The sequence below is a fragment of the Callospermophilus lateralis genome, chromosome 9 (genome assembly GCF_048772815.1).
Source record: "Callospermophilus lateralis isolate mCalLat2 chromosome 9, mCalLat2.hap1, whole genome shotgun sequence".
In the NCBI taxonomy this organism is placed as follows: Eukaryota; Metazoa; Chordata; class Mammalia; order Rodentia; family Sciuridae; genus Callospermophilus; species Callospermophilus lateralis.
Genome location: NC_135313.1, coordinates 45,694,723 through 45,838,901, shown reverse-complemented (window position 1 = coordinate 45,838,901; position 144,179 = coordinate 45,694,723). Strand labels below are relative to the sequence as shown.

General features: G+C 32.6%; 1 protein-coding gene across 2 annotated transcripts; it reads right to left on the bottom strand.

Annotated features, from left to right (window-relative positions):
- Nucleotides 1–39,661: 39,661 nt before the first annotated feature.
- On the bottom strand, nt 39,662–140,562 carry Calcrl (calcitonin receptor like receptor). 2 transcript variants are annotated; one of them, XM_076866137.2, is made up of 16 exons: nt 140,331–140,542; nt 124,040–124,107; nt 81,657–81,747; nt 81,392–81,479; nt 80,241–80,333; nt 77,889–78,024; nt 75,464–75,574; nt 75,251–75,363; nt 73,726–73,817; nt 58,502–58,628; nt 56,143–56,296; nt 55,052–55,112; nt 54,905–54,971; nt 48,769–48,987; nt 48,571–48,612; nt 39,662–42,610 (listed from the first exon to the last, which is right to left on the bottom strand). In XM_076866137.2, the coding sequence occupies exons 5-16, from the start codon at nt 80,289–80,291 to the stop codon at nt 42,398–42,400; spliced, it is 1,386 nt and encodes a 461-aa protein (XP_076722252.1). In that variant the 5' UTR covers nt 80,292–80,333; nt 81,392–81,479; nt 81,657–81,747; nt 124,040–124,107; nt 140,331–140,542; the 3' UTR covers nt 39,662–42,397. The 2 variants fall into 2 exon arrangements, with proteins under 2 accessions (XP_076722252.1, XP_076722253.1); XM_076866138.2 differs by lacking the exon at nt 124,040–124,107 and having other exon boundaries at nt 140,331–140,562.
- Between the last annotated feature and the right edge of the window lie 3,617 nt (nt 140,563–144,179).

The window sequence follows — 144,179 nt, the reverse complement described above, 5'->3', positions numbered from 1 at the left end:
TCATTCGGTGCTCTTTTGGATGAAAGACTAAAACCCAACTTCAGTGTACACCCATACCAGTTTGAATACATCCAATCTTGTCTGAAACCCAATTTCAACTTGCTCAGGCAAAAGAAGGGATTTCTTGGTTCATGACACAGAACTGTGCTGGAAAGGCTCATTCTGGGGCATAGGGCTGGGACTCTGATGCTGCCAGAGCTGTCTCTTCATGTCTTGTTTCTCCACTTTGTGATCTGGTTTCATCTCTCTTATTGGCTTTCTCCACAGGGCTGACCACCTTCCCATTAGCAGGTTTTCATTGCCACATTTTTCTTTTAATCAATAAGACAGAAATCAATACTTTTTCTTTTTCATACAAAATTCAATATTATCAGTGGAGGGATACAGTTAAAGTCTTCCTTGGGAAGACTTCCCTGTGTCTTTGGGTATAAGCCACATGAGAATGCAAACTCTCATTTGAACTCTGTTAGAATAGGAGGCAATGTTCCCATAAGAAATATTATGCTCCTCTTGATAGACAAATATCAATTTTCCTAAGGGGAACCTAGTTATCAATGAAGTTAAAGAACCTATCTCATGCATAGAAACTAACAATGGTTAGTATATTTTCATTTTAGCAAGTAGTTAATAGTAAATATATATGTGCCTTAATCTCTGCTTTTATCACATAGTTTGGCATGGTGATAACATGCTTTTTATGATTTACAAATGCAATTTGTGGTGTTTTCATTATTTTTATTTCTGTCCCAATTTAATAAATAAAATCTTGGAAACTATCATTAGGTTTGACCCATTTTCCTGCAATTTCAATTACATATATGTTAACTGTTTTGTATGTACCTAAAAACTAACTGGTCTTATCTTCTTCATTTCAAAATTATATCTGTATTTTAGCAACTTTGAATTTTTAAAAACATTCATGATATTGAATAAAACAATGCATAGGGTAAAACATTAATAAAAAACTAATGCCATGATAAAAAGGCAATAGTTTTTATAATGTCCTCTTGCATAAGAAGTCTTATCTTAAAACAGAAGATAGAAAGGATAAAATGTGGGTAAATTGTTACTTTGCTAAGCATATTATTATACATCTGAGGTGTGCCTTGTAACGCTTTTAAGCATACACATCTATGTATCAATGAAGTACTAATTGGAAAAGAAGAAGAAAAAATTAATATTTTCTCCTGATGGGCAAGTTCTTATTTATGAGAACACTCAATAAAATTCCTGTTTTGAAAAAAATAAAAACACCAAAAAACAGTATGCGTGGAAAACCCAGAGATTTTATAATTTAAATCTGTCAATAATTTGCCTTATCTAAGTGGATGCCTTGTGTTAGCAAAAGATTCAGCATGGTTATTTCATTTTTATTATGTAATATTCACAGAGCAATATAATAAGTGTTTTTATTTAGAGAGAAGGCAGAGATTTTTCCGTGATATATCTCAGAGTACATAATAATTTTTTTTTAAATATTAAAAATAAGGCAATTCTTAAACAAGTACATATTTACTTGAAAGTATTTTCAATTCAGTGAGTGACTTCTGTGTACCATAACCAAATCATGTGTCTATGTAGAACAATCAGGAAAGACAGAAATAATAACCCCTATACTTCTTACCACTTCTTTTTCAATCCTTCATAACATATCTCAAAAGGCATATCTCTATCTAAAGAATAAGACTCTTAATTTCTTTCCTTATCCTCAATATTGAGCACACTGCCCACAAATAAATGAATTCTCCAATAAAAGTTTTTGAGTAAATAAATAAAATTAGAACAAACTGTTTAAATCCAATTGAGCCAGCTTTTAGGTCTTATAAAGAGATAAATGAGATTTGATTTTGAGTCTTAGAAAAACTAAAACAAATAATCTCAGTTTTTAAAGCAGCATATGAAAATGCTTATTATATTATCAGTTCAAGGTCAATCCAGGAAACTGCCTGTTTTACTAAATAATGGTTACTTATTGAGGAAAAGCTATTTTATCATTTTTAAAGCAAAAAGTTTCACCAATGATTGTTAATTTTTCTTCTTTATGAACAAAGTTATCACAAATATTAATATATACACTTATGTACGCATCTCTACATCTTTCCAAAAAATGTGTTCTTAGAAACAGATATTTTGGAAGAATTATGTCATGGATTAAGATTTTAGATGCATGTGCGGCTTGCACAAGGTCCCTTTCTGCTTTTAAAATCTAACAGGAAAGGAAGCTAAAATACTAGAAAAAGTATTCCCAGATAGGAAGGGCACCCATCAATTTTGCTGTATGATTCTACTAAATTATATGTAAAAATTTGTTCACATGTATATTTTTGTTTGTTTGATTTTAATAATGAAAACTTCCCAATGTAGTAGGCGTAACATGCAAGGAAAGACCATAAATTTGAACTACTGTAATTGGCCTTCTGTGATCACTTTTTTTATTGATCATTAAATTATCTGTAATCAAGTTTTAGATGGTTTTATTAAAAATCTTATTTTTTATTGTATCCTGTATTTCAATTTGTTATATTAGGGATTCTCTCTGCCCCCCTCTCTCTAATTTTAGTACAAATAATATCAGAATTAAAATAGCTGGAAATATCCAGGTAAAAACTGGAAAATATGCTTAATATGTCAATTGTTAATGTGCTAAAGGGAAACATACTTCAGAGTCTCCTGTTCTCCTTTTAGGTTTTGCTGTTTCTGTCCCTATTTGCCTTCTGTAGAGCCCACAAGAATGCACAGATAATTCAGACTAAAATTAATGAAATAGCTTTATATATGGATCTAGCTGAACGTTTCTCTAGGTGAACTCTGTACAAAGATATTTTCATAGGTTGTAAAGTTTTATCAGTTTAATAGGAAAGAATAAGCTTTACCATATTTGATTAAAAATAAAATCATTTCTGAATTGTTTTTCAGGTTATATTCACTGATTGTAATGATGTGCATACTATCTCTAGCTATATACTTGAGTGGGCTATATCTTGCAGAAAGATCACAGATTTCTTATACCATAATTAAGCAATTGCTTTTGGAAATGATCAGTAATCAAACAAAGTTTGATAGCAAAGTTAAATTAAAATGGCAATTTTAATTTTGTATTCTGAAAACTTCTGATGGATTTTTAAGTCATACTTCTCCCATAATTCCTTAACTTTCATATATTTCCTTAAAAACATCATGTAGTAATCTTGTTTAGGTAATCATAGGCTCTTGCATGCTACATAAACTGTGCTATTTCTATTCTTACAGGTTTTGTAATTACTAGTTTTCTAAGACTATTAGACAACCAAACAGCATAATGATCACGTACAATCAAGGGATTCTGTTGTATTAAGTCATAATAACTTGTCCATATATATAATACAGGTAATTAAGTATGATACTTATAGCAAAAAAACTTTCCTAATAATCAAAGGGAACCAGGGGAATCTAATCTGTTCCTTTTTGTATAATTAATAAAAGAGAACAGAGTGGCAGGGGACTATTAAGGCAATTAGTGCCATAAAATACCTGTGCCATCCCCACTCCTCACAACTCCAAAAACATACCTGCATTGGCTATAGGAGAGTCTGCTGCTGTTCTTTTTGAAAACTTTATGAAACTGAGGACTACATCTCTTCTCTCTTCTAGGGGCAAGGGGTAGTGGTGGAGGTGGTGAAAATGTAGTAAATACTACCCATTATTAGCTCTCCATGAAAATGGGAGAAGAAATTTTGATAACAATAATCTCCTCCTGGGAGTTTTCAAGATGGTGGAATAGGGGGAAGACTTTATTGGAATTTAAAACTATCCATTCAAAGCAGATTAGGGACTCAGGAGATTGAATATAATAAAATAAAGAAGAAATTCCAGCAGCACATCTGCTACCTTGACAGAGTGAGAAGCATCAACCAAGTGGTCCTTCCATGAGCAAAGTGGAGGAACATGGAAATTAAAGGAACACACAGTTTTAGAAGGCCTGAAGCATGTCTGGGTACTGAGCTTTTAGAGATCAAGGACATTGCCTGACAGACCTGAAAGGCACACTGCACAATATCTCTGTGCAGGAAATAAGCCTCCATATCTCCAGGCTGTATGCAGAGGACAAAGGAAGGAACCACTTTGCTGCTTCAGCACAGGGACCCCGTAGCTGAGGGAGCTGAATCCTGGTAGACCAGGGTTTGGCCTCAAATACAGGCACAGAAAACACACTGCACAGCATACAGTGTGCTTAAGTGATCAGGACAAATCAAATGTAGAAAAAGGTTTACACAGGGCACAAGTAGTCATGGAAACCCACCCAGCTCTACCTCTTTCCCTCCAATCAGGTTGTTCCAGGACCTGCTTGGAGAAAGACAGCTGCTGGGAATTTGGAAGGGCAGGGGTGGGTGAGATTGAGTTTGGATGCTGAATGCATAACCAGGAAACATGGAGGCTGCAGGTGACAGAGAGGACTAAAAATTGGCTCCTCCCCCATATGAGTGGAACCCAGGGGAGATACCAGGGGTACAGTCTTTCAGCATGGACCAGCAATTAGTGGGTCCTAGAGGTGTGCGGATCTAAAATCTCCAGACCAGTTGGCATTCATTTAAGAGACTGTAGCCCACCTAAGCCTAGACCTTGCCCACAGGAATTCTGCCTACAAGACTACTTCTCTCACTGAAGAACCCAGGGGGGGAGCACTACACTCCAGATGACCCCAACTGGAAACTGCTGAGAAGAGAAGCTGAGAATCTTTTGGACTCCATTGGAAAGAATTCTTTAACTTTTCATTTAGATTTTTGTGTGTTGTTCTTTCTTCCTCCCCTCTTTTTCTCTGTTTAATTGTGATCTTAATGGTATATGGACCTTTATACATACTCATTTTCTTTTTCACATTTCTAGCATTTTTGAAATTAGTTATTTTACATGGATTAGTTTTTTTTAAGAACCAGGATGTTTGTGATATATATATATATATTCTTTAATATTTATTTTTAATTTTAAAAAATTTACATTATATATATTTTCTCTCACCTATTTCCTGATTCTTTTCTGTTTTCTTCCATTGACAGCAAATCTCTATTGTTTGCTCTTCCACTCTGCTTTTAATTTTTTACTTCTATTTTTTCTCCTCTTCCCTCACAGTCATCACATCCTATATCACTTCTGTTCTCTCCCTGTCTACCATGTGAAATTGTAAACCGTTTTGCAAACTTGCTGTTTTTATTGAAGGCAAAAACTGATCATATGATTTCTGTTTGTTGTGATAATTAACATTGTAGAAGTCATAGTAGGAATTATTTGGTTTAATTCTGTATATTGTTTGCATTGGTTATTGTTATTACTTGTTCACCCCTAAAGAGTGAGGTACTAGAAACCTTCTGGGACACTATGAGTCCATGGGGTAGAAACCCTACTGCCTCAGATACATACTGTTAGATGGATAGACAGACAAAGAACATTTAAAAAAGTGAGGGAACAAATAATCCCAAACAAACCAAGATACTACAGTAACAAAATCCATTGACACTACAGTGGAAGAAATGTCAGAGAAGGGGTTTGGGATGTATATAGTTAAACTGATCTGCAAAGTGAAGGAAGGAGTGAAATCAGAGAGAAAATAGAGAAAGTGAAATATCAATTCAATTAAAGAGGCAGAGATTCTGGAAAAAACAATCAATCAGAAATCTTCAAAATGAAGGACCTAATAAACCAAATTAAAAGTTCAACTGAAAGAGCATCACTAACTGACTAGATAATTTGGAAGACAGAATTTCAGGACAAGAAGACAAAATATATAATCTTGAAAAAAAGTTAACCATGAGGAAAAGATGCTAAGGAACAATGAATAGAACTTACAAAAAATATAGGATAACTTGAAAAGACCAAATTTAAGATTTTTGGAGACAGAGTATGGCATGGAGATACAAAATAAAGGAATACAGAAACTTTTCAGTGAAATAATTTCAGAAAAATTTCCAAACCTGAAGAATGTAATAGGAAATCAAAGATAGGAGGCTTACAGGATCCCAAATAAACAAAAGTACAACCGACCTACATCAATGCATATTACTATGAAAATGTCTAAAATACAGAATATAGAATTTTAAAGGCTGTCAGAGAAAATAACAAGTAACATGTAGAGGAAAGCAATCCAGATCTTAGCTGACCTCTCAACCCAGACCCTCAAAGTTAGGAGGTCTTGGGTTAAACATATGCCAAGCTCTGAAAGAAAATGGATGCCAACCAAGAATGTTATATCCATCAAAATTAAGCTTTAGAATTGATTATGAAATAAAAACCTTCTATGATAAACAAAAGTTAAAATAATTCACAACTAAAAAGCCCACACTACAAAACATAATAAGATATTTCATGAAGAAGGAGTGAAAAATAAAAATGAAAACCAGAAAATGGAGGAACTACACACACACACACACACACACACAAACACACACACACACACTGAATCAATAGATAAACTAATTAAAATTAAAAACCAGAAACAAATAAAAATGATAGGGAATAAAGATCACATGTCAATAATAACATTGATTGTAAATGGAATAAACTCATCAATCAAAAGAAATATACTGGCAGATTGAATTAAAAAACAAGAACCAACAATATGCTGCCTCCAAGATACTCCCTCATAGGTAAACACATCCACAGACTAAAGATAAAAGGATGAGAAAAAAACATATTACTCACATGGATCACTTAAACAAGCAAGGGTTTCTAGCCTCATATCAGATAAAGTGGACTTCAAGCCCAAGTTAAATCAGAAGGGACAAAGAAGGACATTTCATACTGCTTAAGGGTATTATGCATAACAAGACATAACAATCATAAATATTTATACCCAAGACAATGGAGCATGTATGTACATCAAACAAATGCTTTTCAAATTCAAGAATCAAATAGACCACAACACAATAATATGGGGTGACTTTAACATTCCTACTTCACTACTGGATAGATCCTCTGAAAAAAAAAAAAAAACTAAAGAAGATACAGAACTCAAAATAAAATGGATAATTTAGACTTAACAGACTTATAGAATATTTCATCCATCAATGACTGAATATATTTTCTTCTCAGTAGTGCACAGATTCTTCTCTAAACTGGACCATTTATTAGGCCATAAAGCAACTCTTAGCAAATATAAAAAATTAGAGATAATATTTCACATTCTATCATATCATAATGGAATGTCATTAGAAATCAATGATAATATAAAATATAGAACCTACTCTAGCCTGGAGGCTAATAATATGCTATTGAATGACCAATGGATAGCAGAAGAAACCAGGAATGAAATAAAAAAAGTACTTAGTGGAAAATGAGAATGGCAATACAACACATAAAATCTGTGGGACACTAAGAAAGGAGAGCCAAGAGGAAAGTTCATTGCACTGATCTCATTCATTAAAAAAAAAAAAAAAAATTGAAAATCACCAAATAAATAACTTAACATTACATAATATAAAAATTCGTTATTGAAACTGTTTCTATTGTATAAAAAAGGAAATAATGGCCCCAGAATCTGATGAACATTACATTAATAGTTTCTTGCTTTTGTCAATCATAGATCACAGTTGAGGCTAAGAGTTATTTGGAATGAACAGTATACACAGAGAATATGTCAGGGAAAAAGAAAAACGAAAAGCTTGGGTTCTGTCTTTTCAGTATATAGTCCATTATAGCGGTCCCCAAAACAGGAAAACTACCTTCCAAAAGCTAATTATTGTAATGCTCCATGCCCCCAGATCTATGCAACTTTCATAGGGATATCCCAAACCTAAGGACTAAGAGGAAATCTCATTGAGAAGAAATAGTACCTCCTTCAAAAGCATTTGTCAGAGATTTAAATACCTGTGACTTGCTTAATTTTCATTGAAACGACCCTTTTCCACCAGCTCCTATGTTTCTTACAGCTACAGTTGTAGAGCCTTATTACCTAATAGACTGAAGGCCTTTCCTTCAGTCATGTCTAAGATAGAAGAAAACTGTATTTAAAGAAAGCCAGTCTTGGAACAAGCAATTTAGTGCCTCACCAATTCATATTGCTATAAAGATGTTTATCTGAGCTCCACAGACTACTTCATTAATCCTGATAGACAGTAGCCATTGTGGAAAATACATCCATATATAGAAATAAGCATAGTTTAAGATAAGCCTTCCTTTCCATCGTCTTCGTTTTTCTGCAAAAATCTCCAAATTTTTGAAGAAACGGAGCTTTCATTGTGATAAAAGACCCAAGGCAACTAGGCTCCATCAGTTTTGTTTTACCAAAAATTCTACCTGCAACCATACTTGATAATTCTGGATATAACTCAAAGCTGATAAGCACTTTTGAATATACCAGTACTATCTAGATGGGCTGATTTATTTTAGTGCCCAGATGGCAGTCACTGAATATGACATTAATGTGATTATTTGGACATATTAGAAATGATTAGATTTTGATGTAATTCAAGCTAAGAATTACTATCCTCTGTATTTAACAGTTTCTCCTGTCATTATTATCCATTTATATTCTTTTGTTTATCATTGGGGCTAGAAGATTGAAACTTAATTTAATACTCCCTAATTCCTATTATGTTATGCTGGTAGATGGTATTTACGGGAGATTAGAAGAAAGGAAAATAGAGCCATGTCCTTTCAACTTTTCCTATGGTATCTGGAAGAGTTGGATACATGAGATGATTCTGGGAGTCAGTTGGGGTAACTTTGAGATCCAGCATCTTGGAAACGTTTTCATAGTATTAGTGGGAGTACAGAGCCCAGATGTCTTGCTCAGAGGCACTGATTTGTTTATAAGATATAAAGTTCTTAGGTTCCTCTAAGAGAAGCAGAGGGAATAGCAACTCTACAGAAACTCAGCCTCAGACTTGGTGACAGCTTCATAATCTTTGAATCAAAACCTTTTTCTCTTTTACTTTTACAGAACCATTTATATCATTTGTTCTTTTAGGAATGCCAAAAGCATTCCAACCAATTTGAAGATTTAAGTAAACATTATCCACTAGAGTTCCAGAATTGCTTATTTTCCCATCTAAATACTGATCGATAGAGATCGTGGTATCACGAACAAATCTACACAGGATATGCAGCTAGGCTTTGTTACTTAACCAAGGTGAATTTAAATGCAGCAATGGCCTAATTGCTAGTAGAAAATTGAAGTTTGGTAGTCAAAATCATACAGCAAAGAAATAGTTATTCAAGTTATTTTCTGTGATAATCTGGTGTGAAGTGTCCACAGAAGACAGAATTTTCAGAAACCAAGGATCTGCTGTGTAATCAAAATTGAATAAAATCAAGGTGAATGGAGAGTTCGGATGACTGCCTTTGACTCAACTGAGGAGACTTGATAGGAAGTATTAAACAATTTTTATTCATTTCAGTCATTGTCAGACAATTTGAGAGTTTCTGTAATTATCCTAAAATTATTTATCTTTTGCAATAGTCCCAAGGCTTCTATAAATAAAATTGAGACTCCAAATTTGATACTGTGGGTGAAAAATTGCACCGTAAGTTAAATAGCTCCATTGGTTTTCATACAAAAGTCTAACCTGGGAATAGAATGCTTATATTCGTTATAATGGCACTGATTTCTACAATTAATAAAGTTCTTAATTTTTATTTGCAGAAACTTAGAGAATATATAAGAGAATTTTTCTGAGAGTATTAGACCAAAGAAGTTAAAACATAGCACTTCCAGTCAGGCCTAGTGGTGCATGCCTGTAATGCCAGTGGCTCAGGAGGCTAAAGCAGGAGGACTGTGAGTTCAAAGCCAGCTTCAGCAAAAGTGGGGCACTAAGCAACTCAGTGAGATCTTGTCTCTAAATAAAAATATAAAATAGGGCTGAGGAATGTAGCTCAGTGGCGAAGTATTCAAGAGTTCATTCCCCAATACCCTTCCTTCTAAAATAATACTTCCATCAATTTTTATCAATATTAATTCACCTAATCAAGATTCTTGTACCAGTATGTTATTTTAAGCAGCAGTGTAGAGTGGCTGATTACTTTGATTGATTGACTGACAATGACCCAGGAATTTCCATTGTCCAATTAGGTGATGTCAGAATGTTCCTTGGAGCTACCTCTTTTAGAATAACACAAAGGAGAGTGTACCAATGCTTAGGGAGATGGGAATGTTAGAGTAAATTTAACACTTTCCTTCCTATCCTCCCACAGGTCAAGAGGATATGCCTTTTATTAGTGCACTGGAAAATCTTGGAAGTATTTGTAGAGTTTGCTCTCTTAAATTTGGATGATAATACAAGATCTGGTCCAAAAATGTATTCCTTGATTTCAGCAAAGATTGTGGAAAAGCCAAAATGTTAGTGGTAGTGCTTAAGTGATAGTAGTAGTGCTTAACAGATGGGCATAGTTGCAATAATATACAGAAGAGCTTGGGTCACAATCAGAGTAATTTTTCCTGTAGCTTCAGCTAATTGTTCAATTTCTAGAACTGAAGTATATGGACAACATACTGATATATTATTGATTTTTTTAAAATTACAAATCTAGCGAAGTACAGTGGTTTACACCTATAATCCCAGCAACTGAGAAGGCTGAGCAGGAGGATTATAAATTCAAGATCATCCTGGGCAATACCATGAGACATTGGCTCAAAATAAAAAGTATAAAAGTGCTTGTGTGTATTTCAGTGATAGAGCTGGGTTCTATCCCCAGTACTTCCAAAAAATAAGAAATGATAACAAGTCTAGGATATGCAGTCCATTATTTGTTACTTAAGCAAGGTGAATTTAAATGCAACAATGGCCTAATTGCTAGTAGATATGACTTGAGTGATTAAAATATGTATAATCTCACCTAATGTCAAAATCTTAGCCACTTTATATTTATTTGTAATCCAAAGACAGAACCTCCTAATTGAAAATAAGGCCAGTTACCTCAAAAAGAGTCCTGAGGTATGCCTACAACTGTGTATTATTAATTTTCTTCTTTGCTTTTCCCAAAGGAACCCATTTTCAGAACTATTGTGAGTTAAAAAATGGAAATACTTTGCCCTTTATGGGATTATTAGAACAGTGGTTTTGAACTGAACTTAATCATTATAGTGCACTCTTCAGAGAGGGTAACTATTGAAGATAAGGAATAAATATTGATTGGTATTAAGTCCATCTCATAGTGATGTAGTGGGTATGGGAATGCAACTTGTACCTATGAAAGTAATGAGTTATATGAAGACATAAGTTAGCAACAGAGGACCCAATACCCACATGGATTTTTGATCTGTGGAGTGAGAGCTATTAGAGAAAGATCAAGTAAAAAATCTTTGAAATGACTCTTCCTAACTGAAGAAGAAACCCCAAGCATGACCTTTCCCCTGATGGAATAATAAAAATCAGTGCCATCATTGAATACTGGGAAGATGCATAGAAGATTAAAATCACATTTCATTTTTACTCAGTTATTTGTCATGTGCATTGATACATGCAGAATGAGAGAGAAAGAGAGAAAAAGAGATACTTAATTGTTTTCAATATATATTTAACAAATTTCTCAAGGACACAAGGCCATCTAACAGAGGAAAACCTTCAGGCCAGATTCTCTTGAGAGCATCCCAGCTCCTGAGTGTGTTCACTGAGAAATAGTCAAGTGGCAGGTGGCGGGGCAGGGTGGGGGTTGTGCACTGATGCCTACACACTTCCTTCAACAGAATTATCTCTGTGGAATTATTAATTATGAGAAACCAGAAAGACTTCAATGATTCAACCCACTCATTATAAGGACAAAGGGACTGTTGTAAACAGTTTGAAAAACATTACAAAGTTACACTGAGGGGGACAAAAGTATGTTTTCCTAATGTAGTAAATAAAATACTAAGATAAAATCAAGTGTCCATTATTCAGTAATTCTGGAATATGATTTATCTTAGATACAACTTCAATACATTTTTAATAATACTTCATATCTGAAATACTGTTTTCTAAACTTCAGCAATTATTAATCATTATTATTTGGTTGATATTTCAAACCCTTTGCAAGAATTAAAATGAAATTAAAGATATCAAAATAAAGCAAATCCAAATAATTATTTTTAGTTCAGTACATCAGGATATCAAGGATAAATTCAATCCCCTTTTCTTCTGAAAGTGTTGTGAGAAGTCAAGGCAAAAAAAAAAAAAAAGAGTAAATTGTTGTATGGAGTTAAGACAGCTGGTGTTTGTTAACAGTATTCATGGGTCATATTAAAGTCAGTGGGAAGTGATGGGTGGGGAGATTTCTTTTCTCTTCTCCAGATGGCTTCTGTAGCTTAGCCTGTCAGAATTAAAGCCTGATGATGGAATAAGAATGTGTACATTGAGGTCTAAGCTTGCCAAAATTTTACGTTTTCAGGAAGATGTTCCTTGCTTCCCTAGGTCCATTCTTTACATCCTTCATGGTTTCGCCATATTGGAAGAACACAGAAATTAGCATTAAAATACCTAGATTCTAAATCCTGTCTGAGAAATTTCAGGGAAATGATTTAATAAAGCATCTGACTTCATTTTTTAAAAAAGCAAAGAATAAAAGTAATAGAAATATATGCCCAATAACAGACAGTGGTTGGGAAGTAAACTACTAATCTGATTTAATAAATGTTATAATTACATAGTGGGTACATATCAAGGACAAGTATTTTCCTGAACATTTGAAATCTATAATGGTAACTTCTGCTCTCAGAAATAACAGAATAACTGGTTGAATTGGCACCCGACCATCCTTAATTAAAATTCTGAAGTACACAAACTACTTTCCATTTTTGAAGAAAAAAATTACAAAATTATGATACCAAAAATAAAGGAAGTGATGGACCCCAGTGTTGTCAGTTTTCTGCCTGGAGGCAACTTGTGGATGTCATTTCAAAGAGGGGAATAAGTAAGATCAGAACAGTCACTCTGAGTGGAGGAAATGGAGACTTAATAATGCTGCCTACTAAAGTGGCTGGAACTGGTGGGTACCAGTGAAAAGCAACAGGAGGGACAGGGAGCAGGAAGTCTTTATTCTACTATGGGTTCTGTAATTAGCTCCAGATATTTAAATCAAGGATGAAGCATTGGAAAAAAAATCTATTAGAACAAGTGTCTATTTAGGCATCATTAACATATTTCAGAAATATCTAATCTTATTTAAGTTCTTTTAGATTTGGGAAATCTAAAGCCATGTTCTTCATTCCTACACTTACCATTGAGAACATCTCTAAAAAGAGATGCACAGAATGAAAACTGACCTTACTTGTTCCGAGTTAAATAATCAGAAGTCAGACATTTCTTAGGAAAAAGTCCTCTCTTCATATCTTTAAAAAATGTATTTCTGAGAAACAATGCTTAATTTATGTTTTAAGAATGAGTGTCACCACAAATGTTCATTACTAATCTTTTATTCATTTACAAGGCATAATGCAAATTTCTAAAGATTTTATTATTTTAAAATGTAATTATAACTTAACATTTATATTATTATTCTCTATGTTTTTAAAAAAGAACTGCTTCAAGCACAATAAAAATAAAGGAAAAAACAAAATGAATTATGAAATGTAGTGATTACATGGTCTTGAGTTCCAAAATGCATGGATTCCAACCCAGTTTAATCTTTCTTTGCTATGCAACATGGGATAGTTGACTTAACTTTTCTGCCAGGGATTTCATTCTATAAAACAGAAAGCATGTTTATTTTGCACATTGCCTATTCTGACAATAGATATAAAAGACTTATCAAAGTTAGTGTAACTTCCCTAAACCGTATTTTATACACAATATTCAGTTTTATTGAATCTTTATATTTAGATCTATTTGCTTTTAGATCTCGGTCTCATTTTTAAGAATTAACACATAAGAGATGTAGTTCAAATGTTTGCAATTTACTCTACTTTGTCTTATCCCAGAGATGGCAAACGAAATTGACTTTTCATTATTCCCTGTCTATTATTATTTTCATATATTTAAGAAACTATAATTAATGTATATTATTTTATATAATAAATTATATATTCCAATTTTAAGGCCCAGATTTATTTAAAAATTTATTTTATAAATTTTTCAAACTGTGTTATTTAAATAATCTTTTATTTTAAAAAATTGTTGTGCAATCATACAAAGCAAAAGTTCAATTTTTTATGATTTAGTGTACAGATCAGATTTAGGGCTGGTGGTATAACTCAGTGGTACAGTCAAGGTTAGCCTGCTCAAGGCCCCAAGTTCTATCCATAAATATGGTGCATGCGTGTGTGTACACACACATGCACACACACTAAAATGGCCTTATACTTTTTAGAATATGAAACTATTATCTGTTAAAATAAATGTCGGACAGCTATGAAGTAATTAAACTGAAAAACAGAAGAGTAGTGTGTAATATTTTAGTCATTTAAAGTTTTCAAGCATTTGTAAAAATCTTAAAACTATGAAGCATTTGTGATTATCTCTTAGACTAATCTAGTCAATTCTCATCAAGCTGAAAGAGGGCCTCGATTTTAGAAGTGTGCATAAGGAATGGAGGAGGAGATATTGAATATTAATATCTGAGGAAAAAAGTGAGATAAAATAAATAGAGAAAGGAAGAGTGTACTTCAGATGGACTGCCCAGAGACATATCTTAGCAAAATGAGCTTCTGTTGCTAGTGCTGCTCAAGAATGCAGGAGAGAGAGGTCATGGGAATAAGGAAAACAGTGCCTGAATGGTGCATCAGTCTGACTTGATGGACCCCTAGGGCTTTCTTGTTCTTGTATGAGAATGTGCTTCTGTGCTCATTCATCAAACCCGGTGCTATAGTGTTTCATCACAACAGTCACATATTTTCACGTTGAACTCTGATGCTATAAATAGTCTCTTTATTAGACACATATGATCTGATGTTTGTGCTTCCAAAGGTGATCATATGTAATTCACCTTGACTTTCACTTACACTTCTTAGCACTATCACATAATATATGGGATTAATCATGCCAGAAAAGAGTTACCTAATGAGATCTTAAGAATCAAAACAATAAAACCTTCCTGCCAATAGAGATATTTCTCTATTAAATCCATTGTATTAAATTATTGTCCAGATTATTTTAGAATTAGACATTAATTTTATCTCCTCCCATATGTACTTTTTCCTCTTTCTTTCTCATCTTGTTATTACTTTTTAAAAACTATTTGAATGAAGACCTGTGTATGGAAGTACAAGTGGATGAAAAAAATAGAATCGCATCTTCAAGTATATTGTAGTACGAAAATAGAGGAATTAAAAAAGCATGAGTTATATACCCAGCTAAAAGATGTTAAGAATTTTACTAAAGAACTATTATACTAATTTAATAATACTGAGAAGAGATAGAGCACATGCATGCATAAATAAAGATTTAAGGAAGGAAGTAAAATTAAATTAATTTATACAAATTTATAAAAATTCAATTAATGGAGATGGAAGAGGAGATGTAGCAAAATACACAATGATTTTAGGCGGAAGTGAAATTCACTTTGGTTTACATAAGAGATGTCAGGAATAGTGAGAAAATGAAATAAGAACAGATGACACGGAACCTGGGTCAGTCAAAGTCTGAATTTCAGCAAAGGCAGACCTGAGAATTTGAACTGCTGTCATATTAGATAGGCTTTAAGAAAATTGAAAATTTGTTGTCTTTAAAATTTAGAAAATTTCATAGGTATGTCTGAAAACATCTCTTAAGTCATAAATTTGTTATTAATTTGGAGTCTTGCACCTTGCTTTGGCCTTCACTGTTGTTTTATTTAAAACTCACTGTACTTTCTTAAGGTAGCTCAATTATTCTCCCTTTTATATCTCCTGTTCTAGTTGCCACTTTCTTAACATTCTCTGTTTCAGTCCATAGTCAAACAGTTATTACAGATTCAACTCCAAAATAGAATTTTAGCCACATTTCTCCTCTGCTAAAACTCATTTAATGATTATCTGTTGCTTAATTGTCTACAACTTTAAATCTGAGGTCTTTTGCTAAGAATTCAAGTACCTCATAAACTGACTCATACTTTCTTTTTTTCAGTCTTATTTCCCACCCTTCCCAGAATTTCTTTACAATGTAAGAGTCATGAAGAAAAATTCTGTAATATTATGTCTTCATTTCTTTGAATGTGTCATTGTCTTTGCCTGGAATGTTTTCCCTCTTTGTCTGTTATTATATCTTCTATTCTTCTTAGATAATGTAGTATAATATCCAGGAAGGCTTTTTTTAAAAAAAATTCTTCTTCTATAGACATATAATTAACCATTTTCTAGAACTTTTCACATATCCCCTTAGCACTTACTTTTTAAAATGAAAATACTTAAAGACACCTGTATCTGTTCCCCTGGACTTAAATTCTTTGAATGGATGCTTTCCCTACTCCAAGTTAGTGTCAGAAATAGAGTGAACACATTTTTTTTTTTCTTTTGATACCAGGGATTAAACTCAAGGGCACTTGACCACTGAGCCACATCCCCAGCCCTATTTTGTATTTTATTTAGACACAGAGTCTCACTGAGTTGCTTAGTACCCCACTTTTGCTGAGGCTGGCTTTGAACTTGCAGTTCTCTTGTCTCAGCCTCCCGAGCAAACACAAATTTTGGTTGAATGAATGAATGAATATAGACGATCCAATCTAAGAAATGTTAGAGTGTACATAAAAAACATAAACATAGGTCAAGTAGATGAATATTACTGCAGAATATTCATTAAAAATTAGAAAAATATGTGATTATAATAATAATGCATGTCTATTTATGTTTTCACTTTAAATTTTCACCTTGTTTAGTTAGAAGTCATTTGGAATAATTTGCAATAGTTAAGATGATCATGGAAATATGATAAGCTTCTTTTACCACCACTAATTTAAATGTAGAAAAGTACAGTGTTTATTCCATCATCTATGCATATAAGATGAATATATATACACATATATGTATATATATATATATATATATTTAATAATGTATATATATTCTTAAATCTCATAGAAATAGCAATTATTTCTATAGGCAAGGATATACAAGATGATAATAGCAGGAGCCTTAAGAGCTTTAGAGATCTAAGAATTTATTAGTTTCTGCAAAATGGAAACTATAATGACTGTGGGTCAGAAGAGGGCAGCAAAGTGTAGCCCAGGCCAGAAATCTGGACTTGACAAAATGGCCTGAGATATGAGAGTAGGACTGCAAGAACTGTAGAGGAACAAGATGTTCATCCATTGTTTTTATGCCAAGGACACTATCTAAATGATAGATTAAAATTTTAAAAAGGGTATAAAAGTGATATGTTTTTTATTCTATTATCTATTAACTAGATTCTGCCTGAGGGAAACAACATCCAAGAGGGGCACTACCAAGAAAGAATGGAGCCAAGACTTCTCTTAGATAACCTGGCCAAGGCCAACTTGAGAAAATTGGATTGATAACAGGCAGAATCATTAAGATTTCAGCCTAGAAAACAACAGCCAAAGGGAGGATCCAAGTATCAGGGCCAAAATAAAGTAGAAGTGGGCCAGAATAAGGTGACAAATAGAGTAGGAATTGATACATTATAACTTCTTGAAGGTTTGGTGGGGATTGATTCTGATGCTTGGACAGGGTTCCTCCTGGTTAAAGATGACTTGTCATGCACAGATCAGTGTGAGATCTCAGGAGGCTAAAAAAGGTTTGTCTAGTTGGGAAAGCACATCTTTTGACATCTCTTCATTTACCAGAATCTTAAGTTTGACATTTAAAGTTTTAATCTATCATATTAGATAGTGTCCTTGGCACAAAAACAATGGATGAACTGAGCTCAGTGATTTCTAGGAAGGCTTCTTCCTATTTGATAACTTACAAAATTTTATAATTTTTTCCTTGTCTAATTCAATACACTGTATTAAACTGTTGATTGACACATCTATTTCTTTTCTCCCCATTTCCTACCAAGTTTAAACTGTTCAAGTGTTGGTATAGGATCGTATAATAGGCTCTCAAGCAACTTGTTGAATGACATATACTCTTAGTTCTTACCCCAATATAGATGAAATATATTTTTAGTACTGTCATAGACCATAAAATTATTCAATTGAATGTGGTTCACTGTCTATTAGTAACTAAAGTGGTCATTAGAGCCAAAATTTACACAGTTCTTTTCCTGCTGGAATGACAGAAATTTCTCTGAATTGGGATCTTATTCTTAGAGAAAGTATGTGCTAAGAAGTTCCATCTACCCCACAAATCTGTCAGAAAAGTGCAAATGCAAAGCACCTTATTAAGTCCTGCCAGTGTCGTCACATTTGCACAAGGGTGCAATCAAAGACACAATTTAAAATATACATTTCAAGTATGTCTTTATTCATCTCACTGCACTCTATTTAATTTTTTAATGCCTATAGAGAGAAAAGTTCTACCAAATAAAATTTTCTTTCTTTTCTCTTATTAGCTCATTCCCCCCACTTATTTTACAAATTAAATATTTAGTTTCTTAAATATTTGAGTCATATTCAGTGTTTTCTAATTATTATTATATCACTTTAGATTTTTCTGTCTTAAATTTTAACTCATGTTTATGATGTAATGTAAAATAACATGTCCACAACTTCTTGATACAAAGACAGAAAGTTAATATTGCTCAGTGAGGGAAATTGATTACTGATGATGAGCTTTATGCAATCCGTTGTTCATTTTAATTGATCTAAAACCAGAGTCCATATACCAATACCATGGTTGAAAGGCTTGTTTGAGAAATATTATTTTAATTACTTAAACAACCAAAACAAATCTTCTAAAGCCATTGTCTATTTTCATGTCTATAATTTAAAACCATATTATAAGACAGTGTTAAGGGTTGGATCTGGAATGTTCCTCAGAGGCTCCTATGTTGAAAGCATGGTTCCTAATACAGTTATGTTCAAAGATGGGGCTCTGGGGAAACAATTAGACCATGAGAGATCTGACCTCATCAATGGATTGATTTATTGATAGGTTCATAGCTGTTGGCTTTATTGGGATGTGGTGGAAACTGTAGGAGGTCGGGCCTAGTTAGAGGAAGTAAGCCACTGGGGGCATACACCATAGAGTATTTCTGTCCCCAACCCCTTTCTTAATTTTCTCTCTCTGCTTTCTAGCTTCCATGAGGTGAACAGCTTTGCACCTCGACACCCTTCTGCCATGATGTTCTGCATCACCTGAAGCCTAAAGCAGTGGAGCCAGGTGAATATGAACTGGAACCTCTGAAACTGTGAGTCAAACTAAATCTTTCTTCCATTAAGATTGATGTTTCTCATGCATTTTGTCATAGTAACAAAAAGCTAACCTAGATATTGCATGGAGGCATGGATTCATCAGTTTCTACAAGGAAATTTTGTTGTTTTATTTTTTTGCTATTAAAATGTAAGTTCTGAGAGTATTATAAATAACAAATTAATTTTTTTAATATTCTTATTTTAACCATGTCTGTAATGTTTTTAATAATTATCTGGAAAATGGAAATGTAATTAAAATTTTCAAATGTCAGAATCAAATTAACAATTTTTTTCAGAAAAGGATTTTCAATTTTAATAGCAATATATTTATGAATGTATGTTTAAGAATGAAATGCTCAAGTACAATGTTCTTACCATTAAGTTAGTGAATTATGGATATAAGTATGTATATAGACTCATGCATAAATATGCATGTATACGTGTATATATGTATATATAATATTAATTTTGTAATTTTTACTTCTAGTATCTAAACGTTGGGAAAAATCTTTGTAGCTTTAATAAAAATAATTTGTCTTGATTCTTAAAATTTTATAGATATAATAAAAACATTTCTATTAATTTTAGAAGTATATTTTTCACATTAAAAAATCATTTTAAATGAAAGTGAAATATTCTCCTCAAGTGGTTTCTATTAACACCTTTCTCATTAACTTTTAATCTTTTCTCTCAGTAAAAATAAAAAAAGGGTAAAAACTAGAGATGTAATATTGATATTAAAAACACTCAATACAATTTATGTTATTTTTAGAGGTTTGATTTGGCAAGATTTCTTTGTATTTTTTAATGCGAAAAATCATTTAGAGTGTGCATTCAGACACCACTATCTCCACTTAGAGAAATACAAACAAGTGACCACCAGAATGATCCTCTGTGTGTGCTGACTTTGGTGGTGAAAGTTCAAAAGCAGCAGGGCTCTTTCATCAGTTTGCAAGCAGGGCTCTTTCATCAGTTTGCAATGCCCTGGATCTTTGATTCATAGAAATTCCATTTTCATTTGGAAAAGGGCATGTTTCTCTAAGGTTTGAAGAGAAATTTCAGGGGTGGTCAGAAAGATAAAGGGGTACAAAATAGTAAAGCCTGCTAATCCTAAATTTATTAATAATAAGAATATATTGAAAACAAATACAAATATTGTCATATAGTAAGTAATTTATCAAAGATTTCAGAATAAAGAATAAAGAAATAAAAATAAAAAATTTTGAATTATTTGAAAGCAGACATTCACATGAAGAAATGGATTACAAGATATATATCATCAACAGTTTTTTTGATGAATATTGCACATGCGTGCAAGCGCACGCACACTCACACACACACACACACACACACACACATATACACACATTTCCTGTTCACAGTGGAAATATTGCCCTTGTATTTAGTACCCAGTTTTATCCCATTGTTTTTGAAGACCAGGATGTGATTCATTCTAAAAATAGCTTTCTCCAGTATAAAGTGTCTGAACTAAAATAGTTTGTTGTTTCACTATTCAGGAAAGTCCAAAGACCTTGTATTTGTGTGTGTGTGTGTGTGTGCGCGTGTGCGCGTGCGCTTGTGCTCTGTGCCCAGGTAAGTGTGTTATCACCTAGCAGCCTCATAGCATTTCTGAAGAATTACAGTGTAGTTAAGTACCATACACTGAAGAATTGTCTAGTGTCTGAGATGCCAAGGACATAAAAGACTATATTTATTCTTAGATATAATGGTCATCTAACTTAAAGAGCTATTTTTTTAATTAACAAACATTTTCATCATTTTATAGAATTTGTTTTAACAGTAATGTCATGTATTTAACTAAACTTTTAAAATTTCAAAATTTTCCTCTTTTGCTATACATTACATTCTGTTTATTTTATGTGAGCCAACATCTAATCTCTTTTTTTAATAAAACCTAAGACTTCATGACAAAAGACAAGTAAAATGAAAACCTGTTTGTAGATACTTGGCTTAGGTTGTTGTTATATTTATTTATTTAGCATTAAATGAGATTATACTTAATTTTACATAACATCAACAGTGTTTTTGTTTGTTTATTGTTATTTTGTGCATTTAGCTTTCTTTTCTGAATTCAACAATACTGTTAATGAAAAGCCTCAATGACTTTAGCTACAATGTCCATGCAGCAGGAGATTTTTGAAAGCTTCCCATCTCACAGAGTAATCATAATTTACCTGGAGACTCTATTAAGCAGAACAAATAAGGACATTTAATGTCATTGAGATCTGGGGCTGTTGAAAATGGAGCACATCTTAATTTCAATAAATAAGTCTATACTATTCAAATAGTTTCTTTTGCTGAAGTCCAGAGTGAACATTCTTGTAGTCCAGTTCAGAAACCTTTCAAGTGTTTTTAAGATGATGAATACTAATCTGAATGTGATATGCTGTTTTATGAGTCACATGCAGTTCCAGAATAAACAAAATATTCTTTGGAACTGTATAATTTTTAAAATTCAATTTGTAAGTCACTTTTAAAATTATACTAGTTCATTTATCTTTAACCATTTTTTCTTCCTTTCCTTTGCAAGGAAGGTTTTTCTTTCTTTTTTCCCCATTAATTCCCTACCAGTGTAATTAAATGTTTAAAAACAGGAAGCAATTATTAGAAGTGAGACAAACTCTGTTATGTATTGAAAGAACTGAGAGTTTTTCTTGTCATCCTATCTTTGCAAATGGTGATGAATATTCATTAAGCTAGGGAAAGATCTGCCAGCTGCAAATCTTTGCAAGGTGCCTCAGTTCTTTATGTCAAAAGGAAACAAAATAAAGCCTCTATTTATGTTCATCATGACGGATGAAGAAAATAAGCCAGCAAAAGTATTCCTAGGAGGAAAAATGTTCTATTCATATATTTTAGAGTAATATGTGCATTTTTAAATAAAGGTGATTTTCAGATGTTTCCAAAATTATCTTAAAATTATTAAAAGTAAAAATATTTCATAATTATATTAATTCTTCATTTTATTTCCCTTGTGCTATACTGTAGGTATCTAGATAAAGACTAAAGGATAGGGGAAAAAATCAGAGATAATGTTTGGAAAGACTATTCTGAGGATATGACATTTGCCCTAATTCATGGTGTGTCAGTCAATGAATTGTGTGGGTAACAAAAACCCCACTTTCCTCTGAGATCTTGGAGAAAATTATTAACCATTTAAAACACACCTGAAGGATATGTTTTAATTATTTTTTCAGTTAGCCCACATTTTGTGGTCTGTCAAATAAATCCTAATAGTCATAAATAATAAATTTGAAAGCATCTATTAATTTATTAAATGAAAGAGGTGAAAATATTTTAATTTATTTCAGGATTGTTGTAAAGAATAGGAGATATCTTCTTGGAATTGGTCTCAAAATGATATTGACAAAATATAAGCTCTGCACAACTATAGTAGATTTTAGGAAATAGAAATGGATGAAAGGTAAGAGAAAGAAAGAGAGAGAATTACTCTTCACATAAAGAACAGATACTATTAACAGCTTCTTGATAACGTCTCTTTTCTTTTCTTCCTTTCCTTCAGTTTTTGGTGTTTCACTGATAGCCATGTTAATATTCATAGAAAAAATATATTTTCTTGGATATGGAGAGCTAAGAAAAAAGGGTGGTATCATCATTTCTAGAATATATTTTTCATAATGGACATGTGCAAAGTCTAGGAGACAGAAAGATTAGTTCAATTTAGTAACAGCTAAAAGTAGAATAACTCTAATTGGAGTATATGGAATTAAAGTTATGAACAGAACTTATCACAGTGCCTAAGTCCAGGAAGAATTGAATGGTGATATGTGAGCTGTTGCATTGTCCAGTATTTGTTTGCATCTTAGGTATTAACTCTAGATAAAAGTCCAAATATTATCTGGCAGGTTTCAATTCTATCAGTCTATTTTTATCAGAAAGTTTTTATAATAATTGTGCCACTTTTTAATGTTGTTAGTCCTACATAAAGTTTTAATTGAATACACACACACACACACACACACACACACACAACATTCTGGAATGATTCGTTGTGTTTGTATTTTCAAGAATTACAGTTCTCGAGACTGTACTAAAGAACACAAGGTAATCTCATTCTCTTTCTCCTAACATTTTCTGAATACTTAGGTATGCCCACACTTTGATTGTCTGAAATTAGACATTCTTGCAAGCTTCCTTGGAATTTTGATGCTAGAGATAAAAATATTGCTATTGGGGTATCACATGGTTGTAATATCAGCTCCTTGGGAGGCTGAGGCAGTAAGATCAATTGAGCCCATGAGTTTGAGACCACCTGGGATAACACAGCAAGATCCTCACTCTGTCTTAAACAAACAAACAAACAAACAAAAAATTAAAAATAGAGACGCCAAAAAGAGCTTGTGTTTTAACTTAACTACTATTTGTTTTTATATTTGCAAAATCGCTTATTTTTAGTATATACTACAAAATGCATAGAATTTATAATTTCATGTTAAGTTTTGATTTTATTTTATTGATGGGGATGGGGATACCACCTGAAATGTGGCCCCTTATCTGGTTTTTATTTTTCAATTTCTTTACATGAGGAATATTATCTCTGCTCTGACCTTGGCAGGTTTCTAATATCATGGTGAGTTTGCAAGTTAGTATGTGAACTTGTTCAAGTCAGCACACTATCCTGATTAGGAGTACAGGCACCAGAGGCAGAGTATCTACTTCCCTGTATCTTTGCTCTTCATCTCTATAACCTTCTGGCAACTGCCTCATGGCTCTTTTTTCACTCATCAATCAGATGAAGACTATGACACCCCCCTTTATAGTGTCATTGTCAGGGTGGACTGTTACTGTATGTGATATACTGAGAATAGTCCTGGGATATAAACTCATTACTCAAAATAGCAGCCTTTATTATTGTCACTTTGCTCCATTTAAGGGGAAAAAAATACCTAGACTTTATATCCAACTTCTTGTTTTTAAATCTTGGGCAATATAAAATCAAATGTGGGAGAGAAATGATAACATTAGAGAAGTCATGATGATTGAATAGAAAAGTGTTCTGGAGAGTACCTGAGCATAGAACCTATTAAATATATATATTCACCTAACTTTATCTTTTCCTTAGTTCATAGAATTCATACATTATTTTTATTCATTTATTTTTTTAATAGGACATAGCACTAAATGCAGAATGAGTGGCTACAGAGTTTGAGTTTTTTCCCTACTTCAGAAAGCTATTATTGAGGTAGACTCTTTTAATATATGAAATGGTTTTAATATATGAAGTGCTTCTATCCTGCTATATTTGAAGTGAATGCTAATTCTGTTGTTTCCCAACTGTGTCATCTTGGGCAAGTTTCAAAAGCTCTGTGAGTCTCAGTTTTCTCATTTGCACAATGGAAACATAATATCCTGTCTGAAAAAAATTTATTGTAAAGATTTTTTAAAAAGAATAGAAAATGTATCCAGAGCATAAAGTAGCATTAAATAAATGACATTAATCGGTTCACTATTTTTTTTTCTAAAGGTGTAAATTATAATTTACTACTTGGTTGACCTCAGCTTTTCTTCTTCCTCTTACATGTCCATACCTCTTCTCTATCAAGCTAAATGAGGCATCATGTACAGAAAAGCATAGGAGACAGAAAATGTTTGATACACATGTTATGATTGACTAAAAAGCTCTAATAACCTGTAACTGTGACGATTATCCATATTTGACCTTAGCCCATCTGTTTTCCTTTAAATGTTCTCACACTCTCCCTTTTCTTGTATGATTTCTTTCCAGGCCCTTAGGCATGAAATTTCAGTCTTCCCTGTCTCCTCCTCTTCTCACTCTTTTCAGAATCAAATCTTGCAAAATATTCCTTAGTATTCCTTTGAGAGAAAATTGATTTCATTTGTACCCTCTTATCTACCGTGTTAGATGATTCCCTGGTGAAAGCATTAGTCACATTATGCAGTTTTTTTTTTTTCTTCACATGGATGCTCCTTTGATTAAAAAAGAAGTCATCTACCTAAACTCTACATTCTCTTATACTTGAAACTTGAAATTCCTTGCTGAGGACTCAAGCTCCTCGTATTTCTTCTTATATATATGGTTTTTCTGTTTTTCTCTGTTTCAGTATACAACCCCCTTTTTGATTCTTTCTCCCTTTTATAGATTAAATAATTTTAAGATACATTGGATACATTGGATTATTGACTACTGTGGACAGTAACATATAAATATAATTTTAAATTTATATTATTGAATTAAAAATATTGTTTCAAAATAGGCCAATATAAAAATCAACAATTTTTATTTGTTCAAATCTAGGAAAATTCTAAACTAAGCATAATTATTAAAATCTTGTTTAAACATGTCTTACAAAGTCCTATCTAGGATAAGTGTACATATATTATTTATATTTATAATAATGCAATAACCACAGTGTTTAAGCAAAAAGTAATCTCATTATTTTAATACAGATGAAATGCTACATATACAAAAGAAAAGATGTTTTGTAGCTACATATGTGTTTGTTTAACTCACTGGACAAACAGTGGCTGGGAAAGTACAATTCTCTCTCTGATTTCTTTAAAGTTGGGAGTGAATCCAATTTGATGAAACAAGAAAGGGGGGTGGGGAAAAAGGAAGGATTTGAAAAATATTCTACTTGCATTTGTCTTCATTGCTAAACTTACATTTTACTCCAACAGCTTTATAAACTTATAAAATTCTAAGTTGGATTGAATTCATCTGTTTAGAGGAAAGTAATTATAATTATTGTCTCTGAGCCAAGATAACAACACACCAATTGTGACGAGCCAAGAAGCTTGGAATTCACAAACCGCTTTATATTTATTTATTTCTTCATGTTGGCTGTTTATCAGGAAGTGACTTCAGTAAAGAAAAGCTTTAATTCTTGCTAAGTAAACTCTGAAACCCCTAACTGGTGGTGCCTAGGCTGCATTAAAAAAAACTACTCCTTTAAAATATTTCTATGCAAATGTTCATTGTATTTATTTGATTAGCACTATTTCTGATCATTTGGGGGAAACAGTCATGATGATAGGGGTGAATTTGGTTTTTAATTTATTTGATTTTTTTTTCTGAAGCACAGCATTAATCTATGTATGGTACCTAAGATGAGATGTATGTGTGTGTGTGTATATGTGTGTGTGTGTGTGTGTGTGTGTGTGTATGTTGTATAATTTTTAAAAGTAATTTTTCCTCAATTGTAAATTCAATAATTACACAGAGTACAAATGACAATTTTAGGCATCCTAAAGAAGAATTCAATGTAAAGCATATAATAATAAATACAAAGCTGATTGAGATGATTTTGATAGTTGTAGATTTAGAAATACTTTTTCTAAAATGGCTTGTAGCAACTGTTAGAATATCTAAATCAAAGAGAAACATTCTCTGTTTCAATTATCCCCTTTTCTGCGTTCGAAACACTGAACAAAATACTTAGAACTATTTTTGAAAGCAACTTAATTTTTTAAGTGTACTGTTTTGTTTTGCACTTTTTCTGTTTTTTAAAACTTGGGCCCTCAAAGATACTCTTCATTATTGCCATGGAGTTATTTCATTTTTCATCTCATTCATTCTTTTTCTCCCTCCTATCCCACCTGCCCCCTTCCACACACAACCACTCCATGCTTTTTAGGTTCTTAAATTTAAGGATTATGGGTCTTTTTGAAAACGAAATGATTGTTATTTACTCTGTCTTCATTTAAAAAATGTCACAAGTCTCTTCATGTCCTAAAATCCATTCATGATGCACACTTTAAGAACCTTGCTTTTCTATCTCATTCTTGTCTCTTATCTAAAGACATCTAAAGACATCGTTACATTTTAGAGACAAAAATAAATGAATCATAGGAATCAAGATGAAGAGGCTCTTTTTTTAGTTAAGGTCTTCATGTCACAGAACTTTTATTGTTTTGGGGAAAAGAATAAGAAAAAGCCTCTTTTCTACATTCGAAAAAAGGGTTAATTGGATTTTTGAAGTGTTCACTTACTTCAGGACAGATCATCTGGTAATATAATTGTGTATATAACATTTTTCAAATGTACATACCCTTTAAAACTTTCCAACCACACTTATTCATTAACTAATTCATTAAAGAATTTTCTTTCTTTTTCATGATACTCAGATTTCTCTTTCACTTAAAACATAATTTGTTTATTATTAGAATTTATTTGCAGTGTGTTTGTATTAACTTAATGCTTTACAGATCTCTTGGCCAATACAGACTTCATATTAGAAGACTCAATTCTGTGAGGGTAAGTGCACTTTCTGTCTATTCACCAGCATGTATGATCTCATTCATTTGAGGCATCTAAAAAAGTTGATTTCATAGAAGCTGTGAGTAGAGTAGTAGTAACTAGAGATTGGGGAGTGTAGGAAGGAGTGAGGGGAGGCCTTAGTCAATAGGTGCAGTGTTACAGTTAGATAGGGGAAATAAGTTCTGATGTTCTGCTGCACAACAGGGTAAAGATGGCATTGTATATCTCAAAGGAGCTAGAAGAGATGTTGAACGTACTCACCATAAAGAAATAATAAAGTTTTGAGGTGCTAATTACAGTGAGTGGATAATTACCCAATGCATATATGAAGCAAAACATCACAAATGCCTTATAAATAAGCACAAATATTTTGTGCCAAAAAATTAATTTTTTAAAAAGAAAGACTAAAACACAAATTGTAATTCTGGCACTTTCCACCTTAGCCAAATTACTTAGTGAAGTTTTGTTTCTTTAATTTTTCAGGAATAAGTCAATAATTTTTAGAATTTGTTTGTTTTTGAGATATACCATGCAGGCTGGCATCAAATTCCCAGGCTCAAAAAATCCACCAGATTCAGTTTTTCTAATAGCTGGGGCAGGCAGGCATCACCATGCCCAACTCTTTTAGGAGTTTTGTATGAGCTGAGTTAGTTTAGGTATTTATAACACTTAGTGGGATATTAATTACTAAAGGACATTTCAGTGAAAACATTGAGGTTAGGTTTATTAAACAGCTGCTTCGTATTTCACTAGGTACTTTATCTTGTTTTAAACATTTATCTTGTCAAACATTTTTGTGCCAGTCTCCTCCTTAACTATTTCTTAGATATCATTTCATTTCCTTCTAATTCATAACTCTGCAAGGAAGGTATAATTCCCAGTTCACTTATGTAAGCTTTACATGAAAGTCTCTAGGAGTCATAAAGCCAAAGTGAAAATGTGAGATTATATCTGGGGCTAGATTTTTACATTGATTATGTTTGGATATGTCATTTGTTTTTAAGAATTACTAGCTAAAATATTCAGGAAATGTTTTTTTCAAACTTACACAAATTTACAAGTTCATTTGCACAATTCCTGTTGAACCCAGGGTTTTTAGATAATGATGTGTGACTTTTTATAATGTGAAGGGAGTGGTGATATTTGGCAAATATTTCAGTATACATTTCACTAACTGAAGATTCACTAGCTGAATATTTAGTAACCATTTGGACAAAGATCCATGTTTGGTACATGTCTGATTCATTAAAAGTAGGTTATGGACCAGGAAATGATAGATTTCATATGAAAGGTATCTTTGATAGAAACATAATTCTTAGGAGAAGATTGCAATGGAAAGCTTGAATGTAACCCATAGTCTTCCCATAGTGCACTATTTTGTAGCAAAACTTTGAGTAGATTTTGTCTTATTTTACTGCAACATACACGATAATATTTATTATTGATACTTCTCTCATAAGGCCAAGACATAGGCAACATTTTATAATGCTTCCTGAATAAATAAATTAATGAATAAATTCAAATCTTTCACATTTATGGCACTTACCAAGGTCACCAATATTCCCTTGTTTTTTAGCCTATGCAAAATTTGCAAAGTTTAACAACTTGACTTTTTGTTTTGGTAGTACTAAGAATTGTACCCAGGGCCTTGTACATGCTAGTCAAGTGCTCTTCCACTGGGCCACATCACCAGCCCACAACTTGACTTCTTTAAACTTTTTTCCTTAACTTTTCTGGCACATTGATTTTTTTATTTTCTACTTTTTAAATTGTTTATTAGTTCTTTTTAGATATATATGACAGTAGAGTATATTTTGGCATATTATACATACATGGAGTATAACTTATTCTAATTAGGATCCCATTCTTGCAGTTGTAGATGATGTGGAGTTTCACTGGTAACCTCCAGTCAGAATGACAGTTATCAAGAATACAAGTGACAATTAATGTTGGCAAGGATGTGTGGAAAAAGTTTCACTCATACGTTGCTGGTGGGACTGCAGATTCCTTTTCTACTTTTATAAGTTTTATCTTTGTCAACTTATTGACTATTTGTTAATTATCTCCTAAGTTCAGGTTATTTACTGGATGCTCTCGATCCCCTCCTCAAATCATAGTCATCTCTCTGGGTGATCCCAAAATTGTCAAGGCCTCAACTATCACTTATGTTGAGGGAAAGAATAAAAAAAGATGGGAGAGTTTTGAGGAAGAGGAAGAAAGGAAAGGAATGAGGAAGGGAGGCAGAAAGGATGAGTGAATTGTCTACTGGAAATATCAAGTTGATATCCCAGTATCATCTCATATTCATATGTCTAAAGAAGAATTAATAATCCTGATCTTCCCCTGCATTCTCTAACACATGTCACTATCTTCTGTCTTCGTTTCTGCTCAAACTTTAGGAATCCTTTTGTACACCTCTCTTTTTTGAGACACCTGTGTTCACTCATCATGACATATTATTATCACAACTGCACACTCTATGACCCAGCCTGTTTCTCCTTTGAAACTTCTGCTCACCTCCCCCTGTCCTCCACCTTCTGATACATTCTCTTTTCTTGTATTTTGCTTCTCCTGTAAATTTTTACCAGGCATCCAGAAAAGCAATTGGTTTTTTTGAAACTCCTTTAGGACGTATTTGTTCCCTAAATTAGTTACTTGATTAGCTTAGCTCACAGCTTCACAATGAGAAAATGTACTATAAAATCTCTCTTGGGATATCAATGATTTCTATTAGATTTATTAGGACTTGATATATCTATTAGTTCAAAATATTTTCACCAACATGGAGATTTTCTTCCTTCCTGAAAAGATACAATGAGGTTATTGTTGTGTAGCTTAATTGAAAGTAGTCACTCTAAAAAGTATATCTAATGGGCAGGAAAATGAGAAAAAAATCCTAATTAAAACAACTGTTAATATACATTTCATAGCAACATTGTCATCTTCTAACCTTTCGTGTAAAAGATAACAATACCAAATTAATCAAGCTATTGGATATTATCGGTTAACTATTTAATAACTGTTTACCTTCCTGTGTATACTTGAAAGGGTGGAAATGACAGAGATTCAACTAGTACTTTTTAAACAACTTTTTCTCTAAGGTATAATAAATCTTGGAATGTCTTGAAGATCTTGGATGCCAATGAAAGTTTTATTTATTTTGAAACAAAACTAAGAAATTTATGATTTCTTTATATACTTTATAGTTTAGCATCTATATTTCAGTCATTCTCTCTGCTCCTTTTTTTTTTTTTTGGTCAATTAAAAAAAATAAGGCTTAGCGGTGAGATGATCCAGACCTTATCCTTTGAGAAATCAAAGTGGCTTTTTACTTGGATTCTCAAATTCTAAAAGCCTGCAGTCAAATTTGGCAGGACTGACTTGAACTCAGTGAACCTGTTTTGATTGCTGATTTTCCCATATACTTAGCAACATAGCTCCACTCTGACCTCTGGCAGCTGTCCACCATCCTGGGAATATTTTTTGAGTATCCAAATTTCCTTTTACCTAGCACACATTAATGCTTGTTTCTCAATATTTTTTCACTTTCATACACTCTGTGTTCAGACAAATATTCCTTCTTCATTGAACATGCTCAAAGAGCCTGAGTGAAATGGCTATATAAGCAAAAAAAAAAAAAAAAAAAGTGTATGTTAATCCAGAAGAATGAATGTTTAGGATCCTAGGCCATACATAAATTCTAGAGCCAACATGTAAAGAATATCACACATATTTTATCAATAGTCACACCAACTCTTTCTTTCAACTTTATACTTTGTCTCTTACTGGAAGAGTTATTAATCATATAATCAAATCCATTAACCAAATATAACTCAAGAACTAATGGTAATTAAAATCCCACATTCACAGGAAGGAACAAAATTATAAAACAAGGGTTTATCAGCATATAACTTTTTTTTGTATGAGTTTTTGCCTGAGGAGAAATAAATATGCTCAAGAGGAAATGAAAGACCCCAGAGGCAGCTAATCTAATTTGAAACAGAACTAACAAAATTATGAATGTGAAATCAATCTTTAGAATTTAAATCAATTATGTATGTAAAGAGTCTTTCACTATTCATCAATTCACATTAAAATCTACACAAGGGAATTTAAACATTTTTCTACCTTGGGCAAGTTTCTGAAGAGCATCCTGGATAGGAATAAGTTCTTTAATATACCTGAACACTTACAGGGAGTGAGTCCTGAAGGATGTACATTCGAAAATGTCCAAAGACACATTTACTCAGGTTTGATTTCTTGAATATAGTTCTCTGACTCTTGAAGATTTCTCTCCTAGATCAATGTAAAATTGTGTATATTCTAAATAAATTTGCTGGTGTTTTCTATCAATTTTGTTGTTATCATTATGAGAAGAGACCATCCTATTGAGATATAAATCTTTCTAAAATAAATATGCTTCTCCCTGATAGCAAAAAGAAAAAAATAATTTCATCATTATTTTTATTGAATATTATCTCCAATTTTTTCTAAACTAATACCTGGCTTGCTGTTATCATAATATTTTAAACAATTCTAGGTCTTGGTTTTAAGAGCTGCTCATTCTTTCTGCCAAAAAAAAAAAAATGCTATTGAAGTCATTTACAAGGTATAGGCCCTAGACTAGATGCATTAGCATAACCTGGGAATCTATTTGTAATCCAGGTCCCCCAGGGACCCACAGGATCAGAAACTCTGGAGATGGGCTCACTAATCAGTTTCTTAAAGTTCTCCAGGAGATGCTGTTGAATGCTCAAGTTTGAGAACCAATGCTCTTCTGAACTGTGGCTCTTACTGTTTTGTATATATTGGTCTCCTTTGGCAATAAGATGAAGCCTATGCACTTTTATCAGAATATTGTTTAAATATCAAAAGTAACAAACAATATCACTAAGGAAATGGTTTATATTAAAATTCAGTTACCCAAATATTAAGAACATATTCATGTATAGTAATACATGAGCTTCATTATAAGACATATAACTAACAAGATGAATGAGTGAGTTTAATACATGCCAGTTTTGAAATATTAATTTGAGGATCGAAAAATAATCTCCAGATAGTTTCAACCATCACAATGTGATATGACTATATCTAATTACACTGCTCACTATTCAGATATTGTGGGGTTTTTTTTGTCTGTATTCATATTGGAGGAGATACTAGATATCAGCCAGTGGATAATAAACATAAAGGTATGAAGTTTCTTTTCATCAAGTTCATGGACCCTCTGAATTCTATCCACAGAACCTTACAAGATAAGTGGTTTGCAGTACACCTAAAAAAATGCTTGTCTTGTAATCTGAATAAATATGATATACTGTAGAACAACATGAAAGACAGGATGTGAATCAAATGTGTTCTGGAAGACAGAATGAATTGTTCTTCCCCAGGGCCTCATAGTCTAACACCTATGACAGTTAAGGCATAGCTGATCCAGTCCTTTACTGGAAATTACTAACAGTGCTACGTATTTTCCTGCGTCAGCATGCAAAACCTTTGTATTCACTGTATTTTAAATCTTTTTCTGTATTTTTTATGAATGCTTACTTCTTAATTTATGTATTAATTGACACTGTTTAATTCTTTAGAACCTCAGAAATGGCAAGTTTGCAGGCATTCTGTTCATGTAGTCACTGCCAGCCCCATTTGAGGAAAGGGATACTCAAAGTGCAGAAAAACAGATCCAGGTCATGGAGCATAGTCAGGACGGTGGCTTCCACTCAGTTCCATGATTCTGGATCTGGGATCTGACCTTGCTCGTGGTGGTGAAAGCCACAGAGAGCCAGTGAGACCCAGCCACAATTTGAGAAAGCCACGGGGCGATATCAGTTGAATGGAAAGGACAGAGCAAGGGTTCTTTCAGTTTTAGTCACTGTGGACAGTCTACTCAAACAGGAAATGATCAGAGTACAAAAGGATGAGCTACTTTTCATCGCATGATTGAAGAGACAATAGACTGTTGTAAAAGGAACATATCCATATTTTGTAGATGGAACCTTGTATAATAGAAATTTTTGTCATTTTTTTCCTTCAAAAGCCATTATTTTAAAATGATGTTTTGGCTTCATGGATCTTTTATTTGCCAGGTTCTTTCCTCAGACTCTGATTATCAAGGGGCAGTAGGAAGTCCTTTGTAGAGGTTTATTATGTATTCTTCTATATCGTCTCTTTTTGGCCTGTGTAGTGTGATAACCTCAAGTGGACTTTATTTTCAGTCTTAACTTGATAACAGTGTGACACTGACACAAATTTTCAAAGGCTGTTTTGTTTTTTATCACTTGAGGATTACATTTGTCCTATTGATTCAAGTATCTTATTTTTGACAGATAAGAGGAACAGATGTTCATTGAGTGCCTACTATGTGTCAACCTCTCATCATATAGAGGTTATATATACGTTATAATAAATAACTTATTATTTTAAGGAGGGAAAGGAAACACAGAGCTAGAACAGTGAGCTGGTGCAGAAAAATGAGACTATAACACAGGAAGAAACTGTGAGCCTCTTAGTGGGGTGTAAGCATCTACAAAAAATCAGTAGTAGCAGGAATCAACAAAAGCATTTTGGTTCTGCAAAGAGCTGAGTATTCCCTATTAGCTTTTGCTAGGGGTATAGATAGGTCTACAGGCAGCTGAAGATGGAAAAATTAAAAATGATGGAAGACAAGGCAAATCTATCTAATGTGGAACAGAACTGACTACCTTTTTATAGGAGAAAGTAAGAACGCTTGTGAATTTTATTAGAATATGTATATCATGTATAATGTCTGCATTTGGATAGCAGGACAAAGGCAGAGAGAAAAAGATCTTACATATATTCTGTGCAGAAGAAAGCAAGAGGACCCTTTGAATGGGGGGAGTCTTCATGAGAATCAGTATCTCCAGGAGAAGAAATACTGTCCCACAAACTGATGTTTAATTCAATATTTAGGGATACAGCTGATATTTATTAGTATTTTAATGCCAGGAAATAAGGAATTTCAAGTGATTTTTAGAACAACAGTAAAATTGGACATTAAAATATCTCAATGGAAGAAGCGTATGACTTCTGGAGGAGCTTCAGTGTGATTTCATTTAACAAGTCAAACTTATTAGTTATTTTAAGGAGTGCACTGTGCTTCACAAGCCATGAAGGTATAATATTTGTACTATAGATTATAAATAATATAGAATATAGATAATTTTATATAGAATTCTATGTTATATAAAATATATAGTTATTTGGATAATGTGTGTAGAATACTTCCTGATTTCATGGTTGTTGCTAAAATTTTTAAATTGTGATCTGTTGAAAATAGCAGGTAAATGTGAGGTTTGATATGCATAATGAAAGCATAAAATAGAAATATGACAAATAAAGAAAGAAGCAAAGGAAGTAATAAAGACAGTTAATAGTTAATACATAAGAACAATTTAATATGTATTTTCAACCAGGAACCAGAGAAGATCAGATGTTAATACAGGAACATATTTATTACCAAAGCAGGATGCATTTAGCTGGCACAAATATTTGATCTCTTCCCCAATATTTTGGGGGCCTATTTTCACAGTCCAAATGGGAACTAATATATTTGACATAGTTCATATATATAAAGGAAGCCATAAAACAATTAAATAACTTTCTATATCTGACAAATAATTATTTAAGAAAAATTGTTTCAAATTCTGGTAAATCTCAGAATCCTTGGAGATTTGTGCATATGCATGCTAGTATTGGATGAAATGGCACCTGGCCCTCAGAAGTTCTCTTTGAATTCATTCCCAGCTTCTCCTTGCACAGATGGGGCCTTTGCATGTATACCTAAATACACACTTCAGCCTGTACATCTGAGTTCTATCTACCTATCTATATAATCAGCTATCACATGGCCACTCACTAATGCTAAGAGTGCACATAGAAGTGGTGTGGTCCATCATTGGGAAGGGGAATTTAGAAAACAAACAAAAAGTCATGCAGTTCCTGGGTATATGAATAAACCATTTACTTTGGAATCTCCGAGAACCTAGGTACCAAGGACATGGTAATAAGAGTAGGCTTTAGTTCTAGGTGGACATTTTTTCTTGGCTCAAATAGCTCCTCATCGTAAGTCAGGAGGTCAAGCTAGAGTAAGGCCAGAGCTGGGATCTCTAGTGCAGAGATAAAAAGAGATCTCTTTTCATGGATCTGAGGCTATTATTGCAAATCTTGAGTTGGAATTAATGCCAAGACGGCAAGCAACATACCTAGCCCCTTTAGCAAACTGGAATGAATGGTCATCCTGAGTTCATGGAATACTTGCTAGAGTGTCATTTGCAGTCTAGGAAGTGACCTGGGTGTGTAGAACTGGATCAAGTAGGGTTTTGTTTGCTTGTTTTTGTTGTTGTTAAATAAAGATATGTTTTAAATACTCTGAGGTGATGATCCTCTCAATATTAACTGGGTTCAGTCAAAGTTGCTCATTATCTCACCACACTAAAAAAAAAAAGAAAGAATAAAAGAAAGAAAATCCCTGGTGTTTGAATTGCAATGAGTTGCTTGTTCACAGGGCGTATCTTGCCTTTGTGGAGCATGGGTGGGCAGCCAGAAGTACCCACTTCTGAAACTCTCTGGAGTTGGAAGACTGCAAGTCTCCAGTGCTTTGGCCACACAGTACATATGGGGACAAGTTGACATAGAAGTGACTTTCTCTTTTGCTATTCTGTTTTCATCCTTTGTTCCTTGCATGCTCTAAGCTGAGGTGAATGTTTCAGTCTAGTTAGCAGAATGTTTATAACACTTTTGGAAAATTAACATGGGAATTTTGATCCAAGGGAGGAGTTGTCTTGGTGTCAACTGAGATTATTTTTTATATAGTCTCCAATTGAAACAGAAAATTTTATTTTGTAATTGGGAGCGATGATACCAGATTTAACTCAACAATTTTTATAGCCACATCTGTTTCTGGGTTGTGAGATTATTTGCACAGTTTGAATTATAGCTTTGATTTGTAGTTTTCATAGATTCAAAATGAAATTTGCAGTCTATCTTGATGACATACACCCAAAATCCCAGCTACATGGGAGGCTAAGACAGACGTTTCACACAGTCAAGGCCATACTGTACAACTGAGTGAAACCCTGCCTCAAAATAAAATTTAAAAGGGCTAAGAGGCAATGCTCCTGGGTTCATGCCCATTACCACAAAACTAAAAAACTAAAAAAAAAAAAAAAAAAAAAAAAATGTTGTTTAATGTAAAGGATTTAGTTCAAAACATTGTTTTGAAAGTAAACTGAACTATGTTACAAATACCATTTAAACTGTAAAATCTGTATGGAGGAACTTCATTTTATCCTATAATGTTCTTCATGTTATGCTTTTTGAAAGTCTATGTTTTATAACCTAACATCTGTTTTAAGATAACACCATTAACTCAATATTGTGAATTTATATCACACTCAGCAATTTTTGACAAAATGACATAGCTTTGGGGCTGATAGTCTGACAACACAGTGGAAGCATGTGTTCTGACTGGTTGGTATACACTTATTAAATATTTTTACTTTTCACTTCTGAATGACTTGAGACTTTTGTTTGTTTTTGTATTGCTTTCTTTATTTACCTGGTTTTGTTCATTTGTTTGTTTTTGGATTTTTTGAAAGAAATAAAAGTACTTTGTTTTTATGTTATCCTGATGTTATTTTATTATATATTTATACATATTAGCATAGCATTTTATTATTATTATTATTCTTACAGGCATGTGTGTCTACCATTCTTGAAGGCAGTACAGACTAATTTTTCCCTGAACATTGAAAATTCTAATTATCTTGATATCGGCATGGTATTTATCTTAAAAATTAATGTTCAATCTTATTTTCATGAATTATTATGATAACCAAATTATCTTCTGCTGTTTTTCCAAGTTAATATCGAAGGCAGTATGTTTTCAGATTTTTTTCTTCAGTTTTTGATATTATGATGTTAAATGGTTCCCTTTGTAACTATATGATATGGTATTTTAGAAGTTACCTTTAAAAGAAAAAAAAAGGACATCAACCATAGTATATATTAATAACTCAAAATGGACCAATGACTTAACTGAAAATGCAGTTTATGAATCCTTAGAAGAAATTGCAGGCACCTTGAGTTTGGGAGAAGACTTTTAGATACAATATCAACAAATAGATTGTACTTCATAGAAATTGTAAACTTTTGTGATAAAAAGGACATAGTCAAGAAAGTGACAAATAAACCACAAAAATGAGAGAAACATTTAGCAGATGAGGGATCTGTATCAGTCATATATATTAAAAATCTACAATTTAGTAATAAAAAGATAGCCTGATTAAAAATGCACAAGTGTTTGAATAGACATGTCTTCTTCATTATTTGACTAGACAAAGAAAATATACAAATGGCCAATAAACACATCAAAAGATGCTCCAAAAATTTAACCATCGAGGAAGATAAAAATTAAAACTACAGGACACCACTTCACATATATTAAACAGATAGGTAATAAAAAGTTTTGGGAAACATGTCAAGTAATCAAAGTCCTGCTGTGATCCACACTGCTGGTGGGGATATAAAATTGTCCAGCTGTATGAGAAAACAGTTTGGCAGTTACTCCTAGATATATGCTTAAGAGCAATAAAAATTCATGTCCAAAATAAAATTTTAACATAAATGTTTATAACAGCATTATTGCTAATAACCAAAAATTGGAAACAACACAGATCAACAAATGGATAAATAAAATATGGCATAGCCATAGTGAAATAATATTCAGACATAAAATAAAATAATAATTCAGACATAAAAATAAGATATAGTTGCAAAAACATATATGGATGCTGGAAGAAGTCTGTCAAAAAGATAATATATGATATGGTTTCATTAGTATGAATTTCTAGAGTAGGGAAATCTATTGAGACAGAAAATAGATTAATGGTGCATAGGACTGATTTAGGAGCAGGGAAGGGAGAACAGATGAGGAGTAGATTAAAAAATATATATTTTTCTCAAGTTCATAAAAATCCAATGAAATTTTGGTGGTGGCAACATGTATCTGTGAATATACTAAAATTTACTAATACACTAATAACTATGTAGATGAGTTATGTGGTTTGTGACTTGTATCTCAATGAAGCTGTTAAAAAATGCAGTAAAGTTTTAGATTTATGAAACAAACTTAGAATGCCTATGTTATCATTAACACTCTCACTTAGCCATGTAAATAATCAAGTCAACTCCTATCAAATTAGCAGTAGTTTGAATCAAGAATATTGTTTGTTTTAAACTATTATAAACACAAAAAGGAGAAATTATAAGAAAAAATTCAAAAATCTTTGAAATGGATACATATGTATTTAATCTCCCTGCCTTCAAGTGCACGTGCGCACATGCACACACGTGCACAGACACACAAATTAAATTCAGAGCTATCAGATGACCCACAATTTATTATTTATTTACTTATATATGAGTTATTACAGTGTTTTTTCTAATGCTTATTGGTGTGCCCTCCTGAGTTATACCTACCTTTGATTATTTTGAGCTATTTTACTAATATGTTAATTGCATAAAACTGATAAAAATGTATATTACTCTTGATCACAGAAAATAGAAATTATTCAGTAAAAAGCAACTAATAGAGCAGTTTTGCATTTATTTATAAATTCACTGCAGCATTTTAAAAATTCTCAAATATATATGATAATTTGAATTGTCCTTCAAAAGATTGTAACTTGTTACTGGTTTCATCATTTATTAATGAGTTAAACAAAAGTCCTCATGCATTTTTTTTCCATTTGTGAAAATTATGACTATGCCTTCTTAATTTAAAAAAATCTTTTAATAATTATTTTTCTTCTTTTCTAGTGTTAAATACAAAACCACATAGGGGAATATAGTGGAGAAAGGAGACAATTTCCAACATATTTTCCTATTTTGGGGATCTTTCCTCTTTCTATGGGCATAAGAAAGAATTTGTATAAATTATAGTTCATTTGTATTTTCTTAACTTGAGAATAAATTCATAACTTTTTCTGAATTGGTTTATTAAGTTCACTTACTAGTTTATTGAAGACCTTAAGGAGTGTAATAGAGATATATCTATTGATTTTAAGAAGTATTCCATTGATCACTCTAAAAGTTATTTTTAGAAATTGAATTATTTAGCACTCCATTATATATGAGTGAAAGTCAACTTTAACTGGTAACTTTAATATTTTCATAAAGTCAAGACAGAGACAATTTAAGTAGGTATAACATGAGTTGTTTTATTTGATCATAATACCTTGAATATTTTTACAGATAATGTTTCTATTAGCAGATTAAAACCAAGAGAAAATTAAAATAAATTCACACTAAAATTTATGATCAATACATATAGCACTACAACCAGAAATTCCATGTACATTAGGTTACATTTGAACAAACAATAAATTTCAGATTGGATGTTTTGTAATGAATTCACTAGAAAACAACTTTTGAAAAAAATGACAAAATAGAATTTTTAGAAAATTAAAATATGACTTTCACAATTGCAGGAAAATGTCAGATCTATGTTTTAAAAGCTAGAAATTCCACAAATTAGTTTTTAGATACCAAAGAAGTTTTCTTCTTAAAAATATCAGAATCATTTTTCTTTACAAGTAAGATACAAAGATCTTAATTAGCAGTTCATCTTAAGAGAAATCTATTGTTTAAAAATATTAATCTTAAAATATTTGAGTATAAAACTAATACTGATTAATCACAGATTGACTGGTACATCTGAGCACTGTATATCAGATGAACCTTGGCAATAAAAGAAATCTCAATCTCATCCGCACTAAATAAGATCAAAGCATAATAAAAATACTTCAAAATTACAGTATCATTTTAACATGCTCTCTGACAATTCAACATTTCTACTGCCATGTATGGTTGAAACTGACAGATTGTCTAGAAGAATGCTGAAATACATGGACACTGTCTGCAAAAGACATGAATCTGTGTCTTTGACAATAAATAGCTAAAATTGAATTTATTAAGTGGAAATTTTGTATAATTTAGGCAGTTGAAAGTTTAGAACAGCCTGCGTTCCTTTTTATAACAGCTTGCTATGAAATTTGTAAATTTGAAACTAACTTAATGATACCTTTACATGCATAAATTATAAATGCATTTACCAGACCATTTAATATGTAAATTCTTACTAATTTAGAGAATTTTCCTTGACAGTTTCAAATGACTTCAGAACTCAACATTATTGATGGCTTAAGAAACAACTTATGATGAATAGATCATTATTTCAATCCATCTAAAGCTGACACACTTAAAAAACACACCACATGAAAACTTGTCCTTAAATTGATGTTCACTAATTGAAGTCATTGTTGTTCTTTGGAGATTCCAGTGAAAATAACATTAGAAAAACTGAATCCCATTTAAATGTCAGTTTAATTCATTAGCAAGTTTTCCTACCATCTTAATTTAATTATTGAAAAAATGTCTGACAATTGTTCCCTAATAAAACATTGTGATATGTATCTTCCTCTAGTTTCTTCTCTTTAATAATCTGGGACGTTTCCAAGCTCATATTTAATCATATAGTATAAGTCAGTAAAATAGTATTTTAATGTGGTAAGACCCATACGGAGAGTAAATTGGCATTTATTATAGTAGTTGTTGAAAATTTCTAGACTATAATGTGAGTTCATCATTGAAATGGAAGGAAAATATGTCAAGCACACCCACTATTAGGGTATGAATTACAAAAACTAATATGTCAATAAGATAATGGCCTTTCATTTTTAAAATAAATATTTTATATTTACCATAGATGTTTCTGTTTTATTTTTTGCTCTCAAACTTCTGATGCTGGCATCTGGTTGTCCTTAAAATATTTACCAAATATAGAATACCAGACTCTATTTTATTATAAAGTCAGCCCAGACACAGTATCAGATATTAACATGTATACATTGTTGCATTATGTATCTACTTTTTTAAAAATTACCTAGGTAGTGGGTATTTGAGACTATAAAATAAAATACTGGAGTATTTACAAGCTCATTTTTCACAACAATCCTCTTTTTTTTTTTTTACAAACTTCCAAGATAATAAGAAATCCTTCATTGATTTCCTTCATCTAAAATGATTGCTAATTTGTCTACACAGTAGAAATGGAAGGGGCAAAGATTTCTATTTACAGATTCAGGGAAACTGATTCCCTTCCACTCCTACAGCAAAGCAGGAAGTAGCTGCTAGGTGTTTTATAGCATTAACCAGGATGTCTCCCTAATGATACAGAAATAGGATCACATATCATGCAGCCTGTTCACTAAGTCTCAAAAAAGCACATGCCATAGGATATAATCATGATGTATCAGCAAATGAATAGCTCATAGAAACTCTTACTTTTCTTAGGGAGAAGAGGGTAAGCCAACAGGGATAATTAACTCTGTCTGGTCCATTTGAAAAGGTATTACAAAAAAGGGTTAGAATGCTTTCTGGGTAAGCAAAAATCAACTGCACCTGTGACACTGGGATTAAGATTTTCAACAGCCAACATGTAAAAACTAACTTTCTCTTCAAAGTGTGGAAAACTTATCTAGGTCTCCTTAGGTGACGAGAGTAATGTTATACCCAATGTGTACGTGAACCTTTGGTCTTACTCATCTGTCAGTTCTTGCAGTGATGTGCTGCAGCTGACCCATATCAGCTCACGAGAGTCGACTGTGCTTATCATTTTTCCCAATTCCACATTCAGTGATGTCAAGTTGGTAGTTTGAAATCTGCCAAAGTCAGAGTATTTACTGGCAAACTTTATAAATCAGGGCCTTCTTCCCCACATAGAGCTAGTTGTCAAAAATGTATCAACACAATTCTCCTTTAAGTTGAAGGCTGTCTTTATGGCATTAGAGAAATTCATTTAATATTGAAGTCTTCTGCTGTAAAATCACAGGTCCAAATCCTTGAGTTAAGGTTGGCATGAAGCAGGCAATGATGCCTCTATTTTCATATAACTATATCACTTAATTTTTCTGGTTTCAAGACAACATTTTCAATATCATGGATGCTTTTTCCATTTAAGTGTTCACTAGGACATTCATGACTATCACTGATTGTGGACACTGTGTAGGATGCACTACGGAGAGCATCTGAGTGGGAAAAGCTATTTCCAAATTGGATTTTGTATTGATTCCAGTTTCTTCTCAGAATTGCTTGAACCTATCAATCAAAAAGAAACAAGAGAAATCCATTAATTGAAGTGAAGACATTATATTTAAAACATAGCAAAATAAGTTGTAGAAAAGTTGTTCTTGAAAAAACATTGATGTTACTGAATAATATTGCTTCATTTTCTTATTTAATTAAAAATTAAGTAAATTGTGTTCACATTAAGAAACATTGTTATTACATTTTAATACTTCTCTAATATTTTTATTTCATGCCTTGTCTTTGAATTATTAATAATTGTTACATATTTATTGCCATCAAATAAAACATAAGATATAATAAATGTAAAAAATAGCAATCTTTTATTTAATGATTACCATATGCCAGAAATTGGGTTACACTCTGAAAATGAAAGAGCAGGGTATTCATTTCACAGGGAGCTTACTTCCTAGAAGAATTAAAAGTATTGAACAGATAGTTGTAGATGGGATGAATACTTTGAAAAAAAGTTTAGGAATTTTACTTCTGCACTTCTGTGTATTTGCAACCTCCTTTCCATGAGTGAATCTTTAATTTAGTGACATTTATTTTCTGATTTGAGCTAGAGATTGAGTCTAGATGGGTCACATACAGTGATTTTGTGTTTTAGTTTACATTAAGACCCTAAAAGTGTGTGTGTGTGTGTGTGTGTGTGTGTATTTGGTACTGGGATTGAACCTAAGGGCACTCTAATACTGAACTACATCCACAGTTCTTTTTTATTTATTATTTTGAGACAGATTCTCAGTAAGTTGCTAAGGCTGGCCTTGATCTTGCTATTCTCCTGCTTTAGCCTCCTGAGTCTTTGGGATTGTAAGTGTTCACCACCAAGTGTGGCTGGCATTCCTCATATTAAGTCAGTGGGTCCAAATAAGAATATTGAAATACACCTTGAACTTGATAAACTGGACATTCAGGACTGATATGTGTGTAGATTGGCTTGGGGTATCCTGCTTCAAGGTTAGTAGCCCAATCCTTCTGTCCCTATCTACGTTTACGTTAAGTATGCATTGTTTGGTCTTCTCCAAGCTCTCTACAGGTCTTTAAGCCTGTGATTATTTTCTCAAAGGAACTCTGAGCATATTAAAATAATTTTCCAGTAATTCATATACTATTAACATACTTATTCAGTAACTGTTTCAATTCTCTTTATATTCTCCATATATATAGTTCCTCAACTTTCTATTGACTACATTCCTATATGCAAATCATTATTAAATCTTTAAAAATGAATTTCATTGTATTTCCTTCTCAAAATTACATTCTGTAGCAAATAGGGATTGCCAGCATATCTTCAAAGTCCTGTTAAAGTCTCCTATATTCTGTCAGTTAAAATGTACAAAAAGTTGTACTGTCCCTTTATGTTTTAGAATGTAGAAAATAAAAAGGAAGCATCAAATTCAGAGTGAACAATTTCTATAGTTAGAATTCAAAATGAGTTATTAAAATTTCCATTTAACTTCTGTGATTTAGAAATTATAAGTCAAATGCTGTAACTTGGGTTTCAAAGTTATGTTATTACAAAGTTCAGTAACGAAGACTTTCAAGCTCAGTTCGTTCTATATTATAAACAAAACTGAGGAAATAATTTATTTTCAGGTAAATGTGCTTTGAAAATACAAGCATTTTTAGACAATAAATGCTTTTGTCTTGCAAAAAATAATGATACTTTGCTCTTGGTTTAGTCATTCTAAATCCTCCAAAGAAAAATTTGAATCAAGAAATTTTAAAAATAATATCTGTATATTTAATATCTTCAAGAACATAATCAAATGAGAAATGGAATAGTTTTGTGAATGAACTGTGGGCTTGTCTGAGCCATGTGTAAGCAGAGGTGTGCCCCTTGGAGAACTCTCAGTGCCATCTAATGGATCTCAGACCACTTAGACTTGCCTTAACAAGTCCTGCTTAAAAAGAATTTTGAGATACTGCAGAATGTATTGGTTCAGACAGCCCTAGGTTCAAATAAAACTCCCTGGAGGTGGAAAGAGGTACCAGAGCGCCCAAATATCCTTGAGTGGCTAGTTGCCTGGAGGAGGCAGGAATTACTTAATTCTTTAATTAATGCGCAAGTGATAAGTCTCATTCAGGCCAATTGGTCCTCACAGCCTCTTTCTTCTATTTACCTCAAAAATCTTTTTCTCACAATAAATTTCTTTGATGTGATTCCCTATAAATAAAGCATGTGGAACCCCACATATTGTTAGGGAACAGACTCAGAGCCTATTCCATCCACTGGGTCCCTGCCATGAACTATTTTTGTATATCTTTTGTCTTTTAATTCTTATTAATTATTTCAGACTTTTAATTTCTTAGCCAGTTCACATCTCCATTTAGTTTACTGATCCCTTGGTGTGCAGGATGTAGAGATAGTTTTAGATTGTGAATTTTAGATAAATAAACAGAGATTTCAAACAAAAAATAATAATTTTGACTCTCTAAATATTTCTGATAATGATTTAGTCAACTTTTTCTCTGCTCTAACCAAAAGGCCTGAGAAGATCAATGTATATGAGGAAAAGTTCATGGTTTGAGAGATCTCAGTCCATTGCTTTGGATGCAAGGTAAGGCAGCATATCATGGCAGAAGGGTGTGGTATATGAAATCAGCTTAGGACATGGTATCAGGAAGCAGAGAGAGAGCATACTGGGCTCACCAAGGACAAAATATATATCTCAGAGCCACACCCAATGGTTTCCACCCAATAAATCCATCCAACTGGATTAATGCACTGATTAGATTAAGACTCTCATAACCCATCACTCAAATTCTGAAAATTCTAAAATTGTTTAACATATGAGCTTTTGGGGGACGCTTCATATCTAACCCATAACAGATAGCAGATAAAAATTATTTTTATTATGATTCTTTTTATATGTAATAAATTCCTCCTCACTTTACTGCTATTGTTAGACTGACTGAATACAGAAATATAGCTTCAGGTGGAAAGAAAGTAGAGCACACTTTTGCAGAAAAGATTCTACATAAATTTGAGAAGCTGACCACCAGAAATATATTAGCTGCAAGCCCCCAAAAGGAAAGCTTATTAAATTCTAAAAGACAAGATAGCTTTTGAAATATTTGCATGTTTTGCCTTGAAATATATTTGATAAAGGCCATCCTTCTATTTCTTCTTTGCAACTAAATTATCACCAAAACCATGGAAGGTCAGTGTACTGAAGTATGGGTTCTTATTTATTGAAGTTAAAAATAAACCTAATTAGAAGCCTTGCAGTCTTCTGTTTGCTTATATTATTCTCTATTAGGATGTTACATTTTTATCTGCTTCCTCTAATACAAGATCACACTGGCTCAACAGAACATTAAAGTGGCCACTCCATAAACTTAAATGAAGTGTTATTAAAGATTTGGGTATGTTTTTGTTGTTTTATTTATTAGCATTATGCAAGTAATTTAGTCAAATATGTAGAATATAACATCACAACCTTATATGCTTGTTAATACCTGATAAGGATCTAAGTCTCTGCTCCTTAATGTAAATCAGTTAAAAATTTTAATAGAGCTTCACACAGAAATCTAATTGTTCTCGTTATAAAATGTGAGTTGTTCTCAGAAAATATTTTTGTTCACTTTAAAAAAAAAATCTATCTTCCATTGTTGTTAAATATATCCTTCTGATGGCCAGTCTCTCATTCATGTTAATAGTGCACATTTTTGTCTGTGTGGACTAGGGATGAGAGGAAAGAGGACAGAGCACTTGTAAAGCCACTGTTGTTTATTGAGAAATACCAATAGGAAGATGTTAGCTAAAAAAAAAATAAAAGGTGGAAGAAAAAAAAAAAAAGCCAACAATTTTAGGCTAAAGGCAAGCCACTGGACCTAATGTGGAAAGCAAGAAGGAAACTAAGCCTGAGTAGATTGGTTTTAAGAACATGACATAGTTGGAACCAGACAAAGTGGATTTGGCACTATTTCTTCATGTTATGAAAGTGGGAAAAACTTAGAGGCAAGGAGATAAAAAGGAGGGATTATAGTATTTCTTAAGATGAGAGATGAATCATACTCAAACAGGGATTGTATCTCCAGAGATAAAGAAAAAGGGACAGATATTAGAGATGTTGTGAAGAACCAAAGGATTTGGCAAGAACCTGGTTCACAGGCTTATTATTATTATAATTTTCCAATGCCAAAATGTTCTCAATTTTAGGATATGGCAGAAGATCAAGGGCCTGAGTCTCTTTTGCTTATACAGATAAAGTGTAACAGGAGTGTGGAGCATTAGTTTTGATATTCTCTGGGCACCCTTTCTAAATAAAAGAGCCAATCTGAGATTCTGATTCCAATATGATGAATGTTGCCATTTGTACATGTATTTTTGAAAATAACTTGTTTAACAAACCTTTTAAGGGATCTATAATATACTAAGGATTTAGTGATGGTGGAACATTGCACAAAAATCTTTACATGCCCTAGTTTACATTAATACTTGTGAAATTAATGTAGAAAGAACTTGTTTTTACTTCCCTTTAATAAAGATTAAACACCTACTCCCAAATTCAGAGCATTTCCCAAAATATAGCAGCCATTGGGTTTTTAATGCATCACTGTGTTTATTATATGTTGTCTCTTATCACCAAATATTTTGCTAGTGATTATTTAAAAATTACACATTATAAAAATAAAATCTGCTTCTGTAGAAATAGAGGTAGACCTTTTGTGTTTTATGCACATACTTTGGCATGTGTCCAGATCATTCTCATCTCTATCTAAATGTTACATCCTATATTGACAGCATAGAGGACTGTCTAGCTCCATGTGTACTCTACTATATTTACAGAGGTACATAACAAAGACTTTATGAATTTTATTTTCAAAACAAATCATGTATCTGTTTATCCTGATAGTGTTCCATCCATACTTCTCATTGACTTTGAAAAAATAGCAACATTTTGTTTTCAGTGTGTCAGAATCATGGAAATAAGCACTTAATATGTGTTGATATTCCACATACCATTATTAGTAATATAGATATACACACTAAACATGTATATTTTGAAATTACAATATATTTTAATTTTAATCTATAAGCAATGAATTGCATTATTTGCCAAGAAAAATACATAAAATATTATTTAAGCCAGGCAAAACAATATTTCATGGTTTTCTATGACATGTACCATGATTTCCAATGCTGATTTGTGTTTTAGGACTGATTCTCATAAGGTTAATGCCATCTGGTTCCCCATCTGAAGCTTTATAATAAGCTTCCCAGTTACCAACTGTCCACTTCTCATTCAGTTACTATCTGGATTTCTAAAGTGTACTCGAGTTTGCCAAAATCCTACAGGTTAAAATTTGTCAAGTAGATTAGAAACATATGAAAAACTAAAGCTGGAACCACTGAGTTACAACAATATCCATCTGTATGTAATAGAGTACCAGATTTTAACTTCTCAAACCCCCAAGTAAGAAAGCCATAGATTGAAAATCTAGAAGTATTCAGAATACATTGCCATGTTATGGATTATAGCAATTACAGAATTCTATTCCAAATTCCCCAACCACTGCACCTTGCCCTTGTACAACTTAGAGTTTAGTTTGTTTTCATCTTTTTGTATCCACTGTAAAGCTTTTTCCAAAAGCTACACTGTGAAATAGGTCAGGGTGTGAGGGTGAAAAAAAGATTCTCTCTCTTGTTATAGTCCATCTTCCATGAAGTTAAATATCACCTAGCATCATACCTGAGGCAAAGTCCAGAATTAATAGGTTCTACTGGTAGGTCAGAAAACTAGATGAATAAAAGTCACTGATGAAGTATTTTAAAGTGTGGTTGACTTATCTCCAATATGACTTGAGGAGGAAGTTTTCACTTACAATAATAAATATTACAGTTCTTTTTCTCTGATAGAAATGGGATTTGAAATAATTGTTCTTAGGGAATTTATAATTCTATCTTATTTTTAAGGAAAATACATATCAAATGACAACAGGAATAGAATCAACTGACATACCTCTCCATTGAAAAAGCAGAAAATTGTAGAGACCAAAAGACCCTGTAAGAGAAAAATAGAACTCTATTTGAATCCCAATGAAAAAGATACATGTATTTATAACTAACTGGACCCATTAGCAGTCAACAATGAAACCAAAGCTATATTCAAATTTAAAAACAAATTTCTCAAGCTGCTTACTGATGTTGAATGCCATACCTGGAAGTGCATAAGGATGTGAATGATGTAGTCAAATACCTCCTCAGCAATCCTTCCTTCAGGTCTCCAGGGAATAAGAACAAATTCAATGCCAAGCAATGGCACCAGGATAAGAGTAGCTCTCACAGCTTTCATGTAGAGATTGGACTCTGCCTGGTGTGTAACTTTTAATTTGGTGATGAGAACACGTACAATATTTAATAGGAAGAAAAGATTCACCTAAAAAACCAAAATTGCCATTTTAATATTTAATATAGAGAAGCATTATTGGTGTTCCAATTTTATAAATCTTTACAATATTTACAATATTAGCTGAGCAGGGTGGCACATGTCTGTAATCCCAGCTCTCAGGGAGGCTAAGGAAGGGAGGATGGCAAGTTTAAGACCATCCTGGGCAACTTAGAAAAAGTCTGTCTCAAAATGAAAGAAAAAAATAAATAAAAAGGCTGGGGTTTTAGCTTAGTGTTAGAGCACCCTGTGGTTCAGTCCCTAGTACTGAAAAACAAACAACAACAACAACAAAATATTTACAACATAATAGGTTGATATTAATTTGTGATTTCTCAAAATGTGATTTATAAGTACATCGATTTTCATCAATTATATTTGAAAACATAACGATAGAATCATTTTGGAACACATTCCGTTGTGAAATATTCGAGTGTTTTTTCCTAGCTTATTTTCTGATGCAGTGCTTTTGGATTTTTCTGTGACCCCAAAACTAAAGGTTTTTAACATTTTCAATTTAAATGAGAAATTATTTTAACAGATGTTATTTATTTATTTATTTATTTATTTATTTATTTTTGTACTGGTGATTGAACTCAGGGGCACTTAAACCCTGAGTCACATCCCTAGTCCTTTGTTTAAATTTTTTTATTTTGAGATAGGGTCACAATAAGTTGTTTAGGGCCTCCCTAACTTGCTGAGGCTGGCTTTAAACTTGTGATCCTTCTGCCCCTTCTGAGTCTCTGGGATTACATGTGTGTGCCACCATACCTGGCCAAGAGTTAATTTTTATAAATGTCACCTGTTTATCAGTGTCCATGTTATCTATTTTCCAAATATACACCATAATAACGATTTTCAGATTTTTAGTTTATTTCCTTTATTTTTATAATAATAATCTTTATAACATTCTTTTGTAACACTAATTATTAAAACAACTCTCCAAGATAGTGCTATATTGTCTTCTTTATCCTTATGCAGAGACTACGTCATGAGCCCCAGATCATCCTAGAAACAAGAGCGCTTGGCATCCCACGAGAGACTTTCTAAAGTTACTTCCTGTAATTGCATATTTACTATTTCCTACGCCTCAGTAACTTCCCCAAGAGACAACACTCCCTTTGAAAGGGAGACACAAAACTTTGATAATATAACTCAGGAAAGAATCCCTGCTCCAATATCACGTTCTTTCTTTTACTCACTCAAGTCAATACTGTTTACTTTTGTCCTTTTCCTCTACTCTTATCCTTTATGCCTTTCATAAGATTCTGAATATGAACTTCAGAAAAGCCTCATAGGGGCTAATTGCTTTTGTCTTTCCTTTGTTTTCACCCTGATTTCAATCATCTGTCCTATATTTTATAACCTTAAACTTTCAAACTATAGACCAATATATAATTTATATCCATGTACCTTAATTTAAAAAATAAGAAAAATAACAGTAATCTCTCATTTAGTGTGGAAAAGAATAGCATAGCATTTGCTAATTTAAGACAAAATAATCAGGCAAAAAAATATTCTATGCCATGAGGCAATTCAATGGCAATATATGCTTCAAAAATACACAGCTCACTAGAATCCTGGTGATGACACATCTGTGAAAAGGAACATGTTCAAAAACACAGGAAAAGACACAAGGCAGAATAAAGACAAAAGCAGAGTAAGCCATTTGAACAGGTGTAACAATGAAACATGACAAATTGGCAAGCCAGCTGTTCTATTCCTCCTCCTACAGGCCCTTCCAAGCATTCGTTGATATTTGAAAGCTTCAACCAAAAAGAAATCACTATTAATCCAAAGAAGAAAAGGTAACGATATCCTTTATCTGCTTATAAATTGTAGAACATTTTATAATCTTAATAAATACATTCATAAATTGTTAAAAAAATACAGTAGAAATGTTACAATTGGGCTCCACAAAAGCTTTTTAAACACCAAGACTTCTCTTAAGTGACAAGTCTTTATATAAAACATGAAACTAGAAATGAGAATTGACAGTGGGGTTAATCTTTATATCAGCGACTTTGTGAAGAGTTTTGTTAAAGTGAATTGGACAATGTTCTCCACACCATTTCCACATAATTATCATATCCTATTTTTTTTCTGTAAATATTTCTATGTATTATGAACAAAAATGGAACAAGAATTTCAAATTTCAGATGAACTGTTTCTGAATTTTACCCAACTTGGAACCAACCTAGTTATATAAAGAGAAGCCTGTTTTACTTTGATACCCATAAAGTTCAAAAGCAAGATAGAAACAAGACATTTTCATATTAGCGAACCACCTTAGGGTCATGGAAGAACACAGGGTGAATCCATGCAGTGTCTATAGAAGGGTTCCTGGAAGCCACTCTCAAGGATGGCCAGCAATTCCTTAACTATGCCCTGAAGTGACCTAAATATCTCCCAGTGAACTCAAATTAAATGTATCCTCCTCAGCTTCCCCTTGGCAGGATCTGAAAGTGTTGCAATCACTCTAATACCACCCTGCTCAAGGGAAATGTGATAGAGGAAGTCTGAATGGAAAGAAACTGATTGTGGTTAAAATATGTTATTTATAAAAATTGTACAAAGACATTGGGCCATATGAACAATTACTAGAGCCCCGCCCAGGACCTTGGAATTGGCAGAACCAGTGGAGGGCCCTGCAGTTTAAACAAGGGCAGGATAATTTAAACTGGTAGAAAAACAGGCTTCTAATCTTGTTTTAGGCCAATAAGATACAAAAATGTTTGCAAATAGAGTGAATTTTCACTTCCTCTCTTGCTGAGCAGCTTGATGGGCTATATTCTTAAATTTTACCATGGCAATGCCATCTATTCTCTCTTGAAGTTGATGTGAACAGGATTTTCTGAGGATTGAGTTAGCTGTTATTACATTTTGCATTTGCTAGGTGTTTTAACTTCTCAAATCTCTCTGGTTTAGGAGTTTGGATCACATAATTCTTTGTACAGTCAGATCTCTGGAATAAAATGTTTTCTCATATTTGTTCTAGAAATTCATGGGTGGCCCTAACAACTCATTTAATTTCTTTGAGCTCTGCTTAGAACAGACAATTCAATGCAAGAACAGAATCATGATAACATGTAGAAATTACAATGAAGAAACTTTTTGAAGTGTTTTTTTTTTTCCAGTTTATTGTATTTGGGGCATTGTTCTAATCACTTAGCAGGAAGTATCTTATTTAATCCTTGCAAGACCCTGTGAAGTATGCTCCTTATTCCCTCATTATAGATGAGGAAACAAAGTCACTGAGAGGTTAAAAACAAAACAAAGCAGAACTTGCCTTGAGATACACAGCCAGCAAGGGTAGAGCCAAGATGCAGAGCTGGCTCTTTGAGTACAAAGAGTACAAAGCCAGGCAGTCCAGAGTACACTTCAACACAGTGTGTCATGCATGTCCCTAGCATGTGGAGGGTGCAAGAAAAGGAAGTACACCTGCCTTTGAGATTTTCTTAAAGAATATTAAAAAAAAATGTGTTGGATTTTTAACTGATTGTCTTGTGGGACAAGGCACAAACCCAGAATTTGACACTTGGTATGTGCTTTCTATATGTCTATGTCAGGCTAAGCATATTTTATACATTAACACATTTAATACTTACTACTAAAACCTGTTAAAAAAGTCACTATTTGTTGTTATTATTAAGTTAATAATTAATATTTGTACATTTGATTATGGCACTTTATCATAATTTGAAAACATGCAATAATCAAATCAGAGTAATTAACATTTTGAGTTTTTGAAATATCATTTCTATGTGTTGGGAATTTCCAAATTCTTTCCAACTTATTTTTAGGTGTATAATAATTGCTATAGACTCTTGATAACCTATGGTGAATAGAACATGAGAACTGCTTTCCTTCCTCTATATTTTGATATCCACCCTCCCACTACTGCCCCTACCCACCCCTCCTAGCCATTCTACTCTCTGCTTCTGTGGGATCAACTTGTTATTTCCTACTAATGAGTGAGAACATGTAGTATTTGTTTTCCTGTGCCTGGTTTATTTCACTTAGCATAATATCTTCTGTACTATACGAGTTGCTGCAAAAGACAGGATTTAATCCTTCTATGGCTGAAGAGTTTTCAATTGTGAACATTGATTTTGTATCTTGGCTATTATGTATGCAAATGCCATGAGTGTGCAGGTATAGCACAATGATTTCATTTTATTTGAATATATGCCCCAAAGTATAATGGCCAAATCATTTGGTAATTCTACCTTCAGTTTTTTGAGAAAACTTCATATTCTTTTCCATATGGTACAAACAGTGTATGAGAACCCCTTTGTCTACATCTTTATCAACATTTGTTATTTTTTGTATTTTGGATGATAGTCACTCTTACTAGAATGAGATGATGTCTATGTGATGTTTTGATTTTCATTTCCCTGATGATTAGTGATGTTGAATTTTTAATTCAATGCTCACTAGCCTTTGTATATCTTTTTTGGAAGAACATCTATTCAGATAATTTGCCCTCTTTTAAATTAGACTTTATTTTTTTCTACTGAGATATTAGAGTTTCTATATGTCCTGGATATTAATCCTGTATGAGATGAATACTTTGCAAGCATTTTCTCCCATCCTGTAGATTGTCTTTTAACTTATCAATTGTTTTATTTGACATGCAAAAGATTCTTAGATGTAATCCTATTTGTGTAGTTTTGCTTTTGTTGTGTGTATGTGTGTGTGTGTGTGTGTGTGTGTGTGTGTATATATATATATATATATATATATATATATAGAGAGAGAGAGAGAGAGAGAGAGAGAGAGAGAGAGATATCTTGAAGTGTTTTCCCTGCTTTTTTCTAAGCATTTCAAAACTTTGAGTTTTACATTTAGGTCTTCAATATATTTTTAGTTGAGTTTTGCATATGGTGAGAGGTAGGGGTCTAGTTTGATTCTTCTGCATTTGTTTATGCACTTTTCCCATCTCTGTTTATTGATGAAACTGTCATTTCTCCAATTTATGCTCCTGGAACCTTTGTAGAAAATCATTTGGCTGTAAATATCCATGAATATGGGATATCTTTCAATAGTGTGTGTGTCCTCTATGATTTATTTACCAATTTTATAATTTTCATTAGAGACCTTTAACTTCCTTCATTATTTGTTTGTGTGCATGTGTATGTGTGCTTATACATATAACAAATGGGATTTCTTCTGCTTTTGTACATTTTCAGACAGTTAATTGTTGCAATAAAAGTCACCATTTTTGCATTCCTTAGAATGACAGACTTGAGGCACAGAATAATTAGTTTAATTGCCTAAGGTCACACAGCAATAGAAGTACAAGTGAAATTTAAACCCAGGAAATCAGTTATCAGAATTTACCCTCTTAATTATTATATACTTTCGAGAATGATGTTTTCTTAGTTGCCCTCCTAATTTATCAGACCCATCTTCTCTCTTGTTCTGTGCCCCAGGATTTTACATCTGAGGATGATATCTCCATTTGTACTTTCTTGCCCTCTGACATTGGCTGTATTTGGCCAAAGAAAGATCATACTATGGAAGGAGGGAGAAGCTTCAGTATTTCTTCTGTAGCTCCTTCTCATTGATGCTATGGTTTTATGCTGGATTTTTCCTGAAACCAAGGCCAGCATTGGTCCTGTAACTCTTCCCAGCACTTGTCCAACTCCATTAACACACTCTGTCCCCTCATTAGGTCTAGCTCTGATGTCTACTTCCTGCTCTTTCCCTGTTACATTGCCTTATAAAAAGGTGTGGCCTTTATTGCCCACACCTCAAATAGGAGGGCTCCAGTGGACCCTAGTCAGTTAAGCACTGTGAGGACATCATTTCCATTTCTGACAATGGAGACCCTGAAGAATGTAACACAGCCAGAAGATTCACAAATATGAGCAGTGTTGAGATAAAGAAAACCTTAATTACATACCAGTAAAGCAGCACAAATTGGACCATGGATAATGTAAAGGAGATGTGTATCAGAACTGATCCAGCAACTAAGGGAAAAAAATAAAGATGTTATGTTGAAGATTTATGTTTCATTTAACTCTAATAGAAACTGTAGAGAGTCTCTTACTTGTCATTGTAATATAAGCTTCTGGCAATGGCATGTATGCAGGCAGGAATCAGTGGAAATCCTACAGATACAAGAGATCAAAATTAAAAATAGGCAGTTTTCTTTATAGATGTAACTCCTAAAATAGTCATAAAGTATGAAAGTCAGAGATATTCTTGGAGAAAAAAAACCAAAACTGACCACTATATGTTTATTGAGTAAATATCACCTGTATGGTCAAGCAATAAGTACAATATACTTTTATGTATTTTTATTTTTGTGTTTGTGTGTATGTAGGTGTAAATTTTCTTCTAATATAAGTCATTTTGAGTTGGTGGACCTCAGAGCTTAAGTCCATAAATGTGCTGCTTGAATGCCAAAGCCTAGAAGAAATCCAGTATTTATATATTGTCTAAGAGATGAAATTGGCTAATATTTAGTATACAATCAAAAATGGGAAAATGTGAGCCTGACAAGAATATCTACTATGAGAGACAGACTAATAGTAAGTCATTTTCTGTTGAAAAGAAGGAAGATAAATGTTTTATACCAGCAATTTTGCATGGTTTTAACCTTCTAAATCAAAGTTTTACAAAATCAGATGAAGAAATGCTTGATAAAGGTATCTAGAATGTTCTAAAAATTGTGTTTATGTATACACAAACCTCTTTATAGCTGTATCTATTCCTTACCTTGATCTAAACAGATGATAAATAAGTAAAAGTTATTTTACTCATGTTTTGGGAAACTGGTCTTGTTGAATTCAATTTGTGCATTTTATACGTTTTAAAATATTTCAGCTACTTTTTAAAATACACCAGAGTATGTCGCTGCTTTGCTTTGGGAACAATTCCATGTCAAGAGTTTATGTGGAAAACAAATACTTTTTTTTTCATGGCTTTATTCATTTATTGACACCAGGAAGAGACTAGATCTCTAATTCATGATTCTCATTTTACTTTTTAGTCACTATATATTCAGTCAACCTAAACTATTCACTGATATATTAAATTATATTGTTATTACAAAAAAAAAAAAAAAAAAAAAAAGCCTTACCCCTCTCAAACCTTTCTTAAACAGTTGAATCAGCAGATGTATGTAGGGGCACTTACCCCAGCCAAGAAAATAATACCACATCAAGTGCTGCTTCTCAGCAAACACAGCCACCACAATGAGTGTGTGCAGGTAAATGCCTTCACAGAGCATCCAGAAGTAGTTGCAGCCCATCAGGTAAAGGTGGATAAACTGAGACACTTTACAACTAACCTGTGGGAAGAGGGAAATGATCTGTCTTTATTTGTGAATCAACATGTAAAGCAATACTCTGTTTTAGGAAACATGAAAGTTTCTGCTCTTCACACAAATTTCACATGTTAATGGTTAAGATTTGTAAATGCTAGTCTTTATACTCATGGTGCTTCTAAATTTTTTAGCCACAGACTCTAAAGATATGTAATGGTATGTCTCTCAGAAAATTCTGCAAATTCCAAATCACTTCATTTATGAATTTGTGTTTCCATAATGCACTCTAGTTACTATGTCATTATAAGTGTAAATATTTCACATGTACTTTACATCTATTTTAACTATGAATTTCTCAATCGTTGCATTCTGTCAGAAAAAAATTAAGAATGTTAAAAACAATCTATTAAAAGTATCTAAATGTTGCATGCTATTAGTGAAAATACTTATTAAATAATACTCTAATGAGGTAATTGACTACCTTATCCAAACACAAAATATGAAAGCTTAATGTAGGCATGAAGAAGAAAAAAATATAGTTTCTCTTCCTCTTTTCCTGAGGTTTCCACTTTCCCTCCTCTAGTCTTACAGAAACAGGAAGAGGGAGGTTCAAGTATTGGATAATGAAAACACAAAAGCATAAGAGAGAGTTTACTCCCTTGATGAAGGGAATAATCTTAAACTTCCTTTTATCTCTATGATTTTTAGGTATTCATTTTATTTTATTTTTTATTTAGATATTTGTTTATTTGTTAAAGTAAACAAATTTGCATTATCATACATGTTATACAATAGAAATGAGTGTTATATTCATGTTCTTTTTATATATGTTCTTTTTTTAATTGAGTTTAAAAAAAATAAATGACAGTGTAATGCATTACAATTCTTACTACATGTATACAGCTCAATCATTTTAAATTGGGCAACTTGATTTCAACAAAATGTTAATCTATAAACTATTTGGATAAGAATTTATATCTAGTTTCAGAAAAATACATTGCTACACATGGCATTGATGATATAAATAAATAATACATTTTCCCAAGAAGATATTAAGTAATTAGACTGTAATTTGTGTTTTGTGTATTAAACAAAACATTTTTTGTAACAAACATACAAGGTTTAGAAACTTGCTTTACAATTTTGTGACAAAATTCTGAATCTCCTGACCTAGAGAAATTCATTCTAAAATGACAGGATGTTAGCCAGTTTTTTATATTACTAATTATACCCCAGTGTGTTTCCTAACCCAGTGACTTTAGGGTGGAACATACACAAGATTAAACAATCCGGATGCACATGAGCAAACAATGAAGGGAATTTTAGAACTTTGGAAATTACCCTAAAAACACACATAAAACACATATGAGAGTGTTGTTTATTGACCCATTGAGTGAAAATCCCTTTCCTTATCTGATTTCAGTAACTAGATAATGTTAAAACACACACTCACACACAATGACACTACATTACACACACACACACACACACACACAAAATCCATATCCAGAATTATAGTGTAAACTACAAACATTATGAAGTTAGGTAATCATAAAAATTTGAATTTATATGTCATCATTGTTGTATATTTTAATTAAAATACACATACACAGGCACATAGGTTGCATAAAATATACACAATTATATAAGGCAATTTTAACTTGTGTTTTAAAAAAATGACTTGCAAGGAAACAATCTCAGAATGTTTGAGATAATGAAGGTTTGATAGATCTTTTTAAAATTTTATGTTAATTGAAATTGGACATGTATCATTCATTATTTTCCTGGTTTTATATTCTTTTTAAAGTCAGCCTAATACAAAAAGTACAATTCAAATTGAAGTTCCTATTTTCACATATTGTTGTTTCTAGTTATGCAAAGTTTGTCACGCTGATTGTTTTTTCACATTGGATGGAGTGTCATAAAGTCATCATTCCACTGAGTATAGCCATAAAATGAAGTGATAATCTATATAATATGTATAAATAATTGAAATAGATATATTCCTCCTTTTACTATTAGATTTTTATGTTTTAGGAAATATTGAGCAATACATTATCTTTCTGGATTGTAATATAGCTACGTATACTCTGTATGTCAGACCTGAAAACATACATGCCTGTTTACTTAGACACATGCTACGTGCGCCAGACACTCATCCCCGCATTGATTCTCCTTCTCTTCCCCACCAGACCCTTGAACTGAAAAGGTAGGCCTCGTTTTACTCACAGGATTTGTGGCCACTAAGGCTTGGTTGTTGGCCACTGCAGTGAAGTGAATGATTGTTACAATAGAATTACAAACGAAAGAGAAGAACAGATTTTTGTGCAAGGTAATCCTTTGGCAACTTAGACTCCTACAAGGCAAGAGAAACAAAGTGTTTTGACATCATAAAATGTTTCTACAATTTATATTAAACATCATTAAAATAAGACACATTTCCAATTCACAGAAGCTGCTCCAATTTTGTAATCTCCCCAAGATCCACTCAAGATAAAACCTTAATTAAAGTAAACCAGTAATTGCCTCAAACCTAGAGGCAAAGTGTTACTTTAGCAGAGTTAGACATATGTAGGTATTGAAAATTTCCCATATAAAACCTGTACATAAATTTCTTCTGTTAATATCTGAGCATGATTAGTCTATAAATTCCCTTCCCAAAAGCAGAAACTGAGATTCAGTGCAGATAAATTATCAAAAATTTATGTCGGTAATTAATTTGAATATTTTGAATGTCTCTGTCAGATTCTCACACAGATAATGTGTTTTTCATCACAGTCCATATTCTCCTTGTTTTGTTGTGATGGTAATAATCATGCTGACCAACCACACAAAAGACATCATTGCATTTAAAATAGATGAACTGATAAAAATGTAGACTTAGCAACCAATGAGGTCGTCTGTGCTTTGCTGATTTTTTTTCTGCATTGCCCCAGATACACATAAGTTTTTAAAATAGCACCATCTTTTACTGAAGTTCCTTTTATGTAAAACAAAGGAGAAGAACCGTCCATGTTTATGTAGAAACAGATTTCAAGTTAAATGTCATCATTAATGATAAACAACACTATTTTTTAGCTTGGATTCTCATCCACCCCAAGCTTGTCTGCATGGCTATCATACCCAAACTCAAAGGTAGACTCAAGCAGTGCTTCCTAAGGCATCCCTTGAAGGGTTGTTACAGGTAACATTTTAAGATTATAGACTGAAACCCACTTGAAGCTGAATACTTAATGTCAAGTCTGAACATATATGTAGGATACATGAGGAATCATTTCATTATCAGACACATAGAATTTCATTTTGTATATTTTAATAATATTGTATACATGGTCATCCTCAATAATCCATCCTGTACAACTTAAGTCAAAAATACCTACTATGAAATCTTTAAGAAAATTTCACCCAAATTTATCCTTGTATCCCTTTATCCCTGTATCCTAAAATGGCTATCTACTTAGAATGTTAGAATCAGATATCAAGGTTTTCTATATTTAAAACATGAATTTTAGGCTATATTACCTCTGGAATCTCTTCCAGTTTTATGCCTGTGATTCTATATAGAGCTATAATGTTTTAAAGACCATGGAAGGAAATGCAATACAAATCAGGATTATGGACTGACAATACATGCTTTCCACAAAGTTGGATGGTACTAGTGGTGAATTCTTAGAAAGGTTTCAAAGAAAAGATGGCTCTTGGAACGATCATCAGAGTGATTAGTACAGTCATATACCAGCAAGTCTATGAAACCTAGCTAGAGTCCATCAAAATAGAAAGAGCTGAGAACTGCTGGTAGCATATTAAAGAGTCATTTACTTTTACTTGGACTTTAAGTGTATAGGAGTAATAAAAGGCAGGTAGGAATCAAGTTTGTTATAAAAAGTTATTGATATTCTATAGAAAAGAAAAAAAACTTTGGACCAAAAAGTAGAATTCTTTTTGTTATTGCTGAGGAAATTCAACAATAAAAGAATGAAATTCTCTTCACTCTCAATGAAGGAATAGTAGAAAAGGTCTAATAAAATATATATACTTTCCAAATCATTTATGTTATGTGTGGTTTACCATATTCTATGATGGACATTGTGAACATAAAATTTGATCACATGCTCTTATTTTTAAATGCCTGCTTTGAGCTTACTCTATGTCTACAGAGTGCCAAGTATTATTTAGGGACGAATGGCTTGCCCATTCAAATATGCACTTTTTTTTTTTTTTTTTGCAGTAGAATTTAAGCAGCTCAACTACCATCACGGAGAAAAATGTTTTCTTTAACTGAGCTATTTTGCCCTTTTCTCTTCAACACCATTATATCTAGGTTCATTGGTTAAGATGTGTGAGTGGGGGGGGCATGTAAACAAAAATTACATAATTTTCCATTTATGACTGTTATACTGTAAAACTTTGCTTAGACAGCAAATGTGAAATACTTTTTAAGGAATACATTGGAATGAAGAAATATAAATATCAAAGTAGAGGAAAACAAACATAAAAGTAGCAATACATGAAGGCAAAACCAAGAGCTGAAAGACACAGGCTGAGAACTATAATACAAGCAACATTTATATTTTAGTTGTGACAATTTATATTATTAATATCCACATATGAGAAGATTGGAAGAAATTAAAATAAAATGCTACCTGTAGTTAGTCAAATACAATTTTATTTATTTATTTGTTTGTTTATTTTTGTGGTACTGGGGGTCAAACCTAGGGTCTCATGCTTGCTAAGTACTCTACTCTGAGCTACAACCCCAGTTCCTAAAAATAATTTAAATTTGCTTTGTGTACACTTAAATGTCCTACCCTTCTCTAAATACTCGGTGTTTCTATTCCTCTCTGAATTCTCACTTTCTCATGATCCTACTCCTACTTCAATCTATCTCAAAAGGTAAGGACTTAAAAATGAGCTGTTGGTATATGTTCTCTTCTAAAGACATGATTATTGTAATTATAGAAACAAACAAAAATGACATCTTGTTTTCTTAATATGTAGGAAAAGGTTCCTGGTGCATTTCTGTTTTGTAGACTTAATGTAATTATGGGCAAATATTAAAACACTTAAAATTGTTTTAAAACTTAATATCAAAACTAAGCAAATATTTAAGACAGGATTCTGGAAACCATTTCATTATAGAAATTGAAAATGTATTTAAATATTTTATGAAATCATCCAAACACTATGATCATCCTAGATAATCCACTCTATACAACCCAAATCAGACATCTGCTTTGGAGACCTTGACATTGAATGTAGTTTTCCAGATTTATGAGATAAACTGGATCATTGCCAAATCATTGTCAGGTCATGTTGTGAAAATATAGCTTACTATCCAAAACATTAACCTATTGCTTTAGCTTCTCTCATTTCTGCCTCTAGGCGTGGTGAAACTTCAACAAATATAAACAGATGCTATCTAACATATGGTTTCCATCAGTGTACAGTTGTAAAATGGCTTAGATTTTTCTAGGGATGCATATCATTTCCCTATAAACATATTCATTAGTGTATGTAAGTGAGTTGGTATAAAAATCAACTTATAAATGAAAAGCAAAAATATATATTGGTAAACACATGATATGTTTAAATGAGACTCTGAAATCCAGGGGTATTTTTCAGTGTTATCTTGTAACAAGTTTTACCTATTTTAAAATTTATATGTCCTTATTTTTACTCAAAATATTTGAGGCAATTATGTATACACTAAGAGAATGTTTTACAAAACTCTTTCTGCTTTCTTCAATTTTTACAATACTCCTTTCTATTCTAGCATAACCGCAAAATAGAAAATATGGTTCATGGTCTGGATTATTTCCATTTCACATTCTCTGCATGCAATTATTTTAGAACACATTTCAATATGCAATTTCAGCCAGCAGATTTAGAGGCAATTGGTGTGAGGGCATCAACAGCACTATTACATTATATAATGTAATCATGCCTCTTGAATTATCTTTTGGAATGATTAGAAACAGGTAGCATCAAGTCAGGACTTGTGATTCAGAGTGGGTTTCGAAGCCTGACCTGAGAGTGAATCCAAACCCTGCCATCTACTTACAGGATGAATTTGCATCATCTAAGATCTCTCATCCTTAGTTTCCTTATCTATAATGTAGGAACTTTCATAGAAATAGATTGAAGGTTAAGTGATATAAATCACACCATATGATCAGCATAACATTCAACCTATGGAGAGCACTCCATGTTAATTTAGCTATTATTTTCTGACATCATTATCACATGACTGATCTTAATCAAGTACAGTAATCATTTTTTGTCACATATAGTAGTATAAAACAGCATCAAGTAATATAAAATTGCCTCTATAATAAAACATATGTTTAAGTAACTCAACAAAACAATAAAGACACTGTGATTTTTTGTTGTTGTTGTTACAAAACACAAGACTTTAGTATTAGGAAGATAATTTCCATATAATAAAATGGATTTAGCAACCTAAATTACTTTCTGTAAAGAATTTCTTCCCTTCCATAATTGTCTCCAAATTACTACTTTTGCTATTATGATGACCCTAAACATTATGCCATTTCATCTTCAAAATTTTCGCTACTATTAAGGAAAAAATTTGTATTGGTTTTCCATTTGGTTTTGAGATGAGCTAAAAATTTCAAAACTGCTTTTGTCAACACTAATTATGAGCAAAACACATCATCAAAGGAGTGAATACAAGCAATACAAATATATCCCAGTTTACAAAGTGCTGGTTTCTCATTCTAATTGATCTTATTTAATAAATAAATGTGCAGGTCTGTTTCCAAGAAGACACAAATCATATATTTGAAAGGAAAGTTCATATCAGTATGAACACTACTGGGAAGAATAGGCAGAAAGCAACAAATTTACTAAAAGAGTAAAATCATTATTTCTATGCTTTTTTTACTGAATGGAAGCTGCAGCTGAGAGAGTCATTTGACTGTTTGACAAGGAATACATATGAACTTTTTCTAATTGCTGTCTTTTGGAGGTTGCTTGTGATCCAGGACAGATTAGAAAGAGCATGAGTGTTTCTACCAAGGTACTACAAGACAATCCCCCTGGAGGAGAAATGGTAGCACTTCCTCCATAATGCCCCCTTGTTCCCTGTCCTTGCTTTGTAAAGCTTCTTATTCAAGGTAAATGAGAGGGCAGGGCTGCATGGGGAAAGGCCCTGTTCATTTTCTGTGGCCAACTGCCGTCCTTCCATTTATGAACTGCCTTGTTACCAGTGCTGTTTCTGGTTTCCCAATAGACAGGAAACTGAGAAAACAGGAAACAGTCAGTCTTTTTGAACCCTCATTATTATTGTACCCTAAAAACAATCAAATGAACACCCTGTTAGAAGCAAAATTTAGAATAATAGGGGCCAACATTTCTTGCACCCTTATTACAATGCAGGCACAGAATAAAGAGTTTAAAGTCTTTATCTTATCTCATAACCTTGTAAAATATCATTATCCTTTAATGAAATTCAGGTAAGTTGCTCAAGATCCTACTCTTGTTAGGTGATCTGTTGAATTTGAATATTGACATTTTAAAGGAAGCCATAGACTTTTATCTACTTAATTACTTAGTTGGCTATTTACTGTTGCACACTAATCTACTGGGAACTGTTACTAGATTCTGGGGAAACTGTCAGGAATTATACAATTCAAGACCCTGACATCATATTATTCTTACTACCATGAAAAACAAATAGACATATAAATTTAATAGCGTGATTCTCAATGTTGGTATGTGCTTTTTAGAAATTAAACAGAATCATCAGAGAGACAAAGACTGGGGCCTGGTGGCTGGGGGCATACTCATGATAGGGCTAAAACGAGAGAAGATAGGAGAGAAAATTATTATAAGCAAAGGAAACACCCTGAGTCAAAGTCCTGAGCTTAAACTTTTCGAGGGGTCAGAACAAAGTGTTGTAGGACATTGTTCCCCCTATCCTTACATTCTATAGATGAAGAAAATTAAATTTAAATAACCTACTTTACAGAATGACTTCTTTATTCTGAAGTTCATACTGTCTTGGGTTACATTTTCTTTCCTGCCTACCACTGGAACACTGTTTTGTATTCTTTATTTTTTCTTATATATCTGTCTCTTTGATTTAAGACCTTCTCAGTTTTTGACATCTTCACTTCCCATCTGCATATGTTAGCAGCACAATATCCAGTCATTCATAGTTTTTGTAGATCCTAAATACTAATAGAATGCTACAGTCTTGGGGACTTATTTTGACTTCTTTGTTCACATGTGGTCATATCTATAGACATGATATGAGAAAATTAACTATGTATGCAAAACTGAAAAAAAATTGTTAAATATAATTTTGGGGAGAAAATGGTGCCCTTTTCTAGTCTCTCCTTAAAATTATAAAGAGGGCTGGGGATGTGGCTCAAGTGGTAGCACGCTCGCCTGGCATGCGTGCGGCCCGGGTTTGATCCTCAGCACCACATACAAACAAAGATGTTGTGTCCGCCGATAACTAAAAAACAAATATTAAAAAATTCTCTCTCTCTCTCTCCCCCTCTCTCACTCTCTCTTTAAAAAAATAAATAAATAAACTTTTAAAAAAAACTTTTAAAATTATAAAGAGTTGAAGAAAAAGTATACAGGTGTTGTGTCAAGAAATAGACTAACAGCTTTGTTAAAATGATATATTGTCATTCTGTTCCTGTGAAAACTTAGGCACACTGTTATGGTTTTTATTTGTTTATTTGTTCATTTGTTTTGGTATTGGAGATGAAACCCAGGGGCACTCTATTACTGAACTATATCCCAAGCCCTTTATATTTTAAGACAGGACTCAGTGACTTGCTTAGGGCCTTGCTAAATTTTTGAGGCTAACCTGGAACTTGAGATGCTCTTGCCTCAGTCTCCTCAGTTGCTGGCATTATAGACATGTCCCACTGAGCCCAGAAGTACTTGTGTTTTAATTTGATTAAGAAAAATAGATGAAATATACTATAAATAAGCTGCATATTACGAAAATATTAATACAAATGGGCATATGTCACCTTTAACATACACTTATATCTTTAAATCATACATTTACTGTTTAAAGTAAGTTCAACTTCTCTCATTCAGTTTCTATTTTATATTTCCATATTTGAGAGTTTCCTCTATTGGCCAGTAACACCTATTACCTTATAACAGAATGGGCTTTGTTAAAGCAAACCCATTACTTATTGCCCTCCTCTGTCATTTCAAATCTCATACTCTAATGTGGAAATAAAATTATTTTATTATATAATTTCAATTTAAAAGTTTTCCAACCAACACTCACATTACCTAATAGGAATATTTTCAGTTCTCATTACATTCAGTATGAAGAAGATGACTTTTTCAGTAATTGATTGCAAATAACTAATTTGGAGATAGAATAAGTATGGTTTAACAAAATATTATAAGAAAAATTATATTTAAGTAAGCAACAGCCATGTTAAGCTGATGGAAACTTGGAAGGTATGCACACAACAGAATAGGATGTTTATCAGGATCTCAGTGCATAATGAACTTCTAAATGAAAAAATCACACCATGGAGTTAACAAAATAAGGATAATAGTGGATAGGCTTTGAGAAGTATACTATTCAGGGAACACAAGATGACTACTTTTGAATGCAGCCCTGTTAAACTTCTGACAGTGCAGATCTCCAGGTTCTGATTTACCAAAACAGACACATCAAAGTGATTTGAACAGAGAGTCAATGTAGGATTCCCTTAACTAGTTAGCTGTGGTCAAAATAAACTTAAAGGTTGAATCGTCCATAGTTGTCAGGAGAAAAAATATAGCTCTGAGAAAGAGCTATACTTGCTTTAATTAAAGATATACATGAAAGTAGAACTGTGATGACAGTTCACAATATTGATGAAATATATTCAGATATAATCTAAGAAAAGAGGTGAGGGTTTGTATCAATTGTCTTGAAAAGCATAAATACAAGTCCTTAAGGGTTATTTTAACAATTAAGGTGAGAATGCTCTGGTCTACAAGCTAGATACAAAATTTTTTTTGGCTGAATTTTATTTGATACCTTTGGCAACTACCTTGAAAAGATATCATTAATTCTATAGGTGCAAATATGCAACTTGCCTTTAACATTGTTTAGAATCAGTGTCTGAAATGTCTGCAAAGATGTGTGTAGTGGTAAAGTACTTGTTTAGAATGTACCAAGGTCCTGGGTCCAAACCTTTAGCATCACACACAAAAAATAATTAATTAATTAAAATTTTAAAAAGAATAAAATGTGAGCAAAGAAACAAAAATAAAAAGAACCTCTTTTCCTCTTTTTTTTCCCATGCAAATCAAATATTATATGCCCTCTTTCATGTGAAAGAAGATAGAGACTTTTGTCTGGGTTGAAAGTAAGAGCAAGGCTTGCTATGCTTTCAGATTTTAAACAGTAATTAAAACATAATTTGTAACTAATTCCAGTAAAGTTTATTTATTTATTTTATCTAAAGGGTTCTGCTTTGTTTTTCCAAGGATTATTATGAGTAAGAGTCATTGCCTCTCAGGGCTTGGCAAACCCCAAAGTTATGTCTCTCTCTCTCTCTCTTTCCCTCCCTTTCTGTTCTCTTTCTTTTTATCTCCTGTTCTGACTCTTTCCTTTAATTGGCTCTAATATAAAACAAGTATATCTGGTGAATAGCGCTTCATGTTCTCTGTTTCTAATTTAAAGCATGGATGAATAGTAGATTTTTCTCTTCCCTTTCTAAACACAAAATAACAAACAGTACCCTAAATCAACATTTTGTATAGTTCTTGTTTTTTATTAGGGTGGATCAGTGACCCTCAATTACCAAAGGGAGAAAAAAAATTTCTTCTACTAGAGACCAACCAAGGATGACTGCAACATGAGGAGCTGGATTAAGGAGCAAAAAGAGTTTGGTGATAGATTCTTGTTTTTATGCACAATGACTTTATGTGAAACATCAGCTCATCTAGGAACTGTTTTCAGGTAAACTGGAATAAAGCTAGTGATTACTAACTATTTCCCCTGGGTTATTTTTGGGATCTGGAATGACCTCCCAAGTCTCCTGTATTTTGGTCCCAATGCTGCAATAATGCAGAGGTGGGGCTTTGGGAAAGTGGATCATGACGGCCCTAACTTCATCAGTGGATTAATCCACCAACGAATTAATAATTTGATGGCATTATGGGAAGTTGTGGATATTTTAGGAGATGGGCTTAATTGGAGGAAGTAGGTCACTGGGGATATACCCTGGAAGGGTATTTCTTGTGGGGTCGGTCTCTCTCTCTCTCTCTCTCTCTCTCTCTCCTTTCTGCCATAAGTTGAGCAGTTTTCATTCACCACACCCTTCTACCATGATGTTTCTCCCTTGGAGCCAGCCAATCATAGACAGAAACCTATGAAACCATGAGCCAAAATAAATCTTTCCTCCTCTACATTGTTTCTCTCAGGTATTTATCACTGTGACAAAAAGCAGACCAACATACCGTGGCGAGCTAAATGAGCCATTCATTTTGAGCACTTAGTAAGGTGGCTCTGATCTTTCAGTTTAGCTGCAGTCTCCCAGCTTGTTTCACTCAAGTCACTTCTACTGATTAGAATTTTAGAGTCTTAGTCTTTCTCTTGTTGTTGCAGATGACAAAGGCCAGACAAACTCAAAGGTTTTATTGAAGGTCACAGAGAAGGCATGAGAAAGTCAGTCCTCAAAATCGTCTCCAAAGCCAGTTCACATCTTCATTCCACAAGTCTGAGTGTGCCTACTAAGTGGAAGGTACTATGCTAAACCCTGGGATATATAAAGAGACACAAATCTTCTGGAGCTAACTATGTGAAGTTCTTCCCATTCAACCTAGTAGCTTTCCTTGTTTTAGTAGATGGTTCTGTGCATGAAGAATTAGAAGTGTCTAAATTCAAAGACTACAAAATTCTCTAATGTGTATTCAACCATAGGGTCAGCTGCATGGTATTTTGTGGTCATAAATAAGTTTGATTAAACTTGTCTGACTAATTATTGTCAATTTGGTTCACAAAAAGTTTTCTTCAATATTTACTTATTTTTTTCATGATTATTATAACAATTTCTTTCTAAATATGGTGCTTCTAAAACTAAATACTTTGTTTTTAAAAATACAACTGACATAATATTCCTGCCAGGGTTAAATATCTATTCTAAAACATTTTAGGGGATTAACAAGGAAGAGTGATAACAATGCCAATAGTAGATAAGTTTGTTTGTTTGTTTGTTTTTTGGTGGTACTAGGGATTGAATGCAGGACCTCATATATGCTAGGCAAGTACACTACCACTGAGCTACGTCCCAGCCTTATAGACAACTTTTTCTGAACCAGACACTGCTTAGTACTGATTTGCACTGATTATACTGCTATTATATCAACCATTATAACCTATGATGTAGATATTAACATCATCTGCATTGTAAACCTGCTAAATTGGGGTTTAGAGAAGCAAAAGAATGTGCTTCATATGAAACAAGTAAATGGCCATGGCAGGAGCTGGGAGCAGGTGTGCATGTAGAGAACACACTTTCTGGCAGGGGTGTCTAGACATATAAAAAGCATTTTAAATGCCATTCATAGGTCTGACCTGAAGAGCATTTCTGATGTCTTACCTAAGGCCTGCGAGTATATAATAAAAAAAGAAAATAATTTGTAGCTTTGTTTTTTCTGTTAAAATTATCCATTTTAAAAAGACAGTTTATTCAAATAAAATGACAAAGCCAAATAGAAAGACTGGAAGGGACTCTGGAAAAGATAGGTAATTACTTAGGAAATAATTTAAATTAGGTATTAGACTGGATAATCTTTTCATAGCTTAAGGTTTACAATTTCTACTTGTTGAAATTCTACCCCTCATCAAAGCATTTGTTTCAATGATAGTATCATCTCAGGAATCCTTTTATTCTGTGAGTCAGAATCAGTCTTTCTTCCCTCACTTTTCCTCTTTGTAGCTCCATAATAGCACATAGGGCTTTGTTTATTTGTTTTAGCTTGCATTACTATCATATAGAGGTAATGCTGGGTGACTACTGAAATGTAGTCCATTTGCCTAGATGATTGATGCAGTCTAATGAGGACATTAGGAAAGCCTACCATTTATTGAACAGTTCCTAAATGGTGGATTGTGTAAGTCGACTTTGTCCAATAATTTTAGAAACAGCATGACCCATTATTGTTTAAAAAAATTAAACTTACTTAAAAGCAAAATCAGGTTAAGACGACTATTAGTAAGTGATGATAACGAGATTCAAATATATCCCATGGTTCTAATCATGTCTTAAAATATCCATTAAAATCGTTATGCCAAATTTAAGTGTGTACTTGTACTAGATCATCACTGAAAGATTCCATTTTTATTCCACTATAGAGAATGAGCAGTTATTTGTAATTTCAGTATAGACTTTTAAGATAAATGAGATGATGAAAACTATGTTTTATTTTATACGAAAGCCAAGGCACAAATTTGCTTTATTGGCAAGACTGTCATATGTTTTAATAAGATTTTGCTTATGTAGCTTGCTATCTACCTGAATTTAAGTTTGGAAAACTTAGCAAATAACAATACATATAATTATTTCATACAGGGATCTTTATTTTATTTTGAAAAAAAAAACTTGTTCTTTTTCTAAATAGCAACATAAATGGAATACATGGACAGCATTTGGAACAACATTAAATTTCTGGACTCCCTTTTGGAATGAGCAAGTGTCTACAAATTGTATCTTTAATGTACTTAGCAGGTATATAAATAATTTCAACTTTAAAAAAAACAAATTTCCATAGATAAAATAAAGTAATTCTGAGATTTCAAGCTTTTAGCCTTCAATTAAAATTTAAAATTCCTTGTTAATGTTATTTGAATAGCTTTTGTTTTTGGAATAAATTGTCTATAAATACAGATATAAAAATATTGAAACAGTCACGCATGGTGACACAGGCCTATAATTTAGCTACTAAGGAGGCTGAGGCAGAAGAATTGCTACTTTGAGGCCAACTGAGCAATTTAGCAAGACTCCACCTCCCTCCCTAACCACCCGCTTCTCTCTCTATATATAGATATCTCCAGATTTACATTTAACTTCTAATCAATGATGGTGTTTGCCTATGTAAAAGTTTACCTATGTAAATTGCTTTTAGCTTGAAAAATACCTTCACAAATACAAGATTCCTGTTACTGAGATTATATATTTTAAGAAATAACTCATTCTAAATTCTAAATTGGTGCTTTATTCATAAAAACTCTTGAGTTTCAAAGGATCACTATAGATCATCAAGTCCAGCCATGAACCAGTATAGAAATAACCCACTTCAATATGTCTCATAGGCTGGCATATAATTTCTGTCATTATATTTTGTTTAGCTGTTTGGTTTTACTTTTCTTTTGTTTTCAAATATTTTCATCTCTCTTTGTTATTATGCAAACTTCATTCCCAGTTAAAGTCATATGGATTCTTGAAGTCATATGTTGTGCACTCTGTATGCTGTGATCAGCTTATATTATTTTCTTCAATTTCTTCACCACACTGATAAACCAATTTTTATGAACAGTATTTTCCTATTGCACTGAGAACAGGGTGATTGAGTGTTCTGATTAGAGATTCAGAATTGAGCATCATATGTGTACTAATGCAGTCTGGCTGGTAGCATTGCTGTCATTGGTAGTTCATCATTGTTTAGCTAATTCAAAGTGAGCATTTATCACATTAAAGTCTAGAATCTTACACATTAAGAAGCTTTGTTAATTTTGCATTGCACTCTATGGAATTGGTCAGGACTTTACTCCTATCTTTACTAAATTCAAATTTGTCTGGGGAGATACCACAGGGAGTTCTAGGAGATCATTGTTCCCTGACTACTGGTTTTGGCATGTGATATAATTGCTATCCTTTGTAAATTTATTTTTTAGAAATTTAATTTACTTGGGTATTTTTGGCTTATTACATGCAAAATAAAAAGAGATCATTTAATCTGAAAAATCTTAGTTATAATCACTTTTAATTTGAAGAGATGGTGATCTCCCAAATGGTATTAGAATTTCACCCCATGTCTGCTGTAATTAATTGCAATTTTGGAAATAATAAAGGAACTTAAGAAAAATTTCACTGAGGAAATGATGCTAAAGCTTGGCATCATTTAGCCTCATTTAAAGTTTAGCATCATTTAACAACACTAGGGAGCAGGCACAAAGATAAATCAGGGTATGCTAGTGATTTTGATTTTATAAGAATTGTAATAGACTCTCAAAACTTTTAAAGCAAAAATGACAACATGAGACCTAATTCAATCTAAATGATTGAAAATTTTCTGGATCCATTGCTTGGGAATTAAATGAAGGAAATAGATTTACTAAGGCTACCTAGGACAAGACTGGTGGTGATTGCTGTAGAGATGAATTTCAGTATGCTGGTTAGATTGGGAGTATTTCAAAAGGTCTAAGAAGAGGATTTTAGGGAGAAAAAAGGAGGGAAAGGCAATACAAATTATTCCTAAATCTCCTATAAATGCAACTGTGTTTCTGGAAGTGTCATGGCTGAAGATAGGTCACTCTGGAAGAAAGCCAACTTGGATTTGGAGGAGGTCGATATTACAAATTTCTTTTGAACATGTTGATTTTGAGATACTTTTAAGATGATGTATTTCAAGAGCCATAAAAAGATATATACCCTTTGACCAAGAAATTCCAAAACTCTGGAATGTAGCCTAAAATAATATTGCAAAATATGGGAAAAGTTATGGCTGAAAATGTCCATTGCAGTGTTTTTTATTAACTTATTACTGTAGCTCTGAGAATTTTGTTTTGAAGTTGTTGCTTTGAGAAACTTTGTTTCCATTCTTTAGAAGAGATATTTAAAAAATTTTAGACAATTATAAAAAGATTTTCTACTCCAAACAAAGCATTAATTTAAGAAAACATTTTATAAGCTAACCATGCATTCAAGTGTATAGGCATAAAATTTTAATAAGCTCTTCATATGCAACTAATGTGACATACTAATTATGAAGTCAGTGACTGAGAATTGGCAGTCTGTTTTGATCAAAAATCTTTTAGTAATTTGTAAAATACAGTATAGTAAATGTTAAATCTCTAAGATTTAATGTTTTCCAAATTTTAGGATAAAAACACTTTTCAACTTTGATATAATTTGATATAATTGCTCAATTAAATGTCATATTTTAAAAAGAATATAAATGTTTAATTGGTTTTATTGACAGTAGGATTCTTTTTCGGTTTTAAATGGTGCCTAGATACTGATATTGAAAGTATTCTTATATGGCTGATGTCAAAGATACTTAGGAAGTTATAAATTTACAAAACTGGTGATTCTGATGCAATCTCTACATACTCTAACGTTGAGCCCAAGAGGCATAATCATTAATTGTTGGGTTTCTTATTTAATATAGTTCAAATAGCTGATTTACAAATGGTTTAAAGACTGCAGTTACATATATGTAAAAAAAAATCCTACTATCTGATAATGTCTAAATTTGTCTTATTTTAATGTACTGCTACTCCGGATACACTTATAGATGCTAATGCTCCAAGATCATCATTGATGTTTGTGATGATAAAGGGAGAAAAGACAGAAAGAAGACAAGGAAGAAGGCCATAATGATGACAATGGCAATGAAGACACAGTGAAATACAGCTCCTGACTGTTCATCACACTCATTCTGTAATCACTAGTGGTGATCAAAATTATGAAGAATGTAGTAAAGGTATAATGTAATACATGCAGATAAAGGTATAGACATTGCCTTACTATAAACTTTAAAACCAATTGTTGATTTAAGAAATTGGTGCCACTGCACCTTTCCCTCTCAAAAGAAGTACCGGTAAATTTGAAAGTATAATCTAACTATTTTACTGATGATTCCCCCAAACTAAAAAAAAAAAAAATAAGTAAAGCATACTAAGTTTAAATTATACTTTCAAGGGCTGGGGTAGTAGCTCAGTGACAGAGTGTTTACCCAGCATGTGTGGGCCTTGGGTTCAATCCCTGGTACCAGAAAATAATAATAATAATCATAATATACTAGCTAAATTATATTTTCAATAATATATATAAACAGTAGTACCAGTATTCACACAAAATTCTGGTTGCTATTCTACACATGTATACTGATAATAAAACTATCTGAGAAGCTGAGCAACTAAAGACCTATAACATTTGACAATTCTTAGGGAAAAGTCCAGTTGTTTATGACTCCCTTCACATTACTTCACTTGATTCTTATATAACTAATCTTACTTTGTAAAATTAGGGTTAAGATATTTCATCAGTATCCCCTCTTTATATTTTACAAACTCAAAATAAATCCAATTATTTTAACTGATCTTAAACATTCAGTTTTTTAAACATGACATCTATATTTTACATATGTCACCATATGACATAAACATGCAAGACTTGCATTTACCTAAGACAATTGATAAATTATAAAATAATTTTTAATGTACTTACTTGAAATAAAAGAATATGCCAAGTGAGATAAGAAGTGATGCAATAGATAATCCATGTCCAATTATGGTCAGGTAAAACAAGTTCAGTGCAGTCTATGATTTATGTGAATAAAAAAATTAGACAGATATCAATATATATAAGCACATATATTCCTACATGTGTAGAAGCTCAAATTCAATTGCATAGATTTTGTTCTTGAAAGCAGGTGATCTAATAGTCTTGCTTGCAAGCCAATAGATACCTACATACATCTAGAATAAGGAATATCTACATAAATGTATCAAGTAACTTACATAAATGTATCAAGTAACTTATCAAAATTTATAAATAATATGCATCTTTATTTAAGAAGCTAGAAACCATATTTAAATCTATAAAGTAATACTTCTATTGATTTAGGTCCCATAGAACATGAAACTAGCATTTTATATTTAAAATCAAATGCTACTAGGTGATTTGATTTATTCAGACTTAAATGCCATAAAAGCTTTCTTTTCCCACTAGGTCTCTTTTTTTTTTTTTCTTTGATAAATTCGAGGTTGAGAGGCAATTTTTAATATGGCAGCTTATGAGATATTTTGATCTATACAAACACTTTTTTAAAATTTTTTTCATGGTGTTTACTTTTTATTTTTTCTTCTTTTTCTGTTTCCCATTTACTTTAACCTACCATCTTATATTTTATTCTTATGATTCTCTTCAAACACTTTTGGAATAAGCAGGGAGTACATGACCTAAATATAATGATAGGTGGCAGCTGTCGAGTACATACTACATTCTACTCTTCTAAGTGTTTTCCTTGCACTAAGTAAAGTCTTGTGAAAGCCATTAGGGGAAATCTATTGTCATCTAACTTTGTACTTTGGGGGACTGAGGCAGAGAGACATTAAATGGCTCTCCCAAGGTCATTCGGCAGGCAAAGGGCAGAAAAAGAAAAGAGATATCAGGATTTACTGTTTATTCAGAGTGACAAGTTGTTTTTATACAAACACGCCAGTATAAATAAATATATTTAGGCACTTTCTATAAAGTTTTTTTTATTATGACAAACTGGAATTAACTTTGATTTTAATGCATAGTGTTCAAAGTGAGAGCCTAAGAAAGGGTGGACTACCAGCCAGTCAGAAGGAAGGTCTCACTGAGGGACACAGGACTGCTTGAACCATGCTGGGCTTCTCCTGTTTACTTACAATTTTTGAGGTAATTCTAGAATTTCTCCCCAAATGAGAACTCAACCCCCACATTTTTTTACACTTTTAAGGTATGTTTTCTTTGGAAAACTTGAAACCCCAATACTGAGACATTGACTTGTAAATACACTCTTACCTAACTGTACTCCTTCCTCAGGGTAATGACAGAATCAATAATAATTCACTCCACAGGTATTTTTTTTCACTGTTCTTCTCAAATTTTATTATGAAATGGCTTTATAATGCAATGGAACACTGACTAAAGTTTCTCCAATGTTCTATTAGACAATTGTTTAGACTGCCAGAGTGAATTTCAGTTCATGACCATCACATACCTTCACTTTCTCGTGTGTATTAACATTACACTGAGTATAATTTGTCCAGGTTCGGTTGCTTGCTGGATGTCTGAACCAGTTTCCATCTTGGTCACAAATCTTTGTAACTTTTTCTTTAAAGTTGAATAGTAAAAAAAGAAAGCAACAATTTAATTAACCTAGGGTTTATTAGATAGGTATCAAGGAGATTTGTATATAAGTTTCTGCTTTTACCTGAAGGATCAAAGTCCTGAAAGTAATCAGGGCAGTGTTGCATTGACTCAGTTCCTGCTGCAACATCATTCCAGCATAGCCAGCCATCCCAGGTTCTGTTGCAGTAAATGCCTGGAAGGGGAAATACAATTGGAGATAACTAGTTGCTAGTTATACCCAAAGACATGAAGTCTCAAGCATGGTTTCTCACTGATGTGGAAAAAAGCTTATGTACAGAAAATGAACATACATGAATTTCATAGCAATTATTTGACTTTTTCAACAAGTAATTATAGAAAAAACTAATTTCTAAATGAGCTTTAGAAATAAGTGTGTTTGTGTGTATTTCTCTGTATCAGAAATTTTTAAGAACTGTGAAATCAGAAAAACATACTATTTTAGAATTGTATTCTTGGGGAAAGTATTTCTTGAAGCAAACAAATGATTCTATTCAATATTTCTGCTTCATCATTTTAACTCTGAAAAGTACTTATTTAGGCCCTTCTTCCAAATCTAGCTTTTCCTTCCTTGTCTTTTCAAACGGAGCAGAATGCTTAATGATGTCACATCTCTCTCCATTGTGAAGGGGAAGAATCTCTTACATTAAAAATAAATAGATATTTTTAAAGACAGAAAAATCAACTGGTCAATTTTCCAATGTTATAACACTATGTAATCCAAAAAGAAAGAGATTTTTTTTTTTTGAATTGTCACATAGAGGTGGTCCCCTGAATGCTGCATTAATTTTAACATTAACATGTTTGCACAGAAACATAAAATGTTTGCAAAGAGATCTTGGAATTAATCTAGCCCCCATGAGAGTATAAAGATTCTGATGACCTGAATGTCTAAATGATAGCAATTTGTAAGAAAAGCCATTTGGATAACCACAGTTCTCTCTTCTGTTATTTTTAAATAGTTTGCAACCATATAATACCAAGTAAATATATTTTATAGAATATAAACATTTTTATATATAATTTTAGAAATCATCTCAAATGTGCCAATGTCACTGCTGCAGGAATCTAATTAACTTCAATACTTTCAATATCTTTATAGCTTCAATACAGGAAGCATGAAAGGTCTAGAATTTTGTTGTGTTTGATGGAATCTGAGTAAGATATGAGTAAGTTTTCCAATGAGAAAATTTCTGTGGCCAAATGGATTTTGAAAATACAAAATTAGAAGAAAGACACTTCTTTATTCCAAGACTTTCTATTTTTCATGAATTACAGAATGCACTGTGAAGCCCTAAGAAGATGTATTAGGCAGTGAACTTGGATTCATTATCTGACATAATCAGATAATTTGTCATTGGCATATTTTAAAACATACTTTTTAGTGACAAGTATAAAAAGAGTATTGGTGCAGCTATAATATCCCAATACTTCTGCAAAGATTAATAAATTATGTTGTTCAGTTAAATTGAATCTAAAAGTTGCTCAACATGAAAAAATGCCTTTTTTTCCTGTTTTAAGCATATTAATATGACAATTATAAATAATCATATTTTACTTTGAACATTTCATTCTTATGTAAATACAATCTATTAGAACATTAAAATGTTGGGATCTTTGTTTCCCCTGATAGTTTTTAAAAAATTGGATCATCTAAATAAACTATATTTTGCTTTGTTCCACTGTGAGTTTCACATTTTATATTTTTGGAAATAACCCTTATGGCTGTCAGAAAAAATATAGGGCCTGTTTTTGTTGTCTAATTATGGCAACTATATTTCTGTTACTTATCTTTATAGCTTCAGATCTAGACAAATGCCTGGTGCTTATTAGTCCCTCTGTGAGTTACCAAAACAACAAAAGACTATCCTAAAGGAAACAAGAGCACTTAGACTTCATTAAATCTGCTAGCAAATGTACTATGCAAAGCATGAATATTATTAAAAAAAAAACAAAAAACTTCTGTACTCATTATTTTATTATGCAAGTTACTATCAATCAGGTTGCAAAAAAAGACACAAATTACATGAACTAAAGGTGAATTGTCATTGACTTGAGACTTGTGTCATTGCATTAATATTAGTACATATTTGATATTTTAAATATATTTAAACCATAAAAAGTGGTTCTAAAAAGATCATTCACATATTTTTATTAGATTTTTCTAAAAAAAAATGTATTGCAGGGCTGGGGTTGTAGTTCAGTGGAAGAGCACTTGCCTCGCATGCATGAGGCAATGTGTTCAATCCTCAGTGCCACATAAATAAATAAAATAAAGGTATTGTGTCCATCTGCAACTAAAAAAAATATTTAAAAAGAATTTATTGCAAAAATATTTTCATAAATAAATAGTTAAAAGTGCACATATACCAGAAAACAAGCAACAAACTCATTTCAGTAATAGATGCAAAGAGCCCAGAATGACATAACAGGGAAATTTTCTTTTAAAAATTCATCAAATGCATTTAGAATTAAATAGTCATGGTTACCTTCTGCTTGTTGAATGGGGTCCTGCATAATTTTTTGGTAACATTCATACTGAGCTGTCATGATTTTATTTCTAGTAACCCCCAACTGAATTAAGTCATCAGAGAGTTCTTCTTCAACTTCTGCTGTGACAAGAATCTAAGGAATTAAAACAACAACAATGTCAAAATTGTGAAAATATTTTTGTAGTATATAAAAGAGCAAGTACAGTGATGTTCTGAATGATAAACAGCCTCTCTGGGAGGAAACCCCCAATTTTTAGTGTTAGCCACTTTCCTTGGAATTTATATTCCACCATGTCCAGTTTCAAACAATCAAGATGGCACCACTGGCAGAGCTGGGAGGCAGAGTTGGCTTTGCAGAGCCTGTGGTAGCTGACTGCAGGACAGCCTAAATGTGTGTTCTGGAATATACACAGAGCTATATTCAAAATCCCTCCAATTTTACCTGTTCTGTGAATGCCGGCAAGATATATTCCCCCTATCTCCCAAACCTCAGCTTCTTATTGTAAGAGAGAATAAAGAGCATCAATTTAATAGAAGGACGTACCTAGCACATGGAAAATATTCAATATTTGTTGCTAGTTGTTATATTTTTCACAATCAAACTAATGGAAAGTTAATTTATAATATTGGTAAATAGAGTTTTTAACTGAATATACATCAGTAAAAGGCTTTAAATATATATATATATATATATATATATATATATTTTATATGGACATATAGATATTTTTCCAATTTAGTAGAACTTTATTTAAAGAGACACTAAAAATAGTAAAACCTAGCAAAGTGGAAATAATAATATTGTCTCACTGGGTAGCATCATTCAAGTTTCACCATCACCTGGCCATTGTTTCTCATTCACTCTTTCACTCTTTTTAAAATTCGTTGAGTTGTCTTACTTTAATTGTTGTTAATAAAACTGCTATAATAGTCACAGTTTTGCTATAGAAGCAACAAATAGAAATTCATAACAGCAAGCCAATACACTTAGAAGTTCCACATAATTTTATTTTTGTAATGCTGTGGATCAATTCCAGGGCCTCACAAATAATAGACATTATACTAGACTGGTCTAATATATTGGTAGACTAAGCTCTACCACTGAGCTATATTCCTAGCTGGAGACAATATTTTTAAAAGCCACAGAACTCATTCTTCTCAAGAAGTCTGTAGAAATTGCATAGATAGATATCATTTTTATTCCTTCTTGAAATAAAAATCAGGCTTATACACTGTCTGTGGTCAAATTATAAAGAAAAGGTCACAATTCCCTAAATTACAATAATCAGATCAGTACTCTGTTACAGAATTGCCTGCAGATCACCAGTGTTGGCCTGTGTAGCTCACTGGCAAGCTCAATGGAAGGTGTGAGCTGAGGAAACAGGCGTCCTTTCTCTTCAATTCTACTAAGATAACATCTGAGAAGTGCAGAATTTAGAAAGCTCCTAGACTTGAGAGTGTTTTGAAATGTAAATGCTTTTTTCCTCATTGAGATTTTCCATATTTTTCTTGAGTTACTTTAAGTCTTTGTAAGGTTTGCTTGGAAACACTACAGGAAATTCTTTGTTGGCACATAGTTAGATGAGATTCTTTATCTTGATTTTTCATACATACAAAGAGAAAAGAGCTGAATCATTGTTTTAATTTGAGGCAGAGAAAATATAAATAAAACATTTCTATAAATGAAAAAAAATAAATGTATGAAATCTACAGGTCTTTTAGGAGAGCAATTGATTTTTTGTCATCTTTTGTATATCACCACCTCTGACCCCGCATCCTCAGCATGTGTATTGAAAGGTACACAAGAGTATGCACAGGCACACATGCACACAAACACACCCTGCCTCAAACAGCACTGATGATTGCTAATTTGAGTGAATGGAAAAGGAAACTAAAATACAATGCATAGTTCTGAATTATTTCAATCATTATTTCAATATCAATTGGTAGAATGAACAGAAATCAATGAATCGGAATATGCTTTTTAAAAGTTCTAACTCAGAATCCACGAATCTGACTAAAAATAATTCATCTGCTATGCACAACAATACTGTATTCAGCCATTCCATTTTTTTTTTTCCTAACTCTAATAAAACTTTCCCTGGTATTTTACACATTTGTAACATTGGTCTTCCAAGCTCTTCCTCTTTGCCCCAGGGCTGAATCATTCTATGTCTGTCATTAAGACTAGAAGAACACATGGAAAGGGAATAAATAATTGCTCTACTGATTGGGTGGAAAATGAAAATAATTTATGCATCAAATAATAACTTTAATTTCACCATTGAACTTTGTTAATTATAAATATGTTAGAAGTAAAATAGATCAATCAGAGGAACTTGTACTTACCATAAAACAAGGCAAGAAAAACAGAAAATACAGAACACACTTTTTCTCCATTATCAGAGTCCAGATGCAATATGCTATGTAATATAAATCAAACTGCAATAGACAATGAAAGAAACAAAATTCATCAATATTTATTAAATAAATATAGAGGGTTCTCAAAAGAAGATTTACTTTACATCTGTACAATAATTTTACTTTGATTTGATTAATAGTTTTGTGTATTACAAATGTTTAAGAATATCATGATTTAAAGTACTAAAAAGCTTAATTAAATACATTTTATCTTAATTTAACTAAACTTACAATCAGGAAAACTTCTTACATATATATTTTTGAGCGATTAAAATGATCTTGGTCTCTTTGTTTTGACCAAATTGGAATAAAATTAGTGAAGTATCAAAATAAAGAATTTCAAGTGAACACCATAACATAAATTTTGATAACACATTTTATTTTAAAGTTTACCTTTATTTTCTATAAGCATTGGTCTAATTTATAATTTACTGACTTTATTCATCTAAGGATGAAATTTTTTTTGAGAATCAACATCCAAATGTCACTAAAATATCCTTATAATTAGTAAAAATTATTCTTCATTTTAGAAAACTAATTCTTTTTAAATCAGAAAATAGAAGTTTTCCTAAGTCATCTACATTATTTAAATAAAATTACAATATATGGACAATATCAAATGAAAGTATTTGTAATGGTAGGGACAATTATGAGCTAATGAAAAATGACCTTTCAAATACCACCCACCAACTTACTTCTCATGAGACAGACATTGCTGGGGTATGGTTCCCAATGTTTACTCTTCACAAGTTCCAGGAGCAACATACTATTTTTTTTTTTATGAAACATGAATTGTCATAGTATAGCCATGGACTACACTATTCATGTAACCAAATATGTAAAAACTATTTTCAAAATTGACAAAATTTCCTCAGTAGACATTTGATATTCAACTATCAGCTTAGATTTAATTCTTTTAGGAAACTTGTCATGAATTTCATTACAAGGCTAAGACCAAAATAAGAAACTTAAAAACCTTTTCCATGTGGTCATGTTTTATTATTTGTATCACATGCTGTGTGTGTACAATGTTAATTAGCACATATAACCTATGCCATTAATCACCCACCAAGACTCACCTGAAGCAGCTTTTCTTGTTAATTGTAGCAATTTCCAAATATTTTGTACTCTTCTATCGGCTATCCTCAGTTTTTATTATTAGGTTATCTTAAAAAAATAACCAAAAAATCAGGTAACATTTTATTAATCTCAAATATTTAAAAAGAGTGAAATAATATATGAAAAACTATAAACCAAAGTTTATGCAATCCAATAATTGATGAGTTGTTGTTTTAGTTTTGATTACATTTTACCATGAGAAAAATCTAATTTCCAAATACTTACATACACAGTTGTCTCCAGATTCAAATCACATTTTCTCTTGAATCGTATTCGACATTTTCTTGAAGACTTTCTTAAATCCAAGGGTCATGACCTAAAATATTGATTAATTTTATAATAATTTACTATTATGTTAGTGAGCCAAATTTATTTCCTTGATAAATCAAATACTTCAAAGTGAATACTAATAAAATGATATTTTATTAACCTGTTCCAATTTCTAAAAATGTTTTTGTAATACATTTGCATTACTATAAAATAACATGTTCACTTCAAGTAATTAATATTTCAGTATGAATTATAGATATATAATAAAAACCCATGGATCTATAAATGTACATATTTCTATAGGTAAATGATTTTAAGTCTGGTTATGCTCTTTTCATACAAAAAATTATCAAATTTTATCATTTACATTATTTTTCCTTTTTCATAGAATTACTCAAATATTTTCCTCAGGAATTTATAACTTAGGAAAATATATCTATATTTATTATATTTATATCCATTTTTCAATGATACTATATAATATTGTCTTTAAAAATAAGTTTTGTTATGTAATTTTCTTAGTAGAATTTTAATTATCATTCCATATTAACAAAAATGCTAAAGAAAGGAGGATTTTTTTTTGGTTTTGATTTTTTGCATGCTTTTTATTAAAGAGAGTTGAAGGTAGTTAGAAATAGTATTACTCCTAACACTCTCATTAGCATATCAGTGATAACATATTAGGACTTTTGTAAAAGAATTATAAATTAAAATTATAAATTAAAAATTTATGAACTTGTGAAGAGTAAACATTGAGAACCATACCCCAGCAATGTCTGTCTCATTAAAATTATAAATTAAAAAGCTATATAAAATCCTTGATTAAATTCCACTCTTAAATGTGTGTTTTCAGCTAGAACTAAGGAATGATATTGAACACCTCAATTTTATGATCATTAAACTTGAACTCTGTCGTGACATTTTGGCAGCTTCCGACTTATGGTCTATTTCCAGCTATGTTCTATTTCTCTTGCAATATAACCAAATAAACTGCCAAGTTATCCATCATTATTTGCTAGATTAACATAAAAATATACTTTATATGTTCTGTATTCAAAATTTTATTTCTCTTATATATCTATTCACAGATATATTTTATTTTAAACTTATTATTTTAAATAGTGCAACATTCTTTATAATTATTTATTTTAAAACTATAATTTAATCCATATAAAAGTATGTGTATTTAAATATTATATTAAAATATAAATATTATTTAAATATTAAATAAGACCATAAAAATTACTATTTGGAAATCATGTTTTATAAATGATTGGTGATTTACACAAGTCAGAACTAAATTATCTTTAATTTGTACATGGGCTCAAAAAATTAAAGGAGAAAATATTTAAAAATTAAATTTGCAAGTCTCCCAAATCCAACATATTTCAGAAAATTTTATCCATATTTGAGAAAATTTTTGTTGCCTACCTATTAGATTTTAAAATCAGTGTTCCAAAATATCTTAGTGAATATGTCTTGGTCACTCCTCATCCTGGCCCTCATACTTGAAAAGGAAGTTATCAACTCACAATATATATATTCTACAAATGGTTCAATATATATAGCTTTCTTTCATCATCCTATTCCCTAGTAATCTAGAATATGTGCTGCTAGGAGCAAGGTTGTATTTTGTACTGTGTGCTGCATTTCTTATCAAAAGGGCATACCTATTGCCCAGGGTTTATCAATGGTAGAACAGCAAATTTGGGTGATATTCATTCACACAGAGAATGAACACCTGTATTCTCCAGGAGATGCATCAACATCCAATTCCCTAGGTGATGCTATCCTATTCTCTCAACTCATCTATTCTAAAAAGGATCTAACAAAGTTTCCCTTCTAGCAGACATTTGTAGTGAGTGAGTGGTCATTATGAAGGAATCTCCCCTTTCACCAAGGGCTCTCTAGGCCAATTTTGTATGGATCATGACTAGGCATGTAGATGATGCCACTGCAAATTAGCTAAAACTCAATTCAGACTGAGTCTCATGTTAGTAGAAATAATGCCAAGATTATTCTCACAAGTATGTTTAACTGTTTTCCTAGGTTTAAGTCATTGGTTCTTTTCATACTTCCGCTAAATGGCTCATTCTGTAAATGGTTCTCTCTTCTACTTTAGCTTATTACAAATTTATCTTTGCTAGAATACATTTGATATTAACTAACTAAAGCTGATAAACAAATGGTTCTCAATCACTTATCACTTTCAGGTGTTAAATTATTTACTGCAATTGAACTGCATGTTACCACATGATATCTAGTAGTTTTCATTTAATTTTTGGAAGAAACCAAGTGAATAATGAAAAGAAGTCATTAAGTGATTTAGTCTGCTGGTAGTTAGTTCCAAGGGTACTAACATTTACTTAGTATGAAAAGAACTTTTCAGACCTGAGGAAATTCTAATTTATACTCCTACATGAAATTGTAATCATAGTGGTACTAGGAGTAATTACTTTTATCATGCTAGCACTAGTCTCATGGATCCTGTAAGTTTTATTTTTTTTTATTTTACCTTCACAAATTTAATAAAGTGAAAGAGTTGGTTCTACTGCAAAACATGAGATTGGTTTTTTAATTGTATAAACAGAATAATACATATATATTCTTATTTGTAAACATGCTCTATATTTCCCCCAAATATTCAACATTAACATTTTAAAAAATTATTTATTTCATCACAAAAACAACTTTGAGAAATGAAAAATGTCTCAAAAATGAAATAACTTTTGAACTAAAACTGCTTAGGACTGGGGATGTAGCTCAGTGGTAGCATGCTCATTAATATGCACAAGGCCCATCCCTAGCAGAGGGAGGGAGGGGAGAAGAGAGAGAATGAGTTGATACAGAGCTGCCTAGGAACTCAAAACACTTTTTTAAATTTACCATTCCTTCGAACTACCATGATTCACTCTACTTGACTTTTTTTTTTTCATGGTTTTACTTTTTAAATTTTGAAGTTTTAAGAGGGTTAATCATTCTTAGCTTACTATAGTGTATGTTTTATGATTTATTCTACACAAATATTTTATTCTACACAAAAACAGTTGATGTGGTACTAATTTATCAGAAGACAAAAACATAAATTTTGTACATGCATATCAAAACATACTTTTAATTATTTTTCTTGATAATAATTCTTATCTTTAATTGCTACCTAATCGTCATATTTAAAAGTATGTTCACTCTAAGATTAAGAGAAAGAAAAGTTTCATCTTCCACTTTTCCATTTCAGAAATGTCTTAGATTTTTATAGGCCCAAAGCCATATTCTTTTTTCCACATATTTATACATTTACCATAAACTTAGCCAACAGAAGCATTTCCCATACATATCTAGTTTGCCATAGTAGCCTGAATTTTTGTGTAAGCAAAGATGAGCATGCCTTCCCTTACTTATGGTTTATTATACAAGCTGCTATTCTCCTGAATCAAAACAAAGGATAAACAGTCTTTTCTGATCCCAATATTCCACACCTGCATTGCAAATGGAAATTTCTTCTTTCTACACAATCTATCATAGATTGTATCACTGAAAAAAAAAGTCAGGGTGCAGAAACCTGGTTACCTTTCATTTTCTCCTCAATATTTATTTTTGGCAAAACCTCATTCTTTGTAATAGAATTATTATTGCAAGTTACTAACTGACTTTACTTTTAATAGAGTCTGAAAAATAAATGCCACTCTAAGGTTTTAATGCTTCAGTCAAACACTGCCTGCAGCCCCGCTCACACTTTCAACAAAAGCAAAATAAAAAGAGGCTTCTCTTTTTAAAGATCTGTTACTGATAAAAACAAAACAAAACAAAAAAACTAAAACTAAATTTCTTTTGTTTTATGTTATTTGAGACATATTATTTTAGGCTAAATGATTGTTCCTCAAAATGTGAATTCATGGGTCACTTGAATCATAATCACCACCAAAACTTGCTGAAAAATGTTAGAATGGACAGACCAAAACCTCTCTGAATTAGAATATTTAGGAGAAAAACTTAGGAGTCCACATTTTTACTATGTTTCCAAGGAAATTCTTGGCCTGTCAGATTTGAAACCCAGAACATGAATGCATCATCCTTACTGGGTCATGCTGAAACCTGAATGTACTTATAATTATTTGTCTGTAGGGACTGGCCAGACCATATTTAAAAGGAATATCTAGTAAGAATCCAGCAAAATATTCTGCAATGCTCCCAGGCGTGACTACTATCCTAGAATTCCCAGAGCAAGTTATTTAAATACCTTCTTGAAAACATAATCACATAATTATTTATTTGTGTGCCTGTTTTGTCATTAAATTGTGTATATAGTAAGAATAGGGCAGACATCATAGTCATCTCTGTGGCTCCAAATCCTAGCAGAGTGACTGCAGAAAGAGGGCATGGAGAAAGTATTTTTTGAGTGAATTACTTATGAAGTGAATTTAATCAAATTGTAGAAACCTGATGTTTATAGGTATTCTTAATTCTCCCAATCATATTATAACTTTCTGAGTCATTAAAAAAAAACATGCAGCAGATGCAGCAGAATGAGAATAAGCAGAAAAACTTTGAAAATTTTGAAAACTTTGGTAACGTGAGAAAGCATGGATCCATTGTTCATGGTTCTGTGATATAGGAGTGTACTCGCAAAGACCCGTAGACTCCTACAGGGCCTCTAACCTGACAAGCAAGGAAATGGGGACCTCAGTACTACAATCACAAGAACTGAATTCTGCCAACAACCTGAATGAATCTTCAGATAGAATTTCCCCCAGAACTTCTAAAGAGAAGACAGCTCTGCCAATATTTTGATGTGGTCCTTGCTTGCTACCCTTGAAACACCTAAAACTTCTAATCTACAGAACTGTGAGATAATTAGTGTTTGTTGCTTCCAACTATGAAATTCATGTTAATTTGTTGTACCTGGAAGAAAAATGAATACAAATCATGACTTGATCAAAGTTATATCTTCTCATCAAATTTAAGAGGTATCTTTATGCTTCCCAACTAACCAGTCATTCCTCTGACCTTTATATTATATTCATCTCAGTGTAAGACAGTCACACAAACTAGCAGTGATTTTTCCAGGTTGAGTATTTTGATAAAATCAACTTGACTTTATTCTGCTTCATTTACTTCATGAGAAAATGACAATTGAACTAGACCTTTAATAGGGCTCCTTCTTTCTATTAATACTTGTTAGATGTTGTACACTAAAATCAAAGAAACAGCTTCAAATTCCAGGTCTTTTAATACTTAGACTCTCTAAGCTGACTTCATAACCTGAAAATAGGTGTATAAGTACTGGCTATTTTAGAAATTTGATATGACTTATAAAAGAGATAAACTCAATTAATATCTGGCTCAGTCGATGTTGCCTCTGATTTTTGTCATAACTCATCTTCTTGCATTATTTTACATATTTAATTACCTGATAGATATAAAGAATTTGTCTCCTATATAAGAACTTGTCTCCTAATTATTTTACATATTAAATTACCAGATATAAAGAACTTGTCTCCTAACTTGTCTCAAAACAAGCACTAGCTTATTATTTGTATCACTCTATAATGTATAATCACAAGGATGACAATTTCTACTGAATGAAACAGACAAGTCCAACATACAAATATAAGTGATTTGGTCATGGTAACAAAGATGTCTATGGCTGACTCCAAGCTCAGAACTCAGATTCTCTGGCCCTTTGCCTTATATTTTACTACTTTGGAGAATGGACACAGTTAAGGTTTAGACAATTAAGGTTTTTAAAAATACTGGATACATTTTGCTGTACTTATTCAATAAATCTTACTTATTCATTTTCTCATTTAATTTTGCTATAGATAGATTTATACTCCTCCCTGCAAAATTTCTTTTTTAAATTCCTTTCCTGACTGATGTGGTCATGTGTGATGGTCTTCTTGTTGTTTTGTTGGTAAATGGCTTGACAACTCAGACTTGCCATTCTAGTAAGGTACCCAAACAAAAACTGCATATACTGCTTCAACTTTGAGTGCATAAAAATACATTTAAATACTTTTAAAAATTCAATTAGTCATCCTACACTATTTATTGAGCATGTATTTTCTAATCTTTCAGTGAGATGGAAGTGAAGTCATGTTTTGCAGGGTAAAATGTTAATCAAGTTTTCTTTTCTCAATAAAAATATCAAGTTGGAGAGATGATCTTATGCTGATTTTATTGGCTTAATTCACTACTTTTAAACTCTGTCCTTAGAATATATTCATAAGTTTTAATAAGAAATGGTTTCACCAATACAAAATTAGTGTTGGAACTCAGTCATTTGATGAACTTTAAACAATAGCCTGCTTCCACTCCCCCCACAAGCATTTTGTTTTAGAGAAGACACTTGAATTTAATTCCAAGTATTAAGGTTCCAATGCTAAGAATATTAATATTGTTCTACTGATTAATGGTAGATTTTTTCCAGATAGATATTGAAATTGGCATAATAGAGGGGTGATACATGATATCAGTTACAAGTAGAGGCGATATTTGTATTGCAAATACTAATTAGACTTTCTGATCTTAAAGTCCAACTTCATCCATATATTAGCAAGTCAGACAACTTCTTTATGAATATTTTTTTCATCTATAAAATAATTCCTAAACTTGAAAACTACTGAGAAAATAAGATAATGTATATGACCTTCTGAAAACTCAGAAAATGCTAGCTATATTGTTGTATCATATTAAAATTTGTAGAAATATGTGTTAGTCAGCTTCTTTGACTGTGACAAAATACCTGAGATAAATAATGTTAAAACAATATTTTGGCTTTCATTTTCAAAGATTTTAAATCATTTCACTTAGCAACATGACTTTGGATAAATGGCAAAGCTAAATATTACAATAGAAGCATATGGTAGAACAAAGTGGCCAACTTCCCACTATGCCCTCCAAGGACTTATCCCTATTGACCTCATTTCCTTTCAAAGGCCCCACTTGCACCACCTCCCAAAAGCCCCCCAAACTGGCAACTAAGCTTTAAACATACAACCTTTGGGGGCGTTTAAGACCTAAACCATAACAAAATATAAAGAAGCTTAAACATATTTTGATTTCTTGCCATAATTTCAATAGCATTATAGTGAAAAATTAATGCTTTATTTCAAGAAGGTAATCAATTTACATCTGTAGTTTTTAAAAATTTTTTGCAGAAATAATATGGTTCTTTTCTGTTATTTCATTTACATAGTTATAAAACAATCAAATAAAGCAGAAATTAAGTATAGTCCCAGATATGATGTCAATCTACTTAATATTAATGTGTAGTACTTAATACTTAATGTGTAGTACTTAACAGTATTACAAAATCTACTTAATACTTAATGTGTAGTACTTAACAATACTACACATTTCCCAATACCGAGCCTACAAAAAATGAAGCTTTAGCAAAATTTTGAGCCTATTATAATAAATAGTGACAGTTTATAAAATAAAGCATGCTAATCCTATTAAAAATAAGTTCAAAATCCTCTAAGATTTGACTGTAATTTAAAATGAACTACAATAGCATTTACTAACACTGTAATGGAACAACAAAAAGCTCACATTGAGTCCATGCTGACTTGTTATCTAATGAACATTCCAGGTTGGATAGTTGAATAACTATTAAAGAGAGATGATTTTGTGATTAAGTTTGGGATTTCATTTTACACTCTGAAGTACTTACTCATGGGAATAATTTTCCCATTGTGGGCATAATTAGCCATTTTCCGGTGATTTTGGCCACTCTCTTTTTATTTGAAAGAGGCAAGTGTCCAAATATCAGCCCAATTACCTAACGGTGGGAGGGAACTTGAAAAAAAAAATGCTTTGTACTTGATGGAACACTCTCCCTCCAGGAGATCTAATATGGAAAGAATTAATTGCTCAAAAAACAGAAACAAAACACATCTTTCCAAATCTTTGAACTACAAGTTTACACATATTTCCCTTCCACAAAGTCAAGAGTAAAACTCTAGGAGGAAACCTATTTTCTTCCACCAACAATAATTTCAGAAAAAAAATTAATGTTAATTTAATGTTAATTAAATTTTTAATTTTAACTGAAATAAAAATCATACATGTTTATAGGATATTATATTATATTTTCCTATCTGTATACATTGTGTAATGTTCAAATCAGGGTAACATATCTATCTCCTCAAATGTTGATCATTTCTTTTTGGTGAAAACATTCAAAATCTTTTCTTCTAGCTTTTTAAAATATGTACAAAATACACTATCATTATCTAGATTTACCATAATGTGCAACAAAACTCCAGAGCTTTTTGCTTCTATCTAAATATATAACTTAACAGTGATAACTGTTCATTCCAGACAATCAACCTTACACCCTGTCCCCATCACATCTGTTCTCCCAGCCTCTGGTAACCACCATTGTATGAGATCAACATTTTAGTTTCTATGTGTAAATGAGATCATGTAGTACACATCTTTCTATGCTGGTCTTCTTTCATGTAACATAAGGAACTCCAGAGTTCCTTTGTTAGATATATAACTTTGTTAGAATTTTAATTTAAACCTATGATCTAAGTTTAATTTTAGTCTCTGATCAAAGTTATGGTATTCTTGTTACATGGAGCTTTTCAATCATTTTTAAAACAAAATTTATATAGCACCTATTAGCACATTTTGACATTAAGAAATTAATGACAGGAATTCTTATGGCACATTTATTTTATTCCTTGATAAAATGAATTATTTTCCTATAGAGAATCCATTCCCTCAGGTTCAAGTGAGACTGCCTTCCTGGTCATTGAGGTGAGAAGTGACTAATGTCAGGACTAACACAGTCCTCTGATTTAGGCTGGCTTGGCCATGGACAGGTAGTGCAAGCTCCACCATCTGGATTGTCCCTGGGACATTTCCATCAGTGTTATCAAGGATGATTTTCTCTTTCCCCTAGGGTTCAAAGCAAATAGGGCTCATGAGTATTGGGTTATTCATCCTTCTTATTAATGGAAAAAAACTATTCAAAAAATGGAGACAAACAGGAAAACAGGAAAAAATTAGCTGAGATTTGAGGATTAGTAGACAATCTTATAACATTATTAGAGCACTCGAATGTGGCCATATTTGAAGTCAGCTACAATTCTGGAATTCCTCATCAATATAACTGTTAAATTGGATTTTGTAGCCAAAACATTCAGGACTAACATTTTGAGAAGTGCTGGTGTAGTGAAATTATTATGGAGTATGGAATCAGAAGGTTTCATCTTGCATTCCAACTATGATTGAAAAACATGAATATTCTTGAGTTAATCACTTTGGTTGGTCTCCATTTCCTGACCTGTAAAGTTAGATAACTTCAAATTCCTCCCACCATACCATCAAAATACCTACAGATTGTTTTCTTTTTCACCAAAGCAGAACATCATTATTCAGAACCAAAGGATATCTATGCCCAGCCAATAGGAATTCAGAACCAACTTTTAGATTCATATATATCTATAATGTATTTTTTTTTCTAAATATGAAATAGACTTTGCAATATATGCTGTCTATTAATCCACAGCTAATGCATGCCTCTGACAAGACATTATTCCCAGCTCAAAGAGTAAATTCAACCCTTAGACAAAAACTTGTTTATCACCTTGTTTAAGGCACTACTGCATTTTTAGATATAACATTAAAATTACACGTGACACAAAATAAGCAAACTAGACTACATCAAGATCATAAATTCTTCATACAAATAGTACCATCAAGAAAATGAGGGGCTAGGGTATGCTCAGTGGTGCAGCTCTTATCTAGAATGTGTGAGTCTCTGGGTTCAACCCCCCAAACAGACAGACACACATACACACACACATGAATACATTCACACAAAAACAAATTAGAAAGCCACCACCAAAATACAAATGACTTCAATGAAAGTGAAAGAGATAGTCCCATTTTTAAAAATATCTCCACCCTTGGGGATAGGAATGTAGCAAAGTGGTATGGAGTTTGCCTAACATTCAGGAGGGTTTGGTTTTGATCCAAAGGACAGAAAAAATAATAATTTGCACAATGGGAAAAAATATTTGCAAATCACATATTTGATACAGATTTTTATCCAGAACATACAATGTACTCTTACTACTCAATAATAAGAAGTTAAACGACACAGTTTAAAAGTGGGCAAAGGATTTGACAAATGACCAATAAGCACTTGAAAAAAGGCTCAGCAACATTAGTCATCAGGAAAATACAATTCAAAACCACAATAAGATACTACTTCATCTCCACTAGGCAGCTATGGTTAAAAAATACAATAATAACTGTAAGAAAGGACGTGGGGAAACTGTAACCTTCATACATTGCTGGAAGAAATGTAAAATGTTGCAGCAACTTTGGAAAACACTTCAGCTGTTTTTCTAAATGTTAAATTCAAAGTTATTATATGACCCATAAATTGTACCTCTAAAAAATATACTCAAGAAAAAATTAAAACATATATCCAAATATTTATACATGAATGTTCCTGGCATTAACTTATCTTAATGGTTGAAAAGTGGGAATAACTCAAATGTACATCAGTTGATGAACAAATAAAGAATATGCGATAAATCTACACACTGGAAATATTATTCAGCAATAAAAGAAAAAAGTATTAATGCCTGCTGCAGAATGAACATGCTAAAAGCCAGTCAAGAAAACCCAAATACTTTATTGATATATTATATGAAATGTCCAAAGTATGCAAATCTATATAAATGAAGACTATACTAGTAGATGCCTGGAATTGAGGGAAGATGGCCATGAGTAATTACTAATGGGCACAGGAATTCTTCCTTGGGTGGGGCACTATTCTAAAAATAGATTGTGTGTTAATTGCACAACTCATGAATAGACTAAAACCATTGGACTTTACACTGTAAGTGAGTAAACTATGTGTTGTGTGATTTATATATTAATAAAGCTGTTTAAAAATCAATAAGTGCAAAAGCGGCATGTATAGCTAAGGAAGAATTAAGGTGACTAGAACATCCACCCCACTCTCCACTCTCCTTTGTTAGAGACAGTTAATATTCATGTTATAAAATAATATCTACTGACCAAAATATTTGCTAAGCTTTATTACAGCATATTGTGGATATAAAAGCTGAATTGTCCCTATAATAGATGCATTATTTCATGCTTAACAACAAAAAATAAATGGATTTCATATGTATAAAATTGTATGGATTTGTGAAGAAAAATTTTCCACAAAATTTGTTTTTTTCAGAAACTATTTTTCATTCATGTACAAAATATATTTTCTTTTATAAATAAATTTACATTTTTTTTTTTAAATTACATGTCTTTAAGGCAAACTTGTTAATTTATACTTTAAAAATTCCCCCTAGGCTTACACAGGATATGTCATTGCTCTTTTTTTTTTTTTTTTCCTTCTACCAGTGCTTTTATTTTTCACATTTTTAGAGTTTATTTCATTTTCATAATACAGTGAAAAACTGACAATTTATGTGCAAAATGTAGATTTTTCATTACATTTGTGACATTTTAATTGTTATTATAAACAACAATATCAAATATATGAGAAATATTACAAGAAGGAAAAGAGAAATATCAGACTTTGCTTCTTTGTTGGAAATTAATACAGGTTAGAAATTTTTCATCCCAATAATTTCTTTTCTGTGGAGTTATTGCAAGATAAAAAAAAAGGAGGATGGAAATTTAAAAGTCAAGGAAGAGAAAAAGAGAGAGAGAAGTTACAAAATGGAGAGACAAGAAAGATAGGAGGGAGGAAGAGAAGGGGAGAGGGTGGTAGGAGTAGGAGGTGGGGGAGAGGGAGAGAAAAGGAAGAGAGCCACATATGGAGGAAGAAAGAAAAAAAATGTGTTTCTATGGTAAATACACATTTTATTTAAAAGTAATGCCTTCTATTTTTATAAAAAAGCCTACAAAATGATTGTATTGAAATCTGTTCTTCAATAGTGTGAGGAATAGCAAGTCCAGTGGTCAATTTTCAGAATATAGTATTTAGCCTTAAATGTAAAATTGGGATGTAAGAAAGGCAGCCAGAGGGCAAATAGAGCAGAAGGGAAAGTGACAATAGCACCATAGCCTGAGGATGTGCAGATCCAAAGTGCAGGCACCTGAATTACCCCTTGACAATCAGGAGGTGGGGGAAGGGGTGGGCCTGACCAGCAGAGAGAGAAATCTCTCCATTAAGAGTAATTTGGCACGTGCCTGCAATCCCAGGCAGGAGGATTGTGAATTCAAAGCCAGCCTCAGCATAAAGCAAGGTGCTAAGCAACTCAGTGAGACCCTGTCTCTAAATAAAATACAAAATAGGGCTGGGAATGTGGCTCAGTGTTTGAGTGCCCTTGAGTTCAATCCCCAGTGCCAAAAAAAAAAAAAAAAATAGAGAGAGAGAGAGAGAAAGAAAGAGTACCTTAGGTAAAGAAGTAGAGCTGCTGTGTATACATGTCAGAGTGCATTCACCCCAAGAAGACTTTCCGACCACAAGAGAAACAAAGGGAGATGGGAACAACTGAAGGTAGGTATATATATATATATATATATATATATATATATATATATATATATATATATATATATATATATATTTAACCCATTATGAGATGGTAAAAGCTAGGTGACATTCGGGAAGAGTGTAAATCCCATAGTATTCTACTAATGAGGAACCGTAGGGGAGGAACATTATACTCTAGGGGATAAAAAGCTGGTTATGGTTATACCCAATATGTGTGCCTGCTCCCCTTGACACTGGGTCTTACAGGACACCCAGCATTGCAAGACCATTAGAAAAGCAAAGCCTGGCTTTTTGCTATACCTTGTGTCTCTTAGTCCATTCTTTGGTTTTGAATAGGTGAACGTGTTTCTCACACTAGTGACTCATTTTTTACATCTATTAAACAGAATATTTTCTTAGTATTTTAAAATATATTCATATTCATTCATTTATCAAAACATATATACACACATATATATGTGTGTATATATGTGTAAACATACATACACACATATATATGTGTGTATAATATGTGTAAACATACACACATATACACATGTGTAAATATACCCCAATATGTTCCAAAGATTAGTTAATAATGAGGTTCCAGAAACCCTATGATTTCTGCTCTCAATTAAAACATAGCAGGAGGACAAATAGGTACCCCTATGAGTAATAAAGTGCTACATATTGTCAATAAATATTTTTAGTGTCAAATTGATCATATGAAATTATATATTTTATGTGGGTTGAGTACAGGAGTGAATGTGGGACGGCGATGAGAAAGAGGGAGAGAGAGAGAGATGAGTGTGTGAGAAAGGTCTTTATAGAGAACATGACATTTATTATGTGGAGTTTGGAAGTAGCAGGTGTTTGAGAGTTTTAGGATAAGACTTCCCAGGAAGATGGGACATATTTAACGATGAAATTTTATTTCATAGAGAAGAGTTTTGGTTTAATGCTCTAGTATAGAAATTTTTATTTGAATGCCTGCTCTGACTTACTGGTAGCGGCATCTAGAACTGTGGTGCTGTGCGGGTTAAAGTTGATGTGGATACAGTAAGAAAGAGTCCCTGATTCAATGATGTCTGCCAGGTGCACCAACTGGAGAAGGGATGACATGTATCTTATAGGTTCGCTAAACTATCGCAAATGATGAACAATAATTACAAGATATTATATATACGTATAGGATATTATATATCTACAATAGAGCAACTTAATAAGATTTTCATTTTAATAACAAAGGGGGATTAATTCAAAGTTAGAGGTAAGGACTGTTGCAGAGAGACAGATTAAAAGTCTTCTTCAAGTAATTGGAAGTATGTAAGGAAAAGAAATGATCACGAGGAATAGACCTAGGACTAGCAATGGAAATGGAAAGTTCTAGGGGCTGAATATTTGTGTCCCCCCACCTCATTTATATGGCAAAGCCCTAATACTAACTGAATGTTTGTGTCCTCCCCATTTACATATGAAAGCTGTAAGACATAATATGTTGGTATTTGGAGATAGAGCCTTTGGAAGGTAATTAGTTTAGAAGAAGTCATGGGGGTGGAACAACCATGATAGGATTAGTGATCTTAAAAAAGAGAAAAAGACAAGAGATTTGTATGTGTTCATGTATGTGAGTTTGGGTGGGTGGGTGTGTACTACCAAGGAAAGGACATGGAGGACTTACCCTGGAAGAATGTCCTTACCAAGAACCCAGCCATGCTGTCACCCTAAATCTCAGATTGGTAGCCTCTAGAACTTCATTGTTACTCTATGATAATTTATTTTAGCAACAGAAACTAAGACAAAAAAGCAGATTTCAAAGGCAGAACTATTAAAATGTTTTCACTTACAAGAACATGAGAACTTGGTAACTGTAAGAAACTTAAAAAGGTTCTTAACTCTATCATAATGTATATCTGGGTGGAGTCTAATCACTTATATGGCAGAAGAAAGAGGTGGTGGGTAATACCTGAGTGCAATTCAGATAGCCTGAAGAAAAACTATACAGGAATGTTTGTCTTCAAAGCTCTAGAGATCAGCAAAGGGGTACCCTGAAATGGGAAGTTCATGCTCATAACCTTATACTAGAATATTAAAGAAAGTTGATATTTTGGCCACAAAGATCTGCTGAGGTTGAGCAGGGAGAAAATATAGATGTTGATTAAATTATAGCACATTTCAAAACATTTGTGTTTAAAAATTCAAAGGGTAAGTGTATGTTGGCAGAGAAGAAAGAGTAGAGCTTTCTAGGGATGAAGAACTAGGAATACAAAGGCATGGATGGGTTCAAGAACAAGCGAGGCTGTGTGGAAGGTAATGGTATCAGCCCTTGAGGAACCTGAGATTCTTTGGGGAATTAAGGAATAGGAACCTGGGTGTGTGAGTTGAGGCATTTGCTAGACACTGTCCCGTGACACACTCTGTGAACTCCTGTAATGAAGCACAGACCAAACACAACATATTTTTAATCATTTACTCCTGTGACTAAGTCTGGGTTGTAATGTAAAAATAGATTTTCCAGTGCAAAAGGAGTTGCACAGGAAAGTGTTCCTTGCTGAATTAAGCTGTGCTTAAGTGAGAACTGCCGCTTAAGGACAACACGTTCCCTGTGAAAAGGGTGGCAAATCCATTTCGGAGAGTCCAACCTTTACGGAGTGCTATTATCAACTCAATTGTATGTTTTTTCCTGTTGCACAAACATGTTCCCAAAAGACATTTAAAATAGCTTTCTTTCCTGCTAAACTGTTGTGCCAAGCACTTTTTCTGATTCTCAGCCTTAACTGGAGCAGGATGTGTTAAATTAAAAAAAAAAGAAGAAGAAAAAAAAAGAAAAAAAATGCCCTGTCACGATTGACAGGGTCTAATAGGCCTTAACAACAACAGGGAAACATTTTCCTAATCTGACTGCCCTCTCCCTTACTGAAATTTTAGGACAGTGCATTTTCCTCAAAATGCAAATTATCCTGAAGAAACTAACAAAGCAACAACTTTCCCCAGTCACCATGCTAAATGAAGACATCTAGTAAAAATCTGTACAGCAAAGTAGATATCTTTCCCCAAGTACAGAAAAAAAATTACAAAAGAAAATAAATCTTTTTTTTTGTAACAATAAAACAAAACAAAACAAACCTAAAATAAATTAAATTGTGCCATGCCTATAGTCCCAGCTACTCAGGAAACTGATAGGGAAGGATCATTTGGGCCTAGAAGTCTGAGACCAGCCTGGACAATACAGCTAGACCCCATTTCATTAAAAAATAAATTAATTAATCATATGGAATTTTTCTCTAAGATCTAAAAGTTTCTCTCTCTCTCTCTCTCTCTGTCTCTCTCTCTCTCTCTCTCTCTCTCTCTCTCTCTATATATATATATATATATATATATATATATATATATATATATACATGTATATGTATGTATGTAAGAGCAAATAAACATAACCACAATGTTCTGAGGTTTGTGTTGATCATGTCAAAATGTACCCCATGCATTTCTGGGCTACATTTCTAAAACTGCAGAAATGTGTAGCTTATAACACAGTGTGTGTCTGTTTCCAGTAAGGAGTTTTCTTGACAAAAATCTTTCAGGCTTGCAAAAACAATCAGGGCGGGAGTGTGGCGGGACAGGGGGTAGTCTGGCTGGAAAACTCACATGGAGCTTTCTGCAGTAGGAGTCAGTACAATTATCTGAATATTATGCCACTTGTGGCAGCAGATAATGATACCTTAAAGAAACAAGAGTAGGGGATGTACTTGTATTTGGGGAAAAGGGGAACCAGTGGAAAGTGAAATGCAGGGCAGAGAGCACAGATTTTGCACAGAATGGCTCTGGAGTTGGACGCCTGCTGAGTTGCTTGCTAACTGGGAATGAATGCAGGCAGTAACTTAAACTGCAACCTTACCTGGATTTCTTAAGCCCTATGATGGGGATGGGGATGGTACCCTATATCATAGTTATGATATGAGAGTTAATGTGATAATCTCCACACTCACATCTCTCAATGTCTGAGACATGATAACTGCTCAATCTTAATTGGTGTCTCTCCCCACAGCAGAAAGGGAGTGTTTTGGATTGCTTTAATTGGCCTCAGTTACAAGACTTGTAATTTTGAGTAAAATTTTACATGAATGTTTAACAGTGCCAACTTTTCCAAGCTTTCTTTAAAGGAAGACTTTACAGCAAAGGGGCTGAGATAGAACATATTCAATGTTTGTGCACATATGCTTGAATCATTTTGGAAAAACTAATCTTAAGTGTTAATATAAAATAGTTTCTATATGTGGCTGTGACATAACTGGCTTTGTCACCCTACTCATGGAATGTCCTGTCAAAACTTGAAGTAGACCACCCCACCACTGTGCCCAACAGGGAAAGCAACAACAGTAACACAACCAGTGTGTGTAAAAACCACTTTACCATCTCAAGTGACTTGTGAAGATCAAGAAAGACTAAATTTTTGTTCAGTACTAGTGTGTATATTTTGATGTAGCTGCCATTATTTCATGAAAATTATTTGTAAGAAATCATGCACCTTCAAAAATTGGAATTAAATTCTTTAACCAGTAGAGGTGTACAGAATAAATGTAAAAATATTCATCAAATAAAGTTGAGAGAATTCTGATTCTGTAGGATGAGTTAGGAAAAGAAAGAGAAGCAAATTTTAAAAAATAAATAAATAAATAAAGGAGGAAGTATTGATAAACTAACCTTGATTTATTTATTCATTCTTAAAAATCTATGGTCTTTAAACTTTCTTGTAGTGACATGGTAGGTATTTAAGACCAATAAATGTTTGGGTAAAGACGTAGTTTATTGACATTTGGGGTGTGTGTTCTTATGTATGTTTGTATTTGTAGATGAGAGAGAACAAGCTAAAACTGTTAAAATAGGACAGTTTTCCCCAGTTTATTTCCTATAAAAGAAGGAGTGCTAGAATCAACATCTAAAATGCATAAATTAGCCATTTAACATCAAATCTTTTGGGGGGATGAGGAGGGCAATAATGGGAGTGAACCCAAGAACCCAAGGTTCTTTAATGCTGAGCTACATCCCCAGCCTTCTCTATTTTTTTTTTTTTTTAAACAGGATCTAGCTAAGTTGTCCAGGTTTGACTTAAACTTGCCATTCTCATGCCTCAGCCTCCCAAGGAGCTGGGATCACTGATGTGTGCCGCTGTACCCAGCTTATCTGACAAATCTTTAGATGGACATATGAAAAGAACATTTTGGCAAATAGAATTATTTTGTACAATCATACTGATAGTGCTCTGTGAAGAATCAAACTATTGACTATCTTTTTAAAACTCAGCTTTGGCTTTATCTGCACAAGGAAACATTATTGGAGCTACTCATTTGTTTAGTTTCATTTCACATTTTGTCTGCACTACATATAGGCTGAACGCATCTTCTTTATGCACCATCTATGTACATTATTATACAAGATAAAGATACAGCTGCCTTAAAAGTGTTTATCTTTTGAGGGCATTTGCTGTATTTCCTTACCAATAATTGTCCCCAGGGAATCACATAGTGTGCATTAATTAATCATCACTACATTTTAAATGAAAGAATAAATGTAATGATTGTATATTTACAAAATATGCGTCCACAGTCACAATAATTAACATTGTTTTTAATACTTTACAAGGACTGGCCATATCAATTCAAATGTATTCATAGTGACTAAAGATTAGTTGAAATGATTCTTTTTGTACATGTGTGAAAATACTTAAATTTCTCAAAGGAAAGGCTTTCTTGTACTTGTGAAGAACATAAAATATATTAGAAGATAACATCATAGGAATCATAATGGGAAGATTTTAATCATTTTCAGATGAGATATTTCTTTTAATTTATCATAGCACACATTTCAAAACTTTAGTAGAATACTTTTGCTCATTAGTCCTAAAACAAATCATGCTGACATTGACCTTTATATTACGAGAGAAAAATTTCAATTTTAAAAATAAAACAAAAAGTTTTTGGATGTAAGATAAGGACTAGGTTGCAAGTAAATATAAATATACAAAGCATTGACATTAACACTTTCTTTAGCAACAGACTTGTATTTAAGTAATATGTTGTATTTTAAAAATTCAAACAGCATTACATTGAATATGCATAAATGCAGGTTCTAATTTTAACCAAACCTAGGGATTACAGAGGAGACAGAAGGAAGTCTATTCTAGCAACAACAGGTGTGATTCTAAGGCTTCTTGCCCAGCTACATTAAGTTTTCTAATATCCAGACCTCCACATATTATCTTTGTTTGTTACCAAGCAAGCTCTATATCATTTGAGCAAAACCACATACTTTGTTTTGTTTTGTTTTGTTTTAGATTGTAATAATAAGGACATTACACTAGATTCCCTTTCTCTTCTTTAATTCTATCTTCTGAGAAAAAACATGTGTTACATCCAAGACATGTATATTAACGCAAATTTATTAAATATTGAATTACAAACTAAAAGGAACTTTTCCCATACATTTACTTCAGATTATGCATGCAACATATTACATTTTGCAACAGATTGCTATTTTCATGTTTATTTAAATGTTTAGAAAACTGATTTTGGCTGAGTTTTGCCTTTCTCCTCCCAATGTCTTAATTAATGAGTAATGTGACACTCCTAATAAGCAGGATAATATACTCTAAAAATCACTTAAAACATTACTAAAGAAACAGAGAATCTAAAAATAAAACCCAAAGATGTTGATTATGATTTCCATAAAATAATTACTATTATTATTTTGTTACAGTGCTGGGGATCAAACCCAGGGCTTTATGCCCATGCTCTACCTACCATGGAGCTATATATACCAGCCCCAAATTATATTTTGTATGTATCTTTCTTTTAAAAAGTGAGGATACAGAAGCTCAAGAACCTATCTTAGAAATAAATAAATGAGTTCAATATAGCCTTGTGCTGCAGTCCTCTGTGGTATACAGATGGGAAACAAAACAAAACAAAGCAAAAATTAAAAAACTGTGTTCTGCAGCTGTTTGGCTTTTGCTCTTGGGATGATCCAGAATGACTTTGGCTTTTACTGTAATGTTTGTACAAAATTCCACACTTCAGAGAAGGTACTAGCAAAATTTTAGACCAAGAAATGAAATAATTTACTAACTGTATTTAGGGGAATGAGATAATTATATTCCGGGGACACCTAAGGAATAGCCAGGTGAGGGAAAGTAAAAATTTTAAGTGCAATTTTTCTTTGCCATTTTTATCCCATTCTCTCTCTCTCTATGCTCTAGGTAGTTAGTAATTAAAACAGTGCTTCGGAGAAGTATAGGATTTACTTCTTCCTAAAAACAAGTAGCAATTGCATTTTAAAGGGAGCATAAATAAGTTAATTCAGATCACATACAATGTTCACAGCTCTCTTAGAGGCCTGACTTCTTTCCTCCTCCCCTCTTCCCTTCCTCTCTCCCAAAGACTTTTATATTTTGTAAAGGAATGTTTTACATGTGAATGCCTTTAATTGACTCTGTTTACCAAATAATGATGGATAATAGCCCTGATCTTCCTGGGAAAGTGTTTATAACATCAAGTCCTTTTTTTCTCCCTCATTGGGTCAGCTTTTCAAATTTGTTTTGATTCAGGAGTAACCCTAGAAGAGTATAATGTTTTGCTCTCTAGACCAGTGAAGAAGATGTTAGTGTGATATTAGTATCTGTCAGAAAATAAGCAAGTTCTAATATTTTCTTTCTAAAATAATGCAAATAATCTTAAACAAAAAATGACTTGGTAGAAAATATTTGACTTTGAAGTAATATAAATTGAGCACAGTGATTGCATACATGTTGAGGATAGCAGCTGTCCAAAGCATGATCTACAAATTACTGGATGACATTTTGTACTCTGAATGTTCATATTCACCCATGCAATAAATGTATTTTGAGCCTCTAATATGTGCTTGGGATAGTATGTGACACTAGTGTGTGACCCTGAATTAGTTGCGGGTAAAATAATGGCACTTAAAAGGAGAGTAGGCCAGGTGCAGTGAAGCATATCTGCAATACTAGCCACTGGTCCGGTGGGGGGTGGGGGAAGGCATGCAAAAGGATGGAAAGTTCCAGGCTAGCCTGGGCAACTTAATGAGACCCTGACTCCGAAATAAATAAATAAATAAATGAGATTAAATTGAACGTCCTTATAAAGTTATAGTAGGGAAGCAGGAATCAATTAACATACAAATATAGAGAAAATGATCTAATATAGAGAGGATGGGGATGATTTCTCAGAAGAAGTGGTGTTTTACTTCAATCTGAAGTTGACATTGTCACTGACTAGGCAGCAGGTAGAGGGCTGTGAAGTGGGGGCGGGGGCCAGTGTGGGTAACACGTGGGAATGCTCTCAGTGGGTGAAGGGCAGTATGAGATGAGGCTGCAGAAGGGGGCAGAACCGTGGACCGGTCAAACTGAGAGTTTAGATAACTTGTTAAAGACTCTGCTGTTTGTCTTCTAACACCTACAAACATGTGTTTCCGTAATGGACTGACAAGAAGGGGGTTGGATTAGTGCTGAGGAGCAAAAGACCAAGGGAGTTGGGTTAGGAGTGAGGGAGGAAATGATAAGAACAAAGAATTATTCTGAGAAGTTCAGCTTTTTAAAAGGAGAAGAGGTTTAGTGGTTGGTGTGTGTGGGAGAACCTGTGGAATTAGAGTGCTATTTTTAGATGAGATTGACATGAACATTTTAATATATTTAGGGGACCCATTTTGTGGAAGAGTTTGAATGTACAAAAGATATCAGGAATATTAAAATTACCCCCAAATTACAGGAAACAGAATGCAAAGCAGCATTGGCAATTGGCAATCCACCTTGGAAAAGGGAAGGGATGATACCTGCCCTACTTGAAAATTGTGAAAGAGGAAAATATAGAACCCTGATTTTGATATGCAAACGTGGCGATATTAAAGTAGGAGAGCTGTATACTGTGTACTTCTGGTCTTTTTACAACACTGATTGTTGAGAGAAAAGGAAGGAGTCAAAAGGGCGATGGAAAAGAATAGAAAGTGCAAAAAATTTGAAAAACTCTTTTAGACACAGGAAGAAAGCATTGACTAATTAAACCAAATAGGATTTCTGCACAAGGAACAATCTGGTTTGAGCTAAGGTAAAATTTTGCTGATTTTAGGAGGGACATCAGTTTCATTCATAGCTTATGTGGCAATGGTTTTCGGAGTGAAGAAGAATTGAGAATTGGGTCATGGAATGAAATTACCACAGTTGAGAGGTCCAGGTGGGCTCTGGTAGTTTGGGTCATTACACCTGGGGATGAGAACATAGTAGATGTCTCAAGAGTCTTTTATTTTGTTTTGTGTGCATGACAGGTGAGGCCACAGAGTTTAATGGCACCAAAATATTTTTTTTTTCTGATGCATCCTTTTATAAACTTATAGGTAAAAGATTGACTAAAAATATCTGTGGGTTGGGCATGGTGACACCTGCCTGTAAACTCAAGAAGCTAAGGCAGGAGGTCAGCCTGGGAAACTTAAAAGAAACTGCCTCAGAATACAATATTAAACACATTGAGAATGTAGCTCAGTGGTTGAACCTTTCATGTTCAATTCTTAGTACCAGTAATATAATAAATAAATAATTGTCATTTTTTTTTTCTGGAGTGCAATAAGAGAACGGATGGCATAAAAGGATAAACTTCAATTACTGATGAAAATCTAAAGATCATGATCTTTTTTATAATTGGAATCTGCTAATTTTTCCTTTTTAAATAGTTCCCTTTTCACTTTTTAGATGTAGATATATCTGGAAATACTGAAAGTAATATAGTAAAAAGCCCCCAAAAATCAGTTTAGGTAATCTTAAAATAATTGTGGTAAACCCTATAAAAACTGCAATAGCTTAGCATTATGTAATTTCTACAAATAACTGTAAATAAAACATTTACTATAGAGTCTGGGGATGTAGCTCAGTGGTAGAACACATGCTTTCCATGCACTAAGTCTTGCGTTTGATCCCCAGCACAACACACACACACAAAAAAAAAATCTTTACCATAAATACTATTGAACTGATTCTCATTCATGAGTGTGTACCAGCCCCATTGATAACAGTGTCTGTGAGATTAAAGCATTTCCAGGTGAAACCACCTCTCCCTCTACAACACTTACTTAGCCAGACAACACACCTTATCCAAAAGCAACAATCTGCAATGTAGAAAATCAGCCATGATATCATCTAGTGTTAAATGGATGAGTTGATTCAATTTAAATCTCTCAAAATTTGTAATTAAGAGAGAATTGATTAATGATAGATAATGAAATGAAAATGATACCTAGAGAAAAGTCAAGATGTGGAATCAGTGCCCAACCTTAGGAGAAAGGATATGGGATGAGGCAATTAGATATCATGAGTATTGTGCCAGACACAGGCAGAAAGAAGCAGATGTGAGAGTGAGCCATGGGACTACAGTAGATAACAATATCTTGGGCACAGAGAAAGACTCAGCACCTTTCTAACAAGAGGCATTGAGAGACAGGGATGTGACAGGAAGTAGATAGCTGAGATAGTATTGGCAGATTCAATGCCAGTGAATTACAAAGATTCACAAACTGAAACTTGTGAGAATTAATCTGGAATCTTCCAGTTTTAGAACTGCATTTCATCTGTGTGAGATAGAGCCCTTTCCTAGTTTCCACACATTTCTGCATTTCCTTTTAGTCAGAATAGCTTGAGCAGGTATAATTTCTTGAAATCCAAAGTGTTATGGGATGTAAATGACTTTCCTCTTAAGGCATCCAAAGATAAGAGAGAGGCCACAGGGTAGACTTGGAGGAGTCCTCAATGAGTGACTCTGGCCCATGGCACTATTCTCACTTGGTGTCCCAGTTGGGCAAACTTTGCAGATTCTCTTATTCCCCCGACCCTGTACTTTCTTCATCACTAAGATTAAATATTTAAGACAATCTCTGTTTAACACTTTTGAATGTTTACTAGCTTCAAATAAAAATCTTGCTTTTCAGTGTATTGAGCAAATCATCATAAAAGACATGACTATATATGTAAATTAAACCATGCAGTCGTATCTGAATTATTAGAGTTGTATGTGCTTGTAAAGCACTTTGTTTTGTGATAAAAGTGAGGAGGAAGGTGCCTAATAAAAAGTAAGACATGATTGAAGCTTTAAGATTCTAATATAAAATGCAATGCGATATTTATATAATGTAAATAGCCTTCAGATTTTTAAAGTCTGGGTCATCTTCAAATGTTTGTCACTTGGTAAATAACTCTTAGTAAATAATTCTACATGAATCAATAACTAACTAGTTTTCATTGACTGTTTTCTCTCAGTAGTATTATATCATAGTTACTGTGAGAAACTGTGACAATTTGCAATCTAGGGCAGAGGGCAAATTATACACAGTAAATATTCAAATTACAGTAGTTCTCTGCCTAGAATGTGTTTCATCACCTAAGTGGATGCCTGAAACCATTCATGGCACTGAAATCTATGTATATTATATTTTTTCCCACACACACATACCTATGATTAATTTTAATTTGTAAGTAAGGCACAATAAGAGATTAACAGCAGTAACAACAACATAAAACAATTATAGCAATATACTGCAATAAAACTGGCAGCATGGCTACACTTTGGGACTATTATAAAGTAAAATAAGGATTACTGGAACATAGGCACTGCAGTACAACAGTCAGTCTGATAACCAACACAGTTCATAAGTGACTCATGGGTCACGAATGGGCAAGTAGGATGTACATCCTAGATGAGCCGAACAAAGGAACAGCCCACGTGGATCCTCATCCTGAGCCAGACGGAGCAGGGCAGTGTGAGATTTCATCATGCTACTTAGAATGTCACACAATTTAAAAGCATGAATAGTTTAATTCTGGAATTTTCCATTTAGCTTGGCTTATGTGCAACTGAAACTGTGGAAACTGAAACTATGGGTAAAGGGGGGCTACTACATCTTGGTATGTGCTAAAAAAGATGAATCACTGTAATATTTCAGGGAAAAAGCTATCCAAGATAGCTGGATCTGGAGGTTTATAAGGTTGAAGTTTCAGAGAAGGGGGAAATCTAAGCTTGGCCTTGAGGAATAAGTAGAAAAAATGGGAAATTCCAAATAAGAGAACCATTATAGGCAAAGACAAAAGGCAGGGAGAAAGCCTGTCATGTTATTATGTATGATTATTGTCATGTATTATGCTTAAAACCTTGTAAGTGAATTGCTTTATCTATCTGATTGCTGTTCTACTTACAATTGATATATACAAATAAAATTTACGTATATACATACATATTTTTATATATAACTTAGTTTATATAAGTTGTATACTATATAAATACAAAAAGCATATATGTATGCATAAATTTGCCATTTAATTTAATATATATACTTTTGCCAGTTTTTTATATATATATATATAAATTGTACATTTATTTTGTATATAGTTATATATATATAACTTAAATAATATATATAAATTATATATATGTATGTATACATAGTGTGTGTGTATATATATATATACTTTTAAAATATTAATTCAAGATAATATGAATTGCAAGTTATTTTTTTAAAGAGAGAGAGAGACAGAGAGAGAGAGAGATAAATTTTTTTTAATATTTATTTTTTAGTTTTTGGTGGACACAACTCTTTATCTTATTTGTATGTGGTGCTGAGGATCGAACCCAGCACCTTGTGCATGCCAGGCGAGCGTGCTACTGCTTGAGCCACATCCCCAGCCCTGCAATTTATTTTTTTGACTGATTGGTTTAGTCAGGAGTAGACCCTGCTGGTTTCATAATATCTCTGGACTTAAATGTTAATTCCATAAATAAAGCCCTATGAGCAAAGAATGTAATAGCAAAGTCTTGGTAGCAATATATTGAGAAAGAGGATTTTGTGAATTCTGTTGGTTAAAGTGTGAGCACATCAGATGGTAGGATATGAGATATAAACAATTCCACACTAGGCAAATCTAAACAAATGCTTCTCAAGTGTTGGGACATTTAGTTATGTTTACATGCTTATCTTTGAAAAGGTGTTTTAATGGATCCCTAAAGAACAGTGAGCCTACCCAAAGTGTGTACGGGCAAGCACATCTGTCAACAGAAAATGATTACCATGCACAATAAAACAAATTAAAAAAAATGGCCTGCTTGGAAATTATTGAGAAACAAATCATTTTGAAGAATCAGAAGAAGAACATAGATCTGAAATGTATGCCGTAATATACAAACATTTGTGGGGAAGAAAACTAGGGATTGAATTTAAGCATGCTCTACCACTGTGCTATATCCCCAGTCCATTTTATTTTTAATTTTGGCATAAGTTCTTACTGAGTTGCTGAGGGTCTCACTAAGTTGCTGAGGTTAGCTTTGAACTGTCAATCCTTCAGCCTCAGCCTTCCAAATCACTAGAATTATCACATGTACCACAATGCTGGACTATACAAAGTTTTTGTAAATGTTTGCAGCTTCTAATAGTGTTTCTGACAGGAAAGTAGTAGTTATGTGACATCCATCTGACATTAGGTTATAAAACATTTTAAAATTATGAACATATTATTAAGTATTTGGCTAAAAATTCTTTTTGAAAGTCTTATATATCAATAAAATATAGCATCACTAACTGCAGTCACCATGCTGCACAATAGATCTTTGGGATTATTATACTTATCTAACTGTAATTCTGTGTCCTTTGCTCAACATCTCCCTAACCCTGTCCAACAATCAGATGTCACCTCACACCTGTCAGAATGACTATGAAAGCTAATATAGTGAAGAAAATCCTTGCACACTCTTGGTGGGAATAATAGCCAGTATAGAAAAAAGTACTTTCTCAAAAGTTAAAAATACACTACCATATGATCCTAGCTATCCCACTACTGGGTATATATCCAAAGGAAATAAAATCAGCATGTTGAAGAGATACTACCCATGTTCACTGCAGCATTATTCACCATAACCAAGATACTGCATCCACTCAAGTGTCCACCAACTGATGAATGGATAAAGGAAATGTGGCATATGTGCACAATGGAACACGATTCAGCTATAATATTGTGCCAACCTGGATGAGCCTGGAAGACATTATGTTGAGTGAAATATTCCAGGCACAGAAAGACAGATACCTCCTGATCTTTCTGATATGTGAAATCTTAAAAAGTTGATCTCATAGAAGCAGAGAGTAGATGGTAGTAACTAGGAACCTTAGTAGTTGATAGGGTAAAAATTGGGGAGATTTTGGTTAAAGAATAAAAATTAGTCACATAACAGCAGTAATTTCAGAAGATCTATTGTATATGATTGTGAACATAATTAATGGTGATATTGTATTCTTGAGGAATTCTGGAAGAGTGGCTGTTAAATGTTCTCATCACCAAAAGCAAAATTTATGTGAGGTGATGCTTATATTAGCTAGCTAAATTTTACAATTTGGTTGGGTTGAAAAATAATGCAACAGTCATGGGTAGTTAATTAAGTAATGGTTAAACAAAACATTCAGCCCTTATTGTTTCTGTATATAATTATTCAAAATTCCTTCATCTTGAATGACATACAGCTGTCATGGTGTTTTAAATGACATAAAATATCTCCCTTACTCCCAACTTCCCTATTTTTTCTGGTAATAGGCCCAGTTAAGTATACTCATCTGTTTCCTTGAACTAAACAAAACTCATTAACACAAGTAGTTTCACATACATGAAAAGGCAAAAGAAAACAAATAGAAGGGTTGACATGGAATGGAGCTAGGAATAAGACTAACAATGTCATGGATTTCATAAACAAAACTCTTTACTTGTTAGGGATGGTCTAAAATTTTGATTCCAACCATTTTAGCAGATCAAGTTACCAAGTATACCATTGATAGGATGGCAATTAACCAACAACTCCGGAAAAGTGCTATTATGCTCCAAACTAATTGCTAACAGGACTTCTAGGATCTTCAAAAGGAGGGCGTTCTATAATGTAATATATATGCTTCTCATCTAAATCCAACAGTGTAAAATTTAACAATTTTCAAAGGGCTGTTTCTTATCACTTTCATCAGTAAAAATTATTCTACATAAATTTAATATGATATGGCCTTTTAATCTGATGATTTGAGTTCAGTTAGGGATAGATTTTGAGTTATCTGAAGGATGCAATGCACTAAATATATTTTAAGTAATCCAGACTATATATTCTTTCTCTTAAAAGAGATTTTTAGCCAGTATATATTTGATAAACATTGAAAAAATATTGAATAAAAGCTCTCTTATTAGTTTGAAGTTGAATTTTTTGTACCTGAAATAAACAATTATTTTCTAAACTCAAGTGGATTTTTAAAAATGCTCCCAAAGCAACATTTTTGGAAACCATTCAATATATAGTTTAGGGCATAGTTGATGTCCCAAGGTCTATTTAAAGTAACATAGCTGCAATACTTTAAAAAAAAAAAAAAGAAAAGAAAGCATAAATGGAACCCAGCAACACCACTTTCTGGAACATCTTCCAGAATAAACAACATGTAAAATTTATGCCAGAGAAATTCTATTGTTGTACTGCATTTAAATCCAAAAGAAATCAAGACTTGAAATGTTTTATGAGACATATGCGTATGCTACAAAAAATAGAAGCTTCTTTTATCTCCTACTAAACAGATGTCTTAATAATTTTTTATTTCTTTTACCTGTGATGAAGAACTACAGAACCCAAGAGACTGTTGATGAGTAAGTAGTAATATAAGAATGCTTATGCTAATATACTGATTCTAAAATAATATCAACCATAATGAAATCTACTTCAATAGGACACTGGAGCAGGGTGGACACAAGGAAGTTTAAATATATACTTTTCATTTTTTTATTTCAATCTAGGTTATGTGACTTCATTTTATCTATCTATCTATCTATCTATCTATCTATCTATCTATCTATCTATCTATCTATCATCTATCTATCGCATAGGATTGAACCCAGGGACACTGTACCACTAAGTACATCCCCAGCCCTTTTATTTATTTATTTATTTATTTTGAGAAACTGTTTCACTAAGTTGCCCAGGCTGGAATTGAACTTGTGATCCTCCTGCTTCAGCCTCCAAAGTCGCTGGGATTACTGGCATGGGCCACTGTGCCTGGCAATTATGTGGTAAACTTAATTTTAAATTATGAAGTATAAAACCACTATAGAAAAGAGGATGTTTCTAGAGTTATTTGTTATTGTAATGGTTTGTAAAATATAAAGTTACCCATATGATACACTTCTTTAATATTTCAAAGTGTCTAGTGTTTACTTCCTTATCAAAATCACCTACATTTCTATTGTTTAGTACCTCGGCTAGCCAGGCATGGTGGTGTGTACCTGTAGTCCCAGATATTGGGATGCTGAGACTGGACAATAACTTGAGCGCAGGAGTTTGGGACAAACCTAGGCAATACAGCAAGACCCTATCCCTTGAACAAACAAACTAACAAACAACCCCCAGTAATATCTTTGCCAGTCTGCAGTGTGATCAAGCATGCTTCTGTGCAGTTGAATGACAACTCAACTTAGTTCATCTGAGGTCAAATATTGCAGGACTGGGTTTGAGTCATCAGGTTCTCAGAGTCTCCTTGCAGAATCCTTTGTTCTGACCTTATTTTGCCCCAGCACTTTCATTCAGTAAAATTTTAGAAGCATCCATGTTATTTCTGGTCACTTAAAAATGTCTTGATTTTTATTGTCTGCATTGGTCCCCAAAGCTACTCTCCACACTGATATTAAGACAGGCAACTGGAAAACAACCAATCAACCAACCAAAAATCAAGTAAAATTGTGGATGTAATTTCATGGACAATTCCAAAAAGAAGAGATGACAATTGCATAAAACCCAATTCTTTTTTTTCTTCTTTTTTTTAATTTTAAAAATTTATTCTTTTTTATACATACCTAACAGTAGAGTGTACTGTAACATATTATACACATATAGAGTAGAACATCCCATTTTTGTGGTTGTACATGACACTGGTCTTGTACTCATCTCTGAACACAAGAAAGTTATGACCAATTCATTCTACTGTTTTTAGTATTCCTATCCCTCCTCCTTCCCTTCATTTCTCTTTGTTTAATCCAATGAACTTCTATTCTTTCTCCCCTGCTCTTATTGTCTGTTAGCATCTTGATATCAGAGAGAACATTCGCCCTTTGGGTTTTTTTTGTGATTGGTTTATTTCACTTAGCAGGATAGTCTCCAGTTCCTTCCATTTACCAGCAAATGCCATAATTTCATTCTTATTTCTGGCTGAATAATATTCCATTGTGTATATATTCCACATTTTCTTTATCCATTTATCTGCTGAAGGACACCTAGTTTGGTTTGGGAGCTTAGATATTGTGGATTGAGCTGCTATAAACATTGATGTGGTCATGTCACTATAGTATGCTGATTTTCAGTCCTTTGGGTAAATACCAAAGATTGAGATAACTGGGTGAAAGGGTGGTTCCATCCCAAGTTTTTGAGGAATCTTCATACTGCTTTCTAGAGTGGTTGCACCAATTTGCAGTCCCACCAGCAAAGTGTGAGTCAAACCTTTTCCTCCACATCCTCGCCAATATTTATCAAGACCTTCTTTTTTTTTTTTAAATCTAGAAGATAATATGAACTCTTAATTTTCCTTGTATATTCATATTTTGTCTACTAATAACATTATATCATGTTGATTTTGACTCTCCTTTTTTCTTCATTAGCCTGTAAGTTTTTCATGGGAGTAATAAAACTAATCATGACTTAAATATCTACTTCCATTGCTATTTAAATCTTCCCAAAGAAACCAAAGTTTATTCATCCTTTTCTTCTCCTCTTGCATTTAAAAAAGCTCACAGAAAATATTTGGAAAATTGGTATTCAGTTGATCTGAAATCAGAATGATCAGGTAATCTGCCAACCTATTGTTGTGTATTGTTATTTAATCTCATCAAGTAAAATTCAGATTTAGAAATGTGTTTTCTTTTTTATCATTATTGAGTTTTGCTCATATTCTAGAACATTCCATGTTCTTTAAAATAATCTCTCAGAAATTATTGGTGTTATGAACTAAATTCTGTTCCTCCAAACTTTGTATATTTAAATTGTAACCCCCAGTGTGGCTATAGTTGGAGAAAGCACCTTTTAAAGAAGTAATTAAAGGAAGTCATAGGGTGAGGCTCAGTGCAATTTGAGGAGTCTGTATAAGAGGAACAGACATCAGGGATAGGTGAACTCATGTGAGTATGTAGCATTCAGACGGCCACAGCAAAGCAAGGGAAGAATGAGGAGAAACCCAACAAGCCAACACATTTATCTTAGACTTGCAATCTCAAGAACTGGGGGAGAAAATAAATTCCTGTTATCTAAGCCCTTTCTTCAGAGACATCTTATTATGGAAGTCCTTAGTAAACTAAAACCACTGGATTGGGCCAGCTCTAAGAAGTTGACTTTAAGTGAAAGCTGGTTAAAAAATTTCAAGAATTTTATAAATGCTTTTTACTAATGGTATTTCAAACATTATCTCACTTTAAATGCCTTTTTATCCATTAGTATGTCATTTTATTTATTCAAAGATGAGAACAACAAAGATATGCATTTTAGTTTTCAAAAGCACAATTTATGCTAAGAAAAGAAAATATTTTCTGTTATGTGAGGTTAAAATAATGTGTGTTTAAAAAGACTTTCCTGAGCTCATATGTGTTAGGCATATAAAACTATCTCTAAAGATTCCATCATGTCTGCCTAAACACATAACACATAATGCATGAGACTGTCATTATTCACAGCAGTTTAAAAAGCTATGATTAATAACTGTTAGTTCTGGAGTGCACATGCTCATCCTTTTGGAAGCAGAAGCTGGCTCTCATACTGACTTAACCTCTGTTTGCTCTACGAATCATCCAGCCTGCAGTTTGCTACTGTCAAACTAAACTACAAATTCCTAATAGAAAGTACTCCAAAATACATAAAACAGATCCTGACATTTCTGAGTCTTCAGAATAAGAACATTAAAAAATTTTATGTAGAAGATTAAAGTAAACAAATCTGCTGGTATTTCATGTGTTTAAAAGATAATAGCTTTCCCAGATAATGAATGTAAGAGAAACTTCTGTCTTTCATGTTAAAAATCAGTTTGATTAAAAGAATCACTTATCATTTAATCACCTGGTTCTGAAAAAGATCATAGTTCTTTCATAAGATTCTGACCTAATATTTGCAATCCATACCAAAGAAAAATCTGTTATTTTTAAACCATGGTTTCATATTTCAAGTGGAAGTATAATGAAATTTGTGGAGGGTATAGTTCAAATAGCCTGATAATCATAATCATATTTCTTATTAGAAATAAAAAAAAATAGAGAATCTGACCCTGAGGTGAAGATTACTGTAGAAAATGGTGACTATGGCAATCTTCATGTATTTGACTACAGATATAGTAAACCTCAGGGCAGGAAAAAAATCTATTAAAAGAACAAATTGAAACCAGATAAACCAGATATAAGTTCTTGTCAACTATTGCCAGGAGGAAAACAAATCATTATGGCCTCACACAACTTAGTTGTTAGTCTAAAATCACTGAGAGGTACCATGAATTTACATTTCAGGGTGTCTTTGAAAGACATCTCAAGTAAGAAGGAGAAAAAATTTTTAAATGTATAAAAAAGGGATAGAAGAAAGTTGAGGTATAAAGGAAGACTAGTGTTCAGAACAGAAGGTGAGAGAGTTAGTTTCTCATATCTTGTCTTGGATTACCTAAGCATAAATACAGTACAGGACATGTCTAGAGACTTGTTTTCAGGCAGACTTTACACATCTGAATATTGAAAGTTCTGCAAGGATATGGAGACTGGATTTTGTTAAGGGTTTCAAGCTATTTGACAGATTCCCCTAAACACACTACAGGTTACCTGAATGCTGGTTTATTATATCATGATTGACTTGCAAGGATTCACATGTTTGTTGCCTTTCATAGTTATAACTAAGCCAGAAATAGATTAATCCTTAGCATTAGGAAGATCTGCAGCAAGACCACCCACATGGCTGTAGCTATATTCACTTTTTCCTCATCTAAAATTAACTTAATCAGGAAATATCACATACATTCTTGTTGCCAGGTGACTCATATGTAAAACAAAAGAATACTTAAATCAGCCTTGCACTCCCATAGTCTACATAATGTTTTCATAAATTCAAACACTTTAAATCCTATTCTCAATTCTATACTCTGTAAATATTTACATTTTTTCCATCTAAAAAATTCTTCCTAATTCATATTGTGACTAAACCTTGTTAGGTCCCATCAGCCTCTGAATATCAAGTCATATTATCAATAATTCACAAATTCCTGCTTTCACATGTGCATGAGAGCACAGGACTCCAGCATCCTGCAGCATACTGAATATTTATTGAATGGGTTGGTTCACAAGCCATTTTCTTTTATAGGACCACTAAGCATTATTCTCTGTAGTGTCTGACCTCGTTTGTCATCTTTTATGCATGGGTGTCTATTTAAGTGACTTCACTCTTGATATGGTTTTCTACTTTATCCTGACATTATCTCCCATGGCTCTCAAAGTCATCAACTCTCGGGATGCCAGAGCTCTGCATGGAATTGGTTGAAAATTCCCTTTGACTTTACCCTTACTAAGTTGCCCCTTCATCAACATAATTCTTCTGCAGAGTTTTACTAATTCTCTTTTTAAAATAGCTCCTTCATCTTCATCTCCCTAGAAGCTCCAAATCCATTCAAGTGTCCCATGAAGGACAGATGCTATGCCACCCTTCATGTCCACATCACCACAGGTAAGGTCCCACATAACAAAACAATTTCCTCTTTCTTGCAGCAAAATGAAAAGCATTTTGCATGGATGCTGGTGGAAGAGTGCCAGGAAGTGGGCAAAAGGAAGAGTGGTTGGACGAAGCATCTCATCCTGGTTCCATCTTACTAGTAAGAGGAAAATCAGGTGGACTGAAGTTGAATTCAAAAATCTATTACCAACATAGAGAAAGCACATAGTAAATATAAAAAGTGGATAGCCAACTCTATCCACAGTTAAAGTGCCCTTTAATACCACAATTCAATTTGAAGTATTTTAGGGAATACACACACACACACACACACACACACACACACACACATTTATTTATTTTTATATAAATTTACATATATTTATATAAGGGTTCAGGCACATTTTAAAAAAACAATAAATTAAAAGAATTACATGTAGTAAGCAGTCTGTACTTTATTTATCACCAATGCAAAACAAGCTGATACTCCTGCTAACAATTCCAGCCTCATTTTGTGTGATAGAAAAAATGTTTCCTCAATCATTTTTAAAATAAACATTGATTATGTGGTTAGTTTCTTTTTTTTTAGTTTGTTCTTTTTAGATATACACGTCATTAGAGTGTATTCTGACATATTATACATAATATGGTGTGTAACTTCCCATTCTTGTGGTTGTACATGATGTGGAGTTACATTGGTTTTGTATTCATAAAAGAACATTGGAATGTTATATCCAGTTCATTATACTGTCTTTCCTATTCCTATTCCCTTTCCCTTTCTTTAATTCACCTTTCTAATGCACTTATTTGACTATTTTTTTAAGGCTCTAATGCTAAAAAAAATTAGTACAGCTTGCTGCATAAAGGGAAAAACACAAAAAATTAGGAATTGAAAGACTTGGTATATTCAGAGTATCCACAAATTGTCTAAGTACATGTATGGGCTATGCTAATTGAGTGGCCCCATTATTATATCAGGATGTGGAGAGCAATTTCAAAATGTTTTTTAATAGGGTAAAAATTTTTCAATATAAATGTCAATCATACTTCTTATTGAAATAAGAATTGAACAATACTCCATGAGAGATCTTGCAGCAATAAGTATTCTGAAATTTAAGATAAATCAGCATATTATGTACTCTAACTTAGGAAACAACTTGATAAATTTGATGGACATTGAAATGGACATGAATACAAAATGGGATGATTTCCCAAAGTCCAGGCTTAATAATAAATGGCAATTTGCTTTGGGGCATTTGCAAGATTTCTGAAATCTCTTTCAGAGGTTATTTCAGTAAATATCAGAGATTGTTTCATTGAGTTCCAAGTTTAATATATAAAAAAATGTGTGGAGGAACATGGTGAAAAATTAAATTTGAAAAATAGAGTGTTGTTTATAAATAACTTTCAGGAGACATGATTAGTTTGTGGGCAATTTATTGAATAGTCAATATAAATGAATGAAATGAAAAAAATGGACACTAATGCTAGTTGTGACCCCAAATTACTATTGTGCTTCATTAATGTCTTAATTTTTCTGCTTCTCAGTTTTTTATCTTATAAATGATGTAAGTTGTATCAAAGTACTGTAAGTTTCCTTCTAGTTCTAAGAACCTACAAAGCTAATCTATTAAAAGAAGTGAATATAGGGTTTTTGGAAGTCCATGCCAAGAGATGACACCAGGGGAAGAGATTTCCAATAGAGAATATAGAGGTTACAATTCAGATTATACTCTTTAAATAGAACTGTGAAAGAAATAAGTGGCTTCCTTGTTTCAATACTAAATTTTTTTTAAAGATGAATTTGACCTTCAAAGACATAAGACTGGAAAATAATAACAAAATGTCATAAAAATTGTATTGACTGTAAAGAAATTGATTTTTCCAAACAGCCACTATAAAATGTGAATATATAATTTGGCAGGTCCATTTACCAGGCTTATGGAATCATAAATTTCCTTTAAATCCAAGGACTGTTTCTTTTTGGCAGGAGTGTTTTGGAGGGAGCGTATTAAAAACTGCAAATATTTGTGTTGGGTTTTCCTTTGTGAGATATCTACAGCAGTCTGAGAGAGCAAAGAACATTTAGCCACAGCAGGAACTTCCTGTAAAAATACAGTAAATGACGAGCCTTCTTCTAAGCCACACCCTTTGCTTCTTCATATGTCCTAGGCATTTCTTGAATGATTTAGGTAGAAGTTTGTTCATTTTAACATGAATGCATAAATGTAACTTTGTCTTCATTATTATTTTTTGTACTGAGGAGTAAACCCAGGGTTGCTTAACCACTGAACATATCCCCAGCCCTTTATTAAATTTTATATAGAGACAGGGTCTCACTGAATTGCTAAGTGCCTTGCAAATCTGCTGAGACTGGCTTTGAACTTGCCATCCTCCTGCCTCAGCCTCCCAAATTGCTGAGATTACAGGCATGTGCCACTGTGCCCGGCTTGTTTTTAAATAAGCAGTAGAAACATAAATAATTTTTTGTAAAATATATTAGTAGGACTCTATATATCAGAGCAATAAGACAATAGGCATCTGGTCATTCATAAGAATCCAAAGACTAATGGAGAAATATGGACAGAAACTGGATACTATTGGAAAGATATAAAGATCATCAGTGCAGAAGAGCTGGTTGGAATTTAATTATGGTCAGATTGGTAACTCTGTTGTATCAATGAATAAGTGGCACAGGAAGTGGTATAGCTTTGGCAAAGTGCCTGCCTAGTATGTATGAGATCTTGATGTCAATCCCCAGCATTAAGAGAAAGAGAGAGAGAGAGAGAAAAAGAGAGAAAATTCCATTTTATTGTATTCACAATAGGGTCTACATATTTTAGGAACAGGAAATAGTTTGTCAAAATTGATATATTCCTAACAGATAACTAACTTGCTTTGAAAGGAAGCTGAAGTAAGGCCTGGAGACACAATGGAAAACAAGACAAAAATAAAACATTTAAGCACAACAAACAAAGTGTTTTTATTTGTTTGTTTTAATGCGGATTTTTCTACATAGGGAAAATCTAAACTATTAGATTTATTTATTTATTGACTCTTAGAATTCACTGGGGTCTAATGAATTTTGACTGAAATTTGGCCTGGGATGTCAGTTCCTTAGTGGAGGACTGAATGAATCCCATAGAGCAAAATTTGGGATCTGATGAAATCTTTTTACTAAATACTTTGGGTTGAACTGAATGAATGTTTATTATATGTGTCAATCCATCTTGAAAAAAGATTGTGGAGGTTTCTCACCTTTTATAACAACATAAATGTTAACAGCTTGTGCTTGTGAACATGTATAATTTATTATCAAAAATAAAAACAAACTCTATGCTGATAGTCATATCACACATGAAATTATGACACATGGTATTATACAACCCCAGTTGCAATTGGTCTTTCTTAACTTCCTTATAATTTATTATCCTTAATATCAAAAGTGAAGCCCTTCCAATATCTTCAACCCATCACTTTCAAGGTCATATTTATTCCTTTTCTAGTATTATCAACAAGCACTTTTCCTTTTTCTATATGTTGTATTGAAATTTCATTACCTGTAATTAAGTTTGAAAAATGAAGTCAGTAGTTCTGGTCAAATGCATGGTATCTAGAAAGGCATGACATTATTACTCATTGATTTCCATGATAAGAAAATTTATATACATGTTATTGATCAAATTATTTTAATTGTGTTTCTCATGGGGGAGAAAGAACAAAGATAAAAAAAAAAAAACACTCTAGTCTAAAGCAGTATTCTTCAGTTTTTTTTTTTTTTTAATTGACACCTTTTGTAAAATAACTTTGGAAGAACTCTACCCATTTCAATTGACAGCTCAGTTGCAAAGCATGTAATTTTGGGCACATTTTAAATGTTGACATTTGAAACTATAACTGATGTATCATTCTTTTAAATGTTCCCAATGAAATATAAATACATGAAGAGTTTAATATCCTACCACATTTATGAAAAATAAGTGAATGTGCTTGCTCTTCTTAACATTTGGAAATTATACTTTCTTTCTCTTTATGAAATCATATTCTTCTTTACTATTCACCCTTTTCACACAGAATTTTATTCTACTGAAATATATTTTTATATTAAGAGTTATTTTAGATGATCCCTTGAAAAAAGTGAGAAAAACTAATAATGCACAAAAAGAAGGGATTAAAGAACAGGTGTAACCAGAAAGAAAAAGGTAGAGAGAGGTCATTAAGTGAGCAGGTGACTTTTTTTTTTTTTTTTAAGTACCAGGGATTGAAACCAGTGGTGCTTGACCACGAGCAACATCTCTAGCCCTTTTTTTACATATTATTTTTTTTATTGGTTGTTCAAAACATTACAAAGCTCTTGACATATCATATTTCATACATTAGATTCAAGTGGGTTATGAACTCCCATTTTTACCCCAAATACAGATTGCAGAATCACATCGGTTACACATCCACATTTTTACATAATGCCATATTAATAACTGTTGTATTCTGCTACTTTTCCTATCCTCTACTGTCCCCCCTCCCCTCCCCTCCCATCTTCTCTCTCTACCCCATCTACTGTAATTCATTTCTCTCCTTGTTTTTTTCCCATTCCCCTCACAGCCTCTTATATGTAATTTTGTATAACAATGAGGGTCTCCTTCCATTTCCATGCAATTTCCCTTTTCTCTCCCTTTCCCTCCCACCTCATGTCTCTGTTAAATGTTAATCTTTTCCTCCTGTTCTTCCTCCCTGCTCTGTTCTTAGTTGCTCTCATTATATCAAAGAAGACATTTGGCATTTGTTTTTTAGGGATTGGCTAGCTTCACTAAGCATAATCTGCTCTAGTGCCATCCATTTCCCTGCAAATTCCATGATTTTGTCCTTTTTTAGTGCTTCATAATACTCCATGGTGTATAAATGCCACATTTTTTTTTTTTTTATCCATTCATCTATATTATTTAGAGTCTTGCTGAATTGTTTCCTGGCTAAATTACTGAGACTGGCTTTGAATTCATGATCCTCCTGCCTCAGCCTCCAGAGCCACTGGGATTGCCTCAGGGTACAGGGAGCAGGTGACATTTTAAAATCTGTGCTGTGATGTCTATGTTTTCTTTGCAGTTGTCTGCATTGCTACTATGTAAACCTCTTCTAATCTCTCTTGAAAATCTTCCCCCTGTTTAAAAACTTATATGTAACAAAACATGAACATAGATAAAAATTTTAGTTTAAAATTTCATGCTCAGTGGCTATAAATTAATATTTTTATAAAATTCTTCCAGACTGCATTATCATTATAATTTTATTAGAATTAATAATTAATTAATATAAATTTATTAGAAATTTATATCTGAAATTCAACTTAAATTGAATTAAGATTTGATAATAACTGTAGGGATCACTTCTGGAAGACTTACTAAATTTAAAGCACTAATCTAAGCATTAACTACTTATACCTCGACTTTATCTTTCTATCAACGTACAGAGTAGCCACCAAAATCTAGAAATGAAAAGGCAAATGATATTACATAATAATACATTAAAAAGTAATATTAAACTTTCTAAACATATGATTATACAAGTTTTACCTTTGAGGAAACTGAGGCAGTCAGTTTATTAACTTAACCAAGTGACTAAAAGGTTGTCAATTCAGAAGTAAGTGAGGCAGTGTTTTAAGAGACTACACTCCAGAAGAAAATCTAATAAACTTGTCATAGATTTTAATACATAATTTGCTTAAATAAAAGTAAATTTTAGTAACAGTACATTCCTTAATGAGATTTTAAAAGTCTACTAAAAGATCCAGAAGAGTTTAGAGGAGTTCATATTCATAGAGACTTCTTTAACTTAGCTATTTTCTCACAAAAATATGGATGTAGAAATCAAAGGACAGGATAAAATGTGAAATGTGCCATTACATTATAGAGATAAAGGCAAAGTGACCAGAAAGAACTAGAATAAGGGAGGGCCTTAGAAATTATTTAAGACAACCTTGGATTTATGTTTCTAGATTTAGATGGATCTTAATGTGCTGAAGTGGCAACCAAACTCCACTCTATTTATGTGACATGCAGAGGTCAAAGGCTTAGTTAGAAGAAAGATGTGATATAAACCAGGCCAATTCTCAGAGGCTGTTCTTTACATTGCTTACCAGGGTGCTCCAGGTCCCTGCTTTCCCTGACCCTTTCACCAGAGTATATATATATAGCGGCCAGCTCACTGACAGCCTGAGGTGTTGTATGCTATGGCTTTTGACTGGACTCAAACTAACCTACTCATAGAAGTCCCCTTTAAGAAAAAGAGTACAAAATCACACAAAGAACATTAAGTGCAGGGTTTCAGGAAGGTCTTATTTAAGTCAAAGGCCTCTGCCTTTTTTTATTCTTTTTTTTCTCCATATATTTACCTTAATTTACTTCCCACTGCTCTAATCGGACTAACCCACACCTGATTCTCTGAAGTATCCATATTGTTTTCTGGGATAACTTTCATTTTGCCCTGTTGTGAAAGTCTTGCCCAACCTTTAAGAACCAGGCACTTCTCTCACCATAATACAGAGCCCTTTCAAAGAAAATATATAATTCTTTTAGTCATAAAATAAAATTTTTTAAATAAAGAGTTATTTTTAGTGATGCATGCCAAACTAAAATTTATTATAAAGATGCTAATTATGCTCAAAATAGTCTACAAATACATTCAAAGTAATAAATAATTTTCAAGTCAACTGAACAAATAACAAATTAAGTGCAGAATCCAAATAATTTTGTTAATGTAAATTAGCAAATATAATTATTTAATTCAATTTCAAGACATTAGTACTGGAAAGGATAAACTATTTAATCAAGAGGATTGGTAAAACTTTTCAGTTCTGGGGAAATTTATATCTGAAATTCAACTTAAATTGAATTAAGATTTAAATCTGAAAATTAAACTATCAAATATTAGATATTTATTAGAAAGATAATATCCTAACTCTCTTGACATTAGAAAGAATTTTCAGCATGACTAATAAACTCAGAGAAAATCCAGAGAATTTCAAAGACATATCATCTTTTTTTTCCTCTTTCCCATTTCTTATCCATCTATCAAATTTTAGAGTGTGTTGAGTGATTATGTAAATAAAGGATTATAAAAATACTTGAAGCTAGAGGAATGGAAATATTAAAAATCACATTATTTCTCAGAATTTCAAATGATATTTTGTTTCCAGCTCAAATCTTTAGGTCAGAGCAATTATAGTCAGATAGTCCAAATGCTCCAACCAGGAATGTATAGTAGAATTTGTTCATTTTATAAGCTAAGAGATTAGGAGTTCAGGAAGACTCAGTGAATTGCCATATATTCCATAATCATGGTAGATGAGCTTAAGAACAGTCCTGTCTCTAGTCTCAGTTCTATGCCCCTTTGCAATGGCAAACTAATCCCGCTTCTCAGTTATATTTTTAATCTTTGTCAGGAGTATTTTTCCAACCTCCTCCCAGCTGAAATGTAGATTCACTTACACTTTAAACTGCAGTCATTAGAAATAAAAGAGAATTATGATGATGTCACCAATTCACTTCTCACACACACACACACACACAATCTTATCAAAGCTCTGAAAATCTTAGGAGAGAAGCTAATAAAGGGAAAGCAGTTAAAATATGCACCTTTTATTTTTAAGCCACTTCCAATGCATTTCTTTTAAAATGACCAAATATAGGTTACAATTATACATTGGAAAGATATTCTAAAATTATTGCATAATCCTCTTAATTTGCACATGAAGAAATGAGGGGTCCATACAGTGGGAGGTCAAAATCAGCTCTTCCTAGTAAATGAATTTTCTTCCATTATAAGCTCTTTCCTACATATCTTCATTAAGCAAAATGGGGACCTTATAAAATTTGATTTGGCACAGCATCACATAAAAAAGTTCAGGAAGCAAAATCTATCTGTCAGATATAAGTAGGCATTTTGAGTACTCAAACCTTGCACTAAGGAACAGTGAGTCATGTGAAATGTAATGTACAAAGGAAGCTGACACATAAAAGGATAGAACAACAGTGATGAGTTCCCAAAGACACGCTGTGGGACAAAGAACAATTACACACAGTCTATTTTTGGGTCTAAACAGTATAACTTAGGAATTGAAAAATCACAGCTTAAATCCAGAAGAAAGAATTATGTCATACGGCTTTGAATTTAAGATAATTTAGTAGTCCTTATTTTCATTAATGTTATTATAATTTATCAGGACAATAAGCTATTGACTTGTTAAACACTTCCCAGTCTAAAAATAAATTTGGACAGGAAATCTACTTTAATTTTGTAAGGAGGGGGGCAATGAGGTGTAATAAAAACTGCACAATTAATAAAATGCCGAAGGATGACAAATCTGTCTGCAACAGCAGTCTAATGCCCTGAAGCCTGTAGTTCATGCCAAGGACTGAAATTGAGACTGCTTCGCCAGGGAAAATTAAAATAGTATAGAGAGGAATTTAAAATTTTTAAAACAACTCACACTCTATGTTCCTATTCCCTTTTGATAAATAAGGTTATCTTCTTATATTACAATTTTGAGAGTTTTAACCACATTTACAGAAGTATAACATTGACTGTGTGAGTCAGAAAACAAAGAACCCTGCAGAAGAGGGAAAAGAAATGTAGCTTGAAAGAATAACTAGCTCTATTATAATACTGAATATAATTTTTCTCCCTTTTTATATATACATATATGTATGCATATAGTTTTATTTATAAATTATATATATAATGCATATTCATGATGTATGTGGCTAATATTACTCATTACTAGTAATACTAAATCTGGTAGGATACATTCAAATTAATTTAAGACTCTAAGTCATCTGACCAAATGAACAAGAACATGGAGTTAATTCTACTCTCCAATGTCCCAAGAAAACTATTTTGAAAGTTGACAGATCTTCATAATTTCATCTTTATCAGTGTTTTGTTGGATTGCTCTTCAAATTATCCTTTTATTCAGAAGCTAACTATATGCCATTCTTTGAAATATTTCTTACTGTTCCTAAGATGTTCTTAATATCCTTAACTTTATTGGAAATCCGCAAATTATTTTCATTAGTCATGAGTATTCTTTGGAATGTATGCAATACCTGAAAGTAGGGCCATCCAAACTTTTGAGAGGTAGCAGCACAAGTAGTTGGTGTATCATCGTACGGCCCTGGATGACAAGAGAACATGCCTGTGAATTTGGTGATATCACTAGTAGATAGGGAATTTTTACAGAATACAACTTAAGGGTATACCCAGTATGCTTCTTTGTTAAAACCATAAACATATATTTTAAATGCTGCATTTGAATGGAAACTTAGGATGAGATATATCAGGAATATTTAGGTGACCATTAAGTTAGTAAGAAATCATAAACTTTATTCTTGGCATCTTATCTCTTAAGAATGACAACTCTAAGGGGCACAAATATGAGGGCACATGTTTCCCCTTCAAGATCTTGGAAGAAGTAGAATCTATGTACAAATGGCTCTAGTCTATAGGCGAGGGATAGAGCAGTTCCTGCCCTCATAGAACTTGTGATATAAGGAGAAAATAAATAAGAAACGAATATATAAAGGTCCAGTGGTACTAAGTGCTATGAAGAAACATAAAGTAGGCTAAGGGAGTATAGGAAGACCAGTGTGATGGTGGTATACTAGACAGAATGGTCATGGAAAGCTTTTCTGCAGAGGCTGCGTTTGTGTAATGACTTAAAATAAGGGAGCCGACCAGGAAATGTTCAGAGAAGGGTTGTTCCTAGAAGGGGTGACTTGGCCAGTAGTTGTGAGGCAGGAGGTACTTGGAGGGAGGGTTCACATGGTTTGAGTGGACTAATGAAAGCAAAGCATGGTTAGAGACCTGGTCCAAGAAGGAATTAGAGGGTCAATAGTGTCAGAAATAAGCTTTAACTTTCCTTACACATAGGGTGTGAGCAACAAGTTAAATTCATCCATTGCTAAACAAAGACTTACTTTATATAAATGTCTTTTGTTTACATCTTTTGAGACTCAAACTATTATTAAAAACAAAGTATTGCTATAAATTAGTTTACCTTAATTTACAGTTAAAAAGGCATCTGGACTTATACAACTTAAAAAATGACAAGCTGTGACTTATAAATTATTTATCTCAATTAACTTATATTGTGATTTGATCTTTCATTGACTTGACCCTTGTGCTGCTACACCTAAGATTAATCTGTGCTATTGTCAGGGATTTCTATAAAGTCAAAAGGAACATTTATGTGAACACTCCAAAATATTAAGAAACATTATTAAAAACAGCTTCTGCAATAAAATAGTTTAAGAACCAAAATCATTTTATTTACTTTGTAAGTTCTATACTTTAAACATTTTAATAATTTATTATGTATGATTATAAACAAATATATGCTGTAATTAGGATCACAGTCTGGTCTTATTGAAGAGATGTATTTGAAAATTAAGATAAACATAATATATTTAGAAGCTGGGTTATCTAAAAGCTTTTTTGGGATAAAATAAAAACCCTTGTCAGTCTCAGACTTTATTGGCATACATATGGAATTTAGTGGGTTCAAAGTTGAAGTTTATTTTAAGTATTTTCCCAACTTTGAAAATGCCACTAGAAATAGAAATTGACCAAAGGACAATTTGTTTTCTGTGCAGTTCAAAGATTTTATTTTTCATCCCAGACAAAAATGCTGTGAAAGAATTTTTCCTACCCTTTTTTGTTTTGGACATATAAATGGTCACTTCTGATTATCAGCAAATTTATTGAAGAATTAATTTTGGTCAATAACTGCGTTGCATGTATTAACAAACTATAGCCTATGTGTTAGCATGTATTAATGTTTTTTTCCAAAAATATCAGTATCTACAGTATCAAACTATATAAATAAAAGAGATTGATACCCTATATGAGAGTTTATAAAGAAACATCATTAAAACTGCAATGAAAATGATAAATATAACTATGGAAAACATGAAAGAGTTAATTTTTTTCAAGTAGTATGCTTGACTAAAGTGATTGGATAATATAATTACAATCAACGAAATCCTGGGAATACAGAAAAGAATACAGCAAAAAATAATAATTATAATAATAAAGCTTCTTCATGTAATGTTTCCATAGTGAAGCATAATAATTAAGCCAAAAGAAAAAATACATACCCAAGTATATTTATTGAGGAAATCAAAACCTTGAAGAAATACATTGGCTAAATTCAGCTAATAGCTAGAAATGTCATTAAGTAGTTTCCAGAATGAAGAATTATGTGAAAAATAAGCTCCAATGTCTTCTATAATGTTTTGATATATAAGAAATAATTTTATAACAGGAAGAAGAGAGACACAGTCAAGTACAGGAGATCTGTAAGCTCCATAAATTCTTTTAAGTACTTTTTAAAGTCACACACACACACACACACACACACACACACACACACACGGAATTATTCACTTTCTTCTGTTTACTTTTTAAAGGAGATTTTGATAGATGTTTGATGAGTTTATTGAAAAACGGGAAGTGGAAAGTTAGAGCTATAATTTTAGGTGTTATCCATCTTTATCCATCTGTGTTCTTGTTCATGATGTGAAACCCATTCATTTATTCCCAATTTTCAAAACAATAAAACATATTCTTTCCCTTCCCTGTACAACAAAAAAGAGATCATCCTTTTCTTGAATAATTATAAGCAAAAAGTGGTTTGACCACAATTCCAGTCCAAGTCATTACTACTCAATTAGAAACAAATGTTTTATTTTGGAGGAAAATTTTAATTCATTTTACATACAAAATCACTGCGATTCATAATCAGGGAAATGCAAATTAAAACCACAATGAGATACTATATCATGTCCACCAGACTGACAAAAATTAGAAAGTTTGACAATATTGCACAACATTGGAAAGGATATGCTGCAATGGAAACCTCACGAACTGTTCATGGGAAGATAAATTGGTTCAAGCACAAAGGAAAACTGGAATCCTGAAATCCCTCTCATAAATATATTCCCTAAAGAAATTCAAGAGACCTGAATACTTGGAGATATGTAGAAAATATGTTTGTGGCTTCCTTGTTTCTGATAGCCAAATGGTATAAGCAATCCAAATGTCCCTCAGCAGGACAAAGGACAATGACATTCCAATACATTCATACAAGGAAACACAGCAACAGTGTGAAGAGAAGAACTATAGCTGCACATTTTGACAATGATATGTCTCAAAAACATAAAGCTGAATGAAAGAAGAAAAGCCCCAAAGAATATATTCCTGATGGTTTCACTTTCATAAAAGTAACAATAAAAAATAGTAAAGCTAATATATTGTTTAGAGACACATATATATGTGGTAAAGCCATAAAATAAAGCAAGGTAATAATTAATGCAACTTCAGTTTAATGGTTTACTTCTCTGTATGGATGTGTGAGTCTATCAGAGAAGAATATGATGTACAAGCTGGGTTCTACTCAAACAGAGGCTTAAAGAGTACATATATGCTGTATACATATTACATATATTAGAACTGTAATAAGTAGAATCAATTTATAGAAAAGTATACATAGTATGATTTCTCACTCTATAATCAAATACTTGCTTTGAATCCATGAGTCAAAACATATGAAAATATAACATATTTGGGACAGGTTGGGGAATTTGGGTGGGAGAAGGAGCTGCCTCACACAATACTGATCCAATTTGAAAGTTTATTTCCTTTTATAAGAATATTAAAATTAGACCCCTTATATGATTTCAGAGATATTGCCACATGAAGAATTTATACACTTAATATATGACAAATATGATTTAGGTTGGCAAATTCTATTTTATTTCAGGTTACTTTCCTAGTTAACATGGATGGAATTTTAGGACACCAATTGTGACAGACCCTTGAATCAAAGCATAGGGGTGTGAATGTCTGTGTGTGTGTGTGTGTGTGTGTGTGTGTGTGTGTGTGTGTGTTTACTCCCAAGTCCAGTCAGAATGGCAAAGGTTTGACTTAAAGTTGTATTTTGTACCCTTACCAAGTTCCTGAGACTTTTATATTGGAATAATTCAGACAGGAAAAGTATGCTCCCAAGTCACAAAACAAAGAGCAAGTATTATAAATGTCTTTTTATTTATAGGTAGTTCAATAAGAATGAATATTTAGCATTTAGTTGTTTTACCACAACATCACTGGATTTAAACACATGCCTTGTTCACTTGTTTATTTTGTCATTGTGTGATTCAACCTAATGTCTTATTCTCACAATATACAGAGTTCAGTAAAGAGAAAACTGTTGTGGGGCTCCCAATAATTATTTGAGTGCCACCTTCATCTGTGCTCCAGAGTGATCTGGTTGATTTAGAATGAGGAATTTTCATTTTACCAAACAGCACTAATCCTTCCTATATGATAGAATTAATGTAGCTCAATTTCTGGGCTGACCATTGGAAACTGTTCTGAAAAACTAAGGCTAGTCAGTAGGTTAGAGTCTATGACCCCTCCACTTAAAAGCAGAGTCATTATCTTGAGCAACTGGGTTCAATCTTTTGAACATGAAGGCAATGATTACCCCCCAAGAGGTGATGTTTGCTTCTCATGACTTCTTAATAAACACTTCTCAGCTCTTGACCCAACGAGTGACTCTTGGGATTAACACTCAACCCCATTTCCCAAACAAAAGAGCAGATGAAGTTTTTCATCCCAAATTTTAGAGTAAGCAGCTGAAAGACTTTTACACATCAACTAGAAATGGTATCCCTTAGAGTACTCCTTGGCCATGGTCATGTATTTGAAGAATTGTGCCATCTTAAATGATGTGGTTCAGCACTGGATTCTTCTTTTTTCTTTTTTTTTATTTCCTAACTATCCTGCTTTCCTTTCCTCTCTTCTCCTTTCTGTTCCTTTCTTCTCCTCTCTTCTCCTCTCCCCTTCCTTTTCTTCCCTTCCCCTCCTTTCCCCTATTTCTCCCCTTTCTTTCTCCCTTCCTTGTTTTTTTTTAATAGTAGGAATTGAGCCCAGGCATGCTTTACCACTGAGCAATATCCCCACTCCTTTTTATTTTTATTTTTTTTACTTTGAAACAGGTTCCATTAAGTTGCTGAGACTGGTTTCAAATTTGCAGTCCTATTTCAGCCTCCCTAGTTGTTTGGATTATAGGCATACACCACCATGCCTGGTTATTTCCTAACTATTCTAACAAAGAAAATATCTTATTTAAACCAGTTTATCTTCTTGAGTAGACTTTTTTTTTTTATCTTTTCCTCTCTTTTTTCTGCTCAATCCCCTTTTCATTTCTTTTACTTCCACATTTCAGCCTCAACTTGGTTTTATATCAGTCTTTCGACACAGCAATAACTACTAAGTAAACTTTATTCTTACAATAAAAACTTTCTATCTTCGAGGTGAGAATTTTTTGAAACATTATCAGTTTTCCTGGTTGGTGCTCCACTCCCAATATTTTCCTTTAATTTCAATTTTCCTGTGAATCTCCAAGCCCTCTAACCCTTGCCATCTGCCAAAGACTCCATCACCACAGCTGCAACAAAATGCGGTGTTCTAGATGTATTCGAAGGGAGAAAAAGGTAGGGTGTGCAAAACTTTCACATATTTGCTTAAAAGAGTGAGTAAAAATGTGATATATGTAAACAATTCTTTAGAAAAATCTGAAGTTAAGAACAAGGTATAAGAAGGAACTAATTAAAATGAGACTTATCAGAGAATTGCTAAAACTTTTTGTTGGCAAGATCATGAATTACAAATTAAATTAAGGTCCTATTTCATGGTAAAGTCTAGCTAGCCATGTTTCTATTCCTAGTACCAATTTCCTGGAATAGATACTTGACATAGTCATGGTGAGCCAACATATGGAAAAGCTGAAAGACCACTAAAACAAAACCATGCAAAGAGGAGGGAATTTAAGTAGTGAAAGTATTTAAAATTTATAGCAAAGTTTGTATACTTAATTTAGTATTAGACCATTATAATAGACTATGCAGCCTACAAATAGTATTTGTTAGAGAAGGCTCTTAAGAATATTTGCTTCCTGTGCTGAATCTTGATGAGAGGGAACAAATATTTGGCACTGCCTTTTTCTGAACAAGAATATTGGGAGCACCCTTTTGTCACTGTAGGTACCAGTACTATCTTGGGGGAGTGTGGAGAGGCTTTGCAAACTGAGAAATTAGAAATCTTTGCCCTCAAATTATAAGGGTAAAGTAATTGACCTGAAAATTCTGTCAAGGATTTATTTACATGAAATTTATTTTTACACGTATTTTCTACCATTTCACCAAATCCACTACAATTAGAAATTGTTGTTCTTCTTTTAAAATTATAATTAGACCCAAGTTTATTTTTTATTATTATTTTCTATTTTAAGCTACTTGGGACAAAGATTATGTGCCGTATGATACTAGATTGTTTTGTTACATACATACATGTAGGCAGTTCTACCGGATTTTAGGATATATTAGTGAAAAAAATAACAAAAACAAACAGAAATTCTTGCACACCAGAAATAAATTGTGTAGACTAATTTTTAAAACAAATACATCTTTTTTAGGATACTATTTTCTTTGTTTTGCAATCATAACTTTATCACAAATATATTATTTTATATTGATAAATGAATGATTGAAATTGTTTTAATTGAAAACAATAAAGTTAGCTCTTTGATTCTCAAAAACAAAAATGAGGAATCTAAATTGTTAAAGATGGCTATTGTGATAAGTTTTGACTTGTGTCAATTCACAAAATATATCTTTTGGAAGTTCATCGTAAGAATCTCGAACAAGTCATGATTATATTAAGTCACAAATATATATGATTAATTTATAAATTAGTCCTTAGGCTTAAAGTTTCAAAACTTACAAAATTATACGATGATGAAAGGCCATTGACAGCTACTTTTTAAGAATTATTTTTAAATATTTAGTGATCAAATATGCGTTTTTTAATTAAATAGAGTTTGTATTCTACCATATATGCATTTTAAACAATTCACTTTCTTTCAACTTTAGTCTTTTTTTTTTCTTTTATAGACTCTCTGTGCTACTGTCCACCAGGCAATAATTTATGGAGCATGGCTTTTGTTGGGAGGCAACAGTTGGCAAGATTTCCAGTTTCAATAAGAAATTCTGCCAGTTCCAGCCACTGTTGGCCATTTGTGGAAAGACTTCAACGTTTTGTGTTAAAATACTGAGCAACATTCCCATTTGTACTATTTAGAAAAGTCACTCTTACAAAGACAGTGAAGGGATAAATATTAGGTTGACCTAAGAATTATAAAATGGTCATTTGTTTGTGATTATTTTACATTTGGAAATATGCAATGATTCTAGTACCTACCTATAGGATTGCACCTGCATCATCTATTTTGTGCTGCATAAAAAATAATACAAAGCAAATATCCAGGTGTCTATGAAGTAGAGACTGCTGTAAGAAATACCAACTCATTCATTTCATTATTTATTAAGCAAAGTTTAAGCACCTATTATGTGCAGGCACTTATACCAATGCTTGAAATACAGTAAGAAAAAACAGGTGGAAATCTTTATACCTGTAGAGCTTACATGTTAGTGGAATGGACAGAAAATAAGCAATTACATAACAAATATGTACATTGTAGTAAGTGGTTTGCAGCAAAGTGCTTATCTTTATAAAAAGAATTTGGAACAAACTAAAATCCATGAAGAGGGCAAGAGGATTCTGGCAGGGTCAGTGTAGGCTGATTTTAAATACTGGGTAGTGTAGGCCCCATAGAAATGGTTATGTCTTGGCAACACTGTGAGGGGTTGGAGGAGTTAAGCATGTTGATATCTACAAGGAGAATATTTTGTGCTCCACCCAAAGAAACCACTTTTAGATAATAAACCTACCTTCCTTTAAATTTGTGCCAATTCATATCAGAAGTTCTAGCAAGAAGGAAATTTGTCTAGAACTGAGGAACTCAACAAGAGGAAGAAGAAACCCTAATATTTGTAATCTAGGAAATACAGGCCCCATGAATAAGGAAGATTAGGATTTTTTTCTTATTCAAATGCTATGATGGTACATGTGTGATGAATATTTTGTTATTATTTTATATTTGGAAATATGCAACGATTCTAGCACCTACAGGATTGTACCTGCAGCATATATAGTGTGCTGCATACAAAATAATATAATGCAAATATTCAGCTGTCTATGAAGTAGAGACTGCTATAAAGAAATACCTAGAAATATTACAGAACGGGCAGCAGTATAAACTTGGAAATATACTCAGCTACTTCATGCACATTAGTACTCTCTTACTGACTTCTGTTGTACAATTAAAAAAAAAAAACTTTTGTTGTACTCTTATGTGAGGCAATACACAATGATCTTTGTTGCTTATTGAAAATTTATTTTATTCCAAATAATTTTCACAATTGGAATTGATACATTGTGATAGAAGTCCAGCCAGGAAAGTTTGTATATTATATATAAGGACTGTTTATCTTCCATAGTTATATCAGTATGTAATTATTTCTAAAAATAAAATGTAGATGAGGATGGAGGACAATACTTAAAGTCTTTATTATTTGGGGTAATTAGAGCTGAGTGTTGTCCAAATGTAAAGAGCTCATATCTTTTATTCCATTTTAAAGCACATGCCATTTCAAGACTTATGTCAAGGTCAGACTCAATAAAACATTTTGAGGACATATTGAGCTAGAATCTATTATTTTTAATTAAGAGTCTATTAAATATATTTTTTAAAACACACCTAGATCTTTAGCTTCAGCAGCTGCATGTAGCATCAAAGGTATTGAACATGGGTTCCTTCATAGTATTGGAGTTGAGACCATTGAGAACTCAGTGAATAAACTTAGCTTTCAAGGTTTGTCTGAAAAATTATCCACTTTTTGGATGTTTTTAAAGGATACTTGTGTTATACCAAAACTCAAATATAAACTCTTTGTTAATTTTGATACATTAATTTTGAACCAAATAGGCTGGATAGAATCTGGTTTGTTAAATATGAATGTATCAATTTAATGATAAGAAATTATTAATTATGAAAACAAAATAGGTGTGTTTACAAAGTGATTTTCTTAAGAATGAAACTGTGACTAGGTGGTCTAGCTTCATCAATTTGAAAAGGAAGGCCTTCAAATGAGATATGATCAAATATTAAGGTCTATATATCCAAACTGCTTTGAAATCTTCAAAATAGATTTCTCAATATATTTAATTTTTAATTAATTAAATTCCTCACAACAGCTATGTTTCTTAAGTTTATAACTGCCCAAAGCATTTGCCAGACTATGTTCCATGTTTTTGGTTTAAAAGTTATTAGAAGGGACTGTCTTTTTGATCATCAAGTTAATACACGTTTATATTTAATGGACCGATTACATCCACCCTACATCCTTCAAAATAAATATACCAAGATTAAAAAGAGTTTATGAGCATGGGTCTCAGTTTCACAAGCATGTGTATGTTCCAGGCCTTGAGGTGGTGTTGAGGACCACCCTCTGCTCTGGAGGACATCACCTCCCTCCACCATGCACACAAAGAACACAGATCCAGGTAGGAACTCAGTCCATGCTGCTGTTGCCACTCTATTTTTTCATCTTGTCATAAAGTCAGTAGCCAGTGTATTAAATAGAGTGTTTTGTGAAGTGTCAACACTTGGTAAATCAGTTATTTTCTCTCCTTAATATTTTGAACAATCATCTAAGAACCTTCTGAAATAAAAAGCAATACAATAAATCCTACTTGGCTCACAGTTACATGTGCCTTGGTTATGATATTCTGAAATATCTTCTTTTCTATTGCTTCTAACATAACTCTGACCTTCTATACTTTAACAAAGATGATTTCCTTGAATTTGAACCCATTGTATGCTATGCTGTTTAATCCTAACATCTTGGAATAGAAATAACTGAATATAGGTATTCTCTGACAGTATTAAATTGTAACAGGAATAGAAATGACAATGATGACAGATATTACTTTGGTTAAAGGAAGAGTAATTCTGAAAAAACCCTATATGGGTGACATAAAGGAAAACATATGTATCCATCAAAAAGGGAGATCCCATAAAACTCATGAAACTATTCACAAAATGTGAGTCTCTCTGAATGTAATTAGTTTGATATTTCTTGAGAAAGAATTTGTAGTTTAATTACAATCCCAAAGTGAATCAAATTCATAGATATTCAAAAACAAATACTTAGAGTAGATTGTCTTCCAAACCTGTGTTATTCTATTGCACAGGTAGTTTTTCTTTACATTTTTGAAGAGTAATAAATAAGAAAATATGTGTTTACCACTAGGCAGTAGTAGTAAGAAGTAAAAAGTCTCTTTAATATAGACACTTTTACAAAGGAGGAGGGGGAGAAGGAGGAGGAGGAGCGGGGGAAAGGAGAAGGAGAAAGAGGAGGAAAGGGAGGAGGAGGAGGAGGAGGAGAGGAAGGAGGAGGAGGAGGAAGAGGAGCAGAAGGAGGAAGGAAGAGGAGGAAGAGGAGGAGAGGGAGGAGGAGGAGGAGAGGGAGGAGGAGGAGGAGAGGGAGGAGGAGGAGGAGAGGGAGGAGGAGGAGAGGGAGAAGGAGGAGGAGGAAGAGGAGGAGAGGGAGGAGGAGGAAGAGGAGGAGAGGGAAGAGGAGGAGGGAGGAGCAGGAGAAGGAGGGGAGGAGGAGGAAGAGGAGGAGGGGAAGGAGGAGGAGGAGGAGAAGGAGGGGGGGAGGAAAGAAAGAAAAGAAAAAGAAAAATCCAAGAAAAACTTGGAACTCTAAAAATTGAGTTTATTGGATCATTCCAAAGTTTTTATTTTGAGCTTCCACAGCTGTTATAGTAGTCACAACATAAATGTCTTGTCAGTCAGTCTTCTAAATTCACATCTTATATACTATTTAGCACAAAATTCAAATAAGTAACAAATAAAATTTATTCTTCCATTTTGTTTTACCAAAGATTACATTTGGTGAATCAGTATTGATATTTGACTTCATATAACATCAGTAATAAGAGGCCAAATAATAGAAAATAGACAACAGTTGGTCAAAATGTTTAGAATTTAGAGTTAGTAGGCTATGTTAAAACCAGAGTTTTGCCCCTGAGGCTTGACTTTGGGCATGCAAGTCATTGGGTTTCATGCATACAAATAGAAAAAACAATAATTTCTGCATAATATATCATCTACCATTGTTAATATGAAGGTATTTTCTAAATGTTTAATTTCTGTAGAAATAGAAATCAGCAGCATCAGTTTTATCATGCATTGGCATATTTTATATCATAACAAAAGGATGACCATTCTGAATCTATAGTTATACACCACACTTATTTTCACTCTTTGTCTTATGAATAGATTGTATTCTAATTGTCTGTATGTTGGTTTTGGTGAATAGAAAAACATTTACAGGCCCAGTCTTGTTCACAAAAGTGTTAGGATGACTGCTAAAATTTACTGATATCTACTAATTGCTAAATGCTCTGCTAAACATGTTTTATGTATGGTTTCACATATTACATATGAAATATTATAACGCAGTATGATTATTACATTTATAGATGTGAAATGGAGCTATTAGGTGGTGAATTCAGGATTCAAATTTGAGTGAGCTAAACCAAAGTCCAGTAGGCTATACTTTTGTAAACAAAATGTACCTGAGTTTCTAAAACAAACATGTAAGCTTTTCTTTCCTTAGCTAACTAAGTATATTGGCATATTTTTAGAAAAGATTTACCCCCCCCCAAAAAAATCATTGAGATAAATTTTTAAGAGACATGCATATTTATTAATAAAATATTAATCATGTTACTCTAATATTAGGTTTCCACTAATTAAGTTAAACTATTTTGCCTCACATAATGAAAAAATCTAGAAAATTATGAAGAAAATATAGTTTTGAATTGATGATACTTTTTAATCCTCATTTCCTATTAAAGACAACATATTCTTTTATGGAACTTACAAAAGTCCCCTCAAAATGGAAGTAAAATTGAGATTTACATGCAACATATCTCCATAACAATTAATTTTAGGTAGATTAATGAACACGGGTTCAAATTAGGACTCATTTGTGAAAGTTTTGAAATCAATACTTAGATAAGACATTTATGTAAGCTTTAATTGATAAGACCAAAGTTAAGTGTTCAAGAATGGACTATTGATCCTCCATTTGACTATGAAGGAGAATACTCTTGTAAAAACTCATTCAGTTGCCATATTACCATATCACTAATCTTTAAAATGATATACACAGAAGTCACTGTAATTTATTTGAGAAATACAACTGAGCTCAGATTAACTTCAACATGAATAGATACATGACTACAAGTTTGTTTAAAAGTTTATACCATATAAAGATTTTTTTTAAAATGGGAATAAGGTTGCTCTGAAAACTAGACTCTATCCAACTATCTTAATAAAATAAGAACTTACTTACTATATCATAGAAGTTATTTATTATTTATTTTTGCTTATGTTGGGTTGAGATTTTTGTCCTTTTAATTGATAAAAAGATATAAAAGGAATACATTTAATTAAAATCATGAAAATCTAAAAAGATAAAGCTTGTTTACATTTTTAAAATAAATGCATTATTTTGACCCTTTTTGCCAACAATAATATATTAGCATGTTAGTTTTGTACAAAACCTTTTGTTAAGAAACTAATTGAAGAAAAATACAGAAGATATATGTACTAGGAAATATTTATGACTTATAACCTGATAGTAATTCTATCTAGTAACCTAGGAAATATATCCTTAGTCAGTTCGCAGTCAGAAATAATATTTTATTTTTAATAGAAAGGAGTAAGATTTTGGCAGTCTTTAAAATTAAATACATTTCTTCTTTTCAATAAGACAGATTATTAAATCAAAATAAATTAATAATTTTAAGATTATTCAAATATGAAAACTTCAGAGATTATTTGATCTAAACTGGTTTAACAAAAAATTATAATCCTAATTAGATGTGAAAAAATTATAATATAAATTTACTAAGAACTTTTTTGTTTAAATTGGAATTACTAGGGACATAAAAATATATTTCTTATTAGTTAAATGAGTTTTATTGATTCAATTATCACATATCTTGTCTATATGTTCTTTTTTCCTATATCATGCTTGCATCACATTTATATCCCAAATGTTTACTATTGTATTCTACCTGTTATCTTTTCAATTTTATGCTAAAATTATATATCTCCAAAATTATATACCAATTTAAAAGTAGATAAACTAAAATTATGGTGTGAAAACTACCTAGATATCTGTGAGTTGCATAACTCTTCTTGATGAAATAATTTTGGTGGAATGGCGTCCATGTGAGTAAATGGAAAAGAACTAAGGTATCTGGTTCATATGCCGAACTTAACTTGTATTTCTTGTAAATTTTTATTTCTACACAACTGCATCAGAAAGTTTTCATATATTAAATGACAAGATTTCTTGAAATAATTCAATAATATTGCATAGTACAAATACTTTGGTTAAAAAAAAAATATATGTTCCTAAAAAATTACAGTTTGCATTTCACTCACAGACTTCAAAACCAGACACAGAGAATGGTTTTAAATAACTGTGTGTTATTTGCTCATCTTATTAAGTGTATCGCTCACATTCTGATTAAGTCAAGAACTAAGACTTACCACGAACTTGATTTTCTGAGTATTTTTCATTAAAACTGTTGTAATAATATGGTTATGTTTGTGGGTCTAAAGCATCTTTAATTCTAAACAAAGATAAGAAAAGTTAAAGACTACAAAAATGTGATTTGAATATATTTATATTCTTAAAAGTTGACATCACAGTCATTACATTTTTAAAAGCAGAATTGTTTTTTCCAAGAACCATTCAAAGTCATAAAGTATGACGTAAGTTTTGTTTAGTGAGTAACTATGTTGATCCTTTAAAATTATGTTAATTTTCTGTAAAGGTCTGAAACAATGTACAAAAATTATTTCTATCAAAATTTAAACATAGAGGTGAAACTGATAACAAATTATTGCTATGTGGGTTCCAAATATGATCTAAGTTAGAAGTATGGAATAATGTTGTTAACTAAAGTTCATTTAGTTTTGTATTTATTTAATAAATTTTATACACCAATATGAAGCAAATAAAGTAATATGTTGTCTTAATAATATTTTTAAGTTTTTACTGACATTTATTTCCAACTTGCATTAAAATCATAGTATAGTATACACAGGTGCATATAAATATTCTTATATATTCTAAGATGTAGACTCTATTTAAACCCGAATATATTTTTTAGGAATCACCAGTGAGTAAAGCGTACATATCTTGGCCATTCATTTAAAATAATTTTTAGAAGTTCAAATCCAGTTATAATTTTTTCAGATTTTTCTGTTTTATGCTTTCTTTCAAAGTAAATGAATCTTGATATCTTACATTATAAAATAATGCTTTGGCATGTGATAAAATACATTAGGAAAAAAAGACCTTGAAACAATAAGCAAAAGCATATCTCTTAAAAATAGAATATTTAGGTTAAATCTATTTTAGTTCTCATTGTTATAGAATTTCTCAATTCTGTGTTTCATTTTACATATTTAAAACTAGTAGAAGACTTTATGTATTGATTTTATGACGCCATAGGAAAATACCATCTAGAAAAGTAAATTGACTTTATGGATAAAAACATGCACTAATACTCTGACATTCAATTTAAAAAAAAACAAACTTTATTATATGAAAATATGAATGCTTAGTTCAAACTTCCAGTTATTTACTCAAATAATAAGTCTTTTCCTAATGACCCTCAATGTTCATTACATATGTTTTTCAACAATATTTTGGATAGCAAAGATTATGAATTATACTATTAGTACAAATATGTATATTTGATTAAATTATGCAAGAAAATTATGTCTTTTGGGTTAACAGTTAAATAATTATTAGAAAAGTTTGAGGAGTTACTTTATTGTAAAATATGGTATTAATGTAATACTACCTTTTAAGAACATAATCAGACTTAAAATAATGCTGTTTTAATTTTTGTTACTAACCACTTACATTGGGTTATGTCATGTGCTGTTTCCAGTTCTTTTTCTAATTATCTAAAGACTACAAAATCATATTCTAAAAACACTTCTCCCATTTCTACACATGTGTCAGGGAACATTGAAGTAGAATTAAAGATTGAAAAGGGGAGAGAAATCAGCCGCAATACTTTTAGAAATCACAAATATAAAATTAATTAAAGATTCCATTATGTTAAAAAATCTGCAGGAAAATCAAGTAAAAAGTCACCAAGAAGTTAGTCAGGATGAATCCATTGTCTACTGTTACTGTGCCAGACTATGAGTGATTGAGCCCAGGATGCTTCCAGTGAAGGACAACTTGTGGAACATAATTTCATTAAGGTAACAACACATATTACTTAAAAATATGCTAATCAACATAATTTAGTCCCAAATCTGATATCTCATTTTCTTTCTCAACAAATTTGTGAAATCTCTATACCAACAACTTACTACATAGACATTAGTTCCTTCTATTGTGCAGGACAGTTTGTACTGTTGGAAAGAGCATTCACAGATGTCTCATCTCAACATTTCAGTAAGTTTTATTCTGGAAGTTCTTTTTTTAATACATAATTTAATTCTCTGTTTAATGACCCAATAAATTCATTTGAGAAAGTTCTGTTATGCTTCTTTATCCACAGATATCTTGATATCCCACCCTCTCCCCAAAATCTCCTAGAGGAATACTGGTCAAGTTCTTTTAAACAGTTTTAAAATTAAGAATTAATATCTACATTTAATTAACTCTAGGGTGCTTTCTTTTCCCCCTTTGCAATTCTCCCTTAATCCAAATACAACGGAAACAGTTTAGGGTTAACAAAAGAGATTTAAACACATTTGGCAGCAATGAACAATGAAAATTCCATTAGTTCAATACTTAGAGGTACACGTTTAAATAGAAGTGAAAGGCGAATAGAAGGTAAATATAATGAATCTAAATTAATTACTTTTAACTCCACCTGAAGTTTAAGCACAGAGTGGGACTCACCCCTTTCACTCCTTTCTTAGAACTTTGATTATATGGAAAGTTTGAAGACCCTTCCTGGGGGAGAAATGTTTTCCAGCTGTCATGATTCAAGTTCAGCTCATAGTAGAACTAATTTTAAAAGGCATTGTTCCCTGAAGAAGGTATTTGTTCAGAAATATGCCTTTTAATCCATTTAGATTTTTATTATTTGGTGAATTTATTTTCTAGAATATCACTGTAAATAACAATATGCAGTAGTAAATAAATTTTGTGTGCACTTTTGTTTAATATGCTGTGGTTTCTCTAACATGTGAAATAAATGAGACAGTTTCAACATTATTTCAATGCCACTTACTAAATTCTTGGTAGAAACACTGTGAAACTACATGAGAACACTACTCAGAATAAACATATTTATGTTGAATAATGCACTTACCCAGCACAGCTCCTAAGGAAATTCTTGGTGAAATAGCCTCAGGATGGAATTTGATTTTCTGAGATTCCGCAAAAGAGATTTACTCCCAGGCAAGGTGAGAAAGAGTGAAAGCCTTGCAATGTGATCCTGCAGGCAGGGTGAGCTCTGGTTAGCAGAGCCTGATGGTCCAAGGCAGGAGGTGACACTCTGCTGGAGAGACAGGGGTTGTTCTGAGTAGATTAGAAGTGTTGTCAGATTGTAAGTGATCAGCAGCAGAAGGGAAACATCAGAGCTTCCTGTTACATCACTCTGACCCCGCCTGCAGTTAGTGTTAGGTTACTCTCTTTCTCAAATAGCATACCCCAGGAAAGGAGCAGCACTCCTTTCTTTTCTGAGACCAGAGCAAGAAGCAGCCTGAACAGACAGAGATCATATGCTGTATGAATACATTGTTACCAGCAAAAGCTGGCTGGCTTTCACCTTGTGTGAGTTCTGTTAGAACTTGCCAAACAAGGCTGCCTGTGATTTGAAAGAAATCTGAATATAAAAGAATCAAAGGAGTTAGGAGGGTGTGTGTGTGTGTGTGTGTGTGTGTGTGTGTGTGTGAGAGAGAGAGAGAGAGAGAGAGAGAGAGAGAGAGAGAGAGTTTCTAGGTTGAATTAGCGTTTACAAAGCATCACAAGAAAAACTTCTAACACATCTTTATAAAGTGAACATGGAAAAAAAAGAAAACCAACATTCATCAGAATTAATTCTGTAATCTGACTCACTAATTTGGAGCACTGATAGGTAAATCTTAATCCTCAACATTCCCTAATTATGTCAAGAAATCTAATCTTGCAGCTTTTTAAACTTTTAAAAACTTTTTCCATAATGTAAATTTATGTGTCATAAAACCAATAAGCATATAGAATGCATTATTTTTTCAAAATTCATAATTTTAAAATGATTGTACATACTTTAAAATATTTAGTAAAACTCTCACTGTCAATGATGTAAAAATTATAATATTTTAAACTTTAAAATAACTTTAAAGAAAACATGGATATTTTATCATATAATATTATAAAGTAATGCAAAATATATAATGAATTTAATTTTTAAGAAAAAAATCCCAAATATAATTATGCCCAGAATATGTTTAATAATTTGTTGAATAAAATCTGGGGAAAAAGTTTTAAACTTAAATGTACTTGTCATTTTTTATAATATAGTCCTGTATAAGATGCAATGATAATTTTAACTCCTAAATCCAAACAATACTAGAAGTTCATTAATCTTGGCATCTCTTTCATCTATTAACTAGAAAAAAAAATGTATCTAACAGTAGACATCCTTTCTGTCTTTAAGACTTTGAATCAACAAATTTCATAACATTTAGAAATATATCAGATGCTATGATGGTCATTCAAATTATATTGAATTGAGATCAGAGGAACAGAGATATAGAAAAGTTATTGCAATTAAGGACCAAAATGAGATGCCCAGACTTCTTGTAGACTAAGAATAGAAGCAAAGGCAACTGAAATTAAAGAACATCATGTTTCTGAAATGAAATATTCCTGTTGATATTTTTATTACCTGGATCTATGGAAGAAAATGTATTACAGAATCTGTTAATTTTTTTTTTTTTTTTTTTTGGTCAGTGTGATCAAATTTGATTTAAAATTACATATAAAAACATGATAAAAACATAAAATTTGATATATAGTTGATAATTGCTATCAATTATAGCTAAGAGAGAAGACTTTTAGGCAACTGAGTTTATGCTGCTATTGTGGTTACTGGGATATAAAAAATAACCATATAATTTAAATTATCTAGTTTTATAGTATTATGTTTTGAAATAAGAGCTTACTTTTGCTTTGCTTTGGAGAGTCATGGAGTTATACTTCTTTTTAAGCTGTTTTCCTTAGCCAATGAGGAGAAAATTCAGTGCTGCAAATCATTACTGACACCACCAGGACTCCTCAATCAGAAAACCAGTGTGTATATTGCTTAAGTGAAAGCTGTAGTGAGCTCTGATGTGGAGCTAGCATACTGCTCAGGGAGCTACTAAGAAAAAAGTAGAAAACACTTGGGTTGGACCAAGAGACAAGAAGTTCCAGAACTGGATCAGATCCTTTCTGGTGTGGTCTTGACAAAGTTCTATAGGCTTGGTGTTCCCACACTAAGATTCACAGCAAAATCAAATACTAGGTTTTAACATTTATGTAATCCTAGGCCTTGTCTTTGCATCTCAAAAGGATCAAAGTGTAGTTTTTGAAATTATTTTAATAATTTCAAGTAAATATGTGAAATCAGTTTTTTTTTTTTTGCATTCATTACATTTGCCCAATAGTAGCAAAGTAATATCCGTGCTTAGAGTTTATGTTGGTAAGATTAGTAATCCAGTGCTCTTTCTCCTCTATTATTTGTCAAATGCTATTCACAATGGTTGTAATCCATGAAGATCTTGGATAAATTACTGTCAATATCATTCATATGAGAAACAACAGGAAAATGGCATCTTAATAATCAGATCATTAAGAGTTGGCATTTTACCATGAATGGTGTGAATATACTTTGTATACAACCAGATTTATGAAAATTGTACTCTATATGTGTAATATAAATTGTCATGCATTCTGCTGTCATATATAACAAATTAGGATAAAAAAGGAATGGAAAGGATATTAGATAAGACATAAAATAATTAATTAAAAAGAGTTGGCCTTTTACAAACTTCAGAAGAAATAATGGTAGGAGGACTTTCAGAGGGCTCATCTGAGTATACCAAATTATGTGAAAAGACATGTGGAAAATCTTTCAAATATACACTTAAACATGATTAGTGTTTTGAAAAAACTGGCAGAACTAAGAAAATATATTTCAATGATCAATGAGGTGGGTTGAGTGACTAAGCCTGTATTTTGAGTCAGACCCTGTTCTAGGGAGTTAAGGAAAAACAGAATGTGTCCTGCTATTTAGTCATTTACAGAATACTTGACAAGCACATGAGGGCTCAAGTGCCAGATTCTCTGCAATTAGCAACTGATGCTGCCAACAGAGTCTTCATGTGACTATGCAGAGCACTTTCAATAGGGTTTTCTGTAGGAGTGAAGAATGGTGCGCACAGCAATCACACATTTCCATTGCAGAATCCCATGCACAGGATTTATGCCTACCCTCATTGTCCTATATAGACCTATAAGTGCCATTATTCCCCAATAGGGAATGCAGGCTACCATGTGAAATGCACTGGCCTTACAGTCAGAAAGATGCTAACTCAAAATCTCTGGATTACTGATTGTATTGACAAAATTAATCAAATTAGGCCAAAAATATGGTGTAATTACTTAGTTTTTTATTGAGTAAGCTGACCACTTATTTTGAATCCCTATGGCACAGTTCTGTGAAAATAAGAAAACCGAATAAAAACAAAAATGAAACACTTTTACATGAAATATATTATGGACAGGCCATCCCTGTGAAGGTGCAAAAATAAGAAGTCAAAGAAAGCATTTAAAACAGAATTGTTATTAAGATTTTGGGTTGTGATATTGTGAGTTAATAATTTGTTTGTGTTCTAAATAGTATGAAAGTCATTACTAATATTGGGATACTTAATTCACCTAATAAAAGTTTGTACACTCTGAATTATTAAAAATTCAGCAGTAGGGCTGAAAGTGTAGCTCAGTGGGAGAGAGTTTGCCAAGCTTGTGCAAGGGCCTGAGTTCAATCCCAAGCAAAACACACACACACACACACACACACACACACACACACCAATGACTTGAAGAGAAACACATAATACTTTACATCAAAAAATTGCTCTAGCTACGAAACAAGTTGGCCTGATCTTTTAACATTTTACCTAGCAATTGATGT

Coding starts and splice junctions, on each gene's coding strand:
- Calcrl (XM_076866138.2), bottom strand. CDS start 80,291: ATGGAGAAAAAGTGTGTTCTGTATTTTCTGTTTTTCTTGCCTTGTTTT. Junction 75,364..75,463: donor TCAGGACTTTGATCCTTCAG/GTAAAAGCAGAA, acceptor TCAACTTTAAAG/AAAAAGTTACAAAGATTTGT. Junction 73,818..75,250: donor ATACACACGAGAAAGTGAAG/GTATGTGATGGT, acceptor CATAAATCATAG/ACTGCACTGAACTTGTTTTA.